This window comes from Chironomus tepperi, unplaced genomic scaffold (assembly GCF_022539635.2).
Source record: "Chironomus tepperi strain 1889 unplaced genomic scaffold, CSIRO-AGI_Ctep_v1 contig_89, whole genome shotgun sequence".
In the NCBI taxonomy this organism is placed as follows: domain Eukaryota; kingdom Metazoa; phylum Arthropoda; class Insecta; order Diptera; family Chironomidae; genus Chironomus; species Chironomus tepperi.
The window spans coordinates 1482598-1604493 of NW_027226211.1; the positions used below are offsets into that span (position 1 = coordinate 1482598).

The 121896-nt window shown below is 31.6% G+C and overlaps 17 protein-coding genes and 1 long non-coding RNA gene across 23 annotated transcripts; 7 read left to right on the plus strand and 11 right to left on the minus strand.

Annotated features, from left to right (window-relative positions):
- Positions 1-5729: 5729 nt before the first annotated feature.
- On the plus strand, positions 5730-9150 carry LOC139086795 (kinectin). The gene is made up of 3 exons (XM_070635391.1): positions 5730-5912; positions 6228-8398; positions 9006-9150. The coding sequence occupies exons 1-3, from the start codon at positions 5730-5732 to the stop codon at positions 9148-9150; spliced, it is 2499 nt and encodes an 832-aa protein (XP_070491492.1).
- A 4583-nt stretch (positions 9151-13733) lies between these two features.
- Positions 13734-52210, plus strand: LOC139086834 (uncharacterized). The gene is made up of 4 exons (XM_070635444.1): positions 13734-14108; positions 45671-45960; positions 51481-51847; positions 52041-52210. Exons 2-4 carry the CDS (start codon positions 45673-45675, stop codon positions 52064-52066), a joined length of 681 nt encoding a protein of 226 aa, XP_070491545.1. The 5' UTR covers positions 13734-14108; positions 45671-45672; the 3' UTR covers positions 52067-52210.
- On the minus strand, positions 45956-51392 carry LOC139086833 (glutathione synthetase-like). 2 transcript variants are annotated; one of them, XM_070635443.1, is made up of 7 exons: positions 51186-51392; positions 51055-51115; positions 50775-50987; positions 49694-49821; positions 47810-47852; positions 46898-47747; positions 45956-46838 (listed from the first exon to the last, which is right to left on the minus strand). In XM_070635443.1, the coding sequence occupies exons 1-7, from the start codon at positions 51272-51274 to the stop codon at positions 46786-46788; spliced, it is 1437 nt and encodes a 478-aa protein (XP_070491544.1). In that variant the 5' UTR covers positions 51275-51392; the 3' UTR covers positions 45956-46785. The 2 variants fall into 2 exon arrangements, with proteins under 2 accessions (XP_070491544.1, XP_070491543.1); XM_070635442.1 differs by lacking the exon at positions 49694-49821 and adding an exon at positions 50377-50570.
- Positions 52211-52619: 409 nt separating the features above from the next.
- LOC139086805 (uncharacterized) lies at positions 52620-54936 on the plus strand. Its single transcript, XM_070635405.1, has 2 exons — positions 52620-52888; positions 52963-54936. The coding sequence occupies exon 2, from the start codon at positions 52964-52966 to the stop codon at positions 54863-54865; it is 1902 nt and encodes a 633-aa protein (XP_070491506.1). The 5' UTR covers positions 52620-52888; position 52963; the 3' UTR covers positions 54866-54936.
- Positions 54937-57107: 2171 nt separating this feature from the next.
- On the plus strand, positions 57108-58510 carry Fkbp12 (peptidyl-prolyl cis-trans isomerase Fkbp12). The gene is made up of 4 exons (XM_070635455.1): positions 57108-57249; positions 57409-57521; positions 57591-57690; positions 58129-58510. Exons 1-4 carry the CDS (start codon positions 57213-57215, stop codon positions 58203-58205), a joined length of 327 nt encoding a protein of 108 aa, XP_070491556.1. The 5' UTR covers positions 57108-57212; the 3' UTR covers positions 58206-58510.
- A 1527-nt stretch (positions 58511-60037) lies between these two features.
- Positions 60038-63313, minus strand: LOC139086866 (stromal membrane-associated protein 1-like). Its single transcript, XM_070635483.1, has 4 exons — positions 63125-63313; positions 62538-62670; positions 62125-62358; positions 60038-61946 (listed from the first exon to the last, which is right to left on the minus strand). The coding sequence occupies exons 1-4, from the start codon at positions 63176-63178 to the stop codon at positions 61099-61101; spliced, it is 1269 nt and encodes a 422-aa protein (XP_070491584.1). The 5' UTR covers positions 63179-63313; the 3' UTR covers positions 60038-61098.
- Positions 63314-64249: 936 nt separating this feature from the next.
- Positions 64250-71936, plus strand: e(y)3 (enhancer of yellow 3). Its single transcript, XM_070635414.1, has 9 exons — positions 64250-64428; positions 65665-68610; positions 68676-68893; positions 68955-69386; positions 69449-69625; positions 69696-69840; positions 69905-70040; positions 70098-70283; positions 70344-71936. Exons 2-9 carry the CDS (start codon positions 65770-65772, stop codon positions 70568-70570), a joined length of 4362 nt encoding a protein of 1453 aa, XP_070491515.1. The 5' UTR covers positions 64250-64428; positions 65665-65769; the 3' UTR covers positions 70571-71936.
- A 9092-nt stretch (positions 71937-81028) lies between these two features.
- On the minus strand, positions 81029-82467 carry gt (transcription factor giant). Its single transcript, XM_070635393.1, has 2 exons — positions 82365-82467; positions 81029-82143 (listed from the first exon to the last, which is right to left on the minus strand). The coding sequence occupies exons 1-2, from the start codon at positions 82396-82398 to the stop codon at positions 81029-81031; spliced, it is 1149 nt and encodes a 382-aa protein (XP_070491494.1). The 5' UTR covers positions 82399-82467.
- Positions 82468-87896: 5429 nt separating this feature from the next.
- LOC139086797 (G-protein coupled receptor Mth-like) lies at positions 87897-90586 on the minus strand. Its single transcript, XM_070635394.1, has 5 exons — positions 90173-90586; positions 89981-90113; positions 88637-88895; positions 88466-88578; positions 87897-88285 (listed from the first exon to the last, which is right to left on the minus strand). The coding sequence occupies exons 1-5, from the start codon at positions 90458-90460 to the stop codon at positions 87897-87899; spliced, it is 1182 nt and encodes a 393-aa protein (XP_070491495.1). The 5' UTR covers positions 90461-90586.
- A 382-nt stretch (positions 90587-90968) lies between these two features.
- LOC139086848 (uncharacterized) lies at positions 90969-92937 on the minus strand. The gene is made up of 5 exons (XM_070635463.1): positions 92607-92937; positions 92046-92181; positions 91725-91989; positions 91560-91666; positions 90969-91503 (listed from the first exon to the last, which is right to left on the minus strand). The coding sequence occupies exons 1-5, from the start codon at positions 92928-92930 to the stop codon at positions 91130-91132; spliced, it is 1206 nt and encodes a 401-aa protein (XP_070491564.1). The 5' UTR covers positions 92931-92937; the 3' UTR covers positions 90969-91129.
- Positions 92938-94172: 1235 nt separating this feature from the next.
- LOC139086857 (uncharacterized) lies at positions 94173-95963 on the minus strand. Its single transcript, XM_070635475.1, has 4 exons — positions 95585-95963; positions 95125-95263; positions 94791-95061; positions 94173-94730 (listed from the first exon to the last, which is right to left on the minus strand). Exons 1-4 carry the CDS (start codon positions 95933-95935, stop codon positions 94223-94225), a joined length of 1269 nt encoding a protein of 422 aa, XP_070491576.1. The 5' UTR covers positions 95936-95963; the 3' UTR covers positions 94173-94222.
- A 410-nt stretch (positions 95964-96373) lies between these two features.
- LOC139086809 (uncharacterized) lies at positions 96374-101607 on the minus strand. Of its 2 annotated transcripts, XM_070635408.1 has the most exons (9): positions 101269-101607; positions 101042-101207; positions 100621-100870; positions 99904-100010; positions 98953-99764; positions 98757-98895; positions 98183-98453; positions 97683-97795; positions 96374-96953 (listed from the first exon to the last, which is right to left on the minus strand). In XM_070635408.1, the coding sequence occupies exons 5-9, from the start codon at positions 99352-99354 to the stop codon at positions 96580-96582; spliced, it is 1299 nt and encodes a 432-aa protein (XP_070491509.1). In that variant the 5' UTR covers positions 99355-99764; positions 99904-100010; positions 100621-100870; positions 101042-101207; positions 101269-101607; the 3' UTR covers positions 96374-96579. The 2 variants fall into 2 exon arrangements, with proteins under 2 accessions (XP_070491509.1, XP_070491510.1); XM_070635409.1 differs by lacking the exons at positions 100621-100870; positions 101042-101207; positions 101269-101607 and having other exon boundaries at positions 99904-100614.
- A 545-nt stretch (positions 101608-102152) lies between these two features.
- Positions 102153-107154, minus strand: LOC139086816 (G-protein coupled receptor Mth2-like). 3 transcript variants are annotated; one of them, XM_070635417.1, is made up of 9 exons: positions 106164-107154; positions 105983-106109; positions 105654-105924; positions 105490-105593; positions 104225-104456; positions 103961-104099; positions 103629-103899; positions 103340-103452; positions 102153-103280 (listed from the first exon to the last, which is right to left on the minus strand). In XM_070635417.1, the coding sequence occupies exons 5-9, from the start codon at positions 104276-104278 to the stop codon at positions 102922-102924; spliced, it is 936 nt and encodes a 311-aa protein (XP_070491518.1). In that variant the 5' UTR covers positions 104279-104456; positions 105490-105593; positions 105654-105924; positions 105983-106109; positions 106164-107154; the 3' UTR covers positions 102153-102921. The 3 variants fall into 3 exon arrangements, with proteins under 3 accessions (XP_070491518.1, XP_070491517.1, XP_070491516.1); XM_070635416.1 differs by having other exon boundaries at positions 104225-105084; XM_070635415.1 differs by lacking the exons at positions 102153-103280; positions 103340-103452; positions 103629-103899; positions 103961-104099; positions 104225-104456 and adding an exon at positions 104509-105084.
- Positions 107155-109560: 2406 nt separating this feature from the next.
- On the minus strand, positions 109561-114121 carry LOC139086839 (probable G-protein coupled receptor Mth-like 3). 2 transcript variants are annotated; one of them, XM_070635453.1, is made up of 9 exons: positions 113757-114121; positions 113560-113698; positions 113247-113499; positions 112633-112745; positions 111414-112354; positions 111221-111350; positions 110481-110757; positions 110201-110313; positions 109561-110136 (listed from the first exon to the last, which is right to left on the minus strand). In XM_070635453.1, exons 1-5 carry the CDS (start codon positions 114087-114089, stop codon positions 111975-111977), a joined length of 1218 nt encoding a protein of 405 aa, XP_070491554.1. In that variant the 5' UTR covers positions 114090-114121; the 3' UTR covers positions 109561-110136; positions 110201-110313; positions 110481-110757; positions 111221-111350; positions 111414-111974. The 2 variants fall into 2 exon arrangements, with proteins under 2 accessions (XP_070491554.1, XP_070491553.1); XM_070635452.1 differs by having other exon boundaries at positions 113757-114115.
- A 1226-nt stretch (positions 114122-115347) lies between these two features.
- LOC139086798 (putative ammonium transporter 2) lies at positions 115348-116043 on the plus strand. Its single transcript, XM_070635395.1, has one exon. It carries the CDS (start codon positions 115348-115350, stop codon positions 116041-116043), a length of 696 nt encoding a protein of 231 aa, XP_070491496.1.
- A 252-nt stretch (positions 116044-116295) lies between these two features.
- On the plus strand, positions 116296-116835 carry LOC139086890 (uncharacterized). The gene is made up of 3 exons (XR_011544080.1): positions 116296-116406; positions 116465-116580; positions 116636-116835. It is a non-coding gene; the product is annotated as an uncharacterized lncRNA (long non-coding RNA).
- A 1109-nt stretch (positions 116836-117944) lies between these two features.
- Positions 117945-119587, minus strand: tko (technical knockout). Its single transcript, XM_070635468.1, has 3 exons — positions 119484-119587; positions 119341-119412; positions 117945-118395 (listed from the first exon to the last, which is right to left on the minus strand). Exons 2-3 carry the CDS (start codon positions 119390-119392, stop codon positions 118034-118036), a joined length of 414 nt encoding a protein of 137 aa, XP_070491569.1. The 5' UTR covers positions 119393-119412; positions 119484-119587; the 3' UTR covers positions 117945-118033.
- Positions 119588-119865: 278 nt separating this feature from the next.
- Non3 (Ribosome production factor 2-like protein Non3) lies at positions 119866-121203 on the minus strand. Its single transcript, XM_070635462.1, has 4 exons — positions 120913-121203; positions 120696-120852; positions 120409-120637; positions 119866-120349 (listed from the first exon to the last, which is right to left on the minus strand). Exons 1-4 carry the CDS (start codon positions 121034-121036, stop codon positions 119933-119935), a joined length of 927 nt encoding a protein of 308 aa, XP_070491563.1. The 5' UTR covers positions 121037-121203; the 3' UTR covers positions 119866-119932.
- Between the last annotated feature and the right edge of the window lie 693 nt (positions 121204-121896).

Below are 121896 nucleotides of genomic sequence, written 5' to 3' on the forward strand. Positions count from 1 at the left end.
GATATTATGATTAATTATAGATTTAAACTAAAAATGGGCTTTGTTGTTTCATTTTTTACAAGATTTCATTTAAATTACAGCCCTTTTTCGTCCGTCCAAATGATTGCACATTCATAGACCAATAATTGCATGTCATGTCAAGTCACCTTTATAAGGGAATAAGATCCATAATTATGTATATTTTGGACAGTTGCTTGCTCTCTTTTTTGGGCTGAAGTCCGCAATTAGAAGATGTAATCGGATATTAAGCATTGACCCATTATTTAATTTGTCATTGAACCTTTTTAATGATTCTCCAAGTACTTCGTACCTTAACACAATATTTTAACATTTAAATCGAAATCAATTATGACTTTTAAAATTCATTAATCTCTCACTATATCTAATTTCAAATTGTTCAAGATCTTTTTAGTCTTTAAGTCTTGAGTGTGGAGTAAAAAGGGCGAAGGGTCTTAAATGCTGCCGTTTGTGCGCTTGTGCTTGTTAAGCTGTCAATGACTTGAGCACTGAGATGTTTAAGAGATAAACATTGTAGCTTAATTTGATTGTTTTGCTGAGGAAGTGCGGTGATTTACAGTTTGGGTTGCAATGACTTTGAGAGTAATTTATAATTAATGTTTAAAAAATAATTTTTTTTTAGATTTATAAATCAGATTAATTAAAAATTGTAAAAATTTTGAATTTTTGAAAACTGTCCAAAAAAAAATTTTTTAAAAATTTTGAATTTTTGAAAACTTAAATTTTGAGTTTTTGACAACCATTAAATATTGAATTTTTGAAAACCTTTAAATTTTGAGTTTACTAAGATTGATAAAATTTGAATTTTTAAATTAACTAAAATTTGAGATTTGGAAATTCGTTGAAATTCAACATTTTTAATAAAGTTCAATTTTTTAAAAATTTATTGCTCTAACAATTAGAATTTTTAGAATTTGAAAATTTAAAAACATTTAAAATCAAATTTCAGAAAATTTAAATTTTCAGGAATTTTCAAAATTTTTTTTCTGTAAGATTAAGAAATTCGAATTTCAAAAAAATCAGTTAAATTTGAATTTTTGAAAACCGAGAAAATTTAAAATTTCAAAAATAAAATAACAGATAATTTTTAAAAAGTGAAACTTCAAATTTTTGAAAACTGTTAAAAGTCAAATTTTTTTCAAACTCTCAAATTTGAATTTTTTTCTTTTTAAATTTGAAATTTTCTCAAATTTGAATTTTTCAAACTTTTTAAATTTGAAATTTTCTCAATATTGAATTTTTGCAAACTTTTCAAATTTGAAATTTTCCCAAATTTGAATTTTTGAAAACCCTTAAAAATTAAAATTTTAAAAATTTATATAATTTCGGTTTTTAAACTTGAATTTGATAAAACATGATTTGATTAAATTTGAATTGATGAAAAACATTAAATTTCAAATTTCAAAAATTCAATTAAACTTTATATTTTCAATACAAATCAACAACATATTTCCACACCATATGACAACTGACCTAGTCAACATCAAAAATGCGCTTTTAATCCTCATCAATTTTCATAATCTTGATAATCTTTTTTAATGATTCACGAAATGGCATTAACATTGACATTGGTTTATACTCGAATTAAATCAAATTAAAGAGAGTGAAAAATGTTGATGTATAAACATTTTGATATATTTCAATATCGAATACAGCACGATTCCGCATATATATGCAGCCGTTTAGTTTTTCTCTCCGTCTAACTCAATTGTAAACGTATCATGATGTCTATTATTGTTATTTCTTCAACTCTTATTAATTTACATGTTATGTGATTTTATAGATGGGAGATAAGGCAAGCCATCATTCAAGATTTTCTCATCTCATCAATGAATATCATTAATTTGTTCACACTTAAGAATAAATTATCTTAGTCAGTTCTGTGGAGAATAATTGACATAATAAATATCAGAGTGATTGCATGACAAACTGGACTTGATTGCTGTTATGATCATTCATTATTATTTTAATGACTATCGACGCGCGTTTGCTAACATTTTTGTTATCATTAATTAGAGAGATGATTGAGAAATAAAGCTAGAAAGATATTATGAAATCTTAGATTTTAAATCTTAAAGTTTTGAGATTTTCAATTTAAAAAAATTGTTGAAATTTTAATTTTGAAAAATTGTTGAAATTTCATTTTAAAATTAAAAAATTTAAAGTTAAAAGTTTGAAATTTCAAAAACAAAAAAATTTTAATTTTTTAAAAAAAACTTAAGGTTGAATTTTTCAAAAACTAAAATTCTAAAAACATTTTAAATTTTAAAAAACTTTGGAAAAACTTAAATTTTAATTTTTAAAAACCTCAAAAATTTATATTTATCATGCAAACTTTAAATTTTATAAAACTGTTTGAACTTGAATTTTTAAAAACTAAAATTTTTTTATACCAAATTTTTTAAAATAATTCAAAATTTAATTTTAAAAATGCAAAGAATAATTTAAATTTCTACAAAGATATTTCTAAATTTTTAAATTGATGAATAATTAAACTTGATGATTATGAAATTTATCGGACAAACAAAAATAAATTTAAATTTTAAAGTTTTGTCAAGATTCATAATTTTAAAATGAATAGAAAAAATTTATGACTTCTTTAATTTGTAGAATTTACATTTTTAAAAGTTTGAAAAATTTGTAAAATCTAAAGTCAAAATTTAATTTGTAAAATTTAAATTTTTCAGAATTGCAAAAATTTAAGTTTTAAAAATCGGCAAAATTTAAATTTTGAAAAATCGTTAAATTTTAAATTTCAAAATTTGAATTTTGAATTTAAAAAATTTCCAAATTTGAATTTTACTGAAAACTTAAATTTTGAAGAAAAAAAATAGCAACAGAAAAAATATAAAAGTCAATTCTTTTAAATCGTTAAATACAAAACTGCCAAATTACTTGAAGTTTTATGTCTATTACCTAGACTTAAGCTATAAATTTCCAAAATATTCAATTCTTATTGCATTCTAATCACTTTAAATGACTTTAAATCAATTGCAACTTCATCACGTAGCTCAATTCCTAGTCTATACAAATTCTCAAATCCCCATGACCTCCCATATCAAACCACTGAGTCACAAAAAGCCACAAAACTGACAGATACAGATAATTTGATTAGTTCCTAGAGCAATTCAAAAAATACACATAGTAAAACACCAATTTAAGTGCTAAACAATTTACAGTCTTAGATCCTAATGGTTCCATGCGCAGTCAATAACTAGGAGAGTCTATACTTAAAAATTTTCACAGCTTGAGTTTCAAAACATAAAAATCCATTAATAATTCTCAAAAAATAAGCATTGCCATTTGTGGAGGAAGGAAAAAAGCATGCAAATAATTTGAACAGGCAGCACATGATCAAAAAAGTCAGATTTGCGTACGGCAAGGAATAAAAATATTTTTAAAAGCCACATAATTGGTGGCATTTTGTAATAAATTGGCGACTGTTGCTAATAATAATGAATATCATTTAAATCTGTACTCGACACTTCATTTAATGGGAGCTAAAAATAAAAAAAAATCGAATAAAAAGGCACAAAATAGGCATCAATCTATTAATTATGCACAGTAGGAATTAAAAAACTATTTTTTGCAATTATTTATTGCAATTTAGCAAGTTCTTTAATTTATTTACTTTTGCTGATTGATTGCTGGGATGTTAAAACTAATTTATATTGTGCCTTATCACTGATTTTGGATCGACTTTAATTATAATTAATAGAGTTCTCTCAGTCTATGAAATAATTGGAAGCTTTTTATTGATTATTGTCGGCATTTAATTGAGTGAAATATGGTAAATTGTTGTGCATTGTTATGGAATTTAAGTTCTAGATTGTTAAAGATTATGGATTACTAAATTTACTTTCTGGGTCATGGTTCGATTCTTATCTACATCCTCGAAATTAAAGATCTCACTCAAAAGTCAAAAACCGTAAAAAAAAGTTGGAATGATTGTGTCTCTAGGCCAGAGTGACTCTACATCGAGGCTGGGTTTTGTCGAATTTTACTTGAAATCCGAGTCACGCTGACATAGGGTCGATTTCTCCGATGGTTGTTTTCTATTCAATAGAGGTACTGAATGTACCCGATGGGTATATAATTGGTAGGTACATACTGTGCTATATCTGATATACCATTTTATTGTTCCAGTGGTGAAACTATACGGTACCGTACTGTGCTGTACCGTACCGCATTGTGACGTACCGTATAGCATCGTATTACCACCGGGGAAATCTACCCCAGGCCAGCATGAGTCTAATTTCAAGTAGGATTCAACAAAATCCGTCTTCATGTTAGAATCGTGCTACTCAAGTGCTAGCCTAAAAACAATATTTTAGACATATTGTATTGACAGTGGATCATGCAACTATAAAGAGTTGTGCAACATTTATGTTATAATGGTAACATAATCAAAACGGTGTAAATTATATGGCATCGAAATCATCAAATAATTAAAAAATTTACAGACGTCAGCTTAGTTTCTTTAAATGAGCAGTTCACCTGTTCATTTGTTCAGTAACATTGAATACTGCAAAACAAACCTCGCCCGATCGACACTAATCGAAATCTTGCCCCCAAGACGACCAGGTAGTAGTATACTTAGTACCAAGTGGCAGTAGAACCAATTTGGTTTAGTACTACCACCTCGTCGCCGTGATGGTAACATTTCAATATTTGCCGATCGAATCAGTTGTCCTGAGTTCAAATCTTCGATATAAGAGAATCATAAAGATTTAGCACACAGTTCTGGCTATGCATGTGAATTCACTTTCTGAATCATATCTATCGTAAGATGTCATTAGAATTTACATATTTACATTGTAGTATGTAGAATCATATTTCTCTGTAAATTTGTAATTATTGCAATTTGTTGGACAATTCTATTCATAAAATAGGAAATGAAAGGAAATTCCTTTATATTTATTATTTCTCAATTAACAAGGCGCCAATAATAGACCAGTATAATTTGATACCAAATAAATACTAACAATTTATGTCTCCTCAAAAATATATCATATTAATATCCTAACCAATCCCTCACATTCATTATCCTCATAAATGCAAATTCACACCACAAGCCTAAATTATATCATTAGCGGCATAACTTCCTCAAACGATATGATTGGGTAGAGGCGCCAAATAATAGCATCTAAAATAGAAAATAATTTAGTGTAAATAATTAAAAATATCTCACACATTCCAATTAGCGAAAATCGCAAATTTCTATTTCTGTTCTAATGACTTACTTATATATAGGAACAAAATTTTAACAATTCTAATCAGCTGATCAATTATACAATATTTAAAGAAAAATGTACACGTGCTGTGGTATGAGTAATTTGTGTATACAACAGTGGTGCGCAACATGTGTGTCGCGGCACATTTGGAAATGCCATGAACCGTATGCCGTGTACGGTTTCAGTCAAAGCTTACCACCATGACATACCAAAGGTTGTCCACCACTGCCATAGTGCAAAAATGTGTATTTGACAGTAAACAAAGCCAGTCAGGCACAGCAAATCAGTCGCTACGCAACACAAAATAAACAAAAATTTCTGTTGTCAACACTGAAATTTGCCGTATCTAAGGAAACATTGAAATTATTTATTTTTCACACTTTAATTTTGTTTATCAAACATAGTAAGCTATTTCTCATTCATGACTAGACAATAAATAAGAAGTTTAGTGACAGATAAAAATAGAAAGAAATAAAAATGAGCAAAAATCGATGGGATAAAATTAGTAAAAAGTATGCTAATGATCCTGGCATTACATCGCAAGAAGTAAAAAAGTTTTTGGATATGAACTTTACGGATGGATATTTTGAGCAGTTGTGTGGGAGGAAGGAAGTTAGACGATTGAATCCTGCTTTGATTATGGATCTGAGACATGATGTTGTAAGTTGAGCATTTTTTGAGTTTTTTGAAGGATTTTTTTCAAATTTCTGGTGGTTAAATTGGAGATAAAGGCTTGAAATTGTACAGAAGTAGGAAGAATCAAGGGTGGGGCACTCTAGATATGTTAAACATCCAAAAAGATGATATTCTGCAAGCTTTCGACGATTCGCCGTCGTTAAATTGCCAATTGTGCTTGATACTCAGTTATTCGTGCCCCGTCCATTGAATAACATACATCTCCCAATTTGCCCCACCCTTGACTCAATTCCAACAATCGTCTATACAACATAAAATTAATCAATAACAAATTTTTAGATCAAAAATCGCACCGAAGACTCGCCACAACATGCAAACAACAAAAAAGGGGATAACGGCACAACAATAAATAAATATAAATTGCAAAAGGAACTGAACATGGAAAGTATACGAAACCATAACAACCTTGTCGACTCACGAATGATTGAGAATGAATTGGAAAAATTTAAACTTGATATTCGTAAGTTAAGGACGACATCATCAAAGAAATCGGAAAAATATGAAGACAGTTTGGACGAGCATGAAGACACCGAAGAGACAAAGTTGTTGCAGGCACTGCGTGACACCGAGGAAGCAACTTTCGCTTATCGTAATGAATTCAATAAAATTGTCATTGAAAAGCCAAATTTAATGCAAATTAATCATTTTGAATTCAGCTATGATGAAGGTAGTGCATGTAGTGGATCAACAGCTGAACTGTCTGAAGATTCACTGGACAAATGTTCAAATTTAAATTTTATTAAAATCTCAGCACAACCAAAGCCATCAATTGAAATTGAGGAACTTGATGAGTATCAAGATTATTATGAGATTAATGAGGATCCAACAAAATTTAATGTTGATGATGAGACGAACAAGACATACGATCCAATGTGTTACGTGTGCTGTACGGAAGATAAATGTGAGTTCCAAAAAAGTGAATTTGAGACTCAATCGTTCTACAGCTTGCCAAATTTAAGTGAAAATGATGTTGAGCACTTGATGAAGATCACCAAGTTCCAATCCTTAATATCTGTCGAAACACCAACAATTAAAGACTGTCCATGCTGTCCACCGTCAGCTGATGCAAAAATCAAACAAATTGACAAGTCAATCGAAGAAGCTGAAGCTGAACGACTACTTATCATCCGTCGAATGGAACTAGAAGAGAAAAATTATCAAGAACTGATTGTCAAGACAGACGCACAATCGAAAAATATCAGCGATCCATCATCCAATTATGTCTACGATAAATACATAAGTGACATGATCAATGAGGATCAAATGACCTCACAGAAGGAATTTGAACGTGAAATGTTAAAAAAGGCATTCAAAGACTGGCTGCAAAAGACAACAATCTCAAAAATTCTCAAAACGAATGCCTTCAACAACGATGATCGTGTTAAAAAGATTAACGAATTTCTGACAAAAGTTCGATTCGAACAAAATAAAGGACATAGCAATCCGGCAAATAAGAAGAAAATTAGTAAGCATGATAAATCAAAAAAGTCATCATCGCCAACATCAAAAACCGTCCGTAAAGATTTTGAGCATAAATTAAAAGTTCAACAAGACATAATTGAGCAACAAAAGCTTAAAATTCAACGACAAGAGCGATTAATCACTGAAATGAAATTGGCAAAATTCACTGAAATGGTAAAGGAATCAAAGAATGATCTCAAAATGGAATTGATCAATGCAAAGCGTACAAATACAAAATTGCGTGCAAAGGCACGTTGCATTGAGATGGTCGCAAACATACCGCCCGATCCAATCGAAGAGGAACGTCGAAAATTATTAGCGCAAGGTCTTATGGTACCGAAATTTTTGCAAAAAATGCAAGAGCGTGCTGCTGAACGTCTCGCACGTCACGAAGAAGCTCGCGAGCGTCGTGAACGTTTGGAATATGAGAAGGAAGAGGCAAAAAATGCTGCTGAATTAACGAAACGTATGGAAGATGAGGAGGCAAAGAGAAAGCGTTTTATTGAGATGCGCGAGAAGCGACGTCAAGAAAAGTTTGCCAAACAATTGAAGGAACTTGAACGACAGCGCTTGATTGAGAATCTTAAAATTGCACGTGATCATTATGCTCAAAATTTAATGAAACGTATTGGATTTCGTGCATTTGAACTTCTCATAAAGATGAAGCGATTGAATCATAAAAAGGCAACAATTCATCGACGTCGTGTCTGCATGAAGAAATTCTTTAATTTATGGCATAAAAATACAATGGCTGTGTGGGATATAAAGCGAGCACAAGCTGATAAATTACATCGTTATTTGACTTATCGAATGTACATTAAGAAATGGCGTCATATCCACTCAATTCATCAATCTAAATACTTGGTTGCCATTGATTGGTACGAGGTTAAAATTACTGAAAAAATATTTTATCAATGGATTAAGTTTGCTGAGGAAAGTAAGATGGTTGAAAATACGAGAATGAAGAATGCTGAAGCTCACTATAATTGGTAAGTTGGAGATGGAGTTGGGGTGGTGTTGTTGACTTAGAAGGTTGAGTTATGCGAGTATTTAGGTGCGAACATGCACAAATTGTAGTTATATACTGAATTAGAGTGAGTTTGGTGCTCATTCAAGGTATTTACGTGCACAACTATGGAAATCGGGATGATCACGATCACGTCTTATGAGCCTTAAGTGAGGATTCCAAATGTCCCAACCTGGGTCACGTCTTGAGAAACCAAAAGCTAGGGCTCTAAAGTGTCTTAAGTGGATATAGTCACAGTATAATCAGGACAATTTCACATCTCTAGACGTATTGCATGTTTGTTTCTAGGGAACATAATTTGGTGTAATTTCAGCAGAAGCAGCTTTAAACCTAAGATTTTTTGCACCAATAAACAAGTTTTCTGTTACATTTTGGAAGGGGCATATTCAAAAATTATATTGGGATGTGGGAGGAGAAGGTGATGTTTGTTATGCATTCATCACTAGCTTTAAATGGCATTTTATCGCTACAACCTTCCTAAGACCAAACAAAAGCCAGCAACATTATCCATATACTTTATTCTATAAACTCAAACTCTAAACTAAACTTCCAATTCCTTTTAATTCCAGTCAAATGAAATGGAAACTCTTTGACGCCTGGCATCGTTTCCCAGCCCTAATGAAAATCGAACGCGAGACTGAAGTTCGACGTCAGAAATGGCGAATGAAAATATGGGATTTACTTCCTGATTATAAGCCACAGGACACACCTTAGCGGTCAATTGATGACTAAAAGATAATTTTTTTATTACTATCGCTCATTATATCATCAAATAATCACAAAACAGCTAGTTTACCATCGTAATGATCAATATAAGATTATTTACGAGTAATTATTGTGGATTATTTTATGGAGAAATGGAATAATTCTATTTTTTATACTTCATCACATCATAAATTTTGTAATATCATTAATACTATGTGCAATAAGAGTTTGTAGTCGTTTTTGTAATGATGGCGTGTGGATGATGCAGAGGTTGAAGTCGACTTGGAAGGCAAATTGAGTTGAAATCGCTAAAAATCTGATCCTAAGCAAGCGTGTTGTGATCCCAGGATATATTAAAGTGCTGTCCAAGCGGCTTTAGTCGTGGTTTACTAGCAATGTGTGCCGTGACATACAAAAGTTAGGACAACACGGCCATATTCGATAAAATCTTGACTCAGGCTAAGATCAAGTCGGATAGGAGCTGGATTTTTGGTCGTTATTACGCCATATGCAGTCTGGGCGACTTAACTTCGCGTATGATGCTCAAAAATTGATTAAATTTTGGATGAAATATTTTTCTGCGGGATCTTGTGAAGTATACATTTCATACAAATTTCAATCAGTTCTTAGCATAGCTTGAAGCCGACTTAAGTAGACTAAAGTTCGAGTCGACTTCAAGTTCTGGTTCTTACCGAACTGTAGCGAACTCACCATAACAGTCAAATGGAATACTTTCATATTACACAATACCACTTAAGGTACCTAATGCGGTCTCATTGGCTGTTCGGATCAATTTGACTTCAACCTCTGGAATTAATGACATGTTAATTTTAATGGCACACGAATGGAAATAAAAGGAATTTTTAATAAACCACAAAAAAAAATTAATTTTTTGACAGATTTTTCCATCCTCGCGTTGAGTACGGCGATCGCTCAGACCACACAGACATAATGGCACACAACACACAAAAACAAACATCAACAGATGATGATTTAAATATCTCACACATCCGTAATGTATTCATTTATTCAAGGAAATCATTTTTCATAACAAAAATCGTGATCATCTTTGTCATTTAATCATTATTTGCAATTATATTGTAAAATGAAGACAAGCATATAAAGTTACATGAAGTACGACATCAAGCATGGACAATGAATTGAAGAATTTTATGCAAATTTTAGTTCCAACAATGACTTAATATTCATCTTAATTAATTTTTTTTGGACTTGCTTTACATCAAGGCACTAATTTTTTTGAAAAATTGATACAAGGGTCAGTTCAAGGGCCTTCCTGTAAATTATTATGTGCTATTTAAATTTTAATAACTTTTTTGACATGTCTCAAAGTTCTACAAACGTTTTTCGTATGTAAGTTGATAGCCGCCCTTAACGGTATTTGGACAATTGTATGGTAGACGTGATCAGAATCACTAAAGGCACTCGCTCTGTAATTTATTTCTTAGAATTACAAACAAACAAAATTTCCTTGACTCATTTGTATTGTGAGAGGTGATATTCTATAACAGAATTGTAAAGAACACATGCATGTACAACATGCATGACAAACTTCTGAAAATTTTAATACAGATTTGTGCATTGAAGGTTTGATAATATTCAGGTTGAGTTTCATGTTTAGGTTGGTGGAAGTGGAATATATTGTCAAATTTAAAGAAGAATAAAACATGAAGAAGCTTCGAAGAAGTTAAATTAAATGCAAATTGATCATGTGTAGGGTTTACAATAGCTGGTTTAAAATGTATTGAAAAGCTGGGTTGATTCTGAGATTTCATACAATTATAAATGCAGAGAAGTTATTCTCGGGATTGAAGTGTGCAAAATTCATGAATTTACGTGGGAATCTGTGGGTTTCTTCCCTTGAGTTTCTCGTTGTGTTAGAAACCAACACCCAATTTTATCCCAGGATTGAAGATTGTAGTCATTCATGATATGTCGGATCATCCAGGTTTAAATCAAGGCGGCAAACAAGTAAGATAAGTAAACGAATCCAAAAAGTCATCATATTGTCATGAAGACAGTTTTGTTCCAAATTGTTCTCAGATCCGAATTGACACTGGCTTGGTGCTAGCTAAGTACAAGATGTTCTCCAATTCTGCTTTCTGTGTTTGAGTATTCCTTACAAATTTACTAAATTTTTATAGAGTTACTCGTTATTTGTTAGTATTAGACATATTGACTGGTTTCGTTTGCCTGAGATATTGTTAAGATTGTTGAGATGTAATTTGGTAGTTGAGGTGGATTAACGTAACGATGGCAAATCTGCAAGCTCATCCCAGATAGCACAAATCGGTTAATCGATTAAAAATCAGACAAAAGGTCAGAGTGATCCTGACTTGTGGTTGGATTCATTTTAAATCTGCCACTATACCAAGATCACGTCTACCTAGTGTTACATTCGACAAACATTCGATTCAAATCTGGATCCATGCAAGAGTACCTAGGCTCCAAGTCGAAGCATGGTTCTAGTTTCATGCTAGAGTGCAGAGCTCGAAGTCGAGTCGAGTCGTGAACTTATTTCCACCTAATTCGAGCCCACTCAAGTCGGCTTTAAGTGTGTCAACTTTAGCTCTGCTAGAGTTTAAGCCATCGTATTGCCAGATTTAAGATCGACTTCCCGACTTATGTTTTTTAGATCAGTAGCGCTTAGTTAGTCATTATTTCAATACTACAAACTAGCATTTATTCTACATACAAATCAACAAAAGCTTTAAACATTTTTTCACCAGCATGATTACAATACCATAATCGACTACTTAAAATTACATCAATTAATTTTCTGTATCATTTCAACATAACAATAACAGCTATTGTCAGTGAATGTTAAAACAAATGTCTATGCTGAAAACCATTATATATTATTAAGGCACAAAAATTGGTTCTTTACAAGAGAATATTGCAAAATATCCCTAATTTATAAATAAAATCTCCCGCCTAGCCATGCTCAATTGAATATCGATTGCAAATTAAAAATCCATATACGCTTAGCAAATTCATGTCCATAAGCCAAACTAGATATCATTAATAACAGAAACAGTGAGCAAAAAATAAAAAAAATAATTCCTTGAGTCAATTGATTCATGTCATATCATTCATAAAGATAAATAAATGAGCAAACTAGACGCCAGACTCCAAATTAACCATCAGTAATTCTTTATGCCATTAGACATACTCAATAATATAAATGAAGAATCTGAGAGTTACGTAATATTTTGGCTGAGATTTTTTCTTAGATGGAAAAGATGTTATAGTCTTCATATTGTCTGTTTGGTTGTAAGTCTATAATAATCTGTCTTCTGCCACTTAATCATAATACATAAGTCTTACTCAGTCAAGCTTATTCCGTAAGTCTAACCCAGTCCACCTATCTGACTCAGCTTATCACTTCGATTCAGTAACTTATCTGAAGCTAAACTTATGAGAATTCGACACAGTAAATCGTTCTGGACGTCAATTCAAATTAGTCTGACCATTAGTCTTACTTTATCTAACTCAGTCCATCTGTCTTATAGCTCAGCTCGTCAGTTCAATTCTGTAATTCTGATTAAGTCCACCAATAGTTAACAGTCCGAATTAGTCAATCGTTCGGACTAAATTCTTCCGTTCTTCTCATTTGATCAATCGGATTTCGTCCGGCATATTATTACTTAGTCAAACAATCTGATTTCGTATTACCATCTTAGTTCATCATTCCGATTCAGTCCTTCATTCCGACTCATTTTTTTAGTCTGACTCATTCTTTGGTTCAGACACAGCCCGTTCGTCCAACTCAAGCCAATTCTGCTCGTTTTAGTCTGATCAACTCAGCCTAATTCAGTATAACAGAACGACTCATTTAGTTTGTCAATTTGATTTAATCCGACTCAGTTCGGGTAGGTTTATTAGTCGCACCTAAACCATCAGTATAATTCGGTTCATCAGTTCGATTTAGTCCGAGACAGTTTGATTTAATACAACAATCAGACTCAGTACAACCCAATTCATTTTGTCAATCCAATTAACTCCGGTTCAGTTAGTCAGTCCAAGCCAGTCCGACTAAGTCACTTAATTAAACTTAGTCTCTTAATCCAACTAAGTGCCTTAATCCAACATAGTCAGTCAGTCTAGTTCTTACAATAAATCTAGTAAGTCCATCCCATTCTGAAATGCGCTCATGCCATTCACAAAATGTCAATGCCCACACAACACTTTATAAGGTACTCAAAGAAGAAGATGAGAATTTGAAAATTTGTTGGAATTTCAATTAGCTGACGGCAATTTATGGGGAATAAATAGTACAAGTATTTTATTATGTCCATCAATTGAGCAGATATAAAAAAAAATATTTCCAAGATCAACAAGCTTTGAGCTTGAAAACTTAAAATAAAAAAAATTGAGAATTTTCTCTCTCGCTCTCGACAAATTTTTCAAGTTTGTTGTCGTCTAGCTGCGCTCAACTCAACATCTCTCATCTCCATCTCCACACAGCAGTATTGTGCCTTATTCTTTTTTCAATATGAACTTTTTTTTTCTTCACTTCTTGTTTTTATAATCGTCGAAAATTGCAAAGTTGACGTTTAGTTTAAGCACAGCCATCGAACGGAGTGTGCATGTGCACGAGACTTAATTCTTTTTTTTTTGTCGTCTCTTTGTCCTTACCTGGTGCCTATCAAACTGTCTCTTCATTAATTATGTTATTCTAAATAAGTTTTTTTGTTGATTTTTTTTTTTCTCTGTTGTGTGCCAAAAAAACTGGTTAAAATCTTCTTTTTTGATTGAAAATTGAGAATCTTGGAAGTGAATTTGAATAGTTGTTGTGGCTGGAAACAAGTGCACAAAAATTAAGATATAAATGATTTGAAAATATTGAAAAATTTAATAAAATTCTGAAGTGAAATTTGATTTATAAAAAATAAATAAAAAAAACTATTTCAAGCAGAAGAGAAAGAAATATTGGAAATCCTTTAAAGGTAAAAAGTTGTTTTTGTTAATATTGCATAATGGCTGCATATTGAAAGTTTGTCGGGTTTGAATATTTTGAACTCTGATTTTGTCTTTGTTTATAGTCGAGGCTTTTTTGCATTTGTTGTGAATTTGGCAAATTTATTCAGAAATTTTGGATATTTCCAAAGTTATTTCCGATGCCGATTTGATGAGTTGATAGCAAATTTTGTATATTTGAAGATCAAGTTCTTCTAATCCTTGAAAATTCTCATTAATCTTTGAGTATCTTTTATGATAAAAGGAAATATTTATCAAAATTTCAAAACTGAATCTCTCAAAAGCTTAAAAAACAAAAAGAGAAAATATCGAATTTTAATGTTTTTAAATGAGTCATTCCAATATTAAAGTCTAACAAAGTCAATTTTTCAACCAACTCCTTTTAATAATAATATTCATATAAACCAGACTGTTTAAAAATTGTTTTGAAAAAGCATCAAATACGATCGTAAAAAATGAGATTTATTTATTAGTTTTGTAATTTTTGATGCTAGTCTGTGTGATGCAGAGGACATTGATCGAATGCATGTCATCTTAAACGAAATAAATGAGGAAAGGCTCCAACATGGAGCTTTTAAGGCTCTACTAAATCCTTACTTACTTCCTTAACTAAGGCGCATGATGGTCCATTGCCTCATTTAGAGTTCGTTGTGAGCTGGATATTAATTTTTGCTAATTTCTAGTTCCCAGTAATTTTGCAAAATTTCCACTAAACATCTTTAATTAACACCAAATGAAAACCGTCTTTTTTTGGCAGCCATATGGAAGCCAAACGAGTTTTCATTTGTGTCGATCGTGCAAATCGACAACTGTTTTTGGAAAGATTAAAACGATCTAGTATCCGGTAGGATTCAAACCTACGAACTCACAAATTAAGTTATACAAATATTCGGTCTGCTGCCTAACCACTCGGACACATAGGCATTATTCTCACATTGGCAGAACCGTCTGTATTTAGTACGATTCCCCAAATGATATTTTGTTCAGATATTTTAGGAAAAATTGTAAGAAAGTGTCTGTTTTCTCAGACGAAGAAAGCTCAGACTACACAGAACCTAACCTTTGTCTTTTATCAAGTTCTAAGCAAGTCTTTATAAATCCAGAAACGAAAAGATTACTGACAAGATTACCAACAGAAAGATTACTAATGAATGAAGTTTTTTATGTAGTGTCAAGCAGCTTTGCATCTTTTATAGATTTAGTCACATTATAAAACTATATTTAGAATGAATCTAACTCATAAAAAAATGAAATGAAGTAACCAAGATCGTTGAAACTATCTTGATCTATTAATTTATCTTAACTTTAAAGTAGAAGCTGGTTATGACTTTTAAACCAAACTTGAATGGAAAAGAATGCGATAAGTCGACCGTGTGTCTAGTTACAAACTTGACATATCATGGCAAATTCCACAAATTTCATGGCATGTTCTACAAATGTCAAGTTTATAATGACATAGTATAGTCGACTAATCGGAGTCTGTTCTACTCGGGTTTGGGTCAGTAACCAAAAATTGCTTCTGCTTCGACTTTTAACTGACTTAGTTACTAGATAGAACTAGTTGATGGCAAGTTAATGTCCATTTGATGACTAGTTCTAACGCGAATGCGGACATATCAGGTGACAAGTGAGCAAAAGCTGAAAAAAATGACAAACTTTGAGTCCTGTGTTGTCCGTCCTCCGTTCGAACGTATTTGTGTCCCCTCGGTTTCTTAAACTATTGAATACAGCAATAAAATCCAAATTTGGACATAATAACTTTAAATATTCAAAATTCTTAAATTTTCAATCTTAAACCATAAATAATTTCAATTTCCATACCTCAATTCACATAACTTACAATCCATTACACCGTATCTAATTTGAACATGCTCATAATCTATAAAAATTTTATTGCAATCTCATACAGTATTTTGTTATAAAATTATTTGTCTCTAGTGTAGAAATTATACAATGCAGTCAAGCATTTGCAAGCCCATGGCTAGTAAATTACTAATCAAAGTGTAATTATTATGACTTTTTTTTTTGCTGACTATGGTTCAATAGTGATGTAATTGTGAAATTTCGTCATGACTTTCTTTGGAAAAATGAAGAAAAAATTGACATTTTTAATGGATTTTGGGTACAGCATCCATTAGATGGCATTTAAGTGAGATTACAGGTGAATCCCTGGAATACAGTTGTGGGCAACCTTTGGTCTTCATTTTACATCTCAGCCAAACCCGCACACGTCATACGATTCATGACATTTCCAAAATATTGCATCGCATCACACGGTTTGCCCACAACTGCCCCAAATCTTCATAGATTCATTTAAATCCACAACTTCCATAAACTTCACTAAAGTCATATCAATTCTTTCAATCTGCTCTGTTCCATCAAGTTAATCTACGTCAAAAAATTAATTCACAACATACCATCCTAACTTCCTCTAAAGCACAGCCTCCTTTAATTTATGATTGAAACATCATGCATCGTCTACTTTCCATCTTCAATCTACAGCAGGGGTGGGCAATCTATTGTTTTTTGCGGCACACCTTGGTGGTCTTCTGAGGGGGGCCATTGATCACAGTTGATCTTGTAATTGTGTACTTACACATTGGTGATAAGCCTCAATCGAATCTGCATACGACATACGGTTAATGGCATTTTTGGCGGAACGTATGTTACGCGACACATATGCTACGTGTAACATGTGTTGCGTGGCACAAATGGTGAGCGACACATATGTTGCATGGCACAAATGTTGAGCGACACATTTGTTGCATGGCACAAATGTTGAGCGACACAAAAGTTGCATGTCACAAATGTTGAGCGACACAAAAGTTGCATGTCACAAATGTTGAGCGACACATATGTACCGTGGCACATGTGTTGCGCGGCACATAGATTGTCCACCACTGATCTACAGACATTATTGCGTTCATCCCTATGTAAAAGCAACAATTAAGAAAACTTGAATGCTTAAAAAAATGGCAAAATCGGAAGACATTAAGCCATAAAGATAAAGAAATCTGCATGATTCATTCAAAAATTCATTTCAAACAATGATGACCGTAAGAGAAAATGTAATAATAATAATAACAATCATAATTATTATAATCATACAAAAAGATGCAGACTTTGCAATTTATTATTTATATATTGTATATTTGAATGGAAAACAATGGGGAAAAGAGTAAATAAGCTAAGACAGTAGACACAACAGTCGAGTCAATTGGACAGTAATGTTCATGGAATATAGTGAGAAATAGATACAATAAAAAGAAAAGTGAGGAAGAAACAGCAAGAAAACATTAAGTAAAATTAGTTTTCGACTGAACTGCATGAAAAGATCTTTAAAAGAAAGTGAAACTCTTTATTTTCTTGGGCTGAGTAGAAGATGTATTTTGAGTAGCAATAGAAGATGGTTGGAATGTAATTTAAATGGATGAATTGAGCGCATTTTTTGAAGATTTGATTCTTAAGAAACAAATAAACAAAAATTCAAAAATTTTAAAAACGTTAAAATTTCAAATTTTTGAAAACCGCTAAAAATTCAATATTTTGAAATTCCGTTAAAATTCAAAATTTTAGCAACTTCTAGAATTGATTTCGAAATTTTGAAAACCGTTGAAAATCAAATTTTGAAAACTTGTTAAAAATTCAAAATTTTGAAAACCGTTGAAATCTCAAAAAAATTTAAAATTCTCAAATTGAATTTAAAAGTTTCAAATTTTTAAAAACCGTTAAAATTTGAATTTTCGGAGTTTGTTGAAATTCAAATTTTAACGACAAATCTGTTAAAATTTTTTTGATAATCGTTAAAGTTTGAATACTTATTGATCGTTAGGAATCAAAATTTTGACAATGAGAATTCAAAATTTTGAAAATCAGTTAAAATTTGAATTTCTTGTGACCGTTAAAATTCAAAATCTTAACAGCCTTTAAAAGTCAAAATCAACCATAAATCACCAAGACAAACTGAAAACACATCACCAACATAACAATTCCATTACCCAGCATTTCACCGCGATACAATAACATAAAAAGGTAAAGATAAACCCAAATTCGGACAGAAGTACAAAGAGGAAGTAGCAACATGAGAAGCATAGAAGTCAAAAGAAGAGAAACTTTTTACAAACTTTTGTTTTCAATAAGAAGCAAAAGCACTCAAAAGAGATAATGGAACATGCTGACTCTTTCGTAATGTGTTTCACGTTGAGTCTCAAAAGAATGTGTGAAAATCGCCGCAAATAGCTTCAATATAAATGAGTGTAGTAAGTAATATATCCAGTACAGATGTCTCATGCATTGATTCTATGCCGTTGACCTTTAAAAGCACAAACCGCATTCATTGTGATTAACAATAAAAATAATATTTTTATTAAATTCTCAATTAAATATATATAAAATGACTAGTAAGCGCTCAAGTCGCTAGCTGCTACCTTAACATAATTAACATATGTGTGCTTAAGGTCTTTGTGCTATTGATGCGCATCAACAAACAAGTGTGATGCATATCACAATTTATTATCATCATTTATTTATTGTTTATGACTTGATGCTTATTGCCTTCGCATGTCGTGACAAAATAAATAATTGTTAATTTTTAAATGCATGTGAAAATGTAATAAATACCTGCAACATTTTTTTTTTTTTTCGATGATAATAATTATGACAATCATGATTCATTATGTTATTCATTCACGGCATGTCAAGCTTATTTTGTGTCGTATGTTTGTCAATGGAATAGCTTCATTTTAGTTGATGATGTGGAATTCCCATCAAGTTGATTGGAAGATTTGACATTTTTGAGGGATAACAGGTGGTTGGGAATGTCCAGGAATGATGAATAATGCAACTTGTGTTCTCAATCTAAAGCAGCACAATTTTGTGGATAACTGACCTAACATACAAGCATATGCTTAATAAGCATACATTACAGTACCTTAAGGACATAAGAGTTGAAAAGCACATGGCGCAAAAATTATCTAAAATCCAACCCCAGACCAGCTTGATTCTTCACTTAAATTCGAACTTTGCGGTTGTTGAGGACATGCCAAAACAAGGCTATTTGGACACTAGATTATCGGGAGCGCCCGTGGCGCCCATCTTCAGAATTTTCAGCTTCACATAGCTTCACGTGGCATCACATCACACCCCTATTCCCCTTATTACCCCTCAATTTTCGGCTTCACGTGGCTTCACAAAATGGCATCATATGGCTTCCGTTCTTGTGTCAGCAAAGGAATTGGATGTTTAGCTTCATCAAGGACATAGGTATTTTGTAGAGAATTTGGAATGGTACCACAGATCCTCGATCGCAGTGCCGTTGCTAAAACCAAACCCTACATTATATTCTATTCTAGTGTGATTCTTGATCCAGCTCAGATTATATGAAATCTGTCGTCAAACCAGAGTCAAGTCGGTCTTGAATCGGGTTTTGGTCATTTCTACGTTGGGTGTCTTTCTGGCTAGTTCACTGCTAATTTCGTGATAACGACAAGACGAAAATGTGTCCCGAGAGCTGATTTTGGTAAATTTTTACTGATGGCTTTACAGACAGTGGTCATACTTACCAAAATAAGCGATCTCATGAGTATAATCAATCATTATATCTTGTATGTTCGGGATATCAACTTAGAATCGTACTTAATTCCAGCTAGATCAATTATGATATATTGTCTCACTAAGATAACACCTGAATCTGACTCTATCGCTGCTTCCACTTACTAATTACCAATACTAAGTTCAGCTCTATTTCCATTTACAGATTCAAGCCTTTATTACCTTAAAAACATTTCATTCATTTAACCAACAACACTCAAAAGCCACAGACAAGATCTTCAACATCTACAAAAAACCTCTCAGACATCTTGTTCCTCAACATCTCCAAATTACCCTCTGAAGAGCATGTACTTTGCCTTCTAAAATAACTTAATCAAGTTATCTGATGACATTAATGAATCAATCAACTTTTTTTGTGTTCTTCAAAAAAGGCACTTTATGTCCGCTAATAGCCACAACTGAGATCCTTAAAGTATGTATGCGCAATAGCACTAATAAGCAAGTTTCTTGTGAGGGCTACCGTAAAATTAAAATTAAATTAACATTCCGCATCTTATTCTGACTATATAAAGACCAATTCGACATACTTAAGGAACTTTGAGACATGAAGTAATGTAATTGATGGACATGAATTCAGTTATGGTTTAATATCATTTTCATTACTTGACTTGGCTTCATGTTTTATTATAGTTTCTAGTTTAAATTATTGTGGCAGCTTCCTGGAGAAGCTTCTTCCTCCTTTGTATGGTAGCCGCACATGCAATTTGCATATGCTTGTTCATGGACCATAAAATTGTAAATTTATAGGAGATGTCTAGTGTTAAGTTGGTATGAATGGCTTTTATGGTTATAGAATTCAAGCATGAACATTAAGATGCTTATTAATTAATCCAATTATGCATGTGCTTGTTCTTGAAGCTTGCTGACTTGATTCTCATGCATTAAGAGTCAATACTATGAGTTTTGGATGCTACAAGTAAGCTAAATCTGATAATTTTGCAATCCAACAATCACAATTAAAATCATCAATCCACCAACCTTGTAAAGCTGAATCTTTTAGATCATGAACTACAAAACCTCTCAATTTCATTCCTAAAATTACATTTTCGTGGTAATTGCATGCATTCACTAAACAGAAAAATGGCCAAGTAAATGAGCTATGATGCAATGATGGAAATAAAAAAAATGTATCAAATTTCTAAATTGATTGAATTTGCGCACGACTGATGCTCAAGTATATTTCGATGAGTTTTCAATATCAAGTTGAACACGATCTTAGATATCAAATTAAATATCTTTTTTTTTAGCGTGCTAAATTTCTTTCAGATCGTGCGAAAAGATCTTTTTAAGTTTGATGCTAAATGAGGAGATGCAGGGTTGCTACTTAGCAGTATGATGTTCAATTAGTTCCTATTCATCCACTGTGAATAGTAGGGTATTAATAAAGCAGTTGAATATGTTTTCTGTTTCTTGGCAGAATGACTAGATGTATGCTAGGTCTGAAATTGACTGCTCAATATTGAAGATTGAAGATATTAGTATCTTTTTTGCAGTGCATACAAGTTTATACTAGGATATTCTATAGTTTATCCTCAGTTTTAGGGCAAATTTCTGATTCAGCTGGAGCTACTTAAAACATCATATTGTGAATTTGCTTGAAAATTTTACCAAAAATGAGACATTTTTGCAACCAAACCACCTCTTCATCCACCTGCCTCCTCCTTCTTTTCTCTAGATATGCCTGCTAGATTTCTAACAGACAATGAGCTTGATCTTCTACATTAACATGCTTTTTAGTATTCTTAACTAACGTTCGTAGGCTTACTGATTAGCATGCTCTTTGTAAGCGGAGGCAATCTAATATCCAGCCTGAAACGAGTCTTACTGAAATGTCCGAATAGCACAATACAGTTAATCGATCAAACAATTCGACAGCAGTCCAACGTAACTGACTTGTTGCCCCCAATTCGCTTTAAATCTGACACAATGCCAAAGTCATATCGATCTGGTCCCGAATTTTGGATAGTTTAGCCGATTATTGTGCTATTTGGGATGATATTTGAACTATATACTACCGCAAGACTACTGTTTATCAGGGTTTGGATTTAATATCAGCAAAACAGTTTTGTTGTCATTTCCGATATGATTTATTGACATAGATAAAGTGTTGATCTGATGATAAAAGTAGGATTCTGAATAACGGATCAAGAGTGGGACTCGAACTCACGTCTTACGGATTCCGTTCGCATGCTCCTATCACTGAGCTATCGAGGGTTAGTCGACTCTATGGCAGAGTGTCATATATTAATTATATATTTTATGTATTCTTCTTACTACTGCCAAAACTCAATTTCTTGCCTAAACTAAGCCACCAACCATTCAACACCCCTGCAAAGTAGCATAAAAAATCTCATCTAGCATGAGTAGCAGCTTTAAATACCACATGATGATTTAGCAAAGGAGGCAGTACTCGTAAAAAAAACAAATAAATTACATGATTATGCAACAATTTTAACGAATTATATGCTTATTAATTGAAATTGAACTTAACGCCATAGACTAATCCAGAGAAAATCGTGCATAAGCAATTTAATTTACTTCAATATCACAAAAAATTTGCATTAACTTTGATACTGCTATTAAATTAAAATGTCTACAACTGCAAATTTTCGACCACAATCACGGTAACATGTTAATTTACATAGAGAGAGCATAAATATAGCCGCAATCATTCCATCAATCAATATCAACCGTAAAAAGTGTAACAAAAAAGTCTTTTCAAGGTTGCCATAAAGCGATCAAGTGCAAATATTGATGAATGGCTTTATTTTTGAAAATTATGGAAGTACAGCACTTCCTTATGCTTGTAATAATTTGTTTTAATGTCCACAAATTTGTTTGTGACTGCTTCAAGTATGATTATTACCGGAATGAATGAGAGTTATGACAAATCATTAAGCTAATCCATCAAATATGTCCATTCATGTTATTCGGCTACTGAACTCGCTTACGATGAGTAGTTTTAATATTTTTTGATAGATATTTTAATGAGATGTGCCACAATAGGCATTTACGGACCATAAATATGTCGATTTTACTAAAAATGTTGAGCTTAATGAGGAAGAGCTGCACATTTTTGTTTCAATTTTTTTTGTTAGGTATACGGAAATTGTTGATGATTTTTGGATTGGATGGTAAAAGTGTAAATGGATGAAGTAGATCAAATGTGAGGCAGTGTGGCATTGATGATCGACTTTTTGACATGTGGGATGATGTGAATACATGAGAATGTTAAGTAATTATAAATTGTGTGTAAATAAAGCTAATTTGTGTTTTATTGGCGGAAATGTCTAATTTTGAATAATTTGCTAATTTTTTGGAAGTTTAACGAATTTTGAAAACATAACGGTTTTTAACAATTTGAAAATTTAATGGTTTTCAAGAATTCAAAATTTTAACAGTTTTTGAAAGTTTGTAAATTTTAGGAAAATTCAATAAATTTTGAAGTTTTTTTAACTAAATTCAATCTTTTAAGATTGACGAATTATAAAGATTTAACGGTTTTCAATAATTTGAAGATTCATTGATTTTTTACGGCTTTTGAATTTAACGGTTTTTGAAAGTTTGAAAACTTTAGAAAAACTCAATGAATTATGAAGTTTCGTAAAATGTTAAAAATTCAACGGCTTTTTTTTTGAAAATTTCAAATTTTAAACGCTCTAGAAAATTAATCTATATTTGCTAAATTGATAATATTGACTGATATTGTCCATCTCAAACCATCACCAGACACCTAACAGACATTTCAATCTCATAAATATTGACTGAGTCTCTTCGCCTTAAAAAAAATGTCTATTCTTATTCAAATATTATACCATATTATACATATTTTATGTCATTTTTGATAGAATTCAAAATCTTATAAAAATATAAATTTACAAATCCACAGAAATTAATATTCCATAATGATTCTGATTCTGTGTAAATTATCATTTCTGATCAACAAATCTGGATCAGTGGTGGACAACCTGTGTGCTGTGACACACTAGTGCTTCGTTAAAAATTGTTAAAAATTCCATGAATCGTCTACTATGCACGGTTTGGGTCAAGTCTTATTACCAAGATGTGCCCCAAAAATTGAAGGTTGTCCACCCCTGATTCTACACGATCGATTCGAATCTTCAAGAATCATAAATGAATTTTTAATGATATATTCCAATATTTTTAATAGCTTTTTTATTCAGAATTATGAATATTAAATAAAGACAGTAGATTAATGATTAACAAAATAGTTTATATGTATAACAATCATTAATTACTTAATGAGCTATTTGTTTAGATCTTTTATAGCATTTTCGAAAAGTGTTGCTTTTATTGAATTATGAAAATTGCCCATAATTGGAATAATTCCATTTGATAAGGTCAAAGATGCATTGTTAAGCTATAGATAATTGGAGAAAATTTTGTTGAATTGTTTGACTGAGCTTAGCTTAGTTTTGTAGGCTTTATAAAGCTATTAAGCATAAAGAAATTTATAAAACTTGTAATCCATAGCCTAGATTATCAATCATACACCTGAATCAACAAATACTCATAATTATTTCAGATTTATTCAATATTTCTTATGTCCATTTCCATTCGATTACAACTCAAAAACAGGAAATGATCGAAATCAATCTTCAAGACTGAATTGTCAATTTTAATTAATTCAATCTTGCACAATATTACTTTGAAGTCTATAATGTCCTTATTTGTACAGTTTTTCTATATAATTACTAAATTGTAATTTCAAACTGAGCTATAATAACCAAAACTGAGCAATAATTGTCAAAAATGAGCAAAAATGAGCAAAAATGGTCAAAACTGAGCAATAACGGCCAAAATTGAGCAAGAATGAACTAAAATTGAGCAAGAATGATTAAAATTGAGCAATCCGACCACAACTGAGCAAGAATGAAACAAAATTGAGCAAAAAGGGTCAAAATTGAGCAAGAATGAAACTAAATTGAGCAAAAATGGTCAAAACTGAACAATAACGGCCTCAAATGAGCAATAACGGTCAAAATTCAGCAACTTTCTTGAACTTCAATTAGAATGGACGTTAAAATTTGAATCTAAGAATGCAGTTAGCTCGAGTAGACTTTTGTATTTAAATTCCGAGTTAACTTCGAGTTCTGTAACATGTTATCGCCAAACAACATTGACATATTAAGGAATTTTACATCTTTATTGTATGTTCCATTCCAAAATTCTTACATGCTCCAAGTGGTTTCTTAACAAATTCTGTTATTGTCGTTTTAAGTACCTGAATTTGGAACATCCTGTGAACATAACAATTCTTGTCTTGACCAGGTCTAGCGGCCTAAGCAACATTTAGACACCATAGACACACAACTCCCCAAAATGAACTTTCAATCCAATTCTTAAGACCAAAATCAACTCATGTAAGACACCCTGCAATTATTGTTTTTTAAATTAAAAAAGGTAGTGCTATAAAAAGGAAGGATAGTATAAAAAAAATGAAACAAAATGACTGACATGTAGTTGGACTTATAATGATCAACAAAAATAATAATGTAATTAATAAATCTACATAAAAGCTTGAAAAAAATGGCAAGGCATATCCATATTTATATACTCTTATGTCCAAGCTTATATCTAAGTCATAGATCATACTCGATCTTGCCAACCTTTATATTGTATATAAACACTTAACTCACATGAATTTCAATATAGTTCAATGATTAATGCACAGAATGGAATTTCATGGAAAGGTATTGAAATCAATTTTTTGATGCAATATTGAATATTTTTTATAGTCAATTGAATTTGAAAGTATATAAAATAGCCATTAAGTTTATTACCCAGAAGCATGAAATCAGAGATTTGATATGAGGGATTATAAGCTAAAATTGGATAAATAACTGGAATAAGAAATTAACAAGTTTTTATGATGAAATTTGGACTAAATAATAAAAGGTCGCTTTTCTTCTTGCCGATGCTGTGGTCAGTGGTTTGAAAAAACAGGAAAAAATTAATTAGGGAGCGACTTGATTTAAATTTATATTTGATAATTAAAGGTCGTTACACTTTGGATTATGATGATGGATGATGATGGAGGGAATTGATTGATTTTGAGTTGTATGCTGAACAAGAAGCTTGTGTATTTAGGGATTTTTCGAGATTTTTGTCTTTGTTTACTTGCTTCCTATAATAGGTGTACACGTTAAATGTAATCTATGGTATTTCTTAGATTACTCTATAGGATTTTGGATATGGCAGGAACAGCCGTTGCTTTCATACAAAATTTCATTTTCATACAAAATTTCAACTTGAACTGAAATCTCAAACTCTCATAAATTAAGCCAAGCGAAGCTTAACGTACTCACTAAGGCCGATCCTTCAAAAATGTGTCAATCGAAGCTTGGTCTACCCACTGGAGTTTGATTTCTATATGGAGCAAAAACGTTTTGCTGGGAATTTTATATGAGGCAAAACCGTTTTGTTGAGAACAAAACCATTTTGCCCAGATGATAATATTTCACTTACTTACTTCGCTGGCCATACAGATCAAGTGTGATCCAGTCGGCGTCTGTTTAAGTTTGCCAATTACCAATTTCAAGTGTAACACTATCTCTATCGACAGCTTCCTTTCATGAGTTCTTTAGTCTCCCGCGCGATCGACAGCATTAAACTTAGTATAGATAAAGAGCTTTATTACTATTATTGCAATAGAACTAGATTCAGGTTTCATTTATGGAACGATAATAATTGCAATTGGTTTGTAAGGAAGCACTTGAGCATACCGATGCGGAAAACTTTATTTTTCTGGAAATTGAAATTGGACAAAAATCAGCCATCTCTATGCCGCAGAGGCACCTTCACGTATTGCCGTAAACAATGCAAGGCAGCGGTTCCCAGTCACAACTTTATGCCACTCGAGTTGAATTTAAGACATGAAATATTAATTTTTAAAGGGAAATGACCCAAAAAGTAACCTGTCTTGTCTGTAACCAAATTTAGAATTTAAAAGTCATCCAGCAATTAAAAATCTGCTCAAAATTTACTCAAATTAGTTCCCAAAATAATTCAGACCACCTGGCAAAAAAGTAATTTCAATTTCCTTGACTCTTATCGCTTATTAAATCTACTTTTTCATGCTATTTCAATCACCATCATCTCAAAGAAATATCCTAAATCATTGGTGCCATTAAGCCAAAACTCTATTTTCTGCAAAGTCACAAATAAAATAAGACATAAAGTTTTATGGCTGTTTTGAAAAATCATGATTTTGAATGTTAGATTACCATTATTTGTGATTATTATCGTCGATTCCAGCAGTAAGAAATTTTGCACGAATTGCTGAACTTTTTGTTTCATTCCATTTAAAGTCAAGTATCTAATAATGATCATGTTGGGGAGGGTTAAGAGGTTAATTCGATCTGAGAATTAAGGTGTGAAAATGATCGTAAATAACTTATTGAAATTTATGGGAAAACTAGCTGTAAAGATGATTTTTTGAGGTTGAATCAATTTTATGTTGCTGAACTGCCTTAAACAGTAGCCAAACATCAAATTGACGGTTGATATTTAGAAAATTATTGAACGACGTGCAGTTCTCCATTGAAATTTGAAGAGCATTCACACTTTTAGTTACGTAATCTCAATACAGCCTTAACATCCACTCATTCAGGTTCCCAAATATGCAAATTTAATTCCTCATAATGATCACGTTCCAGAATATTAATGAAATATTCTAAATAGCATTGGATATGAACTCTTTGAATCTAGATTTATGGGAAGAAGAAGCTGAATATCACGGGACTATTCCCAAATGATAAACAAACGGCCAATTAGAGTCAGATGTTCAGTAAATATTTAAACTATTTTATTTTGTTGTTTTTTGGCGAAATACGAGAACTTTTAGAGATGTTACCAAGGTGGGCCAAAATTCTTTTATTTGCCGACTATCATAAAGAGTTAGACAATATGTCTGGTTTATCGATTGACAAAGAAGAGTCAAATGGATATGACAAACATTAATTGTGGTCTTAAGGTATGGGAGAGTGGATATGGACGAATGGAATTTGGAATTATGATGAGGCAAATGAAGGCAAATCTGTAAATCCAAGAATATAAAGCCTTTGTGGAAGCAGATTGGTAATTTTAAACATTTTTTGAGGACATGGGTTCTATTTCCAAGGAGTACAATGCGGCGAACTGCATTTTTTGCTGAATGGGTCGAATTCATGGCCGTTGTGTAACTGTTAGAGCAACCTCGTATCTTACCGTTAATATGGTGACGTACCGGTGCCATAGCAAACATGCTACGCTGTTCTGGATTCTCAATTAATTGGAAGTCGAAAGATAATCATTTGGGTACCGATATTGTCGTGTAGACGGTAAACCATCTAAATGACATGGAGGTATCTCGACGTCATCATGACGACTGTCCATTTTGTCTTTTACTTAAATACTTTACTGTAGTCATGCTCCTATGCAGACTATAAGTTATCTACAATCTACTCTATTGCTGACTCTGTTAACTACAAGAGCAGGTTCAAACTGTTTGTCCGTACATTTAGCCAAGTGACCCTTCACTCCAGTGGTACAGTACTGTACTTACTGTACTTTCATATAAGTACAATACTGAACTTTTAGAGTGTCTGACCCTTGCATTTAGCTGACATCCTTTTACCATTGACCTGATCCAAGTAGCTTTTGGAACTCCTAGTTTCCATTGCCCTCGCTGATTACTTCTAAGAGCGGCATAACCATTTGAACTTCTATACAACCATATTCACCAGTTTAACAAGTAAATTTCCCAATATGCAAATCCCCTAACATTCTGCAACAACACAGCTCACCTCATTCATAAATCTCCTTATTCTACACATACTGCATCACCAAAAAATATCAAGTTTAAGAAGTCTGGTTCATTAGAATCATTAGAATCCATAATGAGTTCTCTTGAACCTCTTATACACATCTCGTTCCAAACAAATAATCACCAAAAAAATTAGTCAAGTAAATATTTATCATTCACTGTTTACAGTCCTTGATCCATCCGAAACTTGATATGAAAATTTGATAATTAACCAAAAATACAGGAATGACATCGGAGAATATTTTAGTGTCAAGTTCGCACGGGGAAGATTCCTAAAAAAATTTATTCAGCAACACGTGAAAGAAAGAATCACTTTACATGGCTATAAAAGAATTTGAAATATTCAGCCACAACAAAACAGCATCCAAAATGAGAATATCCATTAAAGTCAAGCATTTTATTGACTTTTTCATCATTTTAGTTCAGCATTAGCTTGATTTTTTATGTTTTTATTAAGTAATTATCTCACTTGGCATCTCAATGTCGATGACAGACAAAGTAGCATAAATACAAATGATACAATGTATGTAAGAGCTTTGAATCAGTGGTGTGCAAACTGTGGGCTGTGATACTCAATACCACGAACCGTATGCCATGTCCGGATTCGATCGTGGCTAACCATCGACTGAATCATCAAGATGTGCCGTGAAAAATGAAAGGTTGCGCTGCCCTGCTTCAAATCATTCAAAAAATGAGCTTCGAGAATAGACAAAGTTGGCTTTTTATGGCTGATAATGATAAGTCTCTAATTGGGAATAGAATTGAAGCTGCTTTATGTTTCGCCTACAACATATCTGCCACGGCCATCTTCGATTTAAAATTCATTTGAATCTGATGGATGTCTTTTGTGTTCTAATTTGGTATCTGCTGAATTGACGCCATATTGATGATGATATTTAGTTAGATGCTTGCCATTTGGCGAGCAATAAGCAGTCATCGTCATAAATTTTTTTATCGCCACAAATTTTAAATTGTAAATGCTGAAGCAGACAGCCTTTTTGTATTAAAAACAGATAAATATCATATATAGATCAGTTCCATATACATACACAAATTGCTATATTATTTCAATTTATCAAGTTCTCGAAGCTATCGAGTTGTTATCGTAAACAGTTGAATCAAATGATATTATTATACAGAAGCAAAAACAAGTTTTTTTTTGTGTCTCTTTTCTTGGAAATCAGCAGATGAGCTTACAATGATGACAATTTTTTTGTTCAACGTGTGATACAGATAAAAAAATGGATATATATTTTCATCCAGAAATGCTAATATCAGGTGTCTTAGAGATTTTTATTGGCTCATTTATAAAAAGAACTAGAAATAGAAGAACTTGAGAGAACGTTCACTTATTAGATTAAAGAATGACGATATTGTTTTCCAGAAATGAACAATGGAATTCTAGAAATTTCTATGGTCTAGATCAGTGGTGGACAACCTTTTATTTTATGCGGTACACATTAGTAGTTAACCTTGCTCGAAAAATTATTTGTGTCACACTAGTGTGTCGCAGCACATAGGATGTCCACCACTAGTTTAGTTTCGATGGGATTAAACTCTTTGATTATACTTTACTGGCTCTAATGCTGGATACCACTTGTTCTTTGGTAATATTATTGTTGGAATACTATATCTATCAACTATATCTTTCCATAATGTTCTTTGATAACTGAAGTGATGATGTGCGTTTATACATCGGTTACAATTTAGGACAGTCTAGGGTACTCCAGTAATAGAGTTAGCTATCCTTGGTTGCCCTAAAAACTGGTATCAGTCGTAAACACTTCATGAATGGGACAATATACTGGTTAATATTCTAAAAATGACAATTCTTGAACTTGAAAAGAGTCCTAGTTCACTTCCCAAGCGACAGAAATGAAGAAGGTTCCGCTTACTTACTTACTTACTTATTAAGGTTCCGCTGAACCTCTTTTATTAACAAAAAAAAGAAAGCCGCCTATTTAAGCCAGCCATACGGACGCCAAATGGTCATTACGATGTTTTCACCATTCTTTTCCAGAATATCCTTACTTTTTGATTGAATAATGTTCTTAGTCAGTGAATTTTTGACTGAGAACCTGCATAACGTGGTGTTTCAAAAATCATCCTAATAATCTCCATTGAGGTGCCTATATTGTCATTGAAAATCATCCCAGTCATTGACCAACTTAAATCTCATTTCGTAAATTTTCAGATCAAATAAAAATTCAAATTTTCGATAAGTATAGGCTGAAAATCGATCACTATCCAAAATATCATCATGACTCACTTTCTATATTGATTTTCAAATATTTTTGTTGACTCTAATTTGAAGTTATTATAAATTAGTCTAATTTATGCAAAATCATTAAACAAGAGCACACATTTGTCGGCTTGCTTACATTTAATCTTCTTCGTGTGTAGAAATTTTTTGGATGTGTAAAAATCTTCTAGTTCCTCGATTATGTGATTTTTATACAACACCACAAAATATGGCTATAAATTCAATCAGTTATGACGAATATATTAATCTTTATAAAAAGTCTGTCAACGTTTAATGATCTCGCAAATTTTTCTGGTAAAAGCATGCCTGAATCGGAAAGACTAGTAAGTTTTAACGAACTGCTAAAAATAATGATTTGATAGGATTCGAAGAATTGTTTACTCTTTGGATACGACATCAGGCAATTAGAATTTTGTGATTATTCAAAATTTAAGCCTCAGATTTTGATTTAATACACATTTTTCATTACTTCATTACGTGGATTATCGTTAGCGATAATAAAAATGATTTTTTGAGTTTTTTGAATGAATATCGATAGGGGCGTGTGTGGCTTTGAGCAGACATATTTATAGACTTGAATTTTATGAATACCTATTGATTGAAGTAGATTTTTCCGATTTAAACTCAATCGATTTTGGCTTATTTAGTAAGATCAGTGTTGATATGGATTGCCTTTGAAAAAGGCATTGCCTTTGCCTTTGCAAAGATTTTGCCTTTTTAAAGGCAGAAAAAAGGCAAAGGCAATTTTTTCTGCCTTTGCAAGGCAAAGTCAAAGGCAAAGGCAAATCTTTGTAAAGGCAGACAATTTTTTAAAAATTGGATTTTTTTGTGCCTTAACTATTGGAAACATAAGCTGTCATTGAAAACTATCATTTTATGTAATTTTGAAATTTTTTCCATTTTTATATTTGTCAAAAATTCAATTTTTTTTTGAAAAATTAAAGGCATTGCCTTTGACTTTGCGAAGATTTTGCCTTTGCAAAGGCAGAAAAAATTGCCTTTGCCTTTTTTCTGCCTTTGAAAGATTCTTTTTTGAGAAACCTTGCCTTTGCATTGCCTTTGCAAAGTTTGCCTTTTTTAAAGTCAAAGGCAAGATATCAACACTGAGTAAGATCTAGATCTGAGACTAGATAGACGTTGAGATCAATTGGAATTTATGGCCTCCCAAGCAAAATAATCTAACATTTTCCTATTTGTAGCACTAAAAATTCAAATCCTGCAAAATATTTTTGTTCTGATCTGATCAGGACATATTGTTAAATGTTGAAAAATGTTTCAACTAGAACCAAGAACTGACTAGCAACTAGAAAGTGGTGGAGGTAAAGTACGTTGGCATGATATCATGCAATTTGTTCAGACCTCAGTGTCTAGGTCACAGCATAATTAAAACCAGAGATCGATGTGAATTTGAACTTCGTATGAAGTAGAAAATTAAGTGCTTATTTTCAAAAATATTGTTGTTTTTACCAAATGGCTGCCTCTTGGTTCTAAGGAGAGTTCGAAGTCGATTCGACTCCATGCAAAGTTCAAGTTGACTTCGAGCTCTGGGTTTAATTATGCTGTCATCCGACAATGAGATCTGAATATTTTAATACTAGTCAATCGGGTGAAGATTGTGTTGAATTTACAACTGGAGTGAATTTTGGCAGGTTCTTTTGCTATTCATTCGTGGTCCTAGAGTTTCTTAGTTTAATTTAAGCAAATCCATAATAATTAGCATATTGCTGAATTTTGTAGATATTTTTAGACTCATCAACATTGTTTACTGATTTTCAAGCCTAGCTCTTGTCTAACAATTCTCAAAACAAGCTCTCTGGCCATATCTTTACTACTTAATTCCAAACCATATCTAATTGATAAGTTCCACTGCGTATTTGAATAATTATGAGACGCTTATTTAGTCATTTTATCATCTATGCTGAAAAATTAATTATTCAAAATATTTCTATACCTAGAAAAAATCTGACGATATCATGCTTATTGCTAGTCGCACATGTGTATTTAAATCAAATCGTTTAATCATCTTGAAGAATGAAGAAGATATTATCATAATGAGATCTAGATAGACATTTTGAAATTGACAAACGATTCCGACGTTGTGTCTGATCCAACACTGTGTTTACAATTTATTGGGATTATTTTGTTCGGTGTCATTTGGGATTCAATGTCGGCATGTAAAGCCTTAAGTAAACGAGAAATTGATGAGAGAAATAAAATTTTAGTTCTGCAATAACTTTTGAACTTAATTTATTGATTTTAAATGATCGGATGTCACCAATACAAGTCCAATACCCAAAAGAACCTCTTTAGATACTCCATCAAGTTCAGGACTAGCAACAAGCGCCATTCATTATCCAATTTACATACAAATAACTAGAAAGAATGCCAACCTTTAACTGTCATTAAGCATCAACACCTTTGCATGCATGAAACAACAACAAATTGCCATTTGATAGATTTATTATAGTCGAACTAATAAAAAATTTCACGGCAGTCAACTTTGATTTTAAAAAAAAAATTTCACAACAGCACAAGCTCTTTTGGGATTCACTGAACTACGGTTCTTCACAAAATTTATGTTTTTTTTTTATACCCTGGCAATAACTTTTTAAGATGCTATATGCACAGGAAAACGCCCTCAATGGTGATATTTATGGTGAGACACGATTCATTATTAGGTACAAGTTCAATTATTTTTTGCACATCGCCAACTTAAAAACAATGAAATTATTTTTAGTATTTTGTGTGCTTCACGTGAATCATTACAAAAAATAATATTGTGCAAATATTAAATTCCCATAATAACAAAAATGCAAAATAAGAAACAAATTAAAAATACCCGAGTGACACAAAATAGTGGCAGTTAAATGGCTTATTCAGGAATATTGATATTGACCAAAAAATGCAGGATTTCGCAAATTTCACGGGTATGCATACACACACTCCATTCATCTAATCCTAGTAGACTCGAATAGATAACTTGACATAATACCAAGATAGGAGCTAGACCAACGGTCGACTAATGAAATTTTCTCCTTAACGTTCCATACAGTGGTCGTTTTCAGGTCTAGTTATTACCTAAAAAATATTTCAAGTTGTCCACTTGGAAGAGTGCGCTGTTTTTAAGGCTGCAAGTGATTGAAAACTCTATGAGGTGATGTTGATAGACTTTTAACTGCAAGCTCGAATTCAGATTTTGTATGCAAAAGTCGACTTAAATCGACTAGACTTCATACAAAATTTGAGTCGACTTCGAGCTCTGCTTTCAACCTAATGTTTAGTAGCCAGATGGGGATTTGGAAAGGGAACTTATGGGGACAGTGAAAGAGGACTTGAAATTAAACATGACTTTTTAGATTCCAAAAGATCACAAGAGTAACAATATTTTTCATAACAAGAAGCTGTTAATAGAGACAGCATTGCATTTTCTATCGGAAACTGGCAATATTTTACCAATACACTCTCATTACCAGCTTCAGAGAAAGATTAAGGCTCCTTAAAATCCTTCAATTTTAAAGCAACCGAATGACATCCATTCCCATAACTCAGAATGTGCTGCCAAGTCAAAGATCATAACAGATTTATTAAAATTAGCTTATTGTGTGAAAATGACAAATTTATTGGATACAAAACAAATATTGAAGCAAGTTCGATGAAAAAAAGAATTGCTGAAAAGTGAAAAGAGACAATAAATATTAGTCGTGAATAGATATATTAACAAACTCAAGAAGAAGCTCCACACTACAGTGTAGAAAAAAGTAGCGAGACGAGTAGTTCCATAGACCTTGACATGAATGCAAAAAAAAAATAACACGCGATTCAATGCGAGAATTTTTATTACAAAGCTTAATAATTTCATAAATTTAAATTTCGTAGAATTCAGTCGTGAATTTTGTCACAATTTCTGTTGACCTTTTATTGTCTTCTTACAAGGAGCTATCGAAAAACAATTTAAAGTCTTTTAAGTCCACAACATATGACACAAAGGTTCAATGGACTGATTTAGAAACAGAAATACAAAATTTTGTCAAGGACATTTCAACAAAGTTGATTCCGTTTCTATTCAAAAAAGTAGAATTAAATGGTATTGTGCTGTGCATTGATACATGATCATGCTCGATTCCATTGCTGAATAAGCAAAAAGCGAAGAAGCAGCAGCCTGTGAATGCATAAAGGCAAAAATGAATTTTATTTTGTACATTTGGGGGCATTTAGGAGCTTTGTAACGTAGGAATGAACAACATCAGCAAGTAGCTACATTAAGGATTCAAAGTAAGCAGTAGTAGTGACAACCTGCACAATGAATGACTTACGGAAGCTGAATGAGTAGATTTCGGTCAATATTTGAATAAATGCCAGTTTTGAAGTCCTGCCTTAGTTTTTTTAATTTGAAAAGTCGGATAATCGATCAAAATCGGCTGACATTCCTCTGACTTGGCTCCTGATTTGCATCATTTCCGGCTAAAGTCACGTCGGACTGTTGCCAGATTTCGGATCGATCAACCGATTTGTACTTTTCGGATTAATGAAAGTCATAATAAGGACAACAGTCTAAAATTACTCTTAAATAAGACACGAAGTCCAATATAAGATCACCCTACCTAATCGAAGCGTATTGACATATATATCATCTATTAAAAACAATATTTGATATCAATTAATACAAAATCTAAAGTCAATTCCTACCAGGCGACAACAATACCTGCCATAATGTATGCAAAACCCCCAAAAAGCCTTTCAATCACATACTTTTTTTGTTCACAAAATAACACAGGTCACTCTCTATATGCAAAGAGTCGAACAGCAAAAAATAAATAAAAATCAGCTGTTCCATTTATATGACATGATGACGCGGTCGACATTGACCAAGAAACTAAAAATAGAAAATTTTTATATTATTATTACTTCTCATGTTTTTAACAGTTTGACATTGTTTGAACTGCTTTGGGAATTCTTGGTAAGGCAACAAGTTTTGTTAGACTAACCGTACAGAACATATTCATTCTTACGCTTTTTATTAATAATTTATTCAAAATTATTCATGGATATGAAATGAAATATATTCCAGTATTTTTATCTCATTTATTGATCTAGTGTTCAGTGACTTGGAGACTTTCATATTTTTGTTCCCGAGTAGCACATGATTGATGCTTCTTTTGATAGAATTAGGAATTTTCGAATTTATTTTCGATTCATTCTCAAATTTTGCTTAGTTTTCTAATTTAATTCGGTTAATTTATCAATTTCATCAATTCTGACTATAAATGAGTCAAGGTTGAATCTTGTCTTCTATTCTTCTAGCTTCTCAAAGTCATTTTTAGCTAACATAAGAATATTTATTGAGAATATATCAACTGTCATTTAATATTCAAATTATATTTGCATCTACAATTAGTTGATTTTCCCCTTTTATAGCAACTTTATGGTTGTTGACCCCTTCATATAAACATTTTAGTCTGTTTTCTAATTTCAAACAATAATCATCATTCTTATTTAATTCGATAAGAAAGTAAGTCTCCTCAACAATATTCCATCAACTACTCGGACAATAAACCTGACGAATAAGCTGAATAACAAACAACAGCACCACCAACATCAAACGAGAGATAAATATAAATCGTAATGCCAATTAGGTGCTTGAAAAGATAATAAAAACAAAAAAAAGTTCTGACAAAATGTTAAGTAAATTAAAAATTCACTTCAGTGCTTCAAATTAATATTATCTGCCCATAAACATCTCAAACCAGGATATTCCTACGACTCATCACAACACACAGCGTTCTGTTCTTGTTGACCAAAAATAACAAAGTAACCAAAAATTAAAAATAAGAACCTTTTGCGGTTTTTTTGGTCAGAGCAATGAACTTCATTGTCCTCATAAGCATGCACATTGTGTCTATCTTCGATCAAGTCACGTACAATTTTTTATTATTTGACAGAATAAACACATACGGTAAATCATACATATTTGGTCATACGCGTATTATAAAGAGGCTGAATACAATTGACAGCCTAGCTACTCAATTCATTAAACGAAATGTGCTGAAAATGAGATTTGATTGAAATTTATGCGATTAAGTGGATTTTATGTGCGAAATAGCAAGGCTCATTGTCTGTCCATTCAGGAAACATTCATAATAAGCCTTAATTACATGCGTACGACATGAATAAGTCTTGTTAAACATAAAGTGCAATTTGTCGGTCAACACAGCATTTACTTTATTATGAATTGATTTAAGCCTTTAATAGGAATAAATGCACACACAAAATAGTCGAGTCTGCATCGCATGCTGAACGTAATTTTAAAATTGTGCGAAATCGAAGAGTAATCTCAATACGTGTTGACATGATTTAAGTATTGAGTCACGTAATAAAATAAATAAATTTATTTTAATTTTATAATTGATTGCAATTTGATTACTTTTCAAATTGAATTAAGTTCAAAATATCTCAATTAACTCAATTTTACTACTGCTTTTTTATTGCTGTATTAAATTTCCATTCAGAAAAGATTTTCAAATTCTCGGCATTTTAATTATCAATAAATAGATTTAATCTTGATTTGAGATCTGTTTTTATACTATTTCTATTTCTGTCTAGTTTCTTTTTGCAATTTCCTCATTCTTCCTTCATAATGAATCGAGTATTTTATATAGAGAAATGTTAGGTATGAGGTAATTATATTGTACAACAACTTGAGCTCCTGCTGATTGCTTTTTGACTCTATATTTGTGCTTAAGAAATTTGTATGCAATCAAATTAATGATCCCGAATAGCACAAGTCGGTTGATCCAGTGCGGGGCAACCTGTGTGCTGCGTCACAAAGAACCATATGCCATGTACGGTTTTGGTCGAAGCTTACCACCAAGCCGTGCTGCGAAAAATGCTTACCACTGGATTGATCGATCAAAAATTCGACCGCAAACCGGCGTGACTCTGACTTGGTGCCTGATTCGGTTTACATAAGTTTAGAGTCACGCCGTCCTGGAGCTAATTTTGGATCATTTAAGCAACTTCTACTATTCTGGTATCCTGTCTAAGACTTGATAACTGAACATATGTGTGGCTTCGACAATTTCTATCAATATAAAGGAACAGCCTTACTGCAACACAAGCCACTAAATTCTAAAGTTAATATCCATCTGTTACCTCACATATTCAGCACGTTCCTAGTATAAAACTGTATTACAGCACCTATAAAAATTGCAAATAGTACAACTGGTTTGAATTATTTAATAATATGCAATCCTTATGTAGATTTAATACACTGTTGAGATTTACATCGGCTTACTGAACTTGAAATACCTATAAACAATTGACGATACACACGTCTCACTTGACGTAACTCAACAATCGATAATCTCACTTCTTTATTCATAAATCAATTTGTCACCTCTCATTTCGTTAAGATCTTCTTGTGGATGAAAAATTATCGACTATAATCTTTATAGTCCGGAATATTTCAAAAATTAAGTATTAAACTGATGTTCTGGGAATGGGAAAATGTTGTCATAAGAATGATTAAGAAGCTTTATTAAAGCACACTAGTGGATCTTTTGGTTTCTCTTTCGTATCGTGCCGCATGCGATTTAAGCAGAATTTTGGAAGATATGAAGTTATTTGTATCGAAAACAAAAATTGGATGTGAATGGAAATTGGTGACATTTGTCATCATTATGTATTGGTGTTTTGATAATAAGCATAAAATTCAGTGGAACTGTGGGAATATTTTAGAAATGATGATTTAAAATTGAGATTTGAGTAGGAATTTGGATACATTTTGCAAAATATAGTGTCGTTTGATAATCATGTTCAATGAACATTTGGAATCTGAGACTTTAGATCAAAATATCACAACATTTTATGAAAAAGACTTGAAAAACACTAAATCGTAAAGTTTTAGATTACAAATTGATATTGAGGAGATCGATGCTTATTTACAAATAAGTATAATTAAAGAACTTCCTTACAGATTTAAGTAAAGATGTCAATGTTTATTGTTTGAAGTTAAAAAACAGACTAAAATGTTTACATGAAGGGCCAACAACTATAAAAGGGGAAAATCAACTAATTTTAGTAACAAATATAATTTGAATATTAAATGACAGTTGACATGTTCTTAGCCAAAGCTTAAAATCGACTCGAATTTTGTAAGAAGTCAAGTCGAATTTGAGCTCTGTTCTGAACATAATAATCAAGTTTTAATGGTGAAATTTCCAACTTTTATTGCTAAAGCTGTGAGTATTGCTAAGCATGAGGTATCCATGAGCATTTGTTGAGTTTTTATTTTAGGATAGGTCAGTCAATAAAGAAATATTATTGCATGGTTGCCTTATTATCATAAAATATGCAAAAATCCTTAACAATCCCAGCAATCAGCTCAAAATTCCAATCTCCAATCCTCAACTTTACTGAAAATTATCTTAAATGACCGATTGTGCATAAATATCCCTTATTAATAAAGCCATATAAAGATATTTCGTGGAATTAAGAAGGATAAATATGTTTTATATAAATAAGTCAATTACAAAATATCAATAATAATAAAAATTTGCGCATCTCAGCTCATCCATTCAATGATTTTCTAGCGCAATAAATAAGGAATTTATTTGAGAAGGCATTACAAGTGGAACTTTAATCGACATATGACCATACAAAGTTGTTTATACCTATTATCCATATTAAATACAGTGATAAATTGCTCATGCCTTATTTGTCATCACCGTGATACACACGTAGTTGTGATGTTCTGTTTTAAAAACAAAATCTTCATCATTATTGCAATAACAATGATAATCTTAAATGCATTGTGACTGAATGAAAACAATTTAAAGCACAAAAGACTTGATCAGAATGAAAAGAAATATTCTATGAATATCAGCTGAATATGAGCAATAAACAAATCATTTTGGATTAATATATTCTATTTAATCGTGTACATTTTCGCTTTCATTAATACATATCACGTGCAATAAGTAACGATGTCTGATATGAGAATTTATTGTTCTGTTTAGCTAATAAAGTATTCAACTTTTTCAGTACATTGACTTTGACTGTTATGAGTTTGTTTACAAATTAATTGCCGGATATAAATTTAAATAAAGCACATGCCAGGGATCGTTAAGATGAAGTGATTAGAAGCAATTGGAATTAGTTGCTGAAGTTTCCTTGTGAGTTCTGTTAAAGGGGCTCGGTGATATACATACATTGTTGTGTAATGATACAGCAATCCTGAGTAGAACAGGCATTGACTTAGTCGACTGTATGTCTAACTGTAATATTGACAATTTTATGACTTGCTATGTTATGTAAGGTTTATTACTAGATTTACGGTTGAGTTATATCAGCCTGTTCTACTTGGGTATGGATTCGGAATATTGAATTGTTGATAGAATTTTGAATTAACCGACCAAGCGGTCATAGGTTAGATATAAGGCTAAAGACCATAAGCTGACAATATCGCCATCATATCAGTGGTTCTTACTTACTTACTTCCTTGTCTGTGACGCACGAAGGCCCATTGCCGCGCGTATGGAATGTCTGAAGACAGCTCTATCCTTCGAAACCTTCTGCCAGTTCGGGATATTAAGGACTCTAGCGAGATCAGTGGTTCTGATCCCACTTAAAACTTTAGGTCTACTGAGTGCTGTAGTCTGATGCATCCTCACTCGTTAAACGATCATTACCTGCGATACATCCTTGCGCAGCTCTCAATTTCCGTCTCATTGAGACATATTATTCCATATTACCGGTAAAGCATGGTTTACTAGGATTGGGAACAGAAAGAAGCTCTGATACTGTTCTTTTGAATCTCAAATACTTCAAAAGAAGATCATAGCTATAGATTATCGGATTATATCCGAATATTATTCAATTCTCGATCTAAAGAGTTGATCAAATCCCCAGAAATCAGAAATCCTTCCTAACAGCATGCCACAATATACATACTTCTGCAGAAATGTCATCAACGGTGTGGTTCAAATTCCACTCCTTTTAATCATTCCCTCATTATAAATTTAGAATGGTAGTTAGTCATATATCTCAAAAAATAAATACCTGCATCAGACATTAAGCAGTTGAATTTAAAAACTTAATAAAAACAAGATAAACCAGTAATTGAATGCCAACTTATTTGATAGACATGATGTATGAAGGAGTACACCATGCATCTAAATTGAATTTAAAATATCATATAAAACCATAAATAGTGTCTAACTGACCCAAAACTCATCAAAAAGCTATAAATATAAATAAATGCATTTTGATTATTATCTCAGAGAATGATGAAGGTCATTTTGGTACGGTAAAGACTGTTAATTAAATTGAAAACTAATAATTATTAATTGATGAGCATGTTGTCAAAGAAATTACACAGAATAAATATTAACATTAGCAATAAAAACAAAATGTTAATGTCAAAATTAATCCTGATTAAAGCAAAAGATTTAAATATTTTTCGTATAATTCTTACAATTAATTTAATGTCAATATTGAATCAGAGCGACACGAGTTGCTTGGGGAATGTTTTTGAATTAAGTAACACTTAGGGTAAGAAAGGGTAGATGAGATTGTGTACATTTTTGTTATTTACATACTTCGCTGGTCTTACAGATCAAACGTGATCCATGGTCTTGCTCAGATGGCATTTAAAACTGGCTCTATCGATGACTTCCGTCTGCCAATTAACTAAATTTTGCTACGGAGCCAAATTCCCGAACGTACAATGCGGCATACCGCATTTTTTGCTTTAGACATTATTACCGTTAATATGGCGACGCAGTGGTGCCCAAACAAACAAGGTTCGGAATTTTGATACAAAGTTTGTTCAAAGCATTATGGTGGACGGAGTCTTACTTACTTACTTCACTGATTATATCGTACAAATGTGATCCATAGCCTATCTCAGTTGCCCTTTGAAGCCTATATCGATGACTGTCCATTGACAATTAACAGGCTGTTAGCTGGAGCTTCTATATGTCTCTTAACAATGTGTAGAGCTCATCGCAACCATTTTTCTATGTGCAGCTTAGGCTATTTACTTGATGGCTCTGTTAACTAGTTTGTACACAACATAGCTTATTGAGTTTTATCGTTCGCATTAAAACTGCTTCGTTAAGGATCAGAAATAATTCTGTGTTGCTCCTTCTTCGGAAAAGGTCTCCTTTCATTAAGGCAAGAGGTGGTGAGGGTCTAAATATGCTATTTTTACCGTCACGTAACTCTTAAACATTCCCTAAATAAATCGGCAACTTAGTCGCAAAAAAATATTATATTTAATTTTTTTTCCTATTTACCGCCCAAGTTTAGAGCTTAAATACCTCTCAAAAAAAAATATTGTGCTATAGCCATAAAGTTAAAATATGTAAACGATATATTGAGTACTAGACCTACAATTATTCATTTCCCCTTTATGGTCACAACGACCTTTTCATTGAATTTTTCATTCATTTATTCCTTTAACTCTATGTTCATCTTCTTTTTAATAATATTCATTTAAGCTTATGATAGCACATATATGTATATGCAGCATACCAGAATAATGTGAATAATTATAGTTAATTGAAAAAAAATTTCACAACATTTTTGACATTGACTTACTCACTTCGGATTCGATGAATCTGATGTGTATATGTTGAATTTACAATTGCAATTCAAGATATATGCCCCGATGAGCCTCAAAGCAACATTATTGGCATACTTAAATGCCTGGGTCTCATTGAGTATTCAATATGTGAAGCACTTTTTTTAATCATTTTTTTTGTATCGTGCATTGAATTGGCAAAAATCACCAACTAACAAAGAGTCTTGTTGTCTAAAAATGATCTTTGTGTTTAGCGCCATTCAGTGACTCTTTTTACTTCTCTCCTGCCTCTTTAAACGCCAGAAAATGATTCAATGAATGAATATTGAAATCGTGACCCTGTCGATTAAATACGAAGATGTAAAACAAGTTCAGCGAACAGCCTGCAACTGAATTTTTTGTTGTTGTTTATTTTATCCAGCATATGCTTTATTAATGAATATATATTTTTATTATGTGAGCGTACTCACTTATCTGTTATACACGATTGATGTTTAATTTCTTAGGTGTTCATATCAATATGGGCGGGATACGTCTTAATATGAATTAAAAAGAATTGATGGAATATTTTACGGTAGCGTAAATTAAGTTACTGACTTTGTAGAGGGAACTGGAATTTTTTTGTATTTATATATAGGATGTCTTCTTACATTGTATTATAGCTATTTAGCAAAGGAAATTGGAAGCTATTTGGATTATACACAAATTCTTCTTTAGGGACAAAAGTACTTTGAATTGATATAGTGGCAGCTACTACATCTTAGGAGTGGATTTATAAAGTATGCATGACAATTCTAATGTGTATTAGCTCATATAATTTTGTAGGATTCGCCCAAGAACTGCAGACCTTTTTTCCTGTATTTTATAGTCACAGACCTGTAGTTTTCGGCTATATCTTATAAGTATGACATCCAAGGCTGCAGGTTTGCGGTTTTGGTTTGCAGTTTAGTAAGAATCCTAGAATTTGGTTATTCTCGTTTAGGGCAATGTCATGGCTAAGACGCCGCTGTTTAAAATTATCAATACAATGTACATAGCCAATATTTCGTCATGTTGCGAATTACACAAACAAATTAGTGCCGCTAGAATCAGAGCCTTAAGTCGTCTCGGATTTTGTTTGGAATACTCGACTTGAATCAACTCGACTCCATATAAATTTGAAGTCGACTTTGAGATCTTTTTAGGACAGTCGCCGATCGACAAAAATCAACAAGGCTTCTAGATGCAGCTTTTAAAGTTCCTGCATAGCTTCTTTACAACACCAAATGAAAGCTGTCTCTGTGTAGCTTCCATATGTCCAACCAATATGGGCGACTTCCATTTATGGTTGATAAAATAGTTTTAACGGAACCTTTTTCATTTGTTTTGCACAAAATATTCTGTTTGATTGTTGCTACGTGCTAAAAACACTTAAATCTCAAGTTAATATGGGTTAATATTATGTACAAATTTTTTCTTTAACCTTAATCAAAACTTTTTTACTTAATTACCGCTACTTAGTAAAGTAAATATTTGCTTCTTATTAACTCAAAATTTCTCATCTATAGAAAATTAAAGGGGATTTCCGAAATTCACTTTTATTCTCATTCTCTAACTGACTTAAAGAGGTTTGAAATGATCATGCTTAACGAGCCATCGCCATTGCATTCATAAGAGTCATTTTCTTTTTGAAGAGATCTAGTAATTACTTAGGTGTCACTTCATGCTTCTTCAGCAATGTTCACATCTACATGATTCATATTTTGGCAAATTCCACGAAACTAATAAATAATTAATCTTAATTAGCAATGAAATTAGTGAAAATCCACAATTGTGACATTCATGAATTGATTCATAAAATTGCAATAAAACCGTCACTAGACACAATAATTAATTACTAATTAAATTGTTTACTGGGCAATGAAGATATAATTTGTGTGTATAAAGCAACAGTCAAATGTCCTCAGGCTGTCAACTGCTAATTTACATATTTGAATGAAAAACAACAATAGCGATTATGCAATTGAATATTTTTTATTTATTCAGTGCCTTTTAATATCAAATCTTAGTCATGAAAATTAACTTCATTGCTCTTAATAAGTTTAGGTAAATGATGAAATTGATTTGATATTTTTTAGCGCCTGTTTTTGAGAAAAAGGGAGCTTAATAAAGCAATTTGTTCAAATTCCTGGAAAGCTATCAAATTAGTTGGTTGACTAGCTGGCTAACTGGCAAGGGAAAGGACAAGATCTCGAAAGCCAGATCTCGTAGAAAGCTCTAGTTTGAAGCATTAGCTTTGTGCCATCGAGTTATTTTGGAATCAATAGGTCTGGAAACGACAAATTATCAATGTGTACACGTAAATTATTGATTTTTAATTTCAAAAACAAAAGAAAACTTTTTAAAGCGTCGCTTTTAAAAAATTTAAATTTTTAGCAACCGTTAAAAATTTGAATCTTCAAAAACCGTTAAATGACAAAATTATTTATCATTCATGAATTAATTGCTTACTTACTGGAACCATGCTCCGACTTGAAGACTAGGTTGCTACAAAAGACTTTCCATATCACTTTATTGATGGCCGAATCACAAAGCTTGTACAAATTCTCAGTTTTGACATCTAACTAACATTCCTTCATTACCGTCCTACGCCAATTACTGATCGCTGGAACAAAAATGCGCTGAAGTCTCTCGATAAGGTCGAATACTTTTATAATTTGTTATCTCATTGTCCATTAATCAATACTTTACCCAATATTTTTATGAGTAAGAGTGAAAAAGGTAAATTAACATCTTATACCGTATATAACGTGTTTGACTTTATAAGATCAATTACATTATTTGCAATCACGCGAGCATTTGCAAGAATTATGCTACAGTCGCCTGTCGAAGAATTGCGAAAAAAAAAAAATTAGATTGACTTGTCGAGGATACGGATTAATACCAACCGCCTTCAATCTCAATTAAATTTATTGACCTTTTAATTTTTATGCTGATCACTGCTCCGCGATTATGTGACGTCAAAAAAACACACGTGTACATGTTGATCAAGATTTTTCCGGATCCGTTATGTTTTTCGGTGCTGATTTCTTTTATTATTTTGTTTTTGTTTCTTCCTAATATCATTAATGACTGCATGATGACGTCGACAAATAGTTGACAAACTGATCGTCGAATCTTGATTGCCTTGATATCCGATAATTTTGTTTATATTTTTTTATTCTGAGTGACATTAATGCCTTTTTTGTTATTTTTGTGCCTCTATTTCTAGATATGGATCAATCATGGTATATTCCACGACCATCATTGAGTTCAAATTCGAGTAAAGTTCAGAGTCGATTTTATCATCGTGACAGTGAAGTACTTGAAAAATCAAAAGATTGCAATGATTGTAACACGACATTATCATCAGCATCATCTAAAAACTCGTCAACACAACGATTGAAAACTAAAAAGAGTCAAATGCAAGAGACATGCATCGATAATAATGAATGTGATTCACCGATTAAAAGGGGATCAAGATCATCACAAGGCTCATCTGATAGCGAACAAAGTATTCATGTATGTAATATTATTATTTTATTCATTAAGCAATGACACTTTGGGATGATTTTAATAACAGTTAAGACTGGATCATTGAAAACTTTAGCTTCAAATTCCCGAGTGGACAACAAGTCATCAACAGGACATTAACTTGGTATCAAATAGTTATAACGGATTATTGTCCACTCGGGATTGTTATAGACATGGACATTAAAACTTCTAGTTTTTGCTCACTGTGCAGTAGAGACCGAAGCCGGTTCATCTTTAGTTGACTAAGGTCAACGTCGAACTCTGCTGTGCAGTGATTGTAAATTGGAATAAAAAGACTCAAAAGCTAAAATTTACAATTTTTTGAAACAAAACATTCTTAAATCTAAGTTTGACTAAGACACATAAGCAATTTTTATGGCAGTGATGTGTGTTGTAGACTTGAATCAGAACTTTATCAATGCAAACTGCTGAAACTGCATTATTTTCAATTCTGCTGCCTAATTTGATTAGATATTTCATTAAATTGTTGCTTTTACTGCTGAATCATTAAATTCGGTAGTTGATGTCTATCCAATTGTAATTAAACCGGTCAATATTGCTGTGATCGTCGATAGTTGATGCATATTTACAATTTTTACAGTATTATGCATTAATTTTATAGAAATCATTTAATTTTTTGACATTATTACTTGTTATTAAAGCCGATCCCAAAGTTCCATATCCTTGCTATGACTGTATATAAAAACTTTTTATTTAGACCATCACCGTAACATATATATTAATATAAGAATGCACATTTTTGTTCAAAATATATAGTGTCTCTATAATAAAATAATAAGCTTTATATATCTGTTAATCAAAAAGATATGGACTATCGAGTGCTCCCATGCCAGCCGCCACACCTCCTGTAATATCATAAAGGAAATCAGTAACGATCAATAAATGAAATTTATGTCACATTTACCTTCATTAGCACTTGAACCTTTTGTCCTTAACATGTGACCGACTTGTCGATTGTAGAGAATTTTCTCCTTTGTTCCGATAATTGCACCGAAGATTCCAAGTTCAGAGACCATATCGACTATTGATGGTGCACCTTGAGCGCCAGGCCTTATCATGTAGCTTCTTGAGATTGGTGGGAAAATTCGATCCATAACAATATAAGCTGATCGTTCCTCTTCGCTCATTGTTGTTAGCTTCTCAGGAATGTCTGAACCATAAATGTTATTTCCACCACCTTCTCTTTGTGGCTTCATCACATAACCTTCGGGATTTTTAAGCACCATTTCAACAACTTTATCACCTCCTTCCTCTTTGTCTAGCGAATATAGGCCCGTGAAGATTTCCTTAACTCTTGTGATTTCATCCTCATCAGTCAAGAATCTCTTCAAGATTCCAGGCTTTGCTAATGCTTGTTGTACTTTCTTTGTGCCGGCAAGATGATAATGAATTGATGGACATTTAATAGCTGATGATCGTTCAATCATCAATCGGGCACTCCATTCATTTTGTGAATGATAATGTCCTGGCTCGTATCCAGCACGGAAATAAACGACACTAATAACAATACCATCGACAATAAGCTCCTTATTACTACCCAGCACTCCAGTATTAAAAACATCTGTCAATGTTTTCCTTATCACTTTTACATGCGGGTAATTTTCTCTAATATGAAACTCGTGGAAACGCTGATCACAAATATTGTAAGTGACGTCTTCAATTATGAACAATATTGCTGCTTTTGTGTTTCCAATAATGTTCCATGCTTCCACCATTGCGTCACATAATCCAGATAATGCATTGTTTTCGGGAAGCTGATTATTAAGCAATAAATCATAAATTATTGAGAAATTTTGATGTTATTGGATATACTCACGTTCTTTATCTTATCGTAATGTCCCAATTCACTTAGAATATAACTATGGAAGGAAATTAATAATATTAATATCAAATATGATTAATTGGTAGTTTTGAGACAAACATAGAACACCAAATACATAAAAAACTATTGCAGGGTTGATGAGTTTGATTATTGAAACCGCAAAGAATCTAGAATTGTGGATTGTATTTGCTTGATAGTTGCAACATTTTATTTTTCTTGATTCAACTTGGATAAGCCTAAACCAAAACCAAACTCGTCATACGGTTTATGGCCCAACACTGTTGTAGATTAGTAGGACAGTTTCATCGTACGATCGTTTGTTTAAGAGGTCTGACGATAAGAAATATTAAGATTGATAGAAATTCTGTTAGATTTTAAAGGAAATAGGAGTCTCTTCATTAATTTAGTCATATAGTCGTACCCTCAACTTTGACGGAGTGTTAGTTTACTAATTCACATGAATATTAGTTCCAAGTCATGCTGTTAATAGATAGGTTACATTTTTAGTTCAATAAAGATCAGAGCTCGAAAAAGACTCGGATTTTGAATAGAAAAGTCGAGTCGAGTCAACTCGTCTCCATAAAAAATTCGAGTCGACTTCGAGCTCTGTTAAAGATGAAATGGTACGATTATTTAAGTCAGTTATAGAAAACCAATATCCTGAATAAATCCAAAGTCAGTGTTTATATCTAAAATTTAGTGTTGTCCAAGCTTTTTGAGCGACAGCACACTGTATCACTGTGACATTGTATCAATAACGTTCCAAAATTTCAACGGAAAAAAATAATGATTGCTAATTATGTTAATTAAACTAATGTAAAGCATGATTTGCTTCCGTAGAGTAATCTAATATTGAACATAAAATCTTTATGCTCCCACAATTTAAATCATAATAAACACATAAATTTAGCGATTTTTATTAATTTTTCTGAAAAATTTTAAAAAATGGAACAAAAATTCACACTCAGTAATTGAGATATTTTTAGAATTTTTATTTCATTCGATACAAAGACAAACTTTCATCCGGAACAACAAAATCTTTCATTTGGACGAAATTCAGTACAAATGCCTTGGGTACTTCTGAGCTTGTTTTACGGCACACCAGTGTGTCGCGTCACACAGTTTGGACAACATTGATTCTAAATAGATATAAAACAATAAATAAACAAATTATCGTAGTTATTCCTGGTCAAAAAGTCAGGAACTCCGAAACTGTCCAAAGCAATATGCAGTAAATGATTGGATCCAAATGTCCAGTAAATGTCAGCATATTGTTTTACTTCTTGAATTCCATCATATCTCAATGCGATTTCATAAGTAATCAAACAGCAACAATTCCTGCCAACTAGGTTTCTCTAAAAATGTCAAATTATTACGTATATTACAAATGCATGCCAAATTCTAAGCAATCTAATACAATTTTTCAACGTCTATTTCTGAGTGCTTTTCCAATGGTTTTATTCTGTTCTATTTTTTTTTTTTTTTCAAAATTTCGTTAGCCATAAAATAATTTTTTCCTCAACACCAAAAACATTTTCTTTTTAATTTCACATTTTTGAGAATAAAATTAAAAAAACAATAAAATGATGGTTAAATACTTTAATTAAATGTAATTTTTGTGATGTATGTGTGTTTTGTGAATATGTGAGATGTAATCAGCGACAAATTGCAGGACGTAAACAAAAATTAAAGCTCATTTATGTCATGAAAAACAAATAATAAAAAATGTGGAAACTAAAAAACAATGTGTATGCTTGTAAGAAAATGTAATGGATATATGTTATCTGATTGATTAATTAATGTATAATGACACAAATAAAAAAAAAGATAAATAACAACAGAATGGTCTATTAAAATATTGTTTTGTTTTAAATCTACCTATGGAACAACTGAAATTTAGACGAGATTCCGCCGAACGACGAAGCTATTGTATTGAATTCCACTTGTAAAATATTATTATTTGTCGTATTAAAATAATCAGAACGCAGCAAACCTAACGTAAGAATCTGGAAGAATGATGAATTAAGTTTGGTGGATCTTCATTAAGTGAGAGAATTTGATTAATATTTACAAAAAAAAATTAAGTTAAATTTGATTAAACAGAAAAAATAATAATAAAATTAAATAATAATAATGACACAAGATGATCCTTTTTGAGTTATTTAAATTCTGTACATACAAACTGTTGGAAGAGCACTCACTCGATTGTTAAGTTATTTAAAGCTTTGCCATTCACAAAAAAAAAAATAAAATAAAAATGAAAAGTAGATGAAAAATGTACAAAATAGAGAAGAGAATAAACCACGGAAATATTTAAGAAACGTCCAAAATTGGTAAATTAATTTTAAGGCTCATCTGACCAAAATTGCCTGACTTTCGAAGAATTTTGTTCGTTATTTTTTAAATTTACTTTTCAAATATATTTTAGCCGTTAAATTTTCAAATATTTTTCAAAAGCAATTTTGGTCAAAGTAGGCTTAAAATTAAAATTCAAGAACATTTGAACGAATCTTGGAAATATTTAACAAAAGAAACACATTTAAAAATAACTATCGAATAACCTTTGAATGCCTCTAGAAGAAGGCCCGAGATGGCCAAAGCCGGAGGCTATAGTATTAATCTCAACCATCGCGACGCAGCAATAGAGTCTATCACGTAATTTTGATTGACATTCTAATTTCTTTTGACATGGGCTGATGCACGACTTCTTTGTCTCAAGCATTGTATCGGACCGTACCAGACCAAGTGATAATTCCTGTTTTTTATTGGTATTGTTTTTTTCATAATATTTTGAGTTTTCAATTTGAAATACGAAAAGAAATGGAATTGGTTTTTGGAATTGCAAAATTTTAAAAAATTAATTAAATTATAAAGAAAAATGAAGGATCATCGAAAAATTAAAGCGAAATCATAAGAATAATGATGAGAAATGAAGAATGGTGAAATATGAAATTCATACCTGTGTTATTCCTTCAGCTAAAACTGTCTCATAAATCTTAAATAAATTCGATGTAAATTCATCGACTTGAATTGTGCCGGCTAAGGTTTCACGTAAAAATTCCGTGTCGTGTGCAACATTATGAATTAATTCATTAAGAATTGTTTGAAGATTTACGGCCTTCTCAAACTCTTTACGTGGATATAACGACGGTGTTAGAACGAATGGTGCAAACTGGAAATAATTAATGCTTTAACTAATTAATAATTCAAGATCATGTGAAACTTCTTTTTCAACTAACTTGAAGAGAATCCATATTGAAATTCGTCTTGGATCTCATGCATACTCCGTGCATTAGTGCCCTGTTATCAGTATAGTTTATCATCATGACAATGCGAAATTGTTTACTTAAAATGAGATTTTTTCTCTTACCAATCTTTTGCCTTGGAAATGACTTCTTCAAGAACTTTTGGATTTAGTGGCAGATCAATGGCTGCTGGCAATATCTTCTGATTTTCCATATTCTATAGACACTTATGAATGTTTTTCACACTAAATAGGATACAATTAACAATAATTAACTATATATTTCGATTAAAATAACTTCCACGAAATATTTCTCATGCAAAAAATAAACAATCTAAATTTGAATATTTTTTGACCGTTAATAATTTTTATAGTAAATTTTATAGCAAACTTAATTGTTTTTTAATTAATTTACTTTCAGAGCGCTTCATCACTTCTCTTGACTGTCGCAAATTTAGAAAACTTTGCAAAAATTCAGGAACGTCATCATGCATCATCCATACTTGATAATTTCGAGAAAATTCATAAACAAAATCAATCATCAATCATCAACATTCATCCGAATAATTTATTTGCACCACACTACAACAAATCTACCAAAGAGCTTGATCAATTGTCCATGGCAAGTTCAACACATTTTACAATGATTAACGGATTTGGACGTTCTAGCATGAAAAGAAAGTCGAGAAGTTACATTTGCAAGAGAAGTCGACAGGTTACGGTCTTGATTGTTACAATGAGTTTTCTTTTTATTATTGGACTCTCTATAGCTGTTATTCTTATTGAATGTAAGATTTTTATGTTCTTTTTTGGAGCAATCAAATTTTGCAAGTAAATGTGGATTGGAATTTTAGACGTTAAAAATTAATTTGAATTTTTTGTATCAAAATTTGAATTTCGAAAATACGTTAAAAATTCACAATTCTTGAATTGTTTAAAATCATTAAATTTGAATAATAACATAACATTTTCTAATTACAGTGCGTAACCGTGAGATGCCTAGGTAAAACTGAGCAAGTGGCTTCTTCAAGAAATCTTTGGAAATTAATAAATGAATCTGATTAATTTTATTTAAGATATGTGTATCTATTTTATACTGCTCTGAACTTTTTACATGTCCTATTGTATAATATTAATGTAATTTTAATTTATGTGTGATTTTAGATAATAATAAAATAATTTTATTAAAGTATGATGATGAGAGAAAGGATGGACTTTATTTATTATTGATTTTTTCAGGATCAATGTTGAAAAAGTTAAATATTGAATTTCAGAAGGCTTTTGAACTCAAATTGACAAAATAAGTAAATAACGGACATTTCAGATTTGAATTATTCTAAATATTTCAGTGAAAATTTGAATTTATAAAAGTCGTTGGAATCTTCAAAAATTGTTAAAATTGTCAAAATTATTTGTAAAGTATTTCGGCAATTAAATTCGTACTTACCACACTAGTCAGAGTATAATTTGCTAATGAATGATCACATAGAGCAGTCAAGTGAGAGAGGAGAATGTACAAAAATATTTTGCTATAAAATTCAGCCGCATTTACACAAAATATTCAATTTCAAAATATTGAAAAATTGCTCATTTGTGATTTATTGAATATTAAAGGCTTCCGAAGTAGCCTGAAGCTGTCAATTGGCATAGTTTGGTTAATATTGTCATAAAGATAACTATCATATAGTTAGAAAGTGAATTAAAGGCGATTAATCACTAATTAAAGTGAAATTCCCGAGAAAAAAAATCAAGGATCGAATGATGTCATAATTTCACAACAATTTGAAAGATCCAGAATTAATATTTATAAAGTCGAATATATCCAATAAGTAAGTTTTGTCATCACTTGACACATGTCAGTAACGAATAGTATTTCTAATAAAACGTATTGCTATATTTACAGCATGGATTTTCCTTCAGAAATCATCAAATCAATTTTAAGTCACTTGGAATTAAATGATCTTAAGAAATGCCTTCTTGTGTCCAAAGAAATTAACGAATTAATTATTAAGTCTCCAGAATTGATGAGAAAATTTGATGTAATTTTATTCCATGAAACATGGAAAGAGAAATTGCCGTTTATTAAAAAATTTGGATTTTTCATCCGTTCCTTAAGATTTCAGGATGTTGGATTTGATGACGAGAACCAATTCAAGAGGATATTAAAGGAAACACCAAGTCTCGAAAGATTATCATTCACAGATTGCTATATTATGGAACGTGAAGGCGACAGACACGACCAACAAGAAGAAATGAATGTTGAACATCCAGATAACGAAGATGACAGAGCAGAAATCAATGATGAAAATCACAACATTGAACCAAATGGACAGGAAGAGCGACCACCTGAAATTAATGAGATCCAGGATAATCAAAATGAAGCAGTTAACGAAATTCAAATTATGGATGTGGATGTAGAGGAACCAAATGTTCAAAATGATCCAAATAATGCCAATATAGAGGAAATGGCAATAGAAATTGTCGATATTATAGATGAAGCTGAGAACATCCAAAACAATCGGAATGTTGCGGCACAGAATGAAAACAATCAAGACATGGTACATGAAAATGCTGATAATCAAGAACAGGCTATAGACAATGAAGCAATGGCAGTAGAGAACAATCCAAATAATGAAATGGCAGTAGAGAGCAAATCAACAGATGAGCAAAAAGATCTAGAAGAAGATCCAGTAACAGAAACTGAAATAGATTTAAATAATTTAACATATTTGCATCTCGAGTCCAGCAGTATAGCCGAAAGCGTAGTTAAGTTCATTAAGAATTGCAACAAATTGAAATATTTAAAACTCACATTTTATTATCAAGAACCAAAGACTGAATTTACAAATTTTGTGTGCCAGCAAGACAATTTAAAGGAATTAATCCTTCAAGGATATAGTGATATGATGTATAAAAGCTTATTTCACGTTGATATAACTGAGAATGTTAAATTTAAGCTTAAAACACTCTCATTAGAATGTGAATTAAGTTATAATCGTCATTTTTCAAATTTTTTTCGTGCACAATCGGAGAATATTAAGGATTTGATAATTTCATGTTACAATATTGATTTTCACTTTTGTCGAGTGCTATTTAATAATTTTAAGAAATTAGAGAAGCTTTCGTTGCCATCCGATTGGACATTAAATGACACGAGAGTTAATATAATTAAAAATTGCAGATTAGATAGTGTAAAAGAATTAGAACTTGTTGGATCTAATGATGATTTAGAAACTTTCAAGACGTTCATTAACATATTTCCCAACATTGAGTCACTAAAATGTGAAAATTTGTCGAGTTTTTCAATGAATGGAATTTTGGAGAATTTCCACAATCTTAAATTCATTCATGCTGATAGCTTTAGGTGCGACACAATGCTTTTTGTGAATATGCCATCATTAAAAACATTAGAAATTGATTTTCTAAGTCCAACTGGAAGTAACTTTTATTGGGACAAGCTTACACATGACTGTCCAAATATTGAGAATCTTTACATTGAGGATATTGGAAATTTTAAGCTTAATGCTTCAATTAAAATCGAATATAATATAATTATTCGAAATTTAGCAAATTGGAAGCATTTAAAAGTCTGCAGAATTGCATGCTGTCCACCTGATAATTCATTAAATCCAGACGAAGATGCTAACGAAAATGAACGAATTCAAGAACAAAATCCATTTTATAAAGTTGAAATTAATATCGAGGAGAAGACAATAAAATTATCAAATTACTTTGTTAATCATTGTAATGAGGAAGTAGAGTTACTTAGAGAAATATTCAAGGAATGTGATATCAGTGAACTGTAATTATTATTATCTCTTTTTTTTTTGTTATCAATCTTATCTAATAAATTAACATATTTTTCCAAAACATTAAATTCTTTTGTTTTAATGCATCTTCAATCTTATTGTAGAGTCTAGGTCTGCTTCTCAAGAGAAATGTGCGATTTGAATGAAAATAAAATTAACGGTAATTTAGGATTTGAAAAGTAACGAAATTTCAAAATTCAAATTGAAGTTCAAAGTTTGAACTTCAGGATTTTATGGCGCGAACTTTTAATTTCGGAGAAAAAGTTCATCCTTGATTGAACAAACAAGGACGAAGAATCAGCTGAATTTTAAGTCAAGCTTTAAACCTATTCACTTCAATGACGTTGACCTAAGCATAAAATGCAAAGTCTCGAGACTAAGGAACTAATTCATAGTTCAAGTTCAAATGCTAAGGTGAATAACATGCATAGAGAAAGCTTAATGAAAACGAAAAGTGCTCTATTTTCGTCATCAAGTAAGTAAATATATACCGACAACAAAGTTTATTTATAATAATGAAAAACTTTCAAAATATAAATAAAAGTACGCAATTCTTATTTAATTAGAATCGCAATCAATGCAATTATTCATCCACTAGATGCAATTTGTTTGTCAGTGATTTATTTGAATTTGAACGAGTTAGAGCCAAAATTAAAGAACAAGGAAATGGATATACTACCAAATGAAATTTTATTGAAAATATTTGAGTTTGCAGACTCTCAAAGTCTTAAAGTATTACTGGATGTGTCTTATAACTTTCGTGAATTGATAATAACAAACAGTAACTTGATGCGAAAGCTTCCGCTGAACATATCAAAAAGCTGGCTGTCAAAAGTTGAGTTTGCAAACGATTGTGGTGAATTTGTGAAAATATTAAATATGGACTATACATCCTTTGATAGCTTCGATGAATTTAAGACTGTGATGACTTTATTTCCAAATATTGAAAAATTAAAAATTAATTACATTTATATAAAGCAACCAGCAGTGGAATTAATGAGAACTTCAGAATCAGACGAAGAAAGTGTCGAGGAAGTGACATTTGACAACTTAAAGTCAGTGGAAATATCATCAAAATTTTGGGGCTACATCACACAACTTGATATGAAAATTATGGATCTCTTGAATACCTCTAAACTTGAGGAACTGCTCATTAAACTTCCAATGCAAAAATTCTCACAAAACTTCATTGACTTTTTGTGCAAACAAAGCAAGCTTAAAGTTCTTCAAATTTACGACGAATTTATCGATTCTTTCCTTTTTGATGACTTTACCGAGAGTCTTACATACAATCAATTTGTTTCGTCATTATTTGAAATAGATTTAAGCACGTGCGCAACATTTCAGTTGAAAAAATTGTCAATAAACTTTCGCGGTGATCATCGTGAGAATTTTGTTAAATTTCTCGAGACACAGAGTGATTTGGAGGAACTGGTGATTAAAAAGTACGAGGATGACTTTGTTAGATTTAAAATCACATTTGATCTGTTGAGGAACTTCCGAGTACGAAAGCTGACGATCCCATTAGAGCTAATTCAGTCAAATACCCTACTCGACTATGAATTTTTCGTCAACAAAAATGTCACTGACCTGACATTAGAAGGCTATAATAATGATGTCGCATTATTTAATTTGATGCTTAAGATCTTCCCGAATATCAAACGACTGCGACTCGAATACATGCTTGACTTTCTTTGTGAGGATTTGGCGACACTTGCACATCTCGAGATCATTGAAGTTGATCATTTTAAGATTGATAGCCTTAGAAATATTAAGATCAACAAACTGAAGAAGCTTACAATTGGAACTTTATATCCTTTTATCTACACAGACTGGCAGGAAATAACGAAAATAAATCCAGGAATAGAAGTTGTTATAATTAAGGAAGTTTCACATTTTAACACAATGACTGCAATTAAGAATAGTGTTGGGATCTTACTGGATGATTTAAAAAAGCTGACTTATCTCCAGATCATTCAAAACGAGTCGATGGACTGTCTTAAGATCATTGCAGACATCAGAAACAAAATATTGAGATTATCGCCTTATGCTATGAAAATGCTCAAAGATATGTTTGTTACTCAGCATAATTATAATGCAATTAATCTGTTATTTTGATAATTTTTTGTGATATTTATTGTTAAAGTTAATAAAATTAAAAACTTGAAATAATCCGTTACAAAATAAATTTAAATTGGCCGGTAATCCCGGGATTTTCAATAACGATTTTTCAAAATTCAAATTATCCCGGTTAAACTAAAATTCGTTTTGCAATAATCAGCCTTGTTGTCGAGGAACTAATCAAGCCGATTTTTCGTGAAAACTCTGAGAAGAACGCATAATAATGGGTGTTGAAATCGTTGAAATTAGCCCTGGCGATGGTAAGTATCAATATTAAGTCAAGGAACAAGTTAAAATGTAGTATAATTAAGTGAAAAACACAATTGTAAAATTTTCGCGAAAAAAAAAATTTCAAGCGATAAAAAATGTCATATCATGCACATGTTATTGATTTTTTTCCATTCATTTGAATAATCCAGGAACAACTTTCCCAAAATCTGGGCAAACGGTAGTCGCTCATTACACTGGAACACTTGATAACGGCAAAGTATTCGATTCCTCAAGAAACCGTGGCAAGCCATTCAAGTTCAAGGTAATTAATCTATAATTAAGGAAATTGCAGTTTACATGTCGTGTCTAATCTACATAATATTTTTTCTAGATCGGACGCGGTGAAGTCATCAGAGGATGGGATGAGGGTTTCGCAAGAATGAGTGTTGGACAAAAGGCTAAGCTTATTTGCAGTCCAGACTTTGCTTACGGTATGTGGAAATTTTAAAATTAGTCATAAAAAAACTTGAAATGGCAGACTGCTTGACATTTCGAACTTTTTTCGTGTGTCAATGATCGTTTTACATGCTAAAAATAGCAAAATTTTTGTTTACTTAATACTAGACGCCAAATTTTCTGGTGTTTGTTATTTCTGAAGCTGGATATTGATTTAAAACTTCCAGATGTAAACGTTGCGTATTGAATACGTACGTAAAAGTGCGTAACGTAAGAAAATACGTACGTAAAATTGCGTAACGTAAGAAAATACGTAAGTCAAATTGCGTAACGTAAGAAAATACGTACGTAAAATTGCGTAACGTAAGAAAATACGTACGTAAAATGACGTAGAGTAGGACTCATTAATTCTTAAAACCTTGCATTAAATGACATAACATCCTTACTAATTCATGTTCCATTTGTATTTTCAGGATCAAGAGGCCATCCAGGCGTAATTCCACCAAACGCAACCTTAACATTCGATGTCGAGCTTCTAGGTTTGGAATAAGCAACTGAATGTGTACATTCACGATAAAAAATAATGAGAAGGGAACCAAAATTTACCATTTTTTGATGTCTACATCTAACTATTCTCTTCCAACTGAATGTTCATTACAATCTACATAGCGTAAATCTTTTTAATATTCAGCCAATATCCCCAATTTTTCGTGTTTATGTAACAGCAAATAATTAAACAAAATCCATTCTTGAAATTTCTTGCATTTTCAAACTAAAGTTCATGGAAAAAAATTAATTATACATTAATTCAAACTTAATAATAATATTAATAAATTTTTTTTTCTTTATTCCAAAGCTTGTTATTCTGTTTTACTTTGATATTGCCTTTACGTGACAATTGAATAGGTCATTGCAGGATTGATAGTTGAAATTGACGTCAATTAAATGCAATTTACAGATCTGAATGTTGTTCGAGACTTGGAAATTTGCAGATGTCTATGAATAAACATGATTGTATTGATTATTGTAATCTTAACTTGCTGTGTATACATAAAGAGACATTTGAATAGCAAATCATTGTACTGTTATAAGTTGCTACATAGAAATTCTAAACAGATGAATATGCATTGATACAATTGTTGAAAGGCTAAGACGATGTGTTCATGCTTAAAGCTTATTGCATCTTAAACCACGAAGGTCTGAGATTTGTACTTGCCTACTCAAATTTCAGGCAAATTAAGTTTTTTGTAGCTTTCTAAAAAAGTCCGTTAAATTTCAAAATTGAAAGATTCAAGTTCAAATTTTGAACTTCAATTTGAATTCTTATTTTCCGTTATATTTTAAATTTAAAATTTCCGTTAGATTTCTCAATTCAATTCATATTGCAATTTTTAAACAATATCAAGATCTAAACAACAGCAACTATAGAGTAGTCAAAACAACAGACAATAGCGCCTCTCACAAACTCAGTAATCTCGCAAAACACAGCTAACATACTTGTGAAATGTAGGTATGAATAGTAAGTAACATTAACGCTGATTCTCTAATTATTTTTCATAGAGAAATGATGTAAAACGCTCTCAAGCATTAAGTGCTCTTGAGTCTATGACCCGAGAAACTCATTGCTTTAAATTGACATTCTATCGACTGCACACAATTCTGTGAAAATAGTTTAAATTTAAGTAAGTATTTTGACATCTGGTAGCTGTTAATTAAATAAATATCCGGAATAATTCTCAGTTTTGTGTCGATTCGCATCTCCATGATCATGAATAATATCCACAACAGTGTAACGATGATATCACGTATTCTGAAAAAATTCCACAGCTTTTTTAAATAAACAACAAGAACAAGCCACTCTCAAACTCGTTAATTGTCCTGAAATAATCCTCCAATATTGTTTTTAAAGAGACATGTGATGTGATTTATTTCCATCTTGATTTCTTTTAAAAAATACATAATCTATTTATATGTGAATGTTTTTTTTTTTCTTTTTTTTCTTCGTTTGAGTTCTTTTTTCAATAAATTTATAAGATAGCGTTTCTTTAACAAAAAAATAAATTGAATAATGCTTAAAATAATTAAATTTGAATAATCTATAATATATCATGTATTTTATATACTTTTTTTCATACTTATTTATCAATCAAAGAAGATTTACAGACATTGCACCACAAAAACAAAAATATTTCCATAAGTGCATAAATCAAACGAAAAGTCAAGGCGTGGTGACTTAGAGGCGAGGAGTTTTCTTTAATGGGGTTGATCATAGTACGGTTTTTAGGAATTTCAATGTTTAATTAGAACTAAAACATTGGATTTAAATTAATACAGGGTTAAATCATTGAAACTAATTAAATTCAATGTTTTCGTTCGAAGCAAAATCCAATGTTTTACACCAAAATAAAAATTAAATTCAATGTTTTGTCTCTAAATTTAACTTATTTTCAATGTTTTATCCTTATATTTAGCTAAAATTCAATGTTTAATCATAATATTTAGCTAAAACTCAATGTTTTATCTTCCGAATCAAGCAAAATTCAATGTTTTCACATCAAATTTTATCCAAAATCAATGTTTTGTCTTAAACCAAGACTTATAAAAAGCCCTAAACCCCAGAATTACCAAGGAAATTGCACTAATACCATTGTAATGAAACCCCATAGATGAACAAAGTTCAGCCGGACTTGATCTTGACTTAAAAATTCAGTGATATTTTAGATATCTAAGAAAGGGATTAACATTTCATAATTAATCCAAAATGCAAAAAAATATCATCAAACTTTTCAGTCATTAGCTTCAAATCTTAACGTAAAATTGCACAAAATTCGATATGCTTGTTCGTAAATGACGTCTATTAAGATTGAGATTTTAAGGATAAATCTGTTATAATTTTATAGAGCGTGACAAAGCCACGACCTATTTTCTCACCCCCCTAACATTAAACATTGTAAGTAAATGACCTCTTATCTATTTCCACCCATTTCAGCCACCAATGCCTGACGAAAATAAGAATTATTTATTACATTTTTATTGTGTACGTGTATTACACTTTATAGTTTTTTTTTGTTTATCATATTAATCAGTATTTCCGTAAACAGTTATGAAGGAGAAATGATAAATGTACAAATATGAAAATTAATTAATTTTCATCAATTTTTCATTTTTTTAACATTAAATTTTACTTCATTTAATTAAAAGTATAATTGGACTTTTAGTCTTTCACATTCAATATATTTTTTAGCGCATTTTCCTCGCAAAGGAAAATTTCATTTTTCGTCTTTCAATTTCCTTTTTAAGTAAATTTAATTAAATTCCATGTTTTTTTATGCGTACAAATGAGAAGAAAAAAAATATTTTAAATTTTCTATTTCCACTTACATCGATTGGCCTATCATTATCTTTTTCCTGGATGTAGACAAAAACAAAGTACAGATTTTTGCTTATTTAAAGTTGTTAAAATTAAGACTTTCAATTTTTCTGATATTTTCCTCATTCAATCGATTAATTTGTTGTGACTGCATTGTGCCAAAACTATTAAAATTACCATAATTTCCATTTGTATTGAAATTTCCCATCATTGTTGGTTGTTGTTGACCGACAACGGGAATAAATTGTTGTTGTTGAGGTGGAACTTGTGTCTTAAAAGCTGACGGTACTTGCTGTCCAAAATTAAAGAATGAATCTTGTGGTTGTTGCACTGGTGGTGGTGCTTGTTGGAAATTGGCATTAAATGTTGGTGCTTGGAATGGAGATGACGAGCTATTTCCATAAAGTGCAAGGATATGATCTTTTGTCAATTTTCCCTTTTCAGCACCATTCTCTATTGTTGACTTTTGATTAAAGAAATCATCTTCTTCCTGTTTTAATGAATCATTATTGCCATTTTTTGCAACATTATTCTGTACTTGAGATGGTTGCGACACTGTCGAATCCGAGAAGAAGTCAAACGTGTCACTAATTGAATTTTCAGTTTTCTGCGGTACGACAGGTAATGTCGTAACGGATGCAGTCTGATTCGTTTGGTTTACAGATGATGTATCAAGTCCAAGTAAGTCAGTCGATGCGGCTGTAGCCGTAACTGGAGGAATATTTGGAACGACTTTCTTTGCTTCCGATCGAGAATTTTTCGGAGAATGTGGTTTTGGTAATGGAGCTGGAATTATATTATTTGTGATACTTGGAGTCGTAATTTTTGCAGTCGGTTCTGGTAGTGATGATGTCGATGATGTTGACTTCTTTTTACGCTTTTGATTCTCAAGCTCCTCCTCAATTTCCTTATCCCAATCAACTAAAAATGCAACATTTTATTAATAATTTTCTCGTTGAACATTGATTGATTAGTTATTGAGATGTTTATCTATCAATTCATGCTTAACATGTTAACTGATAGTGATTGAACGAGTTCCTTTGAACTCAAACAAATATCAATCACCAGACTTAGCTCTAAAATGTCCTAGAATGCTTACCTTTTGGCGGAAACGGTGGCGGAATCCATTCTCGTGCTATATATTTCTTCTGTTCATACTTAGCTCTAATAAAGTTCTCTAATCCGGAATCGGTTTGAGGACGACGGAAATTATCAGACAATAAGGCTTCGTACACAGCACGAGCTCGTGAATTACCCATTTGTTGAAGACAAACGACTTGTTCAGGATTCCATGTATCTAAATTGACAGACTTAACACGCGATATATGAACGCCTAAAGATGAGAAAAAAGTATCAAATGTGTAAATTAATAGATTCAACATACAGTAGTAGGAAATACAAGTTCAATAACTTACCCTATATAATATGCATAATTTTGTATTAACAATGTCAAAGATGAAAAGTAAACAAATTGATTAGTCATATGAAATTAATTTAAACCAATTAGTCATACCAAATTTCGATGAATTCCTGCACATCTTATACACAAAAATATACCGAGGTTCCAACTTGCCCATCTTGGACCTTTCTGATCACAATCGCAGCAATATTTGTTATCCTCATCTCGTAGTAACTGATTAAGAATCTAAAAATAAATTAATATACATTAGTATGATTCGGGAAAGTACGTAGATGTGCTTTAATTAATCTAATCATTAAGAGATTATGAAATTAAAAAAAAAATATATATTTTCATTAATCCAGACTCCCGATAACACAGCTACAATTATTTCATACTTATTAAAATTGAAAGTAATACGATCAAGTCGTGAAATACAAACACAATATGTGGCCTGGTTTCGCAGAATGACTTTTTCTGACAAAAAGGAAGTGAACAAAAAAAAGATAAGTTTTAATCTCTAAAATTATCATCCAGTTAAGGGATTTATCAACTAATATTCACTCTCAATATGTTGTACATACATCCATAATTGGATTACAGTGATTCTCAAGGCACACGGCAATGACATTTTTCCATAAAATTTCACATTCTTTAAATTTTTTTCCATGACTCAAATTTCCAACTTTTTTTTACTTACATTATTACACTTTTCTTGAATCAACTTTGCCTTTTTGTCATCTTTCTTATTCATGGCTCCTTAATCTTTATTAGATATCCTTTGGATCTCCACTGGATCTTGATAAATTGACGAATTCCTTAAATTCTTGATAATTTTATTTGACACGATTTTTTTTATAGCAAAACCCAGGGTTGATGATGTGATGCAAAATATTTCCAGTTTTTGAGCTACACTTATAATTCGCTTACTTTGTTTGTTATGGATTGTTTATAGCGGTCTTTCTTGTCTGGCTTAGATTTCAATGCTTGTTTAATATGAAAAATTGAATGAAAAATCATTTTATGGCAAATTTATAGGATTATTTTATAGAAAGTTTCTCAAAGGGTATAAAAGGCGGAAAATTTGTAAAAAAAATTCATAACAATTTGAGAATTTGACACGTAAGCATCTTGTTTTCTAAATATGAAAGCAAAATTGAGTCTTGTTAGCAAGGTAAGTGATAAATATAATTAAAGATGAAGTTATAAGTCCTACAGTCAATGCATACATAGTATTATTTTTGAATTTTCAGTAAAAATTTATGAAATTAGAGCTTGAATAAAGAATTTTAAGTTCAATTTAAGATATTATTTTATTAAATTTGCATAAAATCGAATTTAATATCATAATTAATAAAAAATAAATATTGAGTTGTCAATACGCAACAAATGAATCAACAAAAGTTTCAAAAGCTTAGAAACTTTACGCCAATTTGTTTTCATCTGAAATTCGCATCATTGCAAGTTATTAAAACAATAGATATGTTATAAACACAAAACGGTTACAGCAGATGTTTCATTGCACACAAACAACCGACCTTGTACTATCACTCTTAACGGGGAGCTAAATCAAGTCATCACATAGTAAATCATTGTGTATGTAAATAATCTATAAATTTGTTTTTAAAAATCATCAATATTTCTGCAGAAGTTTTCAGGTAATTTAATTTATTATTCATTCATTTATCATTTTAATAATGTTTTGAAGTAAAGTAGTTTGTTAAGTAATTTTTCCGTGGACATTTGATAAAACTGAGCTACACCCCAATAACTATTAGCGCGTTTTGCGGCAAAAACCTATTTTTTCAAGGCATCAAAGCGAAGGCTTTAATTAAGTAAAAATATTGAAAAAAATTAATTATAATAATATTAGAAAGGTTAAAGTGTTTGATATCAAATATATAAACGTTGGTGCATAAATAGAAATTGAAAAATAGAGTGCTAAAAGCCAAAAAGAGCATTAAAGTGTAAAAGAAATTAGCGTTTGAATTCTTCGCTTGAAAGGTACGAATTTTGAGAGTTTCAGTGATAAAATCATAAAATTTCATTCATAAAAGTGGCAAGGATCAATGCGTTATTACTTATTGCAATGTAAACAATTGATTTTCATGCAGAAAAAAACTCACGATTTGTACACTTAGAAAAAGAAAGAAAAAAAGTTTCTCTTCTCGTTTCTCGTATGTCGTACTCTAAAAAAAACCTTAATTTTTAACATATCTTTTAATATTTTTCCCTCTACAAAAAGTTCAAAGTGAAATAAATTTCATTACATATATGTTTTTATAAAATCAAGCATAATAGAGACAAGCAATAATTCACAAAAAAAAAGTCGGGTCATAAAATTTCATGTTCATGATGGATTTTCAACACCAATGTATAATAAATATATGATGATGATGGTTGTATGAAAAAAAAAAGAAAATGGAATACTACAGGAAATTAATAAGGTTAAAGAAAAATTTTTAATTAGTAAATATTATTACAATTAAACAAGTACATTAGATTTTCCGCGCAAAGAATTTCTTGTGATAAAACATTTTTCGCCAACCGCTGTTTTGATAATGTGAAGAGTTTTGTGCTGTGCCTTTCGGGAAAGGAAAAAAATGTTCCGTAGAAAAGCAGCAGCAGCAAATTTTTTATTTGTATTTGTGCGCGCGTTGAACTGTGTGTATAATGTGTACAGACATAAAGTGCCAATGTGCCTTGAATGTGTGCTAGTGTGTAGAATATAATAGAAGAAAAAATTATACTCGGATATCTATATTGTCATAGAAAGAAAAAAAAAATCAGAGGAGAGAAAATTGAGTCGCCTGTTAGAGTTTGACTCAATATTATGTTGTTACAAAAGGATCTTAATAATAAATACATAATTTTTGGAGCTCAAAAAGTGTATATTTGATGTGTAATAAATTTTTTTGATGTGGTGTCAAACCACCATTATTGAAAAAATAACATATGTATCGTAAAAAAAATGCCATTTGAATGTTTTTTTTCTGTAATGTAAAATATACTTTTAGTGCATGTAACATAAGAAAATTTCCCACCAAATTCATACGTATGTACACAATGAGTGAGAGAAAAATTATATTGCAACAAGTTTTCCTTGCCTATTGATTATCAATTCGAAGGTCTTAATATTACAACTTCATAATAAGATAAAAATTTATATAGTTTTACACAAAAATAATGCTTTAGTGTTAACGAATATTTTTTTTCTTTATATTCTTTCTTTTATTTTAGTGTTTTTATGATTATCAGCAATTTTTTAATTTGGATAAATGTAAAGAATTCATTATGTGAGAAATATGTTGTAAATAATATTTGAATACGCAAAGAGCAAACAGCATGAATGAAATTGATCCAACAAAAACAAGTAACGGTAGTGTAACATCTGAAATTCAACATCAAGAAGGATCACCTCAAAATTCAAATCGATCACCATTGTTATCGTCACTATTGACATCAGTACATAAGCATGATAATTTGTCAAATGGGCAAGAAAAGTCAAAAAGTGTGCATGGTTTGATGATGCCTTCGTCTGCATCAGCTATTGTCGCTAATCCACAGTATGATGAATCAGTAGCATACTTAAAGAAAGCATCACAAAATTCAGATAATAACGGTGGAACGAAAGAGGTGGATTTATCAACAATTAATAGTCATAGGAATAGAATTCATAATAATTTGAATGAATTACTTCAGCGTAACAATAATAATAATAAAGTAGCATCAAGTGAAACAACCACAAAATCAATTTTAGAAAATTGCTTATTGAAACCGTCTACAGTGAAAAATCAACAGCATCATCGAATTGAATCTCAATTTTATAACAAGATGAATGACAGAGATTATCATCATGGAAGCAGTGGTTCCTCATCAGCTACATCTGTATTAAAATATGCTCATCAAGAAGAAAATCGTAAAGTTGAGCCACTCAAAATTAATTTGAATAGAGATCGAGAACGAGATACTCTTAGGACTGTCATAAAAGTACCACAACCGCACTTGTATGAGACTAGTCCAACAAAAATAACAATTAAGCCGCCTCATCCTCCCCCTGATCGAAATAATAGTGTCATAACAACATCTCCAAATTCTGCTTCAGTTTCTATTTCCCCAACGTTATCATCATCATCGCACTCATCAGAGTCATCTTATGAAAATTTTAATGATTCACATCAGCAGCGTCCTTCATCAATTCAAGTTGTTCCAAAATTGCATTTACGCACACCTCCTAATCATGAGCAATCAGAGCTCCATATCGTGCCTAAACTCACAATAACTGGTCTTAATTCACCGCAGACTTCATCAACATTGCATAATCAATTGCAAAATGAGCAAGCAGCAATGAGAGATCATAGTGTAAATAGTATTTTAGACAGTCCAGCTATACCAAAGCTGACTATTAAGAAAGATAACAATACACATGAGGGATTCTATCATTTGAATCACGAAGGAAATACAATTCCTAAACTACATATAAAAACAAATCATCATCATCACCATACTTCGCAAAAAGACGGAATGAAATTGACGATTAAACCCTTATCGGAGCAACCGCCAGTGCCCAAGTTAACGATCAAAACAACTGATAATGATACAAAGACAATTGTTAACTCATTATCATTTGATAGTGAACAAGCTATACCAAAATTAACAATTAAAGCAAATCAGCTGCCTATGACACCGAAATTAACAATCAAACCGGTTGTGAGGCCACCAGAAGAACAATCTCCGCCACAAGAGGAATCAATTCCAAAAATAACATTGAAAGCCGTTAACAATAGTACAATCTTTGAGAAAGTTGTCCCAAAATTAGTCGTTAAACTTCCAAAAGAAACAAAACCAGACGATGAAGAAGAAGATGATGAAGAAAAAGAATCATCATCCTGCAGCTCGACACCATCGCCACCTCTACCGCCAACAGTTCCAAAACTAAATATTAAACAGATTCCGAACAAGGAAGTGCCTAAGCAACCAGTGAAAAATTGTACTGATTCGGCTCCACAGTCAGAAGTTAAATTTTCTATTAATCGGTTAATTGGAGCTTCGGAGGAGGGATTGGAGGATAAGATGGATGAGAATTTAGTATGTAAGCCATTGGAAATCAATACGAGTGTTTTGAAAAATGCTGATTCTGGTCAAGATTCGCCAAGAATTATATTGAAAATTAATAAAACAAATAATGAATCGACTACAACGGAAATTATTCCACAATTGACTGAAAATGTACAGAAAACAGTTAGCGTTAATCATAAACGAACTCATCCAAATGATAATGCTGACGAGCAGGAAGAACTTCCGAAAAAGCCTAAACTCAATGATGAGGATGATGATGTTATTATTATAAATGATAGTGATGCATCAAATGAAGCCTCAAATCATGTAAAGAGCCTACCGCAGCAGTCATTTGTTCCAGAGGCTACAATTATTCCCGAAATAGTTCAAAAAACTGAAGAATCAAAAGTAGATTCTGTTTCAACTCCTGCAGTGACATCAGGAAGAAGTTTAAGACAAACAAGAAGAAATCATGAGGCGGCTCTCAAAGCACAACAGCAGCAAGAACAGAAGCAAAAACAAACTAATAATAAGTCACCGCCAATAGTTAATGAACAAGAGAATTCTCAATCTATTAGAGATGAGTCACAAGGAAGTGAATCTATTGATCCATTAGCACTTTCAAATGATGGTGGAAATTCAAATTCAGTTGACGAGTTAATAACACCGAAACGAGGACGTGGTCGTCCAAAGAAAGTCGCACCAGAAAAAGTAGCAATTATATCAGAGGAATCAGTTTCACGAGATCCTTTGGAAATAGATATGCCAACTGAAAGTAATGATAACAGTGCACCAGAAAGCAGCTCCCAAATGGATGAAACAAACGACAGTCAAAAGAGAACATCATCACGAGGAAGGGGTCGAGGTCGAGGAAGATTAAAGCGAACAGTTGAAGTCATTAAGAATGGAAAGCCAGTGCAAATAACACTGGAAGGACATGATGATGATGATTCGCCATCTTTCTCACTTTATAATAGAAGCCTTAGAGGAGGATTTACAGGAAATAAACGATCAAAAGGCGGTAAAGCTATTCGTGGAGGAAAAGGATCAAAATCGTCTCCTTTCATAACACCAGAACGTTCAAAAGATTCATTCTATTTCATGACACCTAATCATACAGAGTTTAAGGTAAGAATTCACATAAAATCCTGTAAGAATTAAATAATATAATTTTATCAATCTTCTAATTATAGGAAAGCAATCGTAAAAAGTTATTCACAACACCATCATTATTTGAAGAAGACACAAGAATGAGTATGAGTGGAAATGATTCGCAATCAATGATAAGAACAATGGAAATGCATTCGAATGAGGAATCACAAAGTTCTGTCATTAGTAGTACAAGTAATACTATTGATGGATCGACAAGCAAGAAACGTCAGAAAAAGATGGAAGTTTGTGATACTGAAGGGTATGTACACTGCAGACAATTTCTTTTATTAGCCTTACTCATTTCATTTTTGACATTTTAGTCGTATGGAGTTTATGGTAGACATGCTTGCAGAATATGATTGGCCACTAAATGAAAACGGAAAGAATCGTGACACGTATATGATTCAAGAACAAATAGCCGAATATCTTGGTATTAAAAGTTTCAAAAGGAAATATCCGGACTTGGTGAGAAGGCCTGTAGATATGGAAGAGAGAAATCATCTTTTTGAAAATGGTTTGGCATCAGAAAAGATGTGTGACTTGGGATTGACAGCTGTTTATGCTAGTGAAGTGTTAGATATTATGTGTAATGATTATCCTGAAAAATATGAAGAGTACAAAAGGTATCAGCGTGAGAAAATATTTAAGCATGCAAGACTTCGACTGGAAACCGCAGTTATTGACAGGAGTCAAATGCAGAAAGATAAGGCCATAACATCCGCATCAGAATGGAATACTAGATTCAATAAAGAGTAAGTTAATTTGTCAATTTGTATAATTTGCAGCACGCTAATAATTCCTTATTTATCCACAGTCGCCGAGAAAATCGTCGTTGTTGTATGGATCTGCAGAACTGTTTGGTTCAAAAACCCACACCAATAAGAGACTACAAAACAACGCCATCAGCAATATATCGATCTCCATATCCCGTTGCACTTGTACCAGGTCAATTTAGTGAATACTATGAAAAATACACTCCTGAACAGCTAGCGTAAGTTTAATTACTTGACATATTTTGTGAACAATAAGAAGTAAATTATCATATCTTATTCTTTTAACAGATGTTATCCAATCAACACAGTCTTAGTTGATTTTAACAGACTCCAAGAATATCTCAAGACTCATCCAGATCCATATTGTTCATCAAGTGACAGTAGTGATAGTTCAGATGATGATAATGAAGGCAGCGATAGTAGCAGCTCAACGGTAAGATTGCAATTTGAATTTCAAGATCTGTTCATTGAGTTAAAAAATATTTGTGTAATTTTAGGATTCTGATTCATCTGATGAATCGTCTGGAGATGAATATGAAGATCCATTATGCAAGGTCTGTTCCAAGACTCCATACACAAATCGATTTAATCAACCGGAGAAGTTTATTAAATGTTCTACTTGTAAAAATGAAGGTAATTCGAGATTAAATAATTATGCTGAATGCAAATTAACATTAATTTTAATTGTAGCACATCCTTCCTGCATACAAATGTCTCAGAGAATGTACGTCCGATCATTAGCGTATAGTTGGCAATGTTCCAGTTGCAAATCGTGTAGCAAGTGTCGAAAATCAAAGGATAATAAGATGTTATACTGTATTCAATGCGACAGAGGCTTTCATATTTACTGTTTGGGTCTACGAAATGTTCCCGAAGGTAAAATAAGATAAAATTTTCATAAATTTTAAAATATTTAATTGCTTTTTATTTGTTTAGGCCACTATCACTGTGTTAACTGTACGATTTGTTCTGATTGTGGATCTAAGTCACCTGAAGGTCAATTTAATCCAAATTTAACACAACAACAACGACAAGATTTGGCAATGATAGCACAATGGAATCATGAATTCTCAATTAATCCATTAACAAACATTCAAGAGCACAAGGCAAGCTTATGTTTGCCATGCTTCAGGAGAAAGAATCAAAAAAAGACGGATGAGTAAACTTGTTTATTGTATTATCACAATATATTTTGTCACATCATCATTTCTCTAACCATTATAGAATCTTAAGAACATGATTTCAATCATTTCTTTATCGACAAAAATAATTAAAAAAACTTTTCATTCATATATTTTTAAAGAAACTGAGATTCAAGCAATTTTATGCATATTAAACATAAACAAATAATTAACTATATTAACTAAGAAGAAAATAAAGCAAAACATCATAAATAATAACAATGCTAAGAGCTTGAATTCACTAAATAAAACATGAGTGAAAAAATGGTGAATTAAAACATGGATATAAAAAAATAACAAATAACTCTAATTCAAAAAAAATATTTTTAAATAAAAAAAGTAAATTATTTATTTTGAATTAATTTTTTCAATTAAAAATGAGAAAGATGATGATATAATTTTGTTTTTTTAAATATTAGAATGAATGAATAGGAAAAGATTATGGAAAGGGAAACGGATTTTTTAAATGGTAGCGCACTGTACTTTGGAATAACGAAAAAGCGCCGAACAGAATAGATAAATATGATATGAAAAGAGGATATGTTTGAAAGTCAGAGGTTTAGTATTGGATATATAGTGATTTGAGAGATTAGGAACTTTTAAAGTATTTTGAAATAAAAACATTCGGCATCAAAAGTAGCATAAATGAATAGATCTGATACTAAACCTTTGACTTTAGTACTTGATGTAAATTTTGTTTCCAACACAAGTTTTTTATTTTATATAAAAAAATATATATATAAAATTATTATATATTAATTAATCAATGAAAGCAACACAACACACACACAGAAAAACAGACACTTATATAACTGACTGTAAATAGAAATTTATCTTAATATGCAATTTAATTATCATCATTATTTTTTTTAAAAATGATTTTTTTTTTCTTTCGTTATATTGGATAAATGGTGAATATTTCTATTATTTTTTTTTCATTTGAAAAATTTCTATGTTTCTCAGCGCGCTGAAATGTATAATTATTAAGTAAATAATATATATAAAAAAGAAAAAATCAACAAGAAAAGTAAGTTAAAATAATTAATAAAAAAACTCTTTTATTAGAATATAGTAAATAAAAAAATACAAAATTGAATGCGAGAATGAAAAAAAAAAAATATTAAAAGTAAAAAATTGACAATTCTGGGACTACATTAAAAATATAAAAACATTTTTTTAAGGAATATAAAACAAAATTAAAAAATTTTCTAGTTATTTGTTTTTACTAATATTGATTTAATATATTATAATTTTAAAAAAACTAAAACGAGTTTAATGTTTAAGATCCAATTGCACACATGCTAAAAAAATATTAAAATAAATTATTTTTAATTTAGCTACAGAAAGAAGAAGAAAAAAAAAAATGAAATAAAATAATTGAGTTATGGTTTAGTTAGATTTAAATTATCCATTATGTGAAATCCCCATTTTAGGTAACTCATACAATTATTTTTGTACATAAAAAAAGAATGGAAAATGATTATTAAAAATGATAAAAAATAGAAAAATGTGATTTTTATTGACTTGTTATCTTGTTTTCAGATTTTATTCATTTTTGAACATTTGCTAGTTGAAAACATAGCTCATGTCTCCATTAAGTCATGCCATAACAGGCAATTAGATCACTTTTAGGTTTTCTTCATCCTAAAAGCATTTTGTTTGCCTGTTATGGATAGTAATTGACACAGAGCTCGAATTTGACTCAGATTTTGCATGGAACTTGAACAAACTAGGACGTTGACTTATATATTGATTGAGTGCACTAATGTTGGAATTGTGCATTGTCTGTTGAAAAAACAGTTGATTTGGATATTGTATGAAATAGTCAATTCAACTGCATATGAAATTAAAGTCAAATTCTTGCTCTGACAATAGGATTTTCATTTCAATATCGATAATCATGTGTTCCAACAGGTAAAGAGCATGCTTTCATGGTGTATAAAGACCACTACGATACATAAAAGAAGTTTTTTTTGCCTATAACGACTGAAAAGTGTTCTATTAATGATTCTCAACCTGACAGTAAGCTTTTGCAAATTCTCGTGCTCCTATAATCACAAGCAAATCATAAATTGCATTGAATCTTACAGATTTCGAAGCCATAATTTCCTTTCTGATTGAACAAAAATTAATTATGACTACTTAATGCCCAGTTGATATCCAATTCTAACATATTTTTGTCCAATCGGTCTTAAACCTTATGATCAGCTTCATTTCTCTCAAAATCTCCAACATACCTTCAAAAAATTGTCAATTCATTGAATTTTTCAAAAATTTCATTATAAAAAGGGTTAACAATAAAATTTTTGAGGACATCCATTCCACTCATATTATAAAAGGTTTATTGATCGCACGATAAAAATCATAAAAAGCCTTCTCATCTCTTTTATTATGATTTTAAGGTTTATTATTGTTCAGATTGTTATTTTCATATGACACGCGACATATCCACAAGAACTTTTTCATTTCATATCCAGTTTTAAATAACACACGGCTTATAAAAATAAACAAACAAACAATTGAAAAGAAAAGAAATTCGAGAGATATTTTGGCATGTTTTGTCGAGAAAGCCAACTGACGACTCCTCAAGACATTCTATTCAATATTTTTGCATCTTTATCCTTTTGTATGTTTTCGCAAAAGAAGGAAATAACGTTGTTGTTTTTGGGGATGGAGAGGAAATGAAGTCATAGAGGATGAAGAGAAATTGTAACTTGCTGATTGACAAATGTTAAAAGAGAGGAAAAGTGAAAGAGTAATTCATCATAGTCTGTCATTTAGACAATAAATGAAGGAGAGAAGAAGAAAACAGCAAATGTCTGGTGAATATTTAGTTGACAAATCGATATGCGTAATTTAAGAATCGCATTGCCATTCAGCCGGATATAAACATCATTTTTCCATTATTATTTATCCTGAAATGTGTCATTTAGTAAGCTAATTGATTTAAAATAAGTTAGACCACATATGATAGTTTAAAATTACATATTGCTGGATGTGTAGGTGGTCTGTTTGGTTATGACGTCCATAGCAATTTTTGGGTTTTCAGACATCAACTTCTTAATGATATTTGCATGATAAGAAGAAATAGTTTGTTAAAAGAAGAGTTCCTAACAGGCAGCAAGCATGCTTTTTTGGTACACAAAGACCTCTAAAAGCGGTATCTTTGCCTGTACGGGATTGACAGGGCTCTGAGAGTCCGGAATCCACAAGTCAATCCACATCAAACTTACTGTAATCATGCTTCTATTTATGTGGATTTTAGGCTACAACAAAAGGATTTCCATCAGATTCTGTTGCTTGCTCTGTCAACTAGTTTGTCCACAAGTTGAGCTGACATCCACATTGGAGTCCACATGGCAGGGCGCATCCATATTGCTTACTAGAACCATGCTCCTATGTGGAACAACAAAAGGCTTTCTATCAGACTATATTGTAGACTCTGTCATCTAGTTTGTGCTAATTCTTTGGCCACACTTTGAGCTGACATCCAGATTGGAGTCTTTTTAACCCAGACTCAAAGCACATCCAATGAGGATGGTCTTCTAAATTTTAGACAGCACAGCATTTTTGAACAACCCCAAATTATTGTTTATGAGAATCTAGACTAGATAATGTCTAATTCCATGATGCGTGTGCCATGGCAACATAAAAATATCATGTTGCGAGAAAAGGAACTGAAAAGTCACAAAAAAAGAAAGTCAATTAATCATTATTGATGCAAGTTGTTAAGAATGCAAATTGCTTGCAGCTTCTAAATTTTTGTGATGAGAACTGTAAACCGTTAGAGTTTCCTTGCATAACGACATTCAGTCCACAAAAAATTTCCATTACTTCGAAGCTTAAAACTCGATTTAATTGGATTCTTGTTAATTCAAGTTATTCAAATCGCATGCAAGTTTTTATTTTTTTTTGGAATCAATTCAACACCTTCCGAAAATTTTCCATTAGTTCAAAACTGGTCTTCAGCAGACACTTGAGGGCTCTTTGTCGTAGACTCGAATAATTGACACACAAAATTTCTTGAACAAGACTCCAAAAAAATTTAAATGTCGCACTGTTCATGTAAGACAGTTGCGATTTCTAATGTCAAAATATTTTGTTCATATATGCTTGGCATGTTATATACAGTGAACAATGAGTGGACAATACTGGTTTTGTAATCAATCGATTGGAGACTGATATTAAGTTCAATGTCAGAAGTTAATAAGAATTGAAAAAAAAAGTAGAAGCACAAAGAAAGACGAATTGTAAGTGGCGTTCTATGGCGTTAAGTGCTAAACTTGGTCTTTGAATGGCTCTTCAAGAACATATTATGGACATATATTTGTTCGTATTGAAAATTCTAGAGATACTAACGAATATACAGATATTAATTTACTGTGAGCTTTAGGGTAATGTTGTAGATGGAGAATGTAGAGCTTGAAATCCATTTGAATTTTAAATGGAGTCGACTCAACTTTTCATTGCAAGATCGTAGTCATCTTAGAGTTTTGGTACACAATATTCTTGTTTCAGCACAGTCGTTAATATACCCTAACAGGCAAAGAGACCTCGTTAAGTACCGTAGTGGCCTTTCTGCAACATGAAATCATACTCTTTGCTTGTTAGGAATAACTACTTCGAATGGAGCAAGTCGGTTAATTGATTCAATATTCAACTTTGGATTTAAGTCAACTTCGGCACTAATTCAAATTCACGCTGGCCATGGGTCAGATTTTTTAATGATTTACAGGCTTGTGATGTATTTTATTGTAGCAATTTCAGCATTTACTGGGTCTTAGATTCACAGATCTGCAGTTTTCGGCTATATTTTGGAGTTTGTTCAAGTTTGGAAGTCTGCAATTTTGGACAAACTCTAGAAAATATATGCCTTTATAAGTTAACTACAGATAGCACACAAAAGCAGTTAAATTCAATCAACATTATTTCAAATGAAATAACAGTTAGAGCAATGCAAATCAGTGATTTTAGCCATCCTCAAACCAAAAAAACCGAAATAAAGCGTCATTCTGGCCTTCATAAATTGTCATAAATATGGACGAGGAAGAAGAAAAGACCAAAAAACTATTCAATGCATGCCATGATATTTGCAAAATGAGAACTGAATGAAGAGGAACCGAAAGAAGAGATGAACAAACAAATGAATCCTTCCGCATTTTTAGGGATAAAAATGTGATGATTTTTATATTGAAAAAAGGGGTAAAATTTCCCATCACGAGACAATGACAATTTCTACACACATGCTATTATTATGGGCATTTCTATGTCTATATCTTCTATATTGAACCAAAAAAGGTGATACGTCTATTGTATGAAATATGTGTAACGGCATTGTCAATTGTTATTGTGGGTGATTGAAAGATATTGCAAATTTTGCTGTACATTCAATAGCACATCACATCAACATCAACAGCAATAAACCCCAACAAATTCATAATGTTATAGAACATACAGCCCTTTCAATTTCTCTTCCTATATTTACAAAATCAATAGCAGTTGATGCGTTTTAACTTAATTCCAAAAAAATAGAAAATGGAGGGTTTTGCGTACGTGTTGTGTTTTTGCATTGTCAGTGGTCAGTGGTTTGTAATAATAATGAATAATGAAAGTTTAAAGCGAAATTTTTTGACTATTTTTCAGATCGTGAGAAGAAATTTTGGATGTGGGACATGAATGGGAATGGGACATGCATTGAAATCTTTTCTTTGGGTTATGATGTTTGTAAGCTATTTGAACGGGTTTGTTACATTTTAGGCTGACTTTAGTGAATGGGTAAGGATGAAAAAGTAAATTTTGGAATAGTTTGGAATTGACTCTTCCCGAGCAGTGAAGATCTATGTCTGAAATTGATGATTGTTCGAATTTCTAGCAACATTCATGGTTCTAAGCAGCAATTGGTAGTCTCTAAGATACCTTTTCTTCTACGCATTGACGATAAGACGAAGAAATGCCGTGACTGCTGGTTTTATCACATATTTGTAGTGAATAATTAAATTAGTCACATCGTGTCGCTAGATTTTGTATCAAAATTTAAATTAATTTTTCTGAACTTTAAGCTACGAGCTGAGCTGGTTTAATTATATGAGCATACTCATGAACATGCTCCTTGTATGTTCGGGGCTAGAGATGGTATATGCGACATGGGACTAGATTAGTGGCAACATCTTAATTTATTTCAAACAAATAACAGCCAAATTCCAAGTTTGTATAAAACACTATCAATTTGTAAAATTACAGCATTTGCTTTACAGATTAATTATTGCTCGTGAAACTGACCCAATAGCTTACAAGAGATTACCAATTTCCATACCAAATGCAATACTGTCTTTGTCAACAGCTATTTTCTTTTGATTTAAATCTTTTAAGCCACGCAACTTATCTTCAAAAAAGAACCTAAACGTCAGCAATTTCTTGCATGCTCATTTCATAATATAAGTCAAATACTCTTACCTTCTTCAATAATCTTTAAGTCCTCAAAAAAAAATACTGCCTGAATTTAAGCTAAGAATATTTATATAGAGCAAATTATAAACCTGATTATTGTTGTTTTTTCTTAATCGACAACATAAATTTTACCTAAACAAGTGTGACTTAAGAAGTACACATATAGGGACGGCAAGAAGCATGTGAAAACAAAAACATGTCACTAAGAACAACTTAGTATCTTTTACAGGAAAATCACGTGGTGTGTTAATTAAAAGCTGGACATTACGTCTGGTGAATAGATGATTCACTAGATTTTTGGATGTCATGAGTGTTTTTGTTTGATTTATCAGGCTTTCGGTGGAAGTTGAACCAAAAAAAGCTATTCAGATCTGTAATATCCAGAACATTACATAATATGCGTCTCAGGGCTAAGGACATTTTAACGTCAATCCATCTGCACTCAAAATTAGATCTATATTTTAATGTGTAATCATTTCCTTGACGACATTCCTGCCTGAAGCCTACCAAGGAATGCTGCGGGCCGTGTTCCTACTACATATGATGCACATGAGACATGCGAAAAATTTCCTATGCCGAGTCTCGAAGTCAAGATCGCAAAGTGGAGTATTGCAATAATAAAAGTACTAATCCATTCCGCAATTGAGCCAATCCGACTCACGAAAGTTGAACCGAATTCTTTGAAAATCGTTTCAAATTTCAAATTTGTTGACCAGACCAACTTTTCTTGTATATGATCTGATCTTAGCTTTGACTATAAATTATCCTTAGTAGTCTCATAACTTTTAATGCTCAAATTTATGTTGAGAATAATAAAACTGAAAGTCTTACATTATATAGCTTAAAAAACGAGTTGAATCAAGTCTATGCCAAGTCACAGCCTCAAAAATTGTATGAATTATTACCCCATAAATTACGAAAAAATTCCATACTCTAATTTAGTTAGTTGACTTGTGTTGGACTTCCAAAAACTGCAATATTTTACAACACCAAAGCATATAAAAATGGGGAAAAAATAATTTTATGGATGCATTGACAGTCGTAATAATATTAACTTTCGTCTTTCTTTTTTGACTGTTGTTTGTTGTCATACTCTGGGTCCTTGAGCGATTACCTCAATATAAAATAATAAAATAAGTTAAATATCCAATGGTCAATTTCCCTTTTTATTTATTTTTTTGTCTTAATCCTTTAAATTATTATATTGCAAAAAATTAAAAAATAAAGTCACTCAGTCACAAGAAAAAAAAGTTGTTTATTTTATTGTTTTATTGAAATTATATAACAAAGAGTAAAATAGAAAAACAAAAATTTTACGCTTTAACCGAATTACCTGAGATTCATGTAAGTATGCAAATAAATGTTGACCATTGCTAAGGATTAGCAATTTTATGTAAATCATCTCATCTTCAGGTATAACTCTTTACTTAACTAATTTTCTTAATTCTTAAATGAGCAATATAGTAATTAAATGAGTTTTTGCTTCTTGGAAGGATCTTGTCATATACTCAGAGAATCAGAATTTATTGCTGCCTTTTTTTTTGTGGTAGTAAAGAAATTAATATATTCTATGAGCTGTTGACCTAGTGACTTAAGCGTAATTGTTCTCATTTTGTGTATTTGAGTTCTATTTACTTATTTCGCTGACCGGAGAGATCAGCTGTGATCCATGGACTCTCTTAATTGACTTCTAAAATTGGCTTTATCGCTGACGATTGTGTATAGAAGTAAAGCATGCAATTGGTGATTTTTGACAGATTTTAATAAGAATTTTGAAGAAATTTATTTGATTTTATTTTGAATTTATCAGTAATTAGCTTGCCAATACTTAAAAAATGATGATATATAGGGTGTTTTTGTCTTACCGCTCAACTAGCCCTAAAAGGTAAAGAGGCCACTTTAAGGTACCGTACGTTCTGTATCATAAAAGCATGCTCTTTGCCTGTCATGGTAGGTTAACAATCCGTTTTTAAGCTAGAAAGTCTTCTAGACTAACCAATAAACTAGTCAGCACAATAGCCAGCTAGTCAACCTATTACACCAACAGTGCATCATTTTTGCTAGGGCACTCCTTGACGGTAAGGCGCGAATGACACCGTGTTGACTGATTTCGAATCTTTCTTTAGTGAAAAATGGCGGTTCGCACACATTGTGCCGCTCGAGCTAGCTAGTCAGTTATCGTGCCAAACACATTCATAATTAGTAAGTAATCAACCAGTCAACAACTTTACCAGCCACCCATCAACCCAATTCAAATACACAACAAAGTGTTCCTCTTCAAAAATAATCTCAAAATCTTCTTCATCTTCTCCTTATTCTTCAATATTTGCACAAAAAAGACCATTAAATCATGGGATAATAATCCAATTATTGACTTCTCAGTCAATCAATCATAATCAAAAGATGTAAAAGGTCGATTAACGGTTTTGCGATTTTTATATGACACGATGACAAGCATGATTCCCACATATTATTTATTTCGTACCCAAAAAATTCATATCTTCATCCTTTTAAAATTGAGAGAATTTCATATTCTCTACTGTCACACGGAATAAAAGGAATAGAAGAGACTGAGAAAAAAAAGTATCAAAAAAACCAAAAATGAGCAGGTGAAATAAAGAAAAATATTTGCAAATCCTTTTCCTACTTTCTTTTATGTCCGCATTATAGATGGATTTTGTGGATAATTTAAGGGCCTTTCTTTCTGATTCTTCACATTCACTAGCATATCATCATAAATGTGTGAATCGACATAAAAATAAGATACATCGTTGGATACACATTTCCTGAATTACGGTATGTTTTGTGATCAACTGTAAAATTTTTTCATATTATTCAGATTATTGATGAAAAATTTATAATATTTTAATGGATGTACATGAAGATTTTTTTGACATATTTAAAAGATTGAGGATGGGTTTTTGATGTTAACACCTTTTTGAGATTAGCGGAACTTTGAATTGTGTTCAGGTTGCAGATTTGTGATGAGGATATTTCACATTGTTGGAGAGGTTTACAGTTTTATGGATTTGAATGAGATGATTTGAAGAAATGTTTGAATTTAAATTAATAAATTTGAATGTTTAATGTTGAGTTATTTTGAATAATTTGTTAAATGTTTATAATAATGAAAATTGCAAAAAATTGCTAAATTGATCATTTTTTACAAATCTTAGATGAGTTGAACAATTTCTGATCACAAAACTAGTTTTTTTAAAATTCATTTTTTTTAAATTAATTTTTCTCAAAATTCAATTTTTTAATTTTTTTTTAAATTCAATATTTTTTAAGATTTAAAAATTAAATTTGTTCAACTAAAAATTCAATTTTTTCAATTTGAAAATTCAATTTTTTTAAAATTTTTTTTAATTTAAAAATTCAATTTTTCAATTTATTATTTTTGAATAAAAAATAAAATATCATTAAATTTGAATCAAAATTTGAAATTATTGTTGAAATTAGCATAAAAATGTGATGATTAAAATTTACAGAATGTTAATTTTGAAAATGAAAATTCTAGAATTTTTGCAAATTTAAGTTTTATAATGTTAGTAAAATTAATTAAGCATTTAAAAATAAATTTCCAAATTAATTCATCATAAGTTGTCATTTAAACCTAATAATACATAAAAGATATTTAAAGTTTTCAATTGACTTTAGAAAAAGTAAAATTAAAATCTGTAAAATATTTTCAAAAAATTACAAAAATTTGTAAATTTTTAAAAATCCTGAAAATTTAAAACATTTTAAAATAAATTCAATAAATATTATTTTTAAGTCTTATAAAATGTTTATTATTTATTATTATCCTTAATCCTAACTATCATATAAATCCTTTGTACAATCTAATTCCACATTCCTCATTTAAAATTTACAATTTTTTTAATCAATCTTATAAAAGAAATTTGATTAAAGCTTATCACGCAATCAGTCTTACTATAAACATTCCCTGAGTATTCAAAATTAAATATTCTAATTCTATATAAAGTCTAATTATGTAGTAATTCCAGCTGATACACCATAAAGTGCCAATTGTTTTCTAGCTGCTGCAAGTTCAAACTTTAATTCAATATTTTCACGTTCAAGGAATGCTGCTCGGATAGCAATTTCATCTTCCTTAATTCTTCGTCTATCGCGTGACTTTTTAGCTGCTGCATTGTTCTTCTTACGACGTTCAAAGTAGGCATCATCCTTCTCAAATCCATTGCTTGATTTTGAAACATTTAAGGATTCTTGAGTGCTTTCTGTGGCTGTAAATGCAGGCTCATTGTTATTAGCCTCAGGACTGCTTCCTTTTGTCGAAATCCTTCTCATTTTTGGATTATTAATGACTGGATTTCCACCATTAGCTGCATGAATCTGCTCAAGCATTCTCTTCCTGAATACTGCATATTTCTCAGCAGATGCTTGATCAAGAATCGAACCAGCAGCAGCAAGACTTAATGGATCTTTTGGATAAGCTTTGAATGGCCTTGATAACTTTCCATCACGTCCAACAACCATCATCGATGAGTTTGAAGATGTTGGTGATTTTTGTGAGGATGCGACAGAACTTGACGATGAAATATTTGAAATTGTACCATTTGGTGCATCACTGCTGTCCTCATGATCAGCCATTTGTGGAGGTGAGCATGGCTTTTCTGTATTTTCATATCTTTCGTACATTTGACTTGGTGATCTTGCGACAAAATGATTGTCATTGAGTGGCGGTGAAAGATTTTCCAATTTTCTGATTATTGGCCTTCCATCAAACTTCTCAAAGAGTTGAAGCGGTGAATTTTTAATAGCTGCTGTCGTCGAAGGTGATGAATGCTCATAACTGTAGTGATGTTGTGGATATTGTGCAGTATGTTCTGGTGTCAATTTAACCAAATGATTGTGGAGTAAATATTGAGTCTGTTGGTGATGATTTGGCGATTCTTCAAAACTTGAGGGCGAGGCTGTCTTTCGGGTTTCTGACTCAACTGAATCACGTCTTTTGCTGGTTAAATCTAATGCACTTTCTTCTGGAACTTGACGGACCATGGCGGCAGCTGAGAGGAGTTGATGTTGATGGAATGAATATTCGTAAGTTGACTTCATGTTTCGCAAGAGGTTTTGGATTGGTTCTGGAAGGAGGAAATGGAATTTATTAATATTTCTGATTTTTTTTTGCAAATTTGAAATTTTTTGAATTTTTTTGAATTTTTCAATTTTGATTTTTTTTTAAGTTTTTAAAATTCAATTTTTTGAATTTTTAAATTTTCAATTTTTTTGAATTTTTAAAATTCAAAATTTAATTTTTTTAATTTTTAAAAATTCTTTTAAAATTAAATAAAATTCAACTTACCATTTTTTAAATCCATCATGAATTGTGTCATCATTTTCGATAACTTTAAAGTTTTTTTTAAATATTTTTTAGTGTAATTTAGTAATCCAAAATATAATTTTAGCAATAATTTATTATTTTTCACTCTTTTTCGTGTTTAAAATTCTTGTTCACTTAACTCTTTTACAACTTTTTATGAAATGACCAAAAATCATTTAGTCCATCGTTCTTTATATGCACATTCGGCCAGTATGGAGAGAAAAATGAGAAACGATGAAAATTTTCAACCAATCAGAGAGCAGAATGAATTGCAGTAAATGGAGAGAATTAACAAATGGACGAGTACTGTTGTGTTTGAGTTGTGTGACAGAAAAATTATCGGAAATGAGCATTGGAGAATGTTAAATGTGTGATGTTAAGTGAAATTTTTCAATAGTTTTATTATGAAACTCAATTATTAATTGAATTTCAAGTTCAAATTACAAATTGTTACAAAATTAAATTTAAAGTTTTTTGAAATTTCAAATCAAAATCATCAAATTTTAGCAATTTCATAAAGTACGAGATAAAGTCAATATTTTGGCAAAGAACTCCACTTTTCCAGAATAATTTCGTCTCATTAGAAAATCAGAAGATACAAAGAAATAAAAAGAAGAAAGTTAATAAAGGAAAAAGGGAAATAACAAGGGTTGAAAAAAAGAAGAACTGCTGGGTGAAAGAAACTTAAAGAGAAAGGATAAACAAAAAAAAAAATTGTCTTATTGATGGGCGAGTTCTTCAGTTAGGAATGTTTATTTGTTTTTAGATGTTTGCAAATTTTGTGGTTTTTTTTAGATTTTCTTTGAGAATTTGAGTTTGAATTTGGATAGAGTTGAGATTTTGAACTTAAACTTTGTAGTTTTGGATTCAAAAGTTCAGTTTTAAATTTGTTGAGCTTAGATAGGATCCATAAATTGACATTTTCAATGGATTTTTGGTCTAATCATCAGCTTTAAGCCCAAAACAAACATAGTCTAGTATCCGAGGAATTTTATTCAAAAGTTTAAAACTTGAACCATGGATCTTACAGTTGACCTCTGCGTGACTTCGTGCCAAAGCTCAAAACCTGGATTACTAAACTTAATCAATTTTAAAACGACATTGATGAACAATCTATATCTTAAATTAACTGACTATGTGTCTTCAATACTTCCAACCCAAAAATCATACATCACTGATGAACCATCCCACTTAATCCTCTATGAAAACTGCATTGACCATTGGCAATATGTCATAAATTTCTATGAATTTACAACTTATTTAAAGATTTTATTTTTTGCTGTCACACAAAAATATTTTTACCTTAAAATTGTGTATATAATTGTGTATATTTGCTCTTCAATTCACCGAATCATGTCCTTTACCTTCTTATTCTATTCTTTATGGCTTCGGCAATTTAAAGATGATGATTCAGATATTACTTTGGGACACATGTAATTTTCATGTCATCTGTAATCAATATCACAATGTTATAGTACACAGGAAGAATTCACATAAAAGAATATAATGGAATATTGCAATTAAATTTATCATCATAAAATGGAACTAACTATCCTTCCACATTTTGTTTGATTATATTGTTGTCTGCCATTGAGCATTATTCGGATTAAATACGAGGGTGAAATATTCTTTATTTTTTTTCCTACTTTCATATGTGGATTATGAGAAGGGTTGAAAAAAGAAGATGACGTCTGATTATTCATCATTTCCTCATTCCATAAGGGTCATGCAATGGAAATTCATTGCTAAAATGTACGTGCAAAATGAGTTGTTCGAGGTATTTCCATAATATTGGGTATTTTGGATATTTCAATGTTATTAATCGAAGTAAACTTTCTTTTTCTTCGTGAAATGAAGTTTAATTTGATTTTAAAGCATTTAAAATGAAAAAGCTGAAATAACGATCATTTGAAATTTAAAATTGATTTCATTTATTTTCTCCAGTTTCATAGCCAACTTCAGGTTAGTCGGATTAGTTAATCCGGACATTTTTTGACATAAAAACGTTTTCGTGTATTTTTGGTGTTTATTAATTGAATTTACAGTCAAAGCAAATTATAATCAGCAAATAAAGGCAGAAAAGGACAAGGAACATCAAGTATACTAAGTTTCTTCAAGAAGAACAAAAATTTAGTATCAAATTTACGATTATTTCATTTTATTGAGTTTCAAGTTACAGTAAAAAACTGTCAAAACAAATATTCCTGGATGAGATTGCTAATAAACCAAGAAACAACGATCCAATGCATAAAGTGGTAAGCTTTTCATCCATTTCTAAAGTAAAAGATCCACTTGATATTTACAATCAGATTTCCACTGAATTTAAACCATTTTTTGTTTACCTTCCTCACAAAAGTGTGCCAACGCGAGCAGTAAAAAGAGAATCAAAACTTTAAAATCAATTGTCAGAAACTTGCCAGCCCATACACTTTATGTCAACTTACAGAAATCCAATATTCCTCTTATTTCATTTCATTTTGAACTATTATTAATACTTTTGCAATAATAGAGAATTGAAGGGATGAATATTTTGTCAGAAGATTATGAAGAAATGTGGATTAAATGCTTTTTTTTCTTCTCACACTTCTTACAATTTCTCATTGCCTTATTTCTTAGGTTCCCCTTTTTACTCTTTTTTTTTTTTGATTCATGCAAGTAAAAATTAAAGAAAGTTTTTTTGAAAGTATCATCATTCTGATGAAGCAATAACAGATAAAAATATTATGAAGCATGTGTTCTTTTTGAAGCTTATCCTTTACTATGTCAGCCATAATCCTTTTACCTAAAAAAATCTTTTTTTAAGGTCAAGAACTTAGTAGGCTGGAAAATGATCGTGCATTCAAATTTCATAATCCGATGTGATAATTTTTAGACATTTTTTTTTGTGTATTCTTCCTTACTTTTTTTTTTCATTGAGAAAAATGAGTTTGTGAAAGAATTTTTTTGGTCTCAAAATTTTATGCATGAGAAATTTTTTAATTTCAATGAAATATAGATGGGTATGTGGATATCTGTTAATTCATAATTTTCGGTCTGTTTTAAAAGTTTCTGGAGCGGCAAATTTTTAAAATTTTAAACATTTATGAATGGAAGGAAGGGATTTAAACTGATAGTGAGTTGTAAATTGCTCATTTGATTGTGCTGTATGATATGATTTTGGAATTTGTAAGTATTCCGGATGCACATGACGTAGAAATGGTCTAAAATCCGTCTGCAGGACAGTGTAATTCTGACATGAAGGCATTTTCTATTAAATTCGTCCTTAAGCCAGAATCAAGTCGGCCTGTGGCCGGATTTTCCTCTATTTGCACCGTGTATTGTTACTGTGGCATTTGATGATGATGATGATGATGATTGGTTCCTATTGATCCACTGTGAATCGTAGAGCGTTAATAAAGCGATTGAACAAGTCTCTGTTCCGTGGCATTTGTATAATGCTTTTTATACAATTTTAAGAAGAAAAATGCTTAGTTACAGCAATATAAAGTTATATCGAACCGAATATCAATGATCAATTACATATTAGATTGTATGCAATGTGATCTATGCTTTGTAATTGTCCCAGGAAGCACATAGCGTAGAAAAGCTCAATAATCCAGGCACCAAGCTGACTTGACTCTAGCTTGAAGCCGGATTTCTTTGAAAATGTCTCAAAATCAGAGTCTCGATTGCCTGGAGTTAGATTTTCGGACATTTCTACGTCGTGTGTCTTCCGGGTGTTCTGTACAACCAGCAAAGTAAGTTAATTCTTCATTTAAAAGCATTTTCGCTATTATTGGTTCGTAGATAGGTATCGTAGATACAGAATTAGCTCATATTAAATTTAATTATTAAGCAATTAAGTTACTATTAAAATTAGATCCAATAAGAACTACGATATAATTTGATGAGTAACATTTATTCATGCTTAACATAAAACTCGTAATGACAAACAAGTCATCAGGCTAGTCATTCAAGTTACAAAACATTGTCACAAGCAATCGTTATGTCGTAATTCAGCATTACAAAAAATCGGCAATAAACAGTTAATACTTTTCACTTTCTATAACCTAATTACACCCAAAAATTGATTCTAACGGCACTAAAAATAAGTTTGACCGTTGATAATCAATTAGAAAATAATTTTCATAAAAATTGCATTATTCATGTACTGCATATGTATTGCATTATGTTGATGTCATTTGTCATGTCTCTAGAGAGAACATTGAGAATGTCCGAGAGAAATAAGAAGCATGAAAATGCAAATTTATGCTTTATGTATTTTTCTAATGCTCTTTCTTCTAATTTTGCAACCCTTTTGTTATTTCAATTTCTTATGCATTTCTTTTTAAAAAATATCGAAAGATTTTTAAGTAAGTTTCTTAAAAATGAAAATTTCTCAGAAGGTCACTTCCAATATTGGTCATCAGAATTGAAAATATTTAAAAAATATTACAAGAAATCAAGTTGTGAATATGTTTTTGTTATATGTTATTTCATAAGCTTGTGCCATACCATTCAGCATGGACAAAAAAAAAAATGTGCAGTTTTTTGAGGTACTTATGAATTTGTAGACGATGTCTCTACTCCTATGTAAATATTTGATTATGTCGTCTAATAAATAGTAAGTATTGAATAACGGAAAAAGAGAAAAAAAAGTCAACAAATTTTTGTGCATTTTAAAAATAGAAATGAAAAATTGTTGATGATATTCCTCAAGACGAAACATGTGTCGGAATCACAAAAGATCACTTGAAGTGGAAACATCATGTTTGGCTTATCTTGATTATTGTTTTAAAATAAGATGTATCCTTTTACAATAACATTTCCTTAATGATATTTGCGATGACGACGACGACGACGATGGGCTGAATTGGGATTCTGCAAGGGTTAGGCATTCTAAAGTTCAGTACTGTAGTCTTTGTACTTACTGAACTTGTATGAAAAGTACTGTTCTTCTTCAATTTATATGCAAAATTTTAAGTAAGTACAGTACAGTTATTATGCTTTTCATACAATTATAGCAAGTACAGTCCTGTACTTTTGGAGTGTCTGACCTTTGGTATTCAGAAACAGCAATTTATGAATGATGTTATAACAAACACTCGGATATGGGGTTTTGGTCTTGAGTTTCTGACGCAGTGCAAAAGCGACAGTGGTCTAAATGATTAGATAGTCGGCCAGTCGTCTTTAAGGTCCTGAGTTCGATCCCAGTTGAATTCAGGCGTTTTCTGGTTATTCGGTAGGTGATTCGTTCTGGGTCGTTCAGTGTGCAGTGCTGGAGAAAGCAAAATCATCCATTGGGACCAAGCCATTGACACTAAATTTCATCTGAATGAACTTTTGTTACGAATGAAAAGTTATCCTTATTTTGGATGAAACAATTTTGAGTGTCAATGCCTTGATTAGGACAAAAGTCATCTTCATGACACATAAACCATTGTCTTCGAAGGTAAAATTAAAAAACCAGCAGTATTTCAACTAATTATTTAATGATCTTTTATTAAATACATTTTGTACAAATTTTAATCAACTTTAATCATTAGAGTATCCAAATTCTTGAGTTTCTTCATCATCAATAAACCCTCGATATTTCTTAAATAATAATATTTTAACATTTTTCCTTCCTAACAATGTTATTGTAATCACAAATGCCGTAAAGACATTTATGAAACTTGCCAAAATTAGGAAATAAAAGTTAAAATCACTCGTGAAGATATAAATTTCATACGGAATTGTCACAAGCATAATAAAGTAAAGCTTTACGCATATCCAGTACCATTTAAGATGTTCATCAAATCTTGACTGTTCGGAGTGTGAAAGTCTTCGAGATATTATAAAGATTTGAATTCCAGTTATGATCAAAATTATGAAATCAGTAATCCAGATGAAGACAAATAGAAGTGCCAATATTATGACTACATCTGTAAAATGGGTAAAGAATGAGAATTACTATAGTTTTAGAGAATTAGCCATAGCTGGAAGTCGAAACAAAATTCAAGTCGACTGAAAATTCAAATCCACATCCAATTGAATTTTGTATTTAGTCGAGTCAATCTGAGTCGATTTTGAGCTCAGGAAGTAACATAAAATTTCAAATTTACCTAAAGTCTTAAACAGCACTACAAATAAAACTCCAACGAAGACTTGACAGATAAAAATACAAATATTATATTGCCAAAATTCAAACGGAATTGCTCCATACTTCTTAAAGTTTCTGTAATTAAATTTAAGTTTTAAAGCATAAATTCGAAATTAAAAATGAAAATAGTTACATGAGTACGTTGAACGAATGAGATATCATAGCAGTTATGTACAGCAGAATATTCATCATAGATGCAAGGAATATTGAGTTGTATAACGGATTAAAAATATCAAATTCTTGACTCATTACAAAGCAAGTATGCAATACGAGTGCTACAATTTGAGATAACACAAATAATATTATAAATTTTCCATAGACATCTCGTAGTTCTTTGTAAAAGATATACACAATAGTTGTGAATAGCAACAAAAATATTGAGATGAAGTATCCTGAATAAGAAGAAGTTAAAGAATTGTATTAATGAATCTAATACCGAAAAAAATGTCAAAAAAACTTTTTTAGCTCGGGTTAAGTCAAGTAAAATTGTGTAATTTTCAAAAGTTATTAGTAATTTTGATAGGAATTGACAGGACTCCAATGTGGATTTTTTGAACTTTTGGAGGTCTGGGACCGATTTGTTCGGTATTGGTGCGATACGACACGATACTGTACAGTACGGTATAGGTACACCACTGGTACAGTGTGACAAAGATAACACAAATAATATTATAAATTTTCCATAGATATCAACTTGCAAAAATATTGAGATGAAGTATCCTGAATAAGAAGAAGTTAAAGAATTGTATTAATGAATCTAATAGAAACAAGTCATGTAAAATTGTGTAATTTTCAAAAGTTATTAGTAATTTTGATAGGAATTGACAGGACTCCAATGTGGATTTTTGAACTTTTGGAGGTCTGGGACCGATTTGTTCGGTATTGGTGCGATACGGCACGATACTGTATCTTATCTTCCCAGTACCGGTGAAATCGGTTCCTGGATTCCCAAATGCCTGCCAATCTTGTTTTCGATTTAAAAAAAACTTTAGCTATTCAGATCATGAAGATCTAGAACTGCGCTAGGGCGTTTCGCAGCTAATAATTGTTTAACGAATGAGGGCAAGCTAGACCACTTCATTTAGTAGACCAACAGTTTATAGTGGGATCAGATCCACTCCTTTGACATTATTTTCAGCTTAGACAACATAGGGAGACGGTGAGTCGTGTATGATTCCACTGTATATGATTCGAGAAAGGGCAGATGAAAATGTTTCTCTTGAAACCTAGTCTCGAACCCATGAATTTTTGACTAAAATTCTAATATTAATTAAAAAACTTCTCTTTAATAATCTAAAATGCCATTTCAGTAGATTAAATACAGAAAATAACATGTTTCAACTACGTATCTAATCAGAAGTCTATTACAATGTATTAAGTGTTCTTATAGTAATATTCAAAATGACTAATAGTTCGAAATGTATTAAATCTATGTAAATTTCTATGAGAATGAATGAATTATTTAGCTTTTACATACCAATAACGTTGAAAATATAATTGTAATCGCGGTCACAAATCTTCAATATCCATTCTTTGAAATTAGATTCTGAATGTTGTAAACAATATTCTCTGTGATAATATATTACTGCAGCTACGACCACACGACCATTCTGATTAATAATTATAAATGTGAAATTTGAAATTTAAGAAATAATCAAAGTATCCTTACTAGATCAAAATCGTATTCTGATGTTGAACTCGTTTTATCACATGTTAAAGGACCTCGAAAAATTTCATGGTATTTTATTCGTGACTTCGTTATTTTATAAGGTTCACTTTTATCAAACTCGTTCAATAATAAATCATTTGATTGTGACTCATTTGTTGAACAAATTCGGATGCAAAATGAATTACTTTGGCAATTATAATTTGATTTCTCATAAAATTTTAAGAATAATCCAAATAAAATGCCGTAAATAATAATCACAATGACCGAAACTATAAAATTTTTATTCATCTTGCTTGTTGTATTATGACACGCTTACTGGGATGAATTTGTATTATTTGAATAAATTTATTGTGTTAGAAACTAGTTTGAATTTTAAATTTGAGAGTGAAAACAAGTTTATGCTCTCTAATCTCATTTGTGATAAATGAGAATGACAAAATCTGCTTACAATTAAAATTTTGATCGCACAGAGTTGTCATCTGTCGATTTTCTAACTTATGGAAGGCAAGAAACTATCACAGACTTTATCAATTAAAAGGCAAGCTAATTTGTCTTCTAACCAAAGGCTAGTCTAACCAAAGGCTATACTGTACTTTAGTGTATGAATGTTCCTTTAGTGCCTTGTGCCGGTTAAGGTCGAAGCCGAGTTGAGGCTTACCATTAATGAGTGCCGCGAAAAATAAAAGTTTGACCAATGCTAGTCTAGTCAAAGTCAAAAGCCAATATACCTTTCCATAGGCACCAATCTGACAACTCTGGAATTACATTTGAAATCTTAAAATTTTAGATAAATCCATTCTTTAAAGTTTAAATCCGAAGTTCCGAATTGGTGTCATAGATTCGAAAATAGTGTCCTTAGGCTGGCATTACTCTGGATTCGAGTCAAATTTGTCGAAATTCGTCCCCACCCCAAAGTCATGCTGGCCTAACGACACTTTTTTCCAACTATTAAAGCACCTAAATAGCATCTTTATTTTCAATTTTATTTCCATGAAACTTCTCAAATATCAAAATTCTGACATTTTTGTCTCCCAAAAATATTACAGTAGTTCTTATTGCTATTAATAACATTAACAAATCGATCATATTAAATGAAAGAAAATTGTTTTGTACATGCTGAAAAATATATTTAACTATCCATATTAATAAGAAAATTGTGGCTAGTTCTACACAAATCCTGAACCATTTTCTCTCGTAATGGAATTTTGCATTTGATGAATAATCTGGATTTCGCAGAATGATAAAGATTTTAATAGCTGTAAAAATTACGAAAATACCATCAAGTACACTAATGATGAAACAAGCTGTATACACTGTTCTGTATTGATAATCTAAAAAGATTCATTTAAATTTTAAAATAATTAATAAAATTAAACATTAAACTCACGAAAATAAGGTGGAAGCAATACAATTGCGGATATTATTGTCGCACTAATGACATAGACAGCATAAGTTGAAAAGTCAAAAGGAATTTCGGTTTCATTTGTGTAGTTTCTAAAAATTTTGAGAAAAATTGTGAATTTTATATAATTTTAAATCATTCAAAACTTACATAAATGTAAACATTGAGTGTAGAATCATGACTGTTATCCATAACAAAGTGTTTATCACAAACAGCTTCAGTATTGAAAATAGAATTTCTTCTTGATCATCTTCATAATAAAAGTCATACAAATCAACGCAGGTACTCAAAATGTATATAAACATTTGATTTATAACAAGTGCAATTGCACATTTTCCATGAAAATCTCTCAATTTTTTAAAGTAAATGTACACCAAGAGCGTCATTGCATTTAAGACAACTGATATGGAAATTGCTATAAAGAAAATGAAATATTGACAAAAAGCAGACACAGAAATTGCATATGCTTACTAAGAAAGTGAAATATTTTGTGAATTTGTTCATCTTGAGTACAAATCATTAGTTTCCAGCCATCTAGTGCATTTGCAGACTTTTCTAAGCAATATCTTCGATAGTCGTAATGTTTACCATTGATGTAGATTGAAGCCTGAAATTATTTTTTTGAGGTTTAGTCATTGAGGCCCAAACTGAGACCGAGATCGAGACTGCATGGAATTTCTTCGAAGCAGAGCTCGAAGTCGACTCGAATTTTGAAGCTGAGTCGACTTTTCATACAAAAATCCAGTCGACTTCGATTTCTGCTTCGATGTCTCGATTTCAACTAATCTCGAGTTCGAAACCAAAACCTCAAAGTCTTGGTCTTGAGACAAGGAAGTAGTGTTCGACAATTGCATGCAAGTATGCGCATACAGTTACAAGTCTTGCAAACAAGTGCTAGAATTTACATGAAATTGTTGCACTTGTATGCAAGACTTGCGAACTGTATGCGCATACTTGCATGCAATTGTCGAACCATACAAGAAGTCTTGTTCTCAGTCTCAAGAATCCATACTCAGTAAGAATTGCACTTACATGATGATTAAATGAATAAGGTCGACTATCAGATGTAATATTTGTATTAGGTTGTGAAAATTCCATTTTTCCACATAGAGGATATCCACGATAAACAATGACATTACTAAGTTTTATACTCGATGCAGATTTACTTTGATTGAATTCTGTTAACAAGAATTCATCTGAATAGTCATCTGAATTATCCGAGCAAAATCGAAAACATGATGAACCGCGTTGAAAACACTTAATATCTTCAAACATTAATTTTGCTAAGATTCCAAATGCTATCACGTATGACGATACGGTGATTAAAGTTACGATACTTTTTCTACTGATCTTCATTGTTCGGTGAATTTTTAATGACTGAAAAGAAAAGTTTTGTTACGCTTCTCACTACAAATAGAAAAAATTACAAAAATATTCAACTTTATCGAGTGACTTCAGCGCATTTTTGTCCCAGCGATCAGTAATTGCTTACAAAATTTAATCTTGTAAGATTCAAATCAAAGAATTTTAATATTTAACGGTTTTTTAGAAAAAAAAAATTTAAATTTTTAAAGCAACGCTTATGAAATGAAAAATCATTAATTTACATACATAGATATGGATTTGGGCTTCCAAACCAATTGATACCGGAATAACTTGATGTCACGGAGCTAATGCTTCAAACGAGTGCTTTCTATGATGTTTATTTGCTAAGATATTGTCCCTCACCCAGCCAGTCAGTACCATACCATAGTCATCATAGCCTGTTGTCAGATTTTGAATCAATTCATCGACTTGTAAACTAAACGAAATTTTCATCGAATTTTCGAATTATTTCGTAAAAACACTTCTTATCTTCGGAATAGAGAAGAAAATATTTTGCAAAATTTAATTTTCGCACTGTTTACATTATCGAAAAATTCCTCGAATCGATGCACTACATTGACTTTCACATGAGGTAGCGGATATCTGCTGTGATGCTAATTTTAAATTTATTTTATTTATTCCAAGAAAATTGCAGATAAACAATTGATTATAGATTCATGACTAATATTCAATGAAATTTACGGTGAAATGAAATCATTTTAATTAGAACGGTGTTGGTTGTTTGTAAGTTGAGATCAACGACCAAAGGTGAATGACAAACGGTGTGAGTAAAGTCAGTAAATAGTATCGTAAGGCAAGGGTGACTAGCCGGGAGCCTGATTTTGCCGAATCCATACAGAGCAAATGTCATAGTATTCAAACCTTGACTGAGAAGAACTCTCTTGACTGCATGACCCAGGGCATATCAATTCAACTGACCTAGCCACAATTTGTGTGTCGCAAATCACACAAATCGAGTTGGAAAAAACACCTGAATCCAACTAGACTTTCTCTGAGATCGAAGCCGGGACCTTTGAGTCGATTGTCCAACTGCCTAACCAACTTGATCATTGCCACTTTAAGTTGAAATATATTCCCAAAGGTACTTCCTAAACCAGATTCAAACTCATTTAATAAACAAAAGAAAAACACAAAAAGTCGAAAAGAATTTTTTAAATTTTAAATTATTTATTAGAATTTGATTTGGCAAATGACAACATTACCAAACCTATTTTAAGTTGGTTATTGCAATTATAACAATCCATAACAATATCCAATAATTTTTAAACTGTACACTCTTTATTATGAAATTCATTGCTGGATTCTTCAGCAACTTTGTCTGCAACTTTATGATTTTTTCTAAATATTATATTTCTGACTTTCTTCCGTTCAATTAAGATGACCGTTACTGTTATTGCGCCAAATAGGAGAATAAGATCAGAAGTAACATATTCAAATATACTGAAATTCCTAGAATATTCAAAAGACTTTAAAAACCAAGTTATAAAAATTGTAAGAGTTATTTCAAAACAAATCCAATTCCATTTTTTTTCAATACGAAATATTTCATGATCTGCATTAGTTGGATTTTTGGATAGTCTGTAGACATTGAATGTAGTAAAAATCCAGACGACAATACCAAGAGTAGCGATGAATAGATAAAGCAATTTACAATCAACTAGTTCAAGAGATATTTGTAGTAATATTCCAGATGGTATCATAATAGCAATCGCGACAAAAGCATAGATTGAAAAATTATAAGGAACAGTTTTTCGATCCTTGTTGAAGTTCCTTAATCAAAAAATATCAAAAATTATAAATAAATTTATCAATAAAAACTTAAGAACTTACTTGAATGTTAAGAATGAATGAAAAATCATGACATTGATCCATAAGATTATCATCATAAGGTACAATTCGAATAAATAATACATTTTATTCATAAATCTATAGTTGAAATAATTAGGCGTTCGATCAAAAACCGAAAATGGATAAAGTAGATGTGAAAAAATTTGAATTATAGCCAAAATTATTGTCCATTTTCTGTGAAAATCCCTCAAATCTTTGTTGTACGAATACACAAACAGTACAAATCCATACAATGTAATTGACAGGATGATTACTGGAATAATTTAAAATGCATTAAAACTTTCATATTTTAAAAAAATCTATAACATGTTCATACTTATTATACTCAATATTCGGTGTATATAAACATCTTTGTCACAAATGAACAACTTCCAGCCATCATAGACATCATCTGCTTCTTCAAGACAATATCTTTGATGATTATATTTCTCTAAATTGTCCATTGCTATACCATCCTATATTAAATGATTAAGAATGAATTATTCGAGTGAAATAAGTTGCAATTAGCTGGAACAGCGCAACGGGTTTGCTATGATACAGCTTAGACACGATGTTGTCCTGACGACACTGTGATGAATGATTTCAATCGATTTTTGACGTTATGTCTAGCTACAAACTTGACATTTCATCCCGTATAGCATAAAATGATAAATCGATCAAAAAGATCGGCTAGACGGTATTTATGTCGGATTAGGTTGAAATCCGGCAGAATTTAAAGTTACGCTAACCCAGGGACAGGACTTTACATAGATTAACATATTCAGGAATGTACTTACATGTTCAATACTGTAAGGTGCGCGATCTGATGATTCATTATATTTAGGTTCCAAAAAAACAGTTCCACCGCATGTTGGAACTCCTCTAAATACTTTAAATTCTTTTTTCACATTCTCAGCTTCTCTAAATAATTTAACATCTTTTTTCACATATTCTGAATTTTTAGATTTTTTAAACTTTTCAAGCAAAAATTCATCTGAATATTTGATGGAATCGCTTGAACAAAATCGAATGCATGCAAATTTGTTCCTTGAACATTCATTATTTTCCTTGTGAAATTCGACGAAACTTCCGATAAGAATTGCGTAAACTGTGATCATACAAACAGTTATAAATAATTTTCTGTTCATCTTGCTTCTTCAATACACGAATGTAAACTGAAATTAAATGGTGCGTATACTTAGTTGAAAAATATTTTTCTACACTTTTAAAAGATTGAGTTTGCTTGCTGCAAATTCAAAATCTTCTCACAAGAGCAAAATATTCTCAAAAAAAGCACATAAAGTAAAGCAAAGTTGCAAAACAGGCACCTGAGACGGACAAAAACCGTACAAATTCTTGACAATTTGTATGGTTTTTCTTGCAAAACCATGCAATTATTAAGAAATTGTACAGTTGTTGCCTGTCACATGTGCCTGTTTTGCAACTCTTCCCTGAAGTAAAGCTTATAAAATTAAATTAAATTAATTAGATGATTTAGGGAAGGCAAAGTATTTGAAATTTGTAATTGACGCCGACTGAGGTAGGATCCATGGATCACAATTGATCTGTACGACAAGCAAAGTAAGTAAGTGAGTAAGAAGTATTTTATTGTATTTTTATTATTTAAGTATCTGAACAGCACAAATCGGCAAGTCAATCAAAATTTCGGACCCAAGCCATCTCTCTGACTTATTAACTGATTCATTTTACATCCAGTTTATCCTGTCAAATCGATTAATCGGCTTGTGATGTTCGGGATTATTATTATGATTGTAATATAATATAAAATTAATTATGCCGAATCACTTCCTAATTCACTGACTCCGCGATATTTTTGAAACAATAAAATTCTAGCTTTTTCCCTTCCAACAAGAATGGCTGTAACTGTTGACGCCGTCAGCAGATGTAATAAGTCACCAGTTGTATCAATTAAAATATCAAACTTCTTTCCCCATATATAGGCTTCAAAAATCCAAGTTGTCAATATAATTAACGATAATTTCAAAACTATCCAGAACCAATTTCTTTCGTTGTCAAATCTTGCTTGTTCTGAGTGCTCGAGATGACGGGATGTTATAAAAATCTTAATCCCAGTTATGATCATCAGGACGATATCAGTAAGGAACATGACTACGTATATAAATGATAAATAGTCGACGCTTCTGGCTATAAGGAAGTTTTGAGAATCAGTTTAATATTTTGTTCAAATCAGAGTTGCAAAACAAGTGCCTGTGACTAGGGTTGGGCAAATTCGTATACGTATATATACGTATACAAATATACGTATATTTTATACGTATATATACGTATATGTATACGTATACAGATTTTTCAAAAAATTTCCGTTACATATCAAAAGTCATAAAAGTTGGTAATTATAACAATAATTTTAGTAACAAATTGAACAGCAATGAAATTGAAACTGTTATAATTTTGTGTTCCATACAAAATGTTATTAGAAAGCTTAAAATTGTCAAAAAGTAAAATTTTTGTAACGGTCGAAAAAATTCAAACCTTCAACAAAAATTTGTAAACAGAAAAAAATTATTTTTTTACAAAATTAATTAATTTTTACCATTAATCATAACTTTAGGACATTTAAATGCTACTGGATGTGAGAAAACAATGTAATAACCACTACTGACTTCGAATTTGAGCATTTAAGATCATTTTTAACAAAATAAATAACGTATTTTTTCGGATTTGAAAAATCTGTATACGTATACAGTATACGTATACAAATATACGTATATATACGTATATTTGCCCAACCCTACCTGTGACAGGCAAAAACCATATAAATTATCAAGAATTTGTACGGTTTTTGTCTGTCACATACACATGTTTTGCAACTGTGGTTCAAATTCAATATTTTAATATAAATTCAATACTTACTAAAACTAAGGTAGTTATCAATGAACACAAAAGTAGAAAACAATCCGAAACTGAACACAAATATTGAATATGTTGAAAATTCAAAGGAACTTTTCGTATTGTTTTTGAAATTCCTGAAAAGAATAACAATATCAAAGTTAGTCATACGTTAGATTCTGGTTGAGCTAGATCAGTTGCGTAACCTTGGAATTTTAATCAACAATTGAACTTACTTGATTTGCTACTGGCAGGATTAGTTTGATTAATTGACGACTTATGAAGTCAATTGGTCAAACAGGCAAAGAACATGCTCAATAGGGTTTTCAATCAAGGGATTGAAATTTTCTGAATTCCGGGATTGATTCCGGACAATCCTGGAATTAACAACCCTAATGCTCACAAAACTGAACAAGCTCAAGTATATTGATTGGCTATACTCGAAAGGACGGTCTTTTAAGTGAGCATCTTCATTGTCTGTTAGGATTTTTAACTATACCTTATTAAATACCACAAAAGCTTACCAAAACGTGATGAACAAATGTACAATCATGACAGTAATCCACAGCAATGTCATTAGTAGACACATTATTAGTATTGAAAGCAATAGGAATGCAATGTCATTGGTTCCATAGTTTCGTGCTGATATATATCTAAACATTGGAATTGATAAATCCGCTAATATATTTGATCCAATGAGTGCAATTATTGTTTTGCCATAAAAGTCTTGTAATTCTTTGAAGTATGCGTAGACGAACAGAGTGAATCCAAACAATGAGATTGATATGAATATAGCTAGACAGGAAATAAAATTGAAAATTGTTAGTAAATATAGATTTAAGTTGATAAATGGGATGCACTAGTGTGCTATCATAGGATACACCCCTTGTTTGAATTTACAACGAGTCGTGAGCCCTTTACTGCTGCTAACGATACGATACGATTAATGATGCAGCTATCGTCCCCACAAAGAGCTTGCTCACTTTAAATACACTTGATGAGCATGCTCGTGACTGTTGCTCTCTTATTTCCTTCTTAAGGATCATCTTCAGCTCACTAAACGACTCTCAGAACTAAGAATACTAAATATTTACATACCTAATGCATGAAATCCTTTCTGAACATAATAATCTTGATAACAAGTCATCAATCTCCACCCATCATAGACATCATCGTCTTTTTCAATGCAATATCTTTTGACATTGAATTTCTCTTTATTAATAATTACTTCTCCGTACTGGAAATAGAAGCGTTACGTAATAAGTATGAAAAAATAAATAAATGCAATACTCACATAGCTAAACTCATATGGAGGACGGCTAGTGTTATCATTCGGTGCTTGATATTTCATTTTTCCACACGATGGCGTTCCTCTAATCACCTTCAATGCTAATCCATCCTCTAAATACTCTTTTGCTGATTTACTTTCCTTAAAATGATCTATCAAATATTTATCTGTATACTTTTCAGTATCTCCTGAACAAAAATGTACGCATGGTGTTAAATATCGACATCCATATGATGTTTGAGTAAAATAATAAAACATGCCCATTAATAGAGCATAAATTAAAGTCACACTGATAGTCACGAGAAGTTTTTTATTCATCTTTACACTTTGATTAATCTGAACTAAATGAGACGATTTAAATAAAAAAAATTCATAGCTAATTAAAGCTCTCATTTGAGCACTGCTCATGCATTAAACACATTCTCAATTTTAAATAATATTTTTATTGCAATTATTTTATACAGCCGTTCCGCGACATGTTTGTGATAATAATTCTCTAACTCTCTTCCTTCCCAAAAACAATCCAGACACATTGACGGCTGTGAACAGCATTATCAAGTTAGCCATAAGGCTGCCAAAATGATTTGGCTCAGAGGATGATACAAAATTCTGAATTGACCAGGTCACGGACATAATTGCATAAATTTTCACATAAATCCAAAATATTTTCTTCTCTTTTTCAAATTGTGGACGTTCGGAGACGTCAATTTGTTTGGATACCTTTCTGATTATCAATAAAGTGATGATAATGACTATTAAGTCATTGAAAATTAGGTATGATTGTACCATGGAGATGAATAGACTGGAATATCCTCTTCCTGAAATTATTAAATATTAGGATTCTGTCAAAAGCTTTATTGCTGTGTTCTAGATGCGCAGGCATGCAGATTTCGGCTGTAACTAACAATCAGGTCCGCAGCTTTGGACGAATATCAATCACCAAATTGAGTTACTTACTTCTTCTTTCAAAAAATGTGAAAAGCACAGCAAATACAGTAAATATGGACACATAAGTAGCATATGACTTGAAATTATCATCTCTTGTTTTCTTCGTTTTGAATTGTCTGTGAATAAATTCAAAATTTATTTTTATTCATGATCTGTGAATGTTTATGGCACAAGTTCAAATGATGCAATGTAGTTGATAATTCTTAAATTTATATAATTGCGTCGACGGTTAAGAAATTTAATGATTTTTTTGTGGATTATTGAAGAAAATGACAGTTATGGCTGATTGGCTGATTGACTGGGCTAGTCTTGAGAGCTTAGCAACCAAATACCCTAGAGAGCTAGAACTTTAACAAGCAAAAAGCATGATTTCATGACACAAAAATGCCAATATGGTACCTAAAATCCGTTTTTTTTCAGTTACGGGATTTTGAAGCATTAGCTCCGTTTTATCGACTTTAACGCTCGGTCTGATAACTTAAACTGATCACTGGGCAATAATGCATTTAAATCTCTCAATAACATGAAGGCTTTCATCAATTATTTTGAAAATTTATACAAGACCGACAATTCTTGGATTGGATGTGTTGAAAAGGACGCAAGAGTCCTTAATATCCCGAACTGGCAGAAGATTTTGAAGGATAGGTGTTTAGGCACTCCGCTACGCGCGACAATGTGCCCTCGTGCGCCCCAGCAAAGGAAATAAGTAAGTATACCAAATCTCACCTGAATCTAAGGAAAATATTAATCAAAATAGCATTAATCCATAGATTTCCAGATGAAAATGCAAATGCTCTTAACAGAGCTTGTAATTTTGTGAATTCCTCAAATTGAACAATGCCAGGTATAATTAAGTATGTGCATATCATTGATATTAAGAAGAAAATTATCATCTTTCCGTTAAAGTCACGAAGATCAGGGAATCTCAGATAAACCAGAAGTGTAATTGCCAGGATGATTATTGATGTAGCAGTCACTATATAGGAGGAAAGAATTAATGTTAGAATGTTAGCAAGTAGAGCTCGAAGTCAGCTCGGATTTTTTACGGAAATGTCAACTTCGAGTTCGAAGTAAGCTCGAATTTTATAAGAAAAAGTCGACTTCAAGCTCTAGCAAATAGTTGGTAAACAGTCTTAATCCGTCTTACTAGTCACAATAATTGGCTTGTGCATATCTCCATTATTTGTACAAATCATTGGCATCCATTCATTCAAAAGATTCCTTCTAGTAGGATAATCGTCGTTAGGTTCAGTTTTATCCATGCAGTATCTGCTTAAGATATAACTTTGTTCTGCTCCTTGTAAATCTCCACCCTTTTGAACAGAAAATATACTTAATCATAATATTAGTTCTTTACATAGACTTAACTGCTACCTCATAAATTCTATACGGATAATCAAGAAAAGAGTATTGAGTATTTTTTTCATATTCTATAAGTTTCATAACATCTCCATTACATTCAGGAAGTCCTCGATAAATCTTCACATCTTCAAACTTCTTAGAATACGAAGTTATTAACTTATTATTCACTAAACTATCAAATAAGTCCTTATTTGAATATTTCTCAGTGTCTGTTGAACAAAATCGTAAGCATCGACTCTTATATCCACAAAGAATGTCGATCCGGTATTTATAAAATAACAATGATGTCAGAAATACGTATAAAGCACTAAAACTAATTGTTAGAATTTTATTCCAATTCATCTTTTCACTTTGAATGTCAAATTATGAATGAATTAAATTCATTTAGTTGATAAGAGACATGACAAAATTCTCTGAGAACAGCTGCGAATATTTTGATAATGAACAAAATATATTTTTTGATTAAATTTAATCATTTTTTTATTAATTTATATATTTTTTTAATTATCATTCTAAAACAAAAAATAATATTGTTGCGTATTATAAACTGTACAATTGAAATATTTGATGTTTACAGGAAATGTCATTTGGCATAGTATTATTCAAGGGCATACTCTGAAGAGGGAAACAGGGGTGTGTATTCATAGTTGAGGGCTTGGGAAAAAATTCTATAATTTACTAGGTATTTACTAGAGGAAAACACCTAAGAAGCCGGGTGAGTCGATGTGGCTCAGTGGCGCAATGGTTTAGTACTTTGATACATAATTACTGCAATACAATACCGACCCTGCAGTAATTATTAGCTTCGAGTTTTTGTTAATAGCTGCTACAGGAGGATTCTCCGCATCTGGTGGACTGGGAATCCAACCGAATGGCCATCGAATCAAGCTTTATTAAGAAGAGCAGGCCAAGAAGACATCAATCGAGAAGTACAATTACGCAAATATGGCTGGATAGGTCACACACTTCGAAAACGGAATAGTGTTGTAGCTGGGGGTGAGACACAAGCTTGCTATACTGCCCTTGGTTGGAATCCACAAGGGAAAAGGCGTCCAGGTGCTCCAAGAGCAACATGGCGTAGGACGGTAATGAAAGAATGCCAGTTAGATGTCAAAACTGAGAATTTGTACAAGCTTTGTGATACAGCCAGCAACAGAGTCAGATGGAAGGCCTTTTGTAGCAACCTAGGCTCCAAGTCGGAGCATGGTTCCAGTAAGTAAGTAAGTAAGTAATACCGACCCTGCGGTCATGGGTTCGAGACTAGGCATGGGAAACTTTTAAACGTGTCCTTTTTCGAATCATATGTGGTTGGGATCGTTTATTATTCCCGTTTTAAACCCCATCCCCCCTAAAAATTCTTGTTTTTTGATCCCTTACCCTCCAAACTGAGGGTTTTTAAAATTCTGAAAAGAAATACCTCAAAATATGCCCCTGGATGGTAAGATGGTGAAAAATTAAAACCTTTCTCCCTTTTTAACCTTAATTCTGCAATTTGATAAGGCTTTCGAGAGACAAAATTCAAAAAAGTCCCTAAATTAACCAAACTCACTACTTATCTCCTCTCAAAAACCTCTGTCTACACTTCTGCTGATCGTTGCTACATCAAAAACACATGTTATCTTTCATTATAAAGTAATATATTTTATTTTCCTATTCACCATCACTTTAAATGTCATTAACTTCACGATATTTTCCAAACAATAATATTCTCACTTTCTCACGTCCAACAAGCATTAAAAACATAGAAGTGGCTGTAAGTAAACTTACAAAATCGACAGTTGTTTCAATCAACAAATTAAAGTCACGCGACCATATGGATATTTCAAAAAGCAATGTCACCATCATCATTAGTGATATTTTTATAATAATGTAATACCACTTCTTCTCAGTATCGAATCGTGCTTGCTCTGAATGTTCAAGATGACGGGATCTATAGATGATTTTCACTCCAGTTATTATCAACAGAACGACGTCGATGAAACCAATGAAAAAGTATATAAAGAATAAATATTCCATGTGTCCATCTTTAGAAAGAGTAAATTGTTAAAAGAAAGCTTGAATAAGGATGACTGATTTGACTTACCATAGCTTAATATTTCCTGTACGAATACAAATGTTGAGAAGATGGTAAAGCTGAATACAAAAATTGCATATGTTGAAAATTCGTACGGAATTGTTGTTTGATTCTTGAAATTTCTAGAATAAAATGGATTAATAAATTCACTAAGTACTAAAACTGCTTGTTAGGGCACTGCTGCGTCACCCTATTAATGGTAAGACGAAAGTTGCCCTGACGGAACCATGACGGAACTATGACGGAACCATGACGGAACTATGACGGAACAATGCAATTTTTCACTCGATAAACTTACTTAAATGTCAAATAACTATGAATAATCAGAACAGTAATCCACAGCAAAATCATAACAAGACTGGATGCAAATAGTGCGTAAAGTGTATATACGAATTTCCAAACGCTATATAAATAACTAGTGAAATATCTGATGAATGGAATTGTTAAATACGTAAATATTTGTGATCCAGTAATTGCTATTATTGTTTTGCCATGAAAATCTCGCAATTCTTTGAAGTATGCATAGATGAACATAATCGACCCAAGCAGGCATATTGAGACAAATATTGCTAAATAGGAAAATAGAATGTAAATATTTTGGCTATATTTTGATAAATTAATTCTTCATACTGAAAATGTGGATTCCTTTTTGAAAATAGTAATCTTGATAGCAAATCTTCAACATCCAGCCATCATAGACATCGTCGTCTTTTTCAAGACAATATCTCAAAATGCTGTAATCATCTCCATCAACTTCAGGCTCACCAAACTAGTGAATTTAGGAATTATTTTTTATTAGTAAATATCTCAACCTTAATTGGCAATGAACATGCTTTCAAGAGCAGTATACTCTACTCTTAAGAGCATCCTCTTTGCCTGACTTGTTTGACTCACATAACGAAACTCATATGGCGTATCAGCAGTCATGTTTGGTTCCAAATACTTCATTTTTCCACATATAGGCACACCACGTATAACTTTTATGTCATCATTTTTATCAAAAATACTTTTTCCTGTCTTGCTTTCAATAAAAGCTTCTACTAAGCTTTTATCTGTAAACTCTTTTGTATCTGATGAACAAAAGCGTATGCATGGTGATCCGTAGTAACATTCATGCCTTCTGTGACTTAAGTAAAAAAACAAGTAGAATAGCACAACATAAGTAATAATCACACTGATTGTAACGAGAATTTTTTTATTCATCTTTTCACTTTGATTAATCTGAACTAAATGAGATAATTTAGAATTATTAAGACTCTCATGAATGGCTAATTAAATCTCTCAGTTGAGACATTCTCTCAGCTAATCTTGAGAATAAAACACATGCTCATTATTTTATACAGCTGGTCATGTTGTCTCGCAATATTTTTGTGTTAATAACTAAACAGCATCAATTTCAATGCCACGAACTTTGCGATATTCTGTAAATATTAAATTTTTAGCCTTTTTTCTTCCAACAAACATCAAAAATATTGTAATTGATGTAAATAAATTTATCAAATCAACAGTTGATTCAGTAAGCATGTCAAATCGCCGACTCCATAAATCCGATTCAGAATATACAGTCACAATCGTCATCAATGTTAGTTTTATAATAATCCAATACCACTTCTTCTCAGTGTCAAATTTTACTTTTTCCGAATGCTCAAGATGACGGGATATGATGAAGATTTTTACGCCAGTTATAATCAAAAGAACAATGTCGATAAAAGCAATCAGAATATAAGTGAAAAACAATATTGTAAAAGCAACATCTATCGAATAAAAATATAAAAATCCTCGTGTTATTAATTTTCGCATTTTTGACCCAGCGATCAGTAATTGATTAATAGATATTAGTTCTCTGACCAAAAGACAAGATCCAGTAAGATTTAGATCACTGTCAGACCTAAGAAACCAGATCCAGTAAGGTTCAAGCCACTTCCGCTCGCCATATATACTTAAGATCAATAAGAATTGTTGATTCGAATTGAAAGAATGAGCAAAACTGCCGCAGATTATAATCTTCAATAATCTTTCTATGAAGCATAATTTATATGAAGATCCATCATAATCTGCGGGAGCCTTGCGAATGAGTGAGTTATTAAGCTACCTTTTAGAAACAAGTTTCAAAAACACGATAAAAAATTGATTGATTAAGAATAATTGATTTGACTTACGGAACAACGAAATGAATGGGATTGCAGAAACTATGCTAAAACTGATTACGAACTTAGCATATGTTGAAAATTCGTATGGAATCGATGTTTGATTCTTGAAATTCCTAAATTATTTAAATTAAATAAATAATGTGGATTAATCAATTCATCATTAAGAAACTTACTTGAATGTCAAAAATGTATGAACAACCAAAACTGTGATCCAAAGAAAAGTTATGACAAGATTCGCTACTAAAGGTATGTAATCAAAATCATATCTAATATGAGAGAAACTGCCAAAATCAGGAGAATTTCTCATCAAAGGGAATAAAATAAATGTAACTATTTGTGATCCAGTAAGTGCTACTATAATTTTGCCATGGAAGTCTCGTAATTCTTGGAAATATGCGTGGACGAACAGGGTGAATCCAAGCAGGCAAATTGAGATGAAAGTTGCTAAATGGATTAAAAGAATCTAAATTTTTTAGTAACCATAAAAAAAGAATATTCATACTTAATATGTGAAATCCTTTTTGAAAATAATAATCCTGATAGCAAATCATCAACTTCCAATCGTCTTCAGATTTATCAAAACAATTCCTGAATATGGTGTAACGTCCGTTAACATATACTTCTCCATCCTGGTGAATTTAAGAAGTGAAATTCCAAATAATTTAATAAATATCTTAACTTACCAAATCCACCATATGTGGATAAAAAGGAGAATTATCTTCTTCTGTTGGTGCCACATACTTCATTTTTCCACATACCGGTGCACCCCATACAGCAATTAAGTCGTCTTGTTGGCTTGTGTGTCTTATCAATGTTTTTCCAAAATTGGTTTTTTTAAAATTTTCCAATAAATTTGATTGCTCTTTTGTATCTGATGAACAAAAGTGTATGCATGGTGTTTCACGACTGCATCCATACGATCTATTTTTTAAGTATATAAACAAGATAACTAGCGCAACATAAATAATAGTTACACTGATAGGAACGACCGTTTTCTTATTCATCCTTTCACTTCAACGATTTTGAACTAAATGAGATAATTTAGAATTATTAAATCTATTGAGTTAAGACATTCTCTCTGCTAATCTTGAGCATAAAACACATGTTCATTATTTTTTCAAATATTTTTGTTCAGCCACTTTAGTTTTTCTATAATATTTTTGTTACAATAATTCTCTGACATTCTTCCTGCCTATAAATAATCCAGACACATTGACGGATGAGATCAGCATTATCAAGTTGGTCGTTAGGCTGGCATAATGATACAATTTAGAGAATGTTACTATGAATGTTAATGAAAACTGTTTAAGGGCGATTCTCCGATGATTTTTTTTTTCAAAATTTTCTACTTTAAATCAATTTTTCTCATAAACTGGCAATTTTAAAGCTCCTTTCTTTATACATACACTCGGAGTTTGGGTAGATTTAATCTAATTATTAGCTAAATATTTCAAATTTTATGTTTAAACATTGTTTTTTAAGACACAAACTTTGTATTTTTTAAGGCGAATTAGACGAATTTGGCTTATCCGAAGAACTACTCGTTAACCAAACATCGTAGAACCAAAATAAGCTTTGTCATAACAGTTTTATTTAGTTATAGGCACATCACATATTCCTAAATCGTTTAATATTTCCTAAATTTGAAAATTATTGATTTTATTTTCCTTAATATTTCATTCGTAAACATACCTGAAGTTGGCTACGAATATAAATATTATTTTCTTTCAGATCTGAACAAAATCATGCTTTTTCAAAGATTTTGAATAGATTTGCCTTTGTTTATTAATCAATTTCTGTATGATTGAACATAAATCCGCTGAAATCACTCGTGTGGAACGAAAATTAATTAAATTTTTTGATAATGAACAAAACATTAATTTTGATTACATTTAATCATTTTCTTATTTATTCATAATAAGGCATAATAACATTATTTGATGATGTCATTTACAAAGGATTTTGATCAATATAGTACTTTTCAGAGTTGGCAATCGGCTGTCTTTGGCAATCGGCAGTCAATGACTATATGCCGGTCAATAGTTGAATGAAGGTCTCAATGACTATCAGCGGATGCCAAATGCAAATGTCAACCGTATTTGCCGTTTTCTGCCGATGGTAGATGATATTCGGCAGAGATTCGCCGATTGCCGTCTACCAATTGCCAATTCTGGTACTTATCAGTAAGACTCTGAATAAATTAATTGTATTTCAGATTATAAGTAATAAATTTTATATTTTTTAATCAGGCATCATTTTCAATGCCACGAACTTTGCGATATTTTGTAAGTAATAAATTTTTAGTCTTCTTTCTTCCAACAAACATCAAAAATACTGTAATTGATGTAACTAAATTTATCAAATCTACAGTTAATTCAGGAAATATGTCAGATTTAGGTTTGTATAAATCCATTTCAGCAATGAATATAAATATAGTCACAATCGTCATCAATGTTAGTTTTATAATAATCCAATACCACTTCTTCTCAGTATCATATTTTACTTTCTCCGAATGCTCAAGATGACGGGATATGATGAAGATTTGCACGCCAGTTATAATCAAAAGAACAATGTCGATAAAAGCAATCAGAATATAAGTGAAAAACAATATTGTCAAAGCAACATCTATCGAGTAAAGATATAAAAATCCTCGTGTTATTTATTTTCGCATTTTTGACCCAGCGATCAGTAATTGATTAATAGATATCAGTTCTCTGACCAAAAAAACAAGATCCAGTAAGATTCAGATCACTATCAGACCTAAGAAACAAGATCGAGTATGGTTCAATACACTTCCGCTCGCTATAAATCTCAAGATCGATAAGAATCGTTGATTCGAGTTGAACGAATAAAGTGTGTTATTAAGTTAAGTGTTATTAAGAATAATTGATTTGACTTACCGAATAACAAAAAATCCAGAATGAATGCGATTGCAGAAACTATGCTAAAACTGATTACGAATTTAGAATATGTTGAAAATTCGTATGGAATCGATGTTTGATTCTTGAAATTCCTAGATTATTTAAATTAAATAAATAATGTGGATTAATCAATTCATCATTAATAAACTTACATGAATGTCAAAAATGTTTGAAAAATCAATACAGTGATCCAAAGAAAAGTTATGACAAGATTCGTTATAAAAAGTATGATATGCGGAGGGTTTAAAAATATATTGTTATGGTTAGAAATAGGAAAATATCTTATAAACGGGAATAAAATAAATGTAACTATTTGTGATCCAGTAAGTGATATTATCATTTTGCCATGGAAGTCTGATAATTCTTTGAAATATGCGTGGACGAACAGAGTGAATCCAAGCAGGCAAATTGAGATGAAAGTTGCTAAATGGATTAAAATAATTTTAAATTTTTTAGTAAACATAAAAAAAGGAATATTTATACTTAATATGTCAAATCCTTGTTGAAAGAGTATGCATGTTGTTTCAGGACTACATTCATAAGATCTATTTTTTAAGTATATAAACAAGCTAACCAGCGCAACATAAATAATAGTTACACTGATAGGAACGACCGTTTTCTTATTCATCCTTTCACTTCAACAATTTTGAACTAAATGAGACAATTTAGGGTTATAACATGAAATTTAGAACTAATAAAATTCTTACATGAGAGTTATTTCAGACGCTTTATCAGTAATACTGCCGAGCGACACAAATGAAACCATGGAGCTTCTAAGGTTTGACTTAACCTCCTTTATTAACATCAAATGGAAGCCGTCTTCCTCGATTGGCACAAATTGTAATGTTGCCACCACGGCGACGAGTCGGTCGTATACTTAAAGCCAAGTGGCTGCCACTATGGTGCCGATCGGGTTCGTTTGGCGTTCATATGGCTGCCAAAAAAATGGTGGCTTTCATTTGGTGTTGAAGTTTAGCGGACTTAGAAGCGGACTAAGGAGCGAGTCTTATTCATTATTGTCTCTCGGGACTGAGAATTGGCTGATTATAATCGTTTTTGTCATCAATCTTTTCTAATACTAAAGAAATGCTAAAGAATTCAATATGCTCAGACCATGTTCTCTTTTTTGAAATGTTCAGGATCCTAGAGAGAGAAAAAACTTAAAAATAATTTCATCCGACTTGACTAGTCGATTTATTAGACATGCTGCTTGTTACATTCACAAAAACTCTTAATTAAACATGACATAAGGTTCATGTCATTTTAAAGAAAATTTAGCAGCACACAGGCTGCCCATCACTTGCCTAAACATTTAATTATTGCATCGACTACTATGCCATTAGTCTATAATTCTTATTTAATTCATCAACATCATTTTCTTCATCCGCAATCTCTCGATAATTTCTGAGTAATAAAATTTTGGTCTTTCCTCTTCCAAGCAAGATTATTGAAATTGTTGCTGCCGTCAGTAAATTGACAAAATCTACAATTGTTTCTGTTTGGATATTAAAGTCTTCTCTCCATAAAGATGCTTCAAAAGGCCAAGATATTAACATGATGAAAGACAGCTTAATGATAATCCAATATAATTTGATGTCGCTGTCATGCTCTGCTTTGCCGGAGCTTCCAGGATTACGAATGATTTTGATAATCTTTATTCCAGTTATGATAAGAAGTATAATGTCAAGAACAGCAATAATGAAGTATATTGTAATTAAATATTCAAATTCAAAACCTTTTGGAATAAACAAAAAATTGGAATTTTGTAATAAAATTGAAAATCATTAAAGCATATTTACCAATGGACTGCAAGTCTAAATAAAATACTACTGCAGAAAAAGCTGCGAAAGTCCATACAAATATGGCATAAGTCGGAAAATCGTTCAATTCAGATGTTTGATATTTTGAATTTCTGAATAAATAAAAATTTAATTAAAATCATATAAAATTAATTAAACTTAGGATTCGTCCAAAACTGCAGTCTTAGAAGAACTTTAATATACAGCCGAAAACTGCTCATCTAAAACCCAGACCTGCAAATCTTGACAAAACCCTGACTAGACTCGATTGATAAATTACCTAATTTTTAAAAACATATGCACTATCATTGCTGTGATCCATAACAATGCAAGCATGAGACTCATCGCAAATAGTGAAAGCACAACATCGAACAATTCATGGCTCATATGCGATAAACTGTCATTCGAGACATATCTTACAATTGGAATCAGTCCAAAAGACAAAATTTGTGATGCAACTAAAGATGCTATACATTTCCCGTAAAAATCTTTCAATTCATTGAAGTAAGTATACACGAACAATGTAAATCCAAGTATTAAAATTGAGAGTGAAATTGCTGAATGAAAAATTTGAAAATAAATTAAATTAGATTTAAAATTAATATTAACTTAATATAGCGTCGTGAGCATTGTGTGAATCTTTATCATATCGACAACACACACTGGATGGCCCATTTTGTGTCACGGCAAACCTTGGTAGTAAGGTACGGCAGAAACCGCGAACGACATAAGGTTCATGACCTCGCATAATGCCACTCAGGCTGCAACCTCACATGACGCCACACAGGTTGCAACCTCACATGAGGTCACACAGGTTGCCCATCACTGCTCTATTTAATGGATTGAGAGATCGGTTTCTGGTGGGAATCGAACCCACGTACTCACTAAAGAGTGAAACAAACTTCCGGCCTGTTGCCTAACCAATCTGCCACAGAGATCTTAATCATGCACTGGCAGATTCCCCAATATATGACTCGATACCTCAGATTCCACACTGCTCAGATACTTCAATGTTCATACTTAATATATGCATCACTTTCTGAAGATAATAATCCTGATGGCAAATCATCAACTTCCAGTCATTTTCAGATTTTTCAAAGCAGTATCTTGATGGACTATACACTTCATTATTGACCACAATACTGCCAGACTATTGAAGAAAATAAAGGCTTTTAAAAAACTTCAATGCAATAATATCTTAAGACATACTTACGTAGTCAAATCTGTACGGTAACTTTGAAAAATTCCCCTTATTCTTAAAATGCGAATGCGTCATATCTCCGCACGGTGGAGTCCCGCGAAAGACCTTGAAATTTGTTTCAAGTATGATCATATCTTTCCCAGTTTTACTTTTCTTAAACTCTTCTACGTAAAAATCATCTGAATTATTTACTCTATCAGCTGAGCAGAATCGTATGCATGGTGAAAAGTATGAGCATTCTTGTGATTTTTCGAAGTAATAAGTAAACATTAAGAACAGCACTAAGTAAATTAAAACTACAATTATTGATACGAGACACTTTTTATTCATCTTTTTATCTTAATATCTTGAAACTAAATGAATTTATTGAAAGAAAAAAAAGGTTTTGAGCTTCAATATTCGCGTGCCTCAAAACTCTCAATTGAGATAAATTTCAACATTCTCTCAATTAAGAATAAAGAGATTTGAATGAGCGAAGCAATAAAAATTTAAGTTTACAGTAATATTATCAGAATAACACATATTTTTTTATTAAATATAATTACTTCCGCTAATTACAAAGAACATAAATGATTAATAGCTGTCATCATGTACATTAAATGTTCTGTTGTATTTATCAAATAATAAATTTCGAACTTTTCTCCTTCCAATAAACAGACCAGATATATTAACAGCTGAGAAAAGCATCATAAATGAAGCTGTTAAGCATCCAAACTCATTTAAATCTTTTTGCAATGCAAAGATCTGAGTTGACCAGGTCACGAACATAATCGCAAATAATTTCACATAAATCCAAAACAATTTTTTCTCCTTTTCAAGTTGCACACGCTCTGATAAGTCAATATGTTTTGAAATATTTCTGATTATTATTGACGTTACGATGAGAACTATTGAGTCATTTAGAACTAAGTAGTAATGGATTATCGATATGAATTCAACTGGAAAGTAGTCTCCTGAAATGATGTTTTAGTTAAATCTTTAAAACAAGAAAATAAGAGAATGTCCTGAAGTTACATAGCGCTATCCAAGGTTCCCAAACCAGAGTTGCAAAACAGGCCAAAACCGTATAAATTCTTTATAATTTGTATGGTTTTTCTTACAAATCCGTACAAACTATCAAGAAATTACACGGCTTTTGCCTGTCATAGGTGCCTGTTTTGCAACTCTGTCCAAACCCTTCCTCCCTTTTCAAGCGTTAAGTAACTTCCAAACATTCCCCAAATAAACTCACTCATTACAAGCATTTCAAAAAGGATGAATAAAGTTGCAAATGTTGTGAAGATTGATACATAAATAACAAATGGTTTGAATCTATCCTCTTTAGGCTTCGAGGATCTAAAATCTCTGAAATATAAAACAAAATTTGAGCTGATGAGGGAACGTATAGAAATTAGGTAACGCTTAATAGAGAGGAGGAGGTCAGTTTAAAATTCTGAGTTCATGACTGATGCAAAGCGTTTTGGTTCAGAGTTGCATAACGGGCACCTGTCACAGGCAAAACCATAAAAATTATTGTGTATGAAAAATTATACGCATTATGAGGCAATTGTACGGTTTTTCTTACAAAACCATACAAATTATCAAGAAATTTTAAGGTTTTTGCATATGACAAGTGCCTATTTAGCAGCTCAATTTTAGTTATAAGGGAAGCAGATCTTAATAACAATATTCTTATCCTTGCGTTACTTCCAAACGTTTCCTGAACAATTTATACAAACATTAATTCAAATAATTGTGATAAGCCACAGAATAAAAATATTATTCAGCCTTGAAACATTTGTTGATTATTCAATTTCATTATCAGCAGAATTAAGAGCAATAATATTAAAATATGTATTAACTCACCTGCATCTAAAGTAATTATTAAGAATCATTGAATTCAGCCAAAGATGACCTGATGTGAATCCATATGCCAGAAGTAAGTTTATTATTAAATGAGCAGATTCTCCTTGATTAGCAATTCCAGGAATAACTAAGTATGAACAAAGTACCGACGACAGGAACAAAATAATCATTTTCCCAGGAAAATCTCGAAGTTCAGAAAAGTAAGAATAGATTGTGATCGTTGATGCCAGAATTATTACCGATAATATTGTCACTATGTCCAATAAATGTTAATTAATATAAATTCATAATTTAAAGTAAATTTACTCCTTACTTATCCATGAAAGTGACGGATTTGGAATGGATTCGTTTGTACAAACCATCGCCGACCATACATTATCAGATTCATCTTCAAGTTCGAGGCAATTTTTGTTAATGGAAAAACTTAAACCTCTGTCATAAACATCCCCACTCTTTAATTAATGCAAAATATATTAATAAATTATAACCTTATTAAATTTTTTAAATTACATCAAAAACTCTAGGATTAGGACTGGAATCGCTATAATAACTCTCTGTTTTCTCTTCATCCTCAATGTTGATAAGCGACCCGTGGCACGTTGGACGTCCTCGGATAATACTCAAGTCATCAAATTCAATATCATAATGATGTGATAAGTTGTTCTTCTTTAAACTATCATACAGGAACTTATCTGAATATTTTTCAGTATCTGTTGAACAAAATCGTAAACAAACACTTTCATAATGACATATAAATTCTTTACGATAGTAATATATGAGCACTGAAATAAGAATTAGATATAGAACGCTTGATGTAGCTACAAATATTTTCTTCCAGTTCATGTTTACACTTCTAAATACAAAAACTTAATGAGACTTGTGATAAGTTTCAATGCTGTGCAATTGCGCTCTCTCTGATCTCGTGAACTATTCTCTGAGTATTAATTTAGATTGAGCCTTAATGAGTCATTTTGAGATTTTCAAATTGAAAACAAAAATGTTTTTTTGGCGCTATGTGAACCTTGAATCATAAACAATAATAATATGATAGGTTTCTTCAGAATATATTTTGAAAATTGTTATCGCCTTTCTATTAGAAAGTTACACAAGCATTCCAATGCAGCGAGCCGCGTTTTTCGCCTCAAAAATCGATTTAAAATCAGTTGTCACATTAATGTCAAGGCAATTTCACAGCTTAGCGTTGATGCTAATTCGGGATATTGAGAACTCAAGCATACTTATCAACACATCCAATCCAGGAAATTTTCGGTCTTCCTCCTCATATTTTCCACAAAGTCTGCAAAGGTTACTCTATATACTGTGGCATAATGCTGCTAAAGTGCGCACATTGTACTTTTCAGGATATGTATCTTGTAATGTCATTGAAATCTTTTTACGAAGGAGAAAAGGAATTAGAAATATGTAGCATCTTTTAGAATCAATCGCTCTAATTTACAATAATGCATACATATAGGATAACGATCTGGGACCATGATCCCAGATCGTCTGAGTTTTTGTTAAGAAAAAATGCCTTCCATCTGACTTTTTTCCTGGTCACATCTCAAAGCTTGTGCAAATTCCGTGTTTTGACATCTTATTGACATTCCCGCATTACTGCTCTACGCCATGTTGCATTTGGAGCGGCTTTTTCCAAGTGGATTCCAAGGGATCTAAAACAAGTTTGTGTTTCCATCCCACTTACGACACTTTCTCCAGTTGAGCTTCAGGCTTATCTCGGACCTATCATAACTACATTGAATGACTATGAAATATGTTGAAGACAAGCTAATGCCCAGTTAATAACTAATTCTAAAGTAATTTCACATATTCGAGAATATTTTTAACCTATCTTAATGAAAAATTAGTATCATTCTATTTTTACGCATCTTCTAAGCTACATAGTCCAAAAGTCAACCGTCTTTAATGTAATTTATGATCTATTAGCACTATTGACTATTTTAATAACTTGTAAAATATTGATTTACACCATTTATCTGTTAATTATCATAGCATTTGATATAAAAGCAGATAAATTTTAAATCATACTACTCAGTTTTAAGTTGACACTCATAGAAGCCTAAACCTGCTAGTTCAGTACGTAATGGAAGAATTTAAAGAAACCATAAACTCAACATTTCATCTATTTTCTCACAACGAAAGTTACGCTATACCTGGCACTTATGACATCGATTCTGTTGACGCAGCATGGGTTCTCTCATCAGCACTAATCTTCTTTACGATGCAAACTGGCTTAGCATTAATAGAAGCAGGTATCTTATCCAAAAAGAATGAAGTAAATGTAATGATGAAAAAGTTTGCTGACATTTGTTGTGTTGGTTTTGCATACTACATTTATGGATTTGCATTTATGTACGGTCGTGGTGAATATACGAATCCTTTCATTGGACTTGGAGACTTCTTTGTGAATGTTGACAAAAATGATAAACTTGGAAGTCAGATCTTAACATTCTTCTTCTTTCAAATAAGTTTTGCGACAACAAGCACAACAATTGCAAGTGGAGGTGCTGGTGAACGATTTAGATTTTCTGCGTATATTCAATACTGCTTCTTTAGTTGCATCACTTATTCAGTTGGTGCTGGATGGATTTGGGGACAACATGGATTTCTGAAAAATTTGGGTGTTATTGACTTTGCTGGAAGTGGACCGATTCATATTATTGGAGGTGCTGGTGCTTTAGTGTCTGCAATTTTATTGGACCAAGAATTGGAAGATTTGACAAAGGAACTAAATCTCCTCCAATTGGAAGTCCTTTTAATCTATGTCTTGGTACACTGATTGTTATGTGGGGTTGGTATGGCTTCAACGTCGGTTCAAGCTATGGATTATCAAGTGGAAAATGGAATTATTCAGTTAGAGCTGGTGTTTCGACAGTTGTTGCTTCAATGGCTGCTGGATTTTTCAGTATGGTATATTCAATGATTAAGAATAAAGGAAAAGTGTCTGTGCTGGAAGTGATTTGTGGAATTCTTTGTTCAATGGGTAAGAAATAGATTATTAATGTTGTGCATGATTACTAAGAGGTTTTATAATAGCTGCTGTGAATGCTGGATGTTACATATTTTCAACTCATATATCAGTCGTTGTCGGAGTGATTGCTGCAATGCTGTGCTTTATAGTCGGACCACTTATTGATCGAATGTAAGAAAAATATATTCCATTGAAAAGATTTAAGTAACAAGACTTGAAATATTCACAGGAAGATTGATGATGCAGTAGGTGCTACAGCAGTTCATTTAGTCGGTGGAATGTGGGGTGAGATATCTGTTGGATTATTTGCTGATCCGATTGATGGACATCATGGGCTATTCTATGGTAATTTTATGAATGACTTATCATATCCATTGACTAATCTGAATATCTAAAATAGGCGGAGGATTTTACCTACTTTGCATTCAAATATTCTCGTCAATCTGCTTAGCATTATGGGCTGGTCTAACTACACTAATCATCTTATGGTTCGTCAACAAAATAATCCCAATTCGATTAAGTGCTGAAGAAGAAATTATTGGCTGTGACATAGCTGAGCATTTTGAGAATGATGAACATCATGAGATTCTTAAGAAGACTAAGACTGGAAATATGATTCCGAAATATGTTTGCCCTTGCCATTTATCACCTGATGATGGCTTAAATAAGCGTCAAGTATTTTATATTAATGAAAATTTCGAACCTTAATTAGATGTAATATAGCACTTAATTAACACATAAGAAGATGTAAGTAGCCGCACGCGTTGTCGGAATGATCAAAACATGATCACCCAAAATCTCTTAATACTATAATAAATCCATTCATTTAAATTATTAAAGGATTTTCATTCTTTCCTTTTTTGCAAAAAGCACTTCCTATTTCCTGTTATTATACGATTTTCAGCTTATTATATTTTCATAATTTTAAATTAACCATATTACCTGGTTCCAGTAGCAATGCCAAATTTATGATGTATATTCAATTCCTTTCATCTTTTAGAACTTTTCAACTTTGTTACTTAATGAAGTGAAACATTTTATGATTGATAATCCTTCTTTCTTTCGGGGACCGTTTTGCAAACAATTTTTTAAAATTACTGAATATTTCGAAAAGAAGGAAGACAAAATAAACTGGACACATATTGCATTTTTGAATATTTTTTCACATTTCTCCTGTACAGTCGGCTTTTACAAGAGTTGAAGTGACTCGGCAAAAACAATTGTTAAGTAAATATTCCACAAAATTCAGCTTTTATTCCTCTCTGCAGCCTTTTTTTTCTTATGTTTGGTCACTCTCTTAATAGATTGTATACACATTTATGGCTATTCACTCTTTCCTGCATTTATACAGATGTTTTTATCCTTTTACCGCAATATATATGCACAGTTATATTGTTATTCAATTTTATCCTTTTACAGGCATTGCATTGTGACCATTTAACGTCTATATTTGGCACAAAATTACTTCTTATGATGAGTTTGCAGAAAATGTTTCGTCCGAAAATCTTTTATTTCTTCTTTAACAGGCAATTCAATCTGAAATATTAGATATAACCTTAGATATGATGAAGATTTCTTTTTGCAGCAGTTGTTTTTTTGGCATGAGACAAAGGCAATGAAGTTATTGTGCCAGACATTTGTTCTCCTGATTTTGCAATCAAAGTTACTGGACGCAAGCTTAAGAACGATGAATTTGCACAAAATATCAATTTCTAAAGTTTCTAATCCTTTTTTTTTTATTTTTTAAAAATAATTCAATTTGATATAATAAAGATCCTAGATACAACTAAACAAATGCCTACTTAGCAATTGGTTTTATGACATGAGGTAAATCATAAGCACCACGAACACATTTGATTTTAACACCAGGCGTATCACGAAGTCTACCGACTCTGCATAACACAACATTATGTTCTTGAAGATTATGTCCAATACCAGGAACGTATGCGACCATTTCTTTACCAGTTGATAGTCTCAAAAGGACGCACTTTCGGTTAGCTGAATTTGGCTTTTTGGGTTTCTTAATTAAAGTCTTAAGGACGACACCTTTGGCAAAGGGCTTTCCATCTAGTGGCTGACGTGGTGGACGTACTTTAAAATGAGGACCTGATCTGTGCATTTGATACAAACTTTTATTACAGCTTTGTATAGTTGTTACAGCTATTTTAAAGAGATAAAGAGATAGAAAAAAATATTTTTGTTATTGTTTTATACTTCTGGGAAGTGTCTCAAGCATTTAAGATAACTACTACAAGATATATATTTGCTGGTAGGCTGGATCGTTCAATCATTTTCACATGTCCAAAAACAATGATGGAATATGACATTTTTGGCTATTGTGAAATCCTTTTCACCTTTTGTAATATACTGTTTCATCCTTTTGTGGTATGAGAATGGAGGATAATAGAATACAGTAAGGCAATTCGTAAGGCACACAATAGATGAAGATAATATTAAAAAGCATAGCAATTACATATTTTGACCACTAGCCAAAAAAAAATGTTTCAATCGAATGTGGGAACAGATTTATTTCTTTATATGCTGTAAGATTGATTGAATGCTCAGGCGTCATGAAATTATTGATTGGATGATCCAGGACAGTTAAATAAATTCTCAAAAAAGGCCACCTAATTAGAATTTTTTGGACACAATAGGACTTTACAGAATAACACCTGCGAATTTAATATGCATTTCAATATAATATTATTGACCATTGTCCCACAACTTTCTAACAATAATCTTGTAGGAATTTTTCAATTAAGGTAAAGAAAACAGACATGAAAAGGTTGAGTTAATGAGAAAAGGGATTATCTCACGGAATGTCATTCAAATGTGCAAAAATGAATCCTATTAGATATACACTTAATATAATAGTGGTCATTTCATTTCACACTTCATTCTTATTCAATGGGAATCTTTAATCTCTTTGACATAAAATAACACTTTTTGAGTCCGACAAGAATAGAATAAGATTTTTCTCATGTGAAATAACAATGATACAGGCTAATAATTGAACATTCCTTTTGAAAGAGGTAGATCCTATAAGATGAAACAGTTTGCAGCTGTGCCCTAAAACGGATTATGTCTTAAAAACTTCTCACATACCTTCTGTTGTCAAAATTCTTGCAACATTAAATGCCTGCTTTAGAAAATTCATTTCCTTGTTCTGTGATGAGGCTGAAATGGAATTGAATATTGTAGATTGGTTGGTGGTCTATGGATATGCTTTAATTAAATGTATTATTTACCTGTTGTTCTGTAGATTTAATTAAATTTTAACTTTTGATGAAAATTGCGTAAAAATAACATGCACAAGTGGTCTTTGATTTGAATTTTGTTGGTTTCGGTATGCTTACTACGGTTTTGATCAATTATTTAAAGCGAGGACCCCCTTTCATTTAATCCGATGTCAATGTTTTTATGATTGAAAATATGAGTAAATTAACAATTTTCTGACATAAAGAGGCTCTATTTCCAAGCTTGGAATATTCCTTACTATCCATTAAGTCTGTTAATCATGAACACACACCAAAGTTGTGCAAATATCCACAAAAATTCTAAAATTTAATCAAATTTTCCATCAGATCCTGAAATTAGTAGACTTTTATTCAAATATCAAAAAACCGTTAATCTTGATTCAAAATATAATCGAAATTTATTCTTAGATCAATAAAAATAATGTTCATGTTAATTAACTTTAAACAAAAGAATTCTCCTTTGATGCGGTTTTCTTCAGCTTCCTGGCTGCTTTCTTCTCCTCCGGTGTCTTTTTCAATCCCTTCATCTTTCTAGTTTGTAATTTCGTGATGACCTGTCTGTCAATATGTACACGACCCTTAACATTGCCAAGGCCGTCTCTCGACACATTCTTCTTCTTTGTGACCTTCAATTCGGCTGGTTTCTTGTGAGCGAGTTTGTATAGATCCTTAGATGCAATTTTCGTTCGTCTTATTGAGAGATCCATGGACGGTCCAATTTCTTCTAATTCAATTCTTGGAGTTTTGAGTCCGGATTTCTTTAATAAAATTTTATATGAACGAATCATGATTGTGAGGTCTTCTGTAAGTGTAAAGCTAATGACATGTTCAAGTCCTTGGAGTCTGATTGATTCAACCTGAAATGAAATGGCTCATAAGTATGGAAATTGGACATAAACAGTAATAAGGTCCTTACATCCTCAACATGGAACATATCCACAAGAAGACTTTTAATGTGTCTTAATTCATCTGATTTTGACCATTGATCACCGTTGAATACTAGACATGGCTTGCACATGATGTTAATCTTCTCATTTTTGAATTCCTGTAGACTCTTGTACTGCTTAACACCAAATTCAATCATGTCCAAAATTTGATTATCATAAACTCGTCCCATAATTACATTGTCTGGTCGTTTCTTTGAACTGGAAGTGATTGTTGATATTAGAAATTATATTTGATTAAGCATGTTAAGCTACTCACTGTGATCCAAAGACGAAAAGATGGCAATCGCTCTTATTTGCGAGAATTTCCAATGGATTTTGATCTTCAAATGGTGTGATATCATTGTTTCTGGTTAATATCTTACAGTTTGGCTTCTTGAATGTTGCAATGTCTTTGAGAAGATCCTTTATATTCGCTATTTAAAGGAATAAGTTTTTGACATCCAGAAAAACATGAATTTTTTGTCAAAACTCACCTGAAGTTTTTCTTCCTTCAAGAATTAAAGCATTTTTGATGTTTTCGATGACTTTTGGTTCCTTTTCAAGTAATGCGGTCTTTCCTTTCCTGGTTTTGGGTTTCTGGATTCGAAGTAACGACATTTTATATAATTAACATAAATTCAATGTTTTTGTTGAGCTTCAATGTTTACTTTCTGGAATTTTTAGGTTACTTGTCCATTTGGACACATTTATTCTCAGTGACATTTGTGCGGGAAAATTTGAAAATTTAAATTCAATTTTGTAGAAAACACGTTAAATTTAGTAAATTTGTGTGAAATGGAGTGCTTTAATAACAGTAGTGGAGTCCGACACTACTGTGACCTTTAAAGAAGACAAACGCCTCCGACACCACTTTAATCGGGCGAACGACACGAAGTTATACTGTGAATAATGAAGATTAATACATTCTAAGCGGTAAGTATGGCAGAAATATTAATTTTATCGGTAAATTGCACATTTTCACCACAAAGTACTTAAAAAGACAATTGATTGCCTCGTAACACTTAGAATAATCTAAATACTTATCACGTTTGTGTAATTATCATAATACTTCTCCTACATACTTCATACACGATAAATTACTTGAGATACAGTAAGATCCAGTGAGCATAAAATTAATTTCCTTTGTTTCGTTCTTTTGATGATTAATCCTGTCATTTGCAATCATGTATTGTATTTACGGAATGTATTGTATAGTCCTCAATACCTTTTGTATAAAAATATGTTAATTATAGACATTTATTCCAAGAAAATCGTTATAAATATTTATTTTAACTTTACACGATAAATTCAAATTCTACAAATCCTTTGTTTCATTCTTTTGATGATTAATCCTGTCATTTGCAATCATGTATTGTATTTACGGAATGGATTGTATAGTTAATACCTTTTGTATAAAAATATCTTTGGTCATTAATCATACTGATTAACCGCAATAAATTATCGAGTAAAAGACAGTC

Bases quoted from the DNA above. Each gene is read 5' to 3' on its own strand.
- LOC139086805 (XM_070635405.1), top strand. From the start codon at position 52,964: ATGGATTTTCCTTCAGAAATCATCAAATCAATTTTAAGTCACTTGGAA.
- LOC139086839 (XM_070635452.1), bottom strand. From the start codon at position 111,731: ATGAATAAAAAGTGTCTCGTATCAATAATTGTAGTTTTAATTTACTTA. The intron at 110,758-111,220 runs GTATGAACATTG...TTTTTCATTCAG, and splicing joins GAAAGTGATGCATATATTAA to CAATTTCACTCTCAATTTTA. The intron at 110,314-110,480 runs GTAATTTATCAA...TTATTTATTCAG, and splicing joins CATATGTTTTTAAAAATTAG to AAATTCAAAATATCAAACAT.
- LOC139086866 (XM_070635483.1), bottom strand. From the start codon at position 63,178: ATGAATAAGAAAGATGACAAAAAGGCAAAGTTGATTCAAGAAAAGTGT. The intron at 62,671-63,124 runs GTAAGTAAAAAA...ATTTATTTTTAG, and splicing joins TTCAAGAAAAGTGTAATAAT to ATTCTTAATCAGTTACTACG. The intron at 62,359-62,537 runs TATGACTAATTG...TCTCATCTTTAG, and splicing joins AGGAATTCATCGAAATTTGG to GCGTTCATATATCGCGTGTT.
- LOC139086809 (XM_070635408.1), bottom strand. From the start codon at position 99,354: ATGAGCAGTGCTCAAATGAGAGCTTTAATTAGCTATGAATTTTTTTTA. The intron at 98,896-98,952 runs GTGAGTATTGCA...TTCTATTTCCAG, and splicing joins CTCCATATGAGTTTAGCTAT to TACGGAGAAGTAATTATTAA. The intron at 98,454-98,756 runs GTATGTAAATAT...TTTCCTGTCTAG, and splicing joins GAAAGGATTTCATGCATTAG to CTATATTCATATCAATCTCA.
- tko (XM_070635468.1), bottom strand. From the start codon at position 119,392: ATGAATTTTCTAAAGCAGGCATTTAATGTTGCAAGAATTTTGACAACA. The intron at 118,396-119,340 runs GTATGTGAGAAG...TCTTTAAAATAG, and splicing joins AAGAATTTTGACAACAGAAG to CTGTAACAACTATACAAAGC.
- LOC139086795 (XM_070635391.1), top strand. From the start codon at position 5,730: ATGAGCAAAAATCGATGGGATAAAATTAGTAAAAAGTATGCTAATGAT. The intron at 5,913-6,227 runs GTAAGTTGAGCA...ACAAATTTTTAG, and splicing joins TGGATCTGAGACATGATGTT to ATCAAAAATCGCACCGAAGA. The intron at 8,399-9,005 runs GTAAGTTGGAGA...TTTTAATTCCAG, and splicing joins GCTGAAGCTCACTATAATTG to TCAAATGAAATGGAAACTCT.
- LOC139086798 (XM_070635395.1), top strand. From the start codon at position 115,348: ATGGAAGAATTTAAAGAAACCATAAACTCAACATTTCATCTATTTTCT.
- LOC139086848 (XM_070635463.1), bottom strand. From the start codon at position 92,930: ATGAAGATCAGTAGAAAAAGTATCGTAACTTTAATCACCGTATCGTCA. The intron at 91,990-92,045 runs GTAAGCATATGC...TTTTCTTTATAG, and splicing joins CAAAATATTTCACTTTCTTA to CAATTTCCATATCAGTTGTC. The intron at 91,667-91,724 runs GTAAGTTTTGAA...CAAAATTTTTAG, and splicing joins CACTCAATGTTTACATTTAT to AAACTACACAAATGAAACCG.
- LOC139086816 (XM_070635415.1), bottom strand. From the start codon at position 106,484: ATGAATAAGAAAACGGTCGTTCCTATCAGTGTAACTATTATTTATGTT. The intron at 105,925-105,982 runs GTATGAATATTC...TAATCCATTTAG, and splicing joins AAAAGGATTTCACATATTAA to CAACTTTCATCTCAATTTGC. The intron at 105,594-105,653 runs GTAAGTTTCTTA...TAAATAATTTAG, and splicing joins CATACATTTTTGACATTCAA to GAATTTCAAGAATCAAACAT.
- Fkbp12 (XM_070635455.1), top strand. From the start codon at position 57,213: ATGGGTGTTGAAATCGTTGAAATTAGCCCTGGCGATG. The intron at 57,250-57,408 runs GTAAGTATCAAT...TGAATAATCCAG, and splicing joins TGAAATTAGCCCTGGCGATG to GAACAACTTTCCCAAAATCT. The intron at 57,691-58,128 runs GTATGTGGAAAT...TTGTATTTTCAG, and splicing joins CAGTCCAGACTTTGCTTACG to GATCAAGAGGCCATCCAGGC.
- gt (XM_070635393.1), bottom strand. From the start codon at position 82,398: ATGATGACACAATTCATGATGGATTTAAAAAATG. The intron at 82,144-82,364 runs GTAAGTTGAATT...TCCTCCTTCCAG, and splicing joins CATGATGGATTTAAAAAATG to AACCAATCCAAAACCTCTTG.
- Non3 (XM_070635462.1), bottom strand. From the start codon at position 121,036: ATGTCGTTACTTCGAATCCAGAAACCCAAAACCAGGAAAGGAAAGACC. The intron at 120,853-120,912 runs GTGAGTTTTGAC...TCCTTTAAATAG, and splicing joins TGAAGGAAGAAAAACTTCAG to CGAATATAAAGGATCTTCTC. The intron at 120,350-120,408 runs GTAAGGACCTTA...ATTTCATTTCAG, and splicing joins ATATGTTCCATGTTGAGGAT to GTTGAATCAATCAGACTCCA.
- LOC139086833 (XM_070635442.1), bottom strand. From the start codon at position 51,274: ATGGAAAATCAGAAGATATTGCCAGCAGCCATTGATCTGCCACTAAAT. The intron at 51,116-51,185 runs GTAAGAGAAAAA...TACTGATAACAG, and splicing joins ATTTCCAAGGCAAAAGATTG to GGCACTAATGCACGGAGTAT. The intron at 46,839-46,897 runs GTAAATGTGACA...ATGATATTACAG, and splicing joins AGGTTCAAGTGCTAATGAAG to GAGGTGTGGCGGCTGGCATG.
- LOC139086797 (XM_070635394.1), bottom strand. From the start codon at position 90,460: ATGAATAAAAATTTTATAGTTTCGGTCATTGTGATTATTATTTACGGC. The intron at 90,114-90,172 runs GTAAGGATACTT...ATTATTAATCAG, and splicing joins CAGAATACGATTTTGATCTA to AATGGTCGTGTGGTCGTAGC. The intron at 88,579-88,636 runs GTAACTATTTTC...ATTTAATTACAG, and splicing joins CATTCGTTCAACGTACTCAT to AAACTTTAAGAAGTATGGAG.
- LOC139086857 (XM_070635475.1), bottom strand. From the start codon at position 95,935: ATGAACAGAAAATTATTTATAACTGTTTGTATGATCACAGTTTACGCA. The intron at 95,264-95,584 runs GTAAGTACATTC...CATTTAATATAG, and splicing joins CACCTTACAGTATTGAACAT to GATGGTATAGCAATGGACAA. The intron at 94,731-94,790 runs GTAAGTTCTTAA...TTTTTGATTAAG, and splicing joins CATTCATTCTTAACATTCAA to GAACTTCAACAAGGATCGAA.
- LOC139086834 (XM_070635444.1), top strand. From the start codon at position 45,673: ATGGATCAATCATGGTATATTCCACGACCATCATTGAGTTCAAATTCG. The intron at 45,961-51,480 runs GTATGTAATATT...ATTTACTTTCAG, and splicing joins ATAGCGAACAAAGTATTCAT to AGCGCTTCATCACTTCTCTT. The intron at 51,848-52,040 runs GTAAGATTTTTA...TTCTAATTACAG, and splicing joins AGCTGTTATTCTTATTGAAT to TGCGTAACCGTGAGATGCCT.